Below are 144,179 nucleotides of genomic sequence, written 5' to 3'. Positions count from 1 at the left end.
ATTAATTAATTAGCATTCAGAAACTAACTAATCAGACTGACCAAAACCAATTTGTTCAATTATACCAACTCAATCAAGCTAAATAAAATTAAACTGAGCTTAAGCTAATATGATCAATATTAAGTGAACTTAAACTAATTCTTAAACCATGAACTTACAATCATTCAAACAACTATCAAACTCAGAATTAACAGTAATTGACAGAACTTAAACTAATATAATTAAATCATAAAATCAACAGAAAAATTAATGAAATAAAAACGGTAAATAACACTTCAAACATGCGAGTAAAAGGAAGCAGTAAAAACTCACAGAGGCACGAGGGATTCCGGCCAGTCAGAAACGTCTGAATCCTTTCAGATTTTTGACGCGTAACATCCCTAACCATGTGTTCTTACAAGAGAACACATGGTTAAGGATACGGCGGTTCGAAATCAAAAGGATTTGGTTTTAGGGTTTGGCCAGAAATTCTTAGATCTAAGATTCGGGCCGTTTCACAGTGATTTGAAGGAAAATAACCATGGATTAGTGTTGAGGAAGGGCCGGGGGTTGTGGGGTGTGATTTTGGACTGATTTAGATGAACTCGTCACTTGGCCGGAAAACTTCAAACTAAGATTCGACGAGTTCCAGCCTTGTTCGAGGTAAACCAGTGGGTGCAATGGAAAGAGGAGAGTGAGGGGGATCTGTGGTGTTGACCCCGGAGTGAACGGCGAAGGTTGTGTTCACCGCCGGCGAGGGATTTAGGGGCGGCGCGGATTAGGGTTTGAGGAGAAGGGTGGGGTAAGGAAGACGAGGCAAATGGGGGTAGGGGGAAGTTTCGGACACTTAAATACATGTAACCTAGTTAGATCCGGACCGTTGGATTGATGAGATCCAACGGTCCTGATTCAGAGACCCCGAAACGGCACCGTTTTGTTTAGAAGGGGGCAGACCGGGCAGGGATTTGGGCTGGACAATTTTGAGGCGTTTGGGCCTGAGAAATTTCTTTAATTTGGCCCAAATTTGGGTCTTTTATTAAGACCCAATTTCTAATCTTATTTCCCTTTTTGTTTTCTTTTCCCATTTTTTACAATTTTTTATAATTTTTCTAATTTTTATGGAAATGTAAAACTAACATGAAATCCTAGCTATTTCAAAACAAAGACTGATTAATTACTAAAATTGTTCAAAAGCTATTTCATGACAAGTTCATAGTAAAAAATCATTAAAATGCGAAAGTGGCTAATTTTGTGATTTTCATGTTTTGCCTTTTTTTTAAAACAATTAACCTTTAATTGATACTAAAACCTAAACGCAAAAATGCATATTTTTGTACTTTATAGAATTAACATGCGCAAATAGAATGCAACAATTATCAGAAAAAGACGCCAAAATTGCACAAAAATTGTAAAAAATAAAGGAAAATTATTTTGTTTGGGATTTTGGGAGTAATCATATTTTAGGGCAAAAATCACGTGCTCACAGGAACTACCGAGGGACTGATGTTCATTATAATCTCCCCCTTATCAGGGATGTGTTAGATATGCTGGTGGCCGAACAGGTAAATATGTACCTAAACTTACTTGTTATAAATTCACTTGTGTTACGCATACTCACTTTTATGTTATTATTTGATAGTTCATCTGGACGCCATACATCGATGAGTTGCTAGCTCAACTTCCCGATTATTGCTCAGTCGACCGATTGCTTTGGAGCACTTCCGTCCCGATGATCTTCTTCGATGTGGTTGAGCATCATGACACAGAGTGTGTGCTTCGCCAGTTTCACTGTCCCCAGCCTATACAGGGGGAGCTTGCATGGGTGCATACACATTATTAGCGAGATGACCGTACCAGAGTGGACGATGAATTTGTAGGATGGCTAGAGCAGCATGTCCATATTTGGGACCAACGAGAGTACCATATTCCGCCACCACCTTCACATATCCAGGAGGCCACTATTGAGCTACATACGTCATGGTACCGCCGTCACATCCAACTGATGATTGGGAACCCCATTCATGTACTTGGCGATCGGTACAGACCATACGCCGGGAGGCACGAGGCACTGGTATATTTTTGTGGCTTATTAATATCTTATAATTATGATATAGGGTTATTTAATTAATATTTTAAATGTTACACAGGCTATTGGGCATCACATGTTCTACCAGTTGGGACAGGAGATGCAGTAGCATGACAACAGTGCTGCAGTCATTGAGTATGGCCGGCGGGTGGAAGGGCTGGCTCGTCGGACCCTGTATCAAGCAAGAGAGGGCGCGAGGTTGGATCACGAGGCTGAGTATGTGGCGCCAGAAAAGTACCATCGGGGTAGGGCTGTCCCACGAGGCAAGGGTAGGGCATGAGGGAGAGGTGCCCCACGAGGCAGGGGTGCCCCACGAGGTCGCGGAGGACGGCGAGGAGGTGGTCCCCAGCAAGGGGGCGTTGAGGCACCTGTCGACTCACCTGTTGAGGCACATGATGAGGATTTTGGATATGAGGATCTTGGAGATGATCATCCGGGTCAGCTAGATGAGCCTTCCAGCAGCATGCCATCGTACAACCTTCAGCTATCTCTGCCAGCATCGCAGGTCACTCCGTCAGATACATTGTTGATCACGGGTACATGCGACGGAGAGGTAGACCAGTTCTTTCAGGCCCATCTACCGCAACTGAGGATCGGCCGACCCGGGATGTGGATGGCGGGCGCAGGTTGAGTTATGCCTCATCCTCGGCGGTTAATGCGGATCTACCACAGGCGCATGTATGTTTGTATTACTGTAAAATTTCAATTTGTTTTCTTTTCTTTAATGATTTGCCATTAATTACTTTTTAATTTTCTTATTAAGGCTTCATCCCAGCCCATCACGGAGGCCACTGTATGCGCTGATGAGGACACCACGGATGCATATACTTAGGAGGCCAACCAGAAAATGTTTTTGACTTAACACGTACAATACTAATATACATTTTCACATGCTAAGCTTAGTACTTGTTTTGTAGGTTGCTGACGGCCCGACGATCTCTTCTACCGATCTTGCCCGTTGTACTGTCGATGCTGCTGCGCATCCTCACATAAAGAGGCAACTTGATGATGATGATCCCGATAGTGTACCTGGGCGACAGGGGATGCGACTCAGGCCAACAGCAACACTGAAGCACACAGGCTGCGAGACTCATTGATTTACTTATGTTTGTACTTTGTGTAAATACTACATTATGTAAATAATGGCAATAATTCTATTTTAACAACAATTTTATTTTAACTGCGTTTGAACAATAATTTTATTTTAACAGTACAACACAAACACAAACATAGCAAACCTAACACAACACAAATAGTACAACTAATGAAAACACTTGACAAGGGAAACATAAAGATACACTACTACGCTCAACACTTACATGCCATTGTTTATTCACGACCACCTAGTATTCTCTGCTCCAACCACTTGAGCTGGTCTTCCAGCTTTTTTTTTCTCTTCTTCCACCTCCTTGAGTTTCGCCTTCAACTCCACAATTTCTTGCTTGGATTGGCGCTCTCTGCCCCACTGCCTCGTACACACATTATGAAGATGATACAACTTGTCTTTGTAGTATTCCTACTCACATGGTTCATCAATCCATACCTCAAAATTACATAGATACATCGGGGTGCCTATAAAACTTGTTCATACACGCCCAGTAACGGCGTCCAGCTTCTTCCCAATAATCGTACATCATGCTTTTGTTTTCGCAGTCACACCTTGGGACATAAAGGGGTTGTTGAATGTTGAGACATTTCTTAAAGAGAAACTTTTGTTTTATGAAAATATTTGCTATAAGTTGTTGTTAAGCGCAGAAAATAACTACAATGTGGCCGTTATTTATAGGCATGATTTCACATAAAACGTAGCATTATACCACGCTTTACATACTCACAAAATGTAGTATTATACAACGCTTTACATATTAAATTTTTCTGCAACAAAACAACTTTTTCTGTAGTCGTTTCAGCTTTTTTGAGAACGACAAGACAACTCACAAAACATAGTATTATACCACGCTTTGCATATTATATTTTTTCTGGTACGCAAAAGCCTTTTCACATGGTTTGCAGCTTTTTCAAACCGACAAGACAATTCACAAAATGTAGTATTATACCACGCTTTACATATTAAACTTTTCTGTAACAAAACAGCTTTTTCCGCAGTAGTTTCAGCTTTTTTGAGAACGACAAGACAACTCACAAAACGTAGTATTATACCACGTTTTGCATATTACAAACGTAGTATTATACCACGGTTTGTATATAGTTTTTTTTAATTTTTATATTGGTCTTCTTTAGTAACACCAATAAGTTGAATACTTGAACAATTCTATGAAGAAAATACTACATTATGTAAATAATGACAATAATTCTATTTTAACAACATTTTTATTGTAAGAGAATTTGAACAACAATTTTATTTTAACATGACAACACAAACACAAACATAGCAAACCTAAAGATACACATAACAAAAACAAACAGTACAACTAATGAAAACACTTGACAAGGGAAACATAAAGATACACTACTACACTCAACACGTACAAGCCACTATTTAGTCACGACCGGCTAGTAATCTCTGCTCCAACCAATTGAGTTGGTCTTCCAGCTTTTTTTTCTTTTTCCACCTCCTTGAGTTTCTCCTTCAACTCTTCAATTTCTTGGTTGGATCGGTGCTCTCTTTCCCATTGCCTCGTACACAACTTATGAAGATCATAAATTCTGTCTTTGTAGTATTCTTATTTACATGGTTCATCCATCCATACCTCAAAATCACATGTAGGCTCGTCGGGTTGCCGATCAAACTTGTTCATACACACCCAGTAGCGGCGTCCACCTTCTTCCCACCAATTGTACATACTGCATTTTTTTCCGCAATAGCACCTTGGGACATAAAGGGGTTGTTGAGACATTTCTTAAAGAGAAACTTTGGTTTATGGAAATATTTGCTATTGGTTATTGTTAAGCGCAGAAAATAACTAGAATAGACCCGTTATTTATAGGAAAAATTTCACATAAAATGTAGTATTATACCACACTTTACATATTAAAGTTTTTCTGAAACGAAACAGCTTTTTCGCAGTCATTTAAGCTATTTTCAGAACGACAAAACAACTGATAAAACGTAGTATTGTATCACGCTTTACATATTAAAGTTTTTCATGATAAAACGTAGTATTGTACCATGCTTTACACCATCTTGAAAGGTTCCGCCGGCCAATAATGCTCAGCACCTAATGGTTGCAACTGCCCACTATACGTGTCTACGTATGCAGCAACATTGTTGCCTATCAATATAGTTGGTTGCCCCTAAACCAACTTGTTGAAAGCACTTCAAGGCATGTGCACACAACATGTGGTAAATGGTCCATTTCCCACATGAACACAACCTTCTAGCCTCATTCACCTTCTGTAGATTATTCCCACGGTGTCCGTAGATAGTGGTCTTAACTTCAAAAACACCCCGGTTGTGATCGTACTGTAAAAATAAATGCCAATGTGCTCGCCTCCTATACCTTTCAAATCTTCTCATGGGTATTTGCATAAATTGAACACTCATGTCCATCAATGCCGATGCAGCTCCATGCCTTTCAACTAACCTCTCCGCACTCTGTTTGAATGTCATGCGGACCATGGCAGTGACAGGAATTCTACGGGCAGACTTCAACAAGCCGTTGAATGACTCCGACACATTTGTAGTCAGGGCTCCCCATCGTCTGCCTCCATCAGCATGCAATGTCCACATGTGAAGCTCATGTCCCATCAGCCAAGTATAGCCTCGTGGATCTAACTGCCGGATCGCTTCCATGCGCCTCATAAATTTGCACTGTTAGTGCTCAGTTGCAGCCATTCACATTAAGTCATGCAAGGCCTTGTCAGGATAATTCTTCTGGAAATAGGCCTTCAGGTGCCTCACACAGTAACGATGGCATGCATAGGGTTCCTGCCATTCAGGCAAGTGCCGTACAGAACTTAAAATACCACCATGTCGATCAGATATTAGACAAATACCTGAACGCTGTTTGATAACGTGCTACTTCAAGTAGTACAAAAAAAGCGTCCACGTCTCTTCGCTTTCGTTGGCACAAATGGCAAAAGCTAGGGAAAATATTTATCCGTTGGCATCTACTGCAACTGCAATCAAAAGCTTAATATCATACTTTCCCATAGACACGAGTATCGTCTATGAAAATTATAGGACGACAATGCACAAAACCATCAATTGCTGGTTCAAATAACCATAACACATAGTTGAAAATATATTCGAGTCTATCCAGACTATGCTCATGTCTCTATTCAACAACAGTCCCGAGGTTAAAGTGTTGCAGTGCGGCCATGTACCTGGGCAGAGATGAAAAAGACTTATCCCAATCGCCATAAATAAGTTCAAAGGCATGTTTGCGACCGAGATATGCCTTTCTTTTGGTTATAGTACAACCATACTCCTGGTGGACGGCTGTAATACACTCTTTAATCTTGAACTTAATGGACACTTCCAAATATGGAATCAAGACAAGAGAAATCAAGTCCACATCCAGGTTGAAGTGATTCTCATTGAATGTGTCCATTTCACATATGTGGGTGCTAATAAATTTACCCACTTTCCAAAAACCTGATTTCTTCTTGCTGGCACGCAGCATCCAGTGACAACCCATAAAGTCTCTGGCATACAACTTTGTATACCTCCGTAGTTGACTCCCTTATCGTCATCTCACGACACTCTCTTACACTGTAGATTTTTATAGCCCTAATTAGGCGAGCCTTATCAGGGAAATACATGCCCTTTGCCAGCACCGCTGGTCTAGACTCATCCCACATCGCTGACCGAATTTCATCATCATCCCTTGTGAGGGCATCCACGTCCGGCATACTTGGAAAATTATCAAGGTAGGGAGTATTTAGCTCATGAAATGGCACGTGGGACTCGTACACTCTTGGTCTAGCGGGAGGTGGAGGAGCATGCTCCCTCGTCAGCTCAGGTTCGACATCCACTTCCTCCTCGTCATCACCCTCATCAGGGAAGGGTGTGTCATCTCCAGACTCATCCGCATTGTTGTCATAATCACTATCATCTTCCTAACTCTGCGCATCTGCCAAATCACGGGTCAGTACGTCGTCTATGGGCAACTGTATGAGGTCAGGAGCATCAAGTTGTTCGTTTTCACTACACAAAAAGAACAAAATGATAAGCTACCTAACTAGATAAATACTTTACATATAGCTATATCACTTTACTTACAAGTTATACTCTCTTGACGTTTCATGACGGATATTTTCTTGTTGGTGATGACTCCCGGATAGACCACGGTGGTCCAATACGTCAAAACTATGCATATTCCAACTAGGGGCGGGGTCATATCTTGTAAAATTCATATCCGGACGGTACCCCCTATGAAAAATATGAGTGTTAATACAAATCCAATTAAAACATAAAATAAACATCGCTAAAGCGTAGAAAAATTGAAGTTTACCAGTCGTCTTGTGGATTATATAAAGTCAAAAAATTATTTTGTGGTTGCTCATTCGCTGGTGATGACAAGTTTAAATCAAGGCAAGCTCTTTCATCAGCAATCTGTCCGGCAAAAACTGCTCCAAAATAACCATCCGATGACTGGGGGTTATCCCTACTATGCACGCCCTCATTATTGGGAACGTCTTCAACCTTGACGTACATTTCCAACAATTTTATTACAATAAATTCCATGTATTCATTCGTAAGCCGCATAAAATCTCTAAGAGTTTACTCAGAATAATAAGCAAACCCCTACGGAGTCACTGAATATGAAAATCTACCGGTTACTTTAAGGTTAACCGAACGTTTCATCACACTCATTTTTTTTACGTAACAACGATACCAATTTATCATACTCCATTGTAAGCAGCAATTTAACATGACACCGTGGAGGTGAGCTATACCTCACATAGTTATTCTCCAGCACAACCTCACCCCCCCCCCCAATATAATAAACCCTTATTTTTGGCTCTTCAGACATTATAAAAAAAATGATTGATAAGAAGAAGAGAGAAGTATGAACGGAAGTTTGAAGGAAAGTATTGAATGGATTTTCATAAAATTCAAACTCCTTTAAATAAGGCAAGTCCGAGCTTGGGGTGCACAATTTTTTATGTAAAACACAGTATAATACCACGTTTTATGTATTTGAATTATTGTTATGTCAGTTATCCGCATAATACTTATTGGTGGGCCCAAAAATTAGTGTAAAACGTAGTAAAATAATACGTTTCAGTGTAAAACATAGTATTATAATACATTTTACACTAAAAAACAAATATTCTCTGCCGTCCTGCGGAACTGTTATTATGGTGGGCCCAAATTTTATAGGAAAACGCAGTATAATACTGCATTTTCCTTAAACGCAGTATAATACTGCGTTTTCCTTAAATGCAGTATTATAATGCGTTTTCCTATTAAAAACTAATTTTTTTAATAAAACGCAGTATAATACTGCGTTTAACTTTAATGGCTAACTTTTCGTTAAAGTAAATTTAGTTAGAAATATAACTTTTTTTTTAAAATTGTATAAACGTATTTTGTGCCAAAAAAGGCATCATTTCAATTTCGGACACGCTAACACCTCGCGATATGTTGTGCGACGCCTGCTCTAACGTGAGTAGTGAACCTCGTGTCGCCTGGTGCTTTACTGTTTCGTTTCTCGTTAATTTGATTTGCTGCCTCATTTCAATTCTTTCACGTTTTTTTGTCTTCCTTGTTTTTTTTTTAATTTAAAATCCACTAGGATGTGTGCCTAGGTCTAATTTTTATATAATAAACAAATTACAACAAAGGAGGGGGACATAAACCTGACCTCCAATGGAATGGTATAAGGGCATCTGGTCATGTAAACATAAAGACCGGAAAGAGCCTGAGAGTTATGATGCGTTAGACCTATGATGAGGATCCAATTGACTATCAAACCATGATAGTCAACTAGATATGCAAAACCAGGATGAAGTAAACCTAGGTCAACTATACATGATTGCACAAGTAAACCTATTTCTACCCAAAAATTGAGTTGGAAGATTATCTTCCATATACAAACAATTCTACATCTAAGACAAGTGTTGAAGTTCCCTGCAGAAGGTGGCAAAATACATGTAATGTTGGATGGATCTATCTTCAGCCTTGCTTTGACATTGAGATCAAAGAAAGCTAAGGTGAAGATAGTTAGCTAAAAGAGGGCATGGTTTGAGCATATAGTATGCTGCTTCTTGCTGCTGACAGTAGAGAGTGAACATTGGCTGCAATATTTGGTAAGTAAGTAAGGCATGGTGTTTAGGTCTGGGCCTCAGGTGATTGTGATGCAAGTTTGATGAAACTGTTGTTAAAGTTGTTGTTGTTGGCTTGTAGAGTGGGTGAGATTTGTGGCAATCTGTGCCTTTCCAGCAAAATGAGCACCAAAGGTGCTAATTCTATTGACTGTAAGGGCATAAATTGCCCAAGTCTGCACCCTGTACCTGCAAAGCATAGCAAACAAGTGAGATAAGGGGAGCTCAATTTCCAGGTTCTTGTGTGTACTGGATATGAGTCTGGGGGTAGGGGAATTGTGACCTCTGATTGATGAAGAAGAACTGATTGCTGGTTCTTGTGTTGACTACAATCAGTGGATTTGTTACTTCTGATGGAGGAGCAATGTGCATGGAGTTGTTGGGCATAGTGACATTCTTGAGGGTAAGGCTGCTCAGCTAATTGCCCAGCTGTTTGGGTATATATGAATGGAATTCATCAGTCACAGCTTGCATAACTGGAGTCTGCAGCTGCAGTTGTTGATTTCCTGTTGATTGTGGTGGGGAATTGGTTAAGCATCTGAAGATGGATGTTGTTGCTTTGATGTTCCTTAACTGTCAATTGATATATCTCCAAGAGACTGAGCACCATTGGTGCTAATACCACTCTTAGGAGACCTATCAATCGACTGACTAAACCTACAAAAGAACAAACAGAGTTAGGAAACATTGTGACATTTCTGCCCAGATTTCTTTGTCTGTTGTGATCAGGGTGTTTTTTGTTGTTTGCATTCAGGTTATTGTGTATACTGAGGTAATGTGGGTGATAATGGATGGATATGAGCTGACATCTGTGTGTGCATGGTTGATTATGTGGGTGCTTCTGTGTGATTTTGTGTTCCGGTAGGGAATTGGGAGTGAAAAGGTGATAGATCTGGGGATATATGTAGTTGGCTACGTATGTTTGGATTGTTTGGAGGTTTAGAGTATGGGATGTGATCAGTTGGGAGTTCCTGTGGTTGGTGGGACTTGCATCAATTCGCAGGTTTACTACAAAACTGAGCAATGGCCCATGAGTACCTGCAAAACAGAAGCCAACGTTAGAAAAATCAGCTTCAGTGATCTCCTCCAGTTGGATTGGATCCTTGTGACTGTTTGGTTGCCTTTTGGTTGAGTGAATGGCTAAAATCATTTGGACATTTAGATCAGCTCCCCTAGCTTTGCTTTTGTCATCCATAACCATGTGAAGAAGTAGATGCCATGTTTGAAGGAACTTTGATTTTCTTGGTAGTTTTGTGTTTGAAGGCTGTGGTACTCCATTGGTTTTGGACTATTTGACCTCTGATATGGGATGGTAGTGAGGCAGCATTGGTGAAATGATCTGGTAAAGTGAGTTCATGATTGAGTTTTGAAAGGGAATCAACCGGGCAATTTGCTTCTCTATAAACATGAGTAACCTTGAAATCCTCAAAGAGAGAGCATAGGAGCCTGAGTTGAGAAATCTTCTCACTTAAAGCCCATGGAGGGTCATTTTCCTCTGTCAACCAATTGACTAGGAGTGTAGAATCTGCTTCCAAATGAATTCTGGGAAATCCATTACCCAAACACTACTGAACTCCTATTCTGGCTACTTCAGTTTCAGCATAATTGTTGGTACCCTCCCCCAATTGAATGGCCATTGCATGAATAAAATGACCATTTTGGTTCCTGATGATGACCCCCCCTCCAATCTTACCAAGATTTGTCATTGCACTTCCATCTGAATTGATCTTGACAAATCCATTGTCTGGCTTGTTCCATGTGACTTGAGTTATGGTAATGTGGTGCTGAAGGTTTTTAATGAATGGGTAAAGTTCCCCCAATTAAAAGGCCATTGGATGTCTGGGTAGTTGGATCTTAGGAGTAGGTTGATGTCCGAATTGACTGAGTAGAGGACCCTAGCAAGGGAAGACTTTTGGGCCCCTTACTTGGCACTGCATCTGTTCTTCCAAAGATTCCAGCAAATGATGATGGGAAGAGTATCTAGGATGAGTTTTTGCACAGTATTAGTAGTTTTCAGTATCCACCATTTTAGAAGAAGCAACCTCAGAGGCATGTTCTTAGTTTGGATGCCTACATAGCCACCATATTTCCTCCATACAATTCTTGCAAAGTTCCCAGAGTTGAAAAGGTGATTCACTGTTTCCAAGGCATGCATGGAGCAACAAACACACCTGGTGACTGTTGGATTGTTAAAGAATTTCACTCTATCATCAGTTGGGAGTTTGTTTCTAATTGCTCTCCACAAGCAGAAAGACCACTTAAATGGAACTTTACTATGTCATATCTTCCTGTTGGTGAAGTTGGGTGGTTTTTTCTTCCTGATAAGGTCTCATGCAGAGGCACATGTAAATTTACCTTTGACAGTAGTAGTCCAGATAGGCAAATCAGGCTTGAAATAAATGGCTGTTTGCATGATTTCTGTGATTTTGTGAGCTGGAACATGGTCACTGAGCTTTAGGAGATCCCGGTAGCCTTCAATCCAGAATTTGGACACTGATATGTTGCCATGTCTGCCCCCTTCTGTTCTGTTGTGTGCCAAAGGCCCAGAACCAAGCCAATTGTCCCACCAAAAACTGCATTTCCCACTGTGAAGTCTCCAATGAATTATTGTTTCTGCTTCTTTCTTATTGAGCATCAGTCTTTTCCATGCTTGAGATTTCCCTGGGTGCCATTTCTTAGATATGGGATTGGATCTTTGACAATATTTTGCCTTCAAGAATTAACTCCAAAGAGAGGTTGTTGTTCTGAAATGCCACCATTGCTTGAGCTCCATGGCTTTACGTGAGTCTTGGATGGTTGTGAAACTACCCCACCTTCACTGGTAGGGTAAGATAGCTTAGCCCATGATGCCCAGTGGTATTTTTGTCCGTCCTTATCCATTCCCCAGAAAAAAATTAGCTGCCAGCTTTTCAATTTGCTTCATGACAGTCTTTGGAGGAGAGACTGCTGAAAGGAGATGGATTGGTAATGATTGAAGAACATACTTGATTAGTGTTACTCTGCCACCATAGGATAGCATCTTGCCTTGCCACCCTTTAATTCTGCCCACCACCTTGGAAATGAGACTATTGAAATTCATAATTCTACTCCTTCCAATATACAGAGGGCAACCCAGGTATGTGAGAGGAGAGTCCCTTCTGTTAAAACCTGTTACTTCTTGAATTCTTCTGATAGCGCTTAGTAGAGCACAGTTAGCAGTCATGAAGTGGCTCTTTTGTCTGTTTATGAGTTGGCCAGTTATTTTTTCATAATTGGTGAGGATCCACATGATTTTCCTTAGGGAGGATCTTCTACCAAAAGTGAAGATGATAATGTCATCTGCAAAGCTTAGGTGGTTGATCTGAGGACCTCTCCTCTTCATATAGAATCCATGAAAAAACTCATTATGGTTCAGAGTGTTGAGCATCCTTGACAAGAGTTCAGCTCCTATGATGAAAAGGGAGGTGCTAAGGGATCACCCTATTTGAGACCTCTAGTAGAGTGGAAGAATCCACACCTAGTGCCATTGACAATGACTGAATACCAGTTGTTAGACAAGGTTCTCCAGATCATGTCAATGATCATTTCACAAAAACCCATTCTCCTGAGCATAAGTCAGGTGAAGCTCCAGGAAACTCTGTCATAGGCCTTGGCCATGTCTAACTTGATAACTACATTTGACCCCACATTTGGCTTCTTGATTCCATGGACAATTTCTTGTGCAAGCATAATGTTCTCTGAGATGTTCCTGCCTTTTACAAACCCAGACTGATTTGCAGAAATTATTCTTGGAAGAATGGGACTGAGCCTTGAGCATATAACCTTGGAAATGATTTTGTTAATAAAGTTACTGAGACTGATTGGCCTAAATTCTGTGAGACTGTTGGGGAATTCCACTTTAGGAAGTAAGACAAGGCAAGCATTGGTCATTTATCTAGGCATTGGGATGCCCTTGAAGAAAGACAAAACAACATTGAGGAGGTCTTCCTTAATCACTTCCCAGCATGCCTCAAAGAATTTCCCATTCATGCCATCAGGGCCTGCTGCACTAGAGGGATTCATGGAAAAGACAACTTCCTTCAGTTCTATCATTGATTGATCTTTGGTAAGATTGTCATTGTCATCATTGGTAATCATGGTTGGGATGATGGAGAGTAAATCTTCCCTGATGATTGAGTCATTGTCAGAGAATAGTTCATGGAAGTACTCACAGGCAACCTTTCCAATGTTCTCATCACCTTGGATCCATTCCCCTTCCTCATTCTTGATTTTGTGGATGTACAGCTTCCTTCTTCTCCCTCTGATTAGGCTATGGAAATACCTTGAATTGGCATCCCCTTCCTTGAACCATTGGAGTTGAGTTTTCTGTTTCAATACATCCTGCTCCACCTTTAAGTGTCTGACATATTGGGCCTTGAGTTCATTGAGATTTTCTCTGTCAATGTCATTGTTTGTATGAGCCCATGTAATCTCTGCATCTTTCACTTTTTGTTCAAATTCTTTGACTTTTTGGAAGATGTTCCCATGTTGTTGTCTAGACCACAGACTTAGAGCATGACTCGGGGATTTCATTTTCTGGTGAAATACCCATATAGCATTACCTCTGACTTCTTTGTTCCAGATTTCAACAACCAGAGGCATAAAAAATTTTTTGTCTACCCAGTAGTTAAGGAATTTGAAGTACTTTTTGCTACTATTTTGTCTTGTATGAAGTTCCAAAAGTAATGGATTATGATCAGATCATGCTGAAGCTAGATGAGAGATTGTGGCAGCAGGAAAGGCTTCCGACCATAGATCATTGGCAAGACCCCTATCCAATCTTTTCCATACAATAGCACATTGCCCCCTTACATTAGACCATGTGACTTTGGACCCATAGAAACCCAGATCCATAAGACCACAGTCCTTCATCATGCTCAAAAAGTCAATGTTTTTGGACAGCTGGTGTGAAATGCCACCAATCTTTTCTTCAACAGAAGCTATGACATTAAAATCTCCAATGACACACCATGGTACACTACATGTGGTTGATTTCTACCTTAAGGTTTCCCACAGAGGTCTTCTAAGGACTGTTTTGCATTTGGCATAAATGACTGTTAGGTGAAACAAGGTGCCATTTTCTACATGCTGCATCTCTAGGGACAATTGTTGCTCATCATGATCCAGGACTTTGGCAGTGAAATCTTTATCCCAAAAAAACCCATATATTATCATTAGCATTAGAAGCAGCTTGGTCCATTGAGAGTTGGAGTTTGAAAAAATTGATATAAAAGTTGTCCAAGAAGGGTTCAAGGACAGCTATAAAGGAGAGTTTGTGAATTTGTTTCAGGAGTTTAAGCCTTTCAATAGCCCCAGGGGTCCTGATGCCTCTTACATTCCAAATGATTGTACTAATCATTGGAAAGAGGGCTCAAGCTTGTGTTTTGGTGGGACACTGCTGCTTCTATTTTTAGCAGCTCTACTTATGGTAAGACTAGGAAAGGTGGTTTTTCTGGCAGACAAAGTGGCATTATCAGCCTTTTTCTATTTTGATTTTCCATTAACTACCTCAATCAACAGTTCACAGTGTTGTTCTTCTTCAGGGAGTTCTTCACTACAAACACTGTCAATTTCCTTATTCCCATCACTTTCATCCTCAGACTCAATTGGTTTGTATTCATCCTGTTGAGGGGGGTATCTGTTGAAAGGGCAGGCAAATGTGAGTTTGTGAGTTTTGGTCTTGAGGTTTTCATCTTTGGTGGGGAAGTCTGAATCATTGCCATCTGAGGGTGGTTCTTTGTCATTTAGAAGTGGTTGGGATAGGGATAGTTTGGCAATGACTGAGTGCCTATAAGCAATAGATGATGCATCAGGGATGTTTTTTTGCCGGGTGATAGGGTTCAAATTCTGGGAGATATCAGGGGGTTCATTTATGCTTATTCCTGCATTTCTGTTCTTCATGGCTTTCCTCTTTTTCTGGCTAGGTTTATTTCTAGTTTTCTGAGTTTGAATTGGGAAATCAGCAGCAGCTTTAGCTTTTTCTTTGAGGAGTGCTTTCATTTGTGCAGATGGATCTTCTTCAGAACACTCAGAAGCTGAGGCCTCCTCAATTGTTACATTATCAAAATTCTGAACTTGTTCTTTACTAGAGTACGAAAGTGTGGTTGCAGGGGTTGATTGGTCAATCCTATGGTCAGTCAAATGTGCAGAAGCACACTCATGCAAAACATGAGGAGACACCACCCCATCTGGAACCCCTTCCTGTCTACCTATGTATTTCTCCTGACAGTTCACCTTTCCTCCTTCAACTTCACCAGAATTAACATGGGGAATATGGGGAATGGGGTGACTCTGAGCAACAGAGTCAACAACATTAGAAATAATAGGGGGGTTTCGGGGGTTCTGGGCACCAGAACCTTCACTCCTCTCCAGATGAGCTAGAGGATTGATAGTAGGCATACCTGAGGGGGAGGGGGTGTCCTGTTGCTGGTTTTCCTTTGGTGTGGGCTGAGGCTGCTGAGTGTTTGGTTGTTTGTGTATGTAGACTTGTTGTTGTCTCTTGGTTTGAGTGTTACCCTTAAAGTTCTTCTTCCTTTGTGTTTGCCATTCCTCGGTTGCTATTTCCTCTGTTGCATTTTGTTGTTCTACTGGTTTTTGGTGCCCTTTTGCCTTTGGTTTTTCATTGTGGTTTGATGCTCCCTTCTTTGGTTTCCCTTGCTGGTTGTTATTTTGCTGTTGCTTGCTTGATTCTGCATGATCTGTGATTTTTTGTTGGTTATTTGGGAGAGTAGTAGTTGCTGCTTCATTTTCTTCTTCTTTTTTCCTATTGGTTTCCAAATCCCTTTGTTTGACAGGGCATGCTTGTGCATTATGGCCAAGATGTCTGCAGTGAGTGCTATATGATGGAAGGCTTTCATATTGGACTTCAAGCCAGTGCCCATCCCCATTCACATCCTGGTCTTCATCATAACCTAGCCAAACACGAGTTGGCCTTTTCTTGGTGAGATCTATTTGTATTTTGACTTTCACAACACTACCTCTGGTCTTCTGGAAGGATGCTAGATCAAGAAAAAGTGCTTTTCCAATGGGAGATAAGAGGAGGGGATAAAATCTCCATGTAATAAAGATGCCATGAGAGTTCTGAGATCATGATCCATACAGGCACAATGGGGGAGTCTTCATTTGGTTTGAAAATTGGATTCCAAGCTTCAATTCTCATCAGCTGACCCTGTATGTACATGTTCTGCTTGCTCCATACAGTGGAGTGATCATACTCGTTGTCCAAATCAATGTAAACAGTTCTTGCATTGAAATGGGCAATTTTCACACCACCTTTGAGTACTGTTTGAACAATGAAGCTCTTCCTGATCACATCCATTCTGGGCATAGTATTTGAGAATTTGCCCACAACTGTAAACTTACATCTGTCAGCAAACTTCACCATGTAGTCTTCCTTCTTAAAAATGACTGTTGGCTTGCCTTATTTGGTGGTAATAATTGGAGGAGAGAACTGGATGGGGGCTATTTCTGCCTCATGTCTGGCTCTCAACCTAGTTACATAGGAGTGGGTGACTATTGGGGGTGGTGGAGGTGGATTAAGGGGTAGTTTTGGTTTGTTTTGGTTGACATTTGGCTGGGGGATGACAGTGGAGATTGGATTGGATTGAGGGGGTGTCATTGGCTTCTCCTGGGGTGGATTTTGGTTCTTTTGGTTTCTCCTTGGAAAATTTGGTTTGTCAAAGTTGGAAAAAATTTTAGGATTGGAGTTGGGGATGGCAGGGTTGTTTTGGACCTATGATTGTTGATTGGTCTGGGCAATGTCACTTAAGGCAGGAACAACAGAGATTGGCAATTGTGAACCTGAAGGTTAAAGAGGTTCTATAGTAGAAACCTTAGCTTTAACATCTGGAGAAGCAACATTGGTCACGAGGCCAATTGTGTTAGCAGCATCAGTTGATGCATTTGGTCGAGCATCTGTGAGATCTAGGTCTGCATTAATGCCATTTTCAGCATTCGACAAGTTGGGCTCGTTTAAAATCTAACTTTAGGATTTGGAAGCATTCTCCTGAATCATAGGGGTTGTTTGGCATTGGTCCTGTGCCGGTTAGATTACCAGAGCTCCATTGCCTGCCAAGTCGTGAGTTTCAGAATTTGCCTTTTGGGAGAATTGATCAGTTCCTATGTTGGATTGGTTAGAAATTTTACTTACCTGCTGCTTTGGATGTGTAGAAATATTTGCAATTGGTTGTTGCAATCCAATTGCCCCAGAAGAGTTAGTAGTATTTTGACCACCATCTGAAGGAGAAGAGTTCAGTAGGGCAATTGGTTGTTGCAATCCAATTGCCCCAGAAGAATTAAGCACATAATTGAATTTATTTTATGTTGGATTGGGCTTAATTAAACTAACTATATTTGTCCTATGTTGGATGCAAAGCTTGTAGAATTGAGGCGGTTGATCGATACCCATATAAAATTGATGGTGCTAAATTATTATCTTCAGCAGTACAATCCTTTTGGTACCCAGTATTATCAGTTTGGCCGGTTGGACCTCCATTTCCGGCCAATACCGTTTCACCAGAATTGTTCGATTGAACTTTGGTATTGATTCCCATGGTAGAATTGGTTAAATTTTGGTGTGGAGGCTCGTTTTGTGATGGAGAAGAATCTCCATGGATTGGATTTCCGTTTTTTGACCCAGAATCACCAAGGGATTTTTTCAAAGTTCCCAGGTGATTTTTTGCTACAGTGACCTCGACGCCCTTTTGAAGGATCGTAGCGACTGGGATGGAGGCTTGAAATGATTCTAGTACGGTTGTATGCATCTTTGAAAGACGCTTCGTTTGCATCTGGTCTGGTGTTTTTCTACCGGTGGAAGACGGAGCTATGGCCATTTGGCCACTGCCCGTGTATTGTAGCTTTTGGTTCAACTTGGAGCGTTATTCTTATTTCTTCTTCCTTGTTTCAATTCTTCTTTTGTCCTCTTTTGTCTTCTTTTAATTTCTTTTATCTTCTTTAAATTTTTTCTTGTCCCCTAATTAAATAATCACAACTTTATTCTTGTATTGTATAAAATACACATAAAATCTCTACTTTGCTCTAATTTTCGTTTTCAACCTATCGATATATAAAATAAATTCAATTAAGCACAAATATAGTATAGTTTTGCATTAAAACACCTAAATATAAAGTAAGTAATGCATTAAAAATATATAATTATAGCCAAACATCAGATACCATATTAAATTTGAAAATATTCATAAATATGTTGTTTTTATATGTCTTTTGATTTCACCCAACACACAGTAAATTGGTATGGGACCTAAGACAGTGGCGAATTCAAAAATTTCATTAAGGGTGTTCATAATTTAATATACATGTATAATTGATTTATATATGCAGAATAATTTTTATATACTCATTATAATATTTCGATGAATTATGTTCAACTGACAATCCTTTATTGTATGTGACTACACCTCTGGCCTGAGATCTAATAATTACAAGTATTTATTGTACCCAATCTCATGCCAATATATAGCAGAGAGATTAAAATACACGTTGCACAAACTTAAAAATAATATAATAAATTCAATAAAGGTTGTCGACTTTATGAATTTTTTCCATATATCCAGCGAGCATTAGACTCTTTTTGGAGGGAAAATTTAAGAACAAACTATACTTTGAATTATGCCTTAAGGTACTTTCAATTGGATTATTCGGGAAAAGGAACCCCAAATAACGCAGTGGGGCCCACATACTCCTTATGGCAAAAGGTTAATGACCTACCTGAGAACTTACCAATCAGAACGCAAAGCTCCGAAACCCGGATTCGGATGTGGATCTCATCCTCGACCCGAACCTAACCACGCTCCGCAGTTCGTTGAAAATTACGCACTCACTTTATCTCTCTCCAACTCTCTCTCTTTCCCTTTTTCCTCTCTCTTCAGCTTCTTTCACTGTAGCTTCTCTCTCTGCGCAATTGCCATTTCTATCGGCGATTCAAAAACTTACAATTCGGATAGCCAAAGGATCCGTTCCAAGCTCAGTTGGTGCAGCTTCGGGATTTGTTGTAAGTGTATCTTTATCAAAATTCCGTTCCGTGTATTATCACGAGCCCTAGTCTCTCTCTGTGGATTTGGGATTTTAGCGTTTCAGGCTAATTTACAGTGAATAAACAGCTTGAACTATAATTTTGTCATTTTTATATTTAATCTCTGTAATCTGTATTTAGATGTCACCTAAGTCTTTCAGATGGTACTGGCGAATTGTAAAAATGGTGCCTTTTTACAATTGACTGCTCTTCTCAGACTCGGCAATTAACATCGTTAGTATTTTAGTTGAATGAAACGGACGAAAATGAAGAGAAATGGATATCGAAGTTTCAGGAAGTTGGGCATTGAGGTAGTAGTTGTTGTTGGAGCTGATTAACGTTAGTATATATACTTTTTGCAAAGTTGGACACAAAAGTCCAGCTTTGTTTCCATCCAAACCTGTTGCCCGATCATAGTCAACAACATAAAATTATACTTATAAATATTGTAAACAACATAATAATCTGTTGTTAGTAAGTCACTGTTATCACTTACCAGTACATGCTTTTACATTCGGAAACTGACTAGGAATTGGAAAGTAGTTAGTTCTGATTGATATATTTGAATGCTTTATTCCAGAAGGAGAACTGGCGTTTGCCAAACTTTGGAGGAAATGTGTTCCTTGACAGTTTAGTAAAGGACCCTGTCGATGGATTTTAGGTCTCTCCTTTGTTAAGAGAAAGATCCTGACTTTTCTTTATTCTCAACAAGATTTCATTCCTTTCATCAACAAAGGTAACGACGATCCAGGAGTCAGCCCTTTTTAGGGAAAAGTCGAATTTATTTTTTAATCCCTGGGGAGTTTCACGCTCGAGACCAATCATCTATGTAAAATAGATGAGAGCGAGAAAGAAGGCTCGAGAGACCTGTCTGGAATCAATCAACAAAAGCTTCACTTCACCTGCACAAGCACACGGTACTATACTAATGGAAGCCCTACCTACCGAGGTAACTGGTAAATATAGACCAATGAAAGATATCCCCAGTGGGCACAACAACATTTTGAGTTGCTCATCATACTAGCCTAGTTTTGGAAGCGAGGGCCAAAGCTTGTAATCTATGTCTGCTTTGAAGCATTTTGACATCGAGCGGGCGGGTGAGGACTTTCTTAGATGAATAGCATCATCGTACTAGCCCTAGTTTTGAGAAAGTGTGGGTGACCATGTCACCTCTTTGAACAAATGACTGATGACGCTTTATAACCAAAATTTTATACAGTTGCATGTTATTGGGTTGGTGAGATTGCTTGCCCTTGGTAAATAAGAAATCAGTACGACAAGTAAGGTTTTATTCATTAACCAGTGGGATAGCTTTTTAACTTGACCATAAACTATGACATATTTAGCACTTGTCCTGATTCTGGTAATGAGCTTGCGTAAGGTCAATCTGAGGTTATGCCAGCAGTTTTACCTTGACTGATGCAATCCAAAGGAAATGCTCGCTTAAGTCAAAGCACTAGATATTCTGATGCTTCTCATTCTTGAGAAAAATGGCAGATCCAGTTTAGTTTTGCATGTTAAAACCCCGCCCGCCGGCCTTTTCTTTTACCGGATGGAAACAAGTGTGGTATGCACCAATGTGTTTGAAATTTGAATTGCCTCGTCTTGGCGGTTTTATCGAACACTTGTTATCGCGGATGCCTTTTTTTATTACTCTTTATAGCCATTGCTGGTCTTTCTTTTGTCTATGTCATTTGGTCAACTATAAGCTCTCTTCTGTGATTACTGACTGAGGAAAAGGTGCGAGCTTCAATGCTGTTGATAATTAACATGTACTAGCCATTGATTATGTATTCTACGGATTATATGTATCTGCATGTTTATATAAATTTTAGTTGTGTATTGAAGCAATTCCATCAAAGTAAGTGTGAATCTTCAAGTATTACTGTATGCCTTTTCTTTGTCATCTCAGCTAATATCTGTTGCCACTTAATATGTCTCTACTTTCACCCAACTGAGCTTGGATGAATGTCTTGCAGGTTTTTGCAGTTGTCGAGGAGGCAACTGATTCTTAGCTTCTAAGAATAGTGATCCAAGTTATTATGTTTAAGTTCTGGAATTTACATTGCAATGCTAGATAGAAAAAAGGTTGAGTTTATTGATATCTTGCTATGTTAGTAATTGTATAGCAACATTTAACAATCAAAGGTTTGGGACTTAAATTATCTATGCCTGGCAATGAAGTCAGAGATAGGGTTCACAATTTTTTCGCACAAGACAGCTTGTCACAAGGAGAACAGCATTCCCCGGTAGTGGACGGGAATTTTCCAGCACTAAGTAATATTTTGGGTGTTGGAAGCCAGAGACAGACAGGTGGACTGAGTTCCAACACATACAATTTACAGAACTCTGGTAATTTGATATGTTGTCTAAACTTTATTTGGCAGCCAAGTAGCTTGTTGGGCGATTTTCTTACTTTCCTTTGTTTGCAGAAACTACGAGAGCAGGTAGCAGTTATCCATTTAATGTGCAGCGTGGCTTGGACTCTGCACAATCAACCCCATGGGCTGAGTTTGCTAAAAGTCAGTCACAAAGTCAGCAGCCAAACTTGAATGGAAGCATGTATGGTAATCAGTATTACCAGACAAAGCAGGATGAATCCAGATTTCTGGCTGTGAATACAGGTTCTAATCAGTGTAATCTAGCCTCCGGTGCCTCATCTTTTCATGAATTGCAGCGAGGGGTGGGTCTTGAGCAGCAGGCAAGGGGACCAGTCAGGTCAGAACCTTCTGGAGGTCCTATTAGTTTTGATCTTTTTGGTGGTCAGCAAATGAACCGTCAGCAATCAAACATGCTGCAATCTTTGCAACGGCAGCAGTCTGGGCTTAACAACGAAATGCAGCAACTGCAACAGCAAGTCATCTTCATGAAGATGCAAGAATTTCAGAGGCAACAGCAACTAGATGCCAGTCCACAACATGCATTAAATCAGGTTCCTCCCCTTGCTAAGGTGGCATCTAGTAGCCATTCCCCTGCTTCTGTTAATGGCACTACAAATTCCGGTGCAGCAAATTATGCGCTCGCAACTGAGATTGGCAACACTAACTGGTTGCAACGTGGTTCTCCAGTTCTTCAAGGATCCTCAAACGGATTCAATCCCACAAATTATGGCCAAGCTGCACAACATTTGATGGGTTTGATTCCTCAACACATTGATCAGTCTCTATATGGAACTCCTGTTTCCGATTCAAGAGGAAGCTTGAACCAATTTCTACAGATGGGAACAAAGAAGCCTGCAGTGCAGCCAATGCCAACCTTTACTGGTTCATTTCCGGGTAATGAATGTGCTGCATTGTCAGATCAAGCCAGTGGGCCGGATGGGACTTCCATTCCTAGACAGGGATTACAAGGTGAGAATTTTTTTGGTCATACTGTAAGTCAAGCTCAATCTAATGCGATCAATATCAAGAACCTTCAGCAAGCAAATATTATGCAAAAAGGTTCAGCTCTCCAGGATTTCTGCGGCAGACTGGATCTGAGCAATCCCTCAGAGACCTCGCAGGAGAAAGCGGCACCAACTTCTTCACCAGAGAATAAAGTTGGTTTAGATCCTACAGAAGAAAGAATTTTGTTTGGTTCAGATGATAATATATGGAATGCCTTCTCCAAAAGCCCTAATAGGAATGACGAAGGTGGTAATCTTTTCGATAGTGCAGGATTACTGACCGGATTTCCTTCTCTCCAAGGTGGTACTTGGAGTGCTCTTATGCAGTCTGCTGTTGAAGAAGCTTCTAGCAGTGATGTTGCCCCGCAGGAGGAATGGAGTGGTTTGAATTTTCACAGTGCTGAAATTTCTTCAGGGAATCATAATTTGATGTACAACAGTGGGAGACATAAAGCATCTTCTGCTGAAGACAAATTGCCCCTAGCCCCATCCTTGAATTTTTCTGTTCAACCCTGTGATAGCACCAATGTGAACAACAGCTTTCACAACGTCCAGGAGCACAGGTTTCCATATGAGCGAGGCCAGAATATGCAAACGAATTCTCTAAGACTTGACCAGTCATCAGATGGAGGAAGCAAGTCGTCAGATTTTGGTCCACTGCAGACATCAGTTGAAGCAAGCCAGAAATTTAGCAATACTTCACATCCTCTTGACCCTGAGATGATTGCAAGAAGGGTTTCTGGTAATTTGACAGCTGAGCTCGGTGGAGCTAGACAACCGTGGATGAATTCAGCTAATTGGGGTGTTCTTGGATCAGCAGTACCATCTGGAGATGCAGCGTTAAGTATTTCAAGTGATAACTCATCAAAACGTTTGCAGGACAACAATCAGAACAAATGCATCCAAGACGAAGTCTTTCATGGTGGTGTGGCATTGAAATCTAGTCCTCGCCGTATTTCTGCAGTTGGTATGGAGCATGCGGGATCATCTGTGGCTAGTCTGCAGGGGAATTCAGAGGTCTTTAGCTTCTATAACTCTGCCACAGTTCCAAATTCAAGTATGATGAAGGGTGCTGAAGAAACCAAACAATCTCTTCAAAATAATAATCAATCTAATTACTGGACAAATGCTGATTTGGTTAAATCTAATGTAAGTGAAAGTTTGGGGGTTTTACAGCATCATGTTATGAAAGACAACCAGGTTTTGCACTCATCACCGGATGTTGGTGACAAAGAGTTTAAAATGTATGAGATGGAGAACAGTGATAAGAAGGATAACTCAAATGACAGCTATCACTCTAACTCACACCCTCATTCTTCTGCTGGTGGGGTTAGGGAAAATGCATTATCAGATGCTAGTGATTTTAGGTGTCTTCTCATGGGGAAGCAGAAGTTGTCTAATCAGGGTGGTCTGAAAAATTCTTGGCCTCCGAAGTTTCAGTACCATCCCTTGGGAAACTTGAATGAGGATGCTGATCCTCCTTGTAGCATGAAACAATCTACTCATTCTCAATCTGTAGTGCAGCACAATTCCTTGAAAGGACAATCAAAGGTTTTTGGTCAGGTTCCTCAGAGTCAGGCAGAATTAGAAAAGGTAATATATGTGCTTAATGTAGTATTTTTTGAAGAGCCCTCAGTTCTATAAATCCTTGATTAACAGTAAGAGGTGAATGTTCCTTGATCTACAGGGGCAGTTGCCTGATGTTTTGATGGATGGAAAAGGCTCTCACGAGGTGCATTTGCAGAGCAGATTTCCTGGTGTATCTAATATTCCTGGGCTTTTCAATAGATCTCTTGACTTACATTCACCTAATAAAGTTGCACAATCTAGGTAGTTAATTTCCTGATTCTCAGAAATTATTAGTATTAGGTACATTTTAATAGATCCTGTACGATTTAGATGTTCTTTTGTACATATCTTTCCGTATACCTTGAAAACCTTGTTGACTGTCAAGTTGAGAAGTATAAACTACCTTCCAATGATATTCTCCCCTTGGTTTCAATGTTTAGACTGTTCTGTTTTTTGCAGTCCAAACATGCTACAACTTATTCAGAAGGTGGACCAATCGAGAGAGTGTGGTTCTGTGGCACAGTTCGGTCATTCGGAGAACAAAGCATCATCTGAGATGCCTGAAGCAGATGAGTCTGATGAGCCTGTTAGTCATCACCAGAGAAGTCAATCTTCTGCCCCTCAAGGCTTTGGATTGCAACTTGGCCCTCCATCTGGACGTGCATCAGTCCGAAGCCATTCTTTGTCATCTCAGAGCGCTATCCAAGCAGTTAGCTCTTCGCATTCAAGTCATGCTGCTGTTGACACTGGTGAGAAGAATCAAGGTCTAATTCATCAGGCTCAATCCCTACTTCCACCTTCTGACCTCTCCCAGGAAGGGTTGAGGAATAATAGATTTGGTATTCCAGGAAGTAGAAATAATGAAACTTCTATGTACACAATGCCCGGAAACCTTTCTCCAGCATTTGAATCTCTTTCTGGTTTTCCCTATATGGGAGGTCAGATTAAAAGTCCAAATGTGGTTAGGACAACTGAGCAAGTCTCAACAAATCAATCTGTTAGTGTATCTTTTGATAAACATGTTTCCTGTCATACAGAGAAAGGCGACTCTCACAGAGGATCTGCAAGTGGTCAATCTGTGGGGGCTTCCTTGCCGGATGGGGCAGGCAATACACAAGATAAGAGTGTCCCCCCTGCATGCAAATCCCAGTTAAGTAATGCCAATGGTACAGTGAAAAGTATCTTTACCAATCATGTTTCATCCCAGGAGCAAGTGTTAGTTTCTCAGCCATTAGTGTCTGGCATCGCTCAGCAGGATATGTCTTCAAAAATGTCCTCCAGTAGGTGGACTAATTTTCCACCACCTCAGCAACCTTTTGGTGCTCAGTATGACAAGAATCCTTCCCATATCTCCCAATCACATCAGTTGAATATTGTGGAGTCATCGTTGTCTGCTCCAGGGAGGCGAAGTGATCAATACTCCGATAGAGGAGGGAATTTGGCTCCCCAGATTGGTACCAGCTCAGTGAATTCCCTGGGGTCTGCTGAAGCGGAAGAACAGCGTGCAGAGGGAAGCTCTCCGCAAGTACCATTGAGAAATGTTGACCTCGTCCAGAAGATGAATGATTCGCAAGGTAGAGAATCTATTGACAAGTATGTCCTGGGAGGATCTCCTGCAAATTCTGCATCTATGCAGAGAGATATCGAAGCCTTTGGCCGATCCTTGAAGCCAAACAACTTATCTCATCAGAACTATTCCCTATTAAACCAAATGCGGGCCATGAAACAGGTGGAGATAGATCCAAGCAATAGGGCCTTCAAAAGAATGAAGGTAGCAGACAGCAGTGCAGGTGCTCTGCAAGTTCCTTCTGGGGACACTGGAATGCTAGGATTCTCCGGGCCAGAGGATTTGCAAAGAAGCATTTCATCTCAACAAGTGGGGAAAATGACTCCTCAGGATGTACTTGCACTTTGTCAGGATGATTCTCACAGCGGCGCTCACAGCAATAATACAAATTCTGTTAAGCTTGAGCAAACTCAAAATGGTCCTCAGCTGGAACCTTCCTGGTTTAATCAGTGCAGAACCTTAAAAAACGGGCAGATGTTACAGATGTATGATGCACGTAGAGCTGCTGCAATGAAGACAATCAAACAATCTTTCACTATTGGGAACTCTTCCAGTAGTTTGCATGCGCTTAATACTATGCTGCAAGTCATACCTGCAACTGCCGATCGAAGTTCAATCAGTAATCTTGAGCCAAATTCTATCCCCAGCTCTGCTGCAATTGAGCATTTTTCTTCCCCGCAGACATTGCCAGTGAATGCTGGTCATCAGCACCAAATTTTGAAGCCCATGAAGCGGAAACGTGCTACATCTGAACATACTCCTTGGTATAAAGAAGTTTCAGTGGATTCACGGAGCAATCGGACAATCAGGTTCTTATTATGCATAACAATTTCTTTAATAAATCCTCTTGCTTCATGCTGATGTGTTTTTAACTTCCTCTATGCAGCCTGGCAGAAAGAGAGTGGGCTAGAGCTGTTAATAGGCTTACTGAAAAGGTATCATGAACTGACTACTAAAATCCTCTTGTTTTCAAAATTTGATTACCTTTACTTTTCTAATTACCTGTTATTTTCTACTATCAGGTTGAAGAAGGCATTGATTTTATTGAGGAAGGGGCACCAGGGGTTAAAGCTAAAAGAAGGGTTTTATCGACCACTCAGCTTATGCAGCAACTACTTCGCCCTCCACCTGCAGCAATTCTTTCTGCAGAAGCTAATTCAGAGCATGAGAGTGTGGCTTACTCCATCGCTAGATTGGCATTGGGGGATGCATGCAGCATGGTCTGTAGCTCAAATGGTGCTCTGAATATGCCTCCTGATGATAAAAAACTGTGAGTTTTCTGACTGTTGCCTGAGATTGTTCAGTCATGTCTATAACTTTGTTGTTCTTCTGATCCTAATGATATGTTTGATGTAATTTGTAGACTTCCTGAAAACTGCAATACTTCACAGAGGGTTAATAAACATTGTTTTGCCAAAGCCGTAGAAGAGTTAATGGGAAGAGCGAGGAGATTAGAAAGTGACTTTTTGAGGTAATGCTTGATGTTTCATTCGGGTTCTTTTTTTTCCGCCAACAGCAACATGTGCAGACAAGTGTTGACGGTACACGACTATAGCAGATGAGTTTCTATAATATTATATTTGGGACCCAGAGTTCCTGCATTGTTTTTAGGGGCTTTTGGGTGGTGGGAGGGAAAAAAACTAGTCGGAGGTGAAAGAACACCTCTCGATGGAAATCGCAGTCTCTCGCCATGAAGTCATTGAGTAGGTCTGACTTTTCTGCTGTCAATATCAATATTGAGTGATATTTTCACGTTTGAGGGAGGTTATCATATTTCCTCAATTTGTAGAACTTGAGCTCTTCTGTTGCTTTAGACATTTTCTTCCTGCTGATATTTCTTCTCTTCCCCTTCTGGAATATGATCTTGAGTCACGTCTCTTTTTACAAGTTATTTTTCATTTCTGTTGACTTCTGTCTTTGGCTCTCTTAGTAGCATGAGTATGCTAGAAGCTTACATGTAATGATAAATAAAGGTGAATCTGCTAATTACGTAGACACTGCGAGCCCGTTTGGACGTAAGAAATTTTTCCCTTTTTTCGAAAAATTCACTTCTTTTCGAAATCATCATTTGTACTTTGTTCATAAATTTCCAATTTTCACTTGAAGATGTATTTTGGAATTTTTCGAAAATTTGAAAAACTTCAAAAAACTGTTTTTCAAAATTTTCACTCAGACCACTCACAAAACTTCAAAAACAACCCAAAATTATATTCATGTCCAAACACAACTCTAATTTTCAAATACCATTTTCACTTGAAATTTTTTTTCAGTTTTTTTTTTTTTTTTTGGAATTTTACAATTCTTATGTCCAAACTCCCACTACATGTAATGCTAAGTTTTAATTATTGATTTGCAAATCTGAACAATATCCTATTTTACTCAGAAAATCGACAGTTTACTTTGAACTGTGATGGCTTCTTGCTTCTGGTTTAGCACATCTTAAAACATATGAAGCTGATGAAAATGAGGGCACAAGTACTAAGAGTACTTATTGGTTGGTTGCATAGAAACATGGGACTTTTTATTCGGAAATCCACACTTCTGAAGTCTTTAATATCTATTGCCATTTGACTTGTTATTAGTTCTTGGGAGTTCATTTTATCTTTTGATCTGTTCCACTTCTGTTGATTATATATTGTATCTGCTTTTCTGAACTCTGGTTTACTTTCTAATTTGTTGTTCCTATGATCAGACTGGACAAGAGAGCATCCTTATTAGATGTGATAGTAGAAGGGCAAGACCTAGAGAAATTCGCCATTATCAATCGGTTCGCGAAGTTCCACGGTCGGGGACAATCTGATGGTGCTGAGACCTCATCTTCATCAGGCCCAGCTGCACATACCCATAAACCTTTTCCCCAGAGATACGTCACTGCACTTCCAATACCGAAAAATCTCCCTAGTGGGGTACATTGTCTTTCTCTATGATCACAAATGAATTGATTTTTCCCTGTGCTCTGTCATCAATTACCTCAACTTCTGGTAGAAATTTTTGTCCCAGTCATGTACTAGCACTAGCAAGAAGAAAATAGAACCACACAACCAGTATTGCTGAACATACACTCAATTTTCACCTTAGATGCAATGTAGGCTGTCCAATCATTTGCATTAAAAAAAAAAAGAAGAAAAAATTGCCATTATCAAGAAATATATGATTCATTCCATGTACATCTCTTCGAAGACTAGGGTGCCCCATCATTTTTTGCCAGAAGTGGGGAGAATATATACCCTGTGGTTAAAAGTTGTCGATATGTAGTTGGTGAATGGTGCTGTTATATATGTCACCTCCTTGAAGAATTGTGAATGTTGTTATAATTGCTTTAGGCAGGTCCATGTATTTGTATTGGCATCATCATCAAGTATAAGTGATGCCTAGGCTCATAATTTATTCTGGTGATGCCCTGCTTTTTTTATTTTTCGATAAAGGTTAATTATTCTCTTGATGGATCCCTCAACCATTAGTAGTTTTAGAGTTAACAGCTGGAAACAGTGCTAAGCTGTCCAGATTGTTCAGAAATAGTTTAGATGAAAAAGGATCTTTCAGAGCAGCTTGATATTTAATTATTTCCCTTGTACAGAGGTTTAGATCAATGCCTGTACTTTGCCTTATATGGTTCTTAATGTGCAACTGTTGGGCAGATTTTTGATAACTTGTTCTGGGAGTTCTTATAGTCTAAAATGTTGATGTTTCCTCCTGTTATGCGTTGAATTATACCCTCTTTTCTGAGGGCCCCATCTCGCACCCTCCCGCCTTCCTTCACACAACCAGGTTCTGGGAAACAAAGGAGAAAATGCCTCGCAACCTTAACACAAAGTGAAATTTTGCAACTTTAGGGGACATTTTCTCTTATCGGTGTTTTGTTGTCTGTCTCGGAATGAGTAAACAACTGCTTGGTTTGACACGTGATTTGTCAACAGTAACTTTCCTCCAGCATAGCTTTGACGGTCCAGAAAAGAGGTTGATATACGAACTGAGAGAAACTTTGGTTATTTGGTTGATCAAGTACTTGCTTGTGTTCTCTATGTGCTTTGCTTAGTTACAGAATGTCCAAATGCGTGTTGAAACTACGAAGAGATTGAGCATAAGCTGAATAGTAGTAGTTCCAAACTGTAACCTAAGGGTAAGTGAATGCCCAGAATGAGGTGTAACTAAGCGAACCAAAGTTCGATGGAATGTCACTGGAGTTAGCCACGCAATGAACTGTTTAATTTACTTTAACATATGCTGATTAATAGTTTTATCTGAGAATTGCTTGCTTTTTATAGCGTGTAGAAGAATTCATGGATGAGGTAAAGCAAGAATAATACAAGTTAATTCACAAAATTTTTACTATTAAGAATTTTTCTCAAAAGCAATGGAAGATGTAGACAAGTTTGTTTACGAAATGATAAGTATGACGAGTGTAGTAATTTATTCAATTGAAATCGAAGGCATTAATATTAATTCATACCATTTCACATCATAAGGTAGCTTATTCAAATTCCTTACATTAGAATACGAATTAAGTAACAAAACGGTAATTTATTTAACCATCTTACGTTAAAGGAAAACGAAGTTACCGCCTTGCTACTTCAGTTACATGGATTAGCTTTCTCTTACCGCCAAAATTACCTACTTTTACTTCTCTTTTTTTAACATGTAAAATTTGCAGAGTATTTCTGTAACGTTGAGGAAAAAAGTACTCCTTGGCCAATGAGAATTTCCAGAATAGACGTTCACAATATGAATTCCAAACAGTAACTTCATCATAAAGTACGTCTCATGACCACATCCCTATTTTGAGAAATAGGATGTTTTTCCTACCTTGTTATACTGGACACCAACCCAAGCAGACCACCAAGGGCTAATATGAAAGAGGAGTATTCTATCTATGGAACGAGTGAGCCTAGCATCTCTGCCCCCAAAAACCCCCCAATAAATAAACAAACAAATAAATAGAAAACTAACGCTCATAGTTGCTCTTGCTGCAGAATCTTAGTAGCTCAGTTAGTTGGCTACCTAAACTTTCACCTTATTGGTGAGGGTTCAATTCCTCACCTTGTAATCCCCTCCCCCATTTCCCACTCCCCTACCCCAATATATAATTAAAAAAATTAAAAAAAAATAGCAGCTCTTCCTTGCCTCTTCACTTTCATATTACTAAATATGTCAATGTTGGCACTTCACTCGCCGGTTGCTTTAACAAACAAAGACAGCATTAGGCAGTCATTTGTCTGACACTTGGATTCATTGCCTGGGAAACATCAGTAGCATAGTTTGTAAGTTGGATGATTCTCCTGGACAAGGACGACTTCACCATCTTAAATCCCAGCTTAGGTCGCTTTTCTATCATTTCAAGTTCTATCGACCTCATTGGCGAATAGATCCATCGCCATTACATGTATATATACATGCCTCGATCAAATGAGTTGGGGTTATCCATGCTAACCCTTTGTATCCATTCCGCTCTGCTCAGGTGCAATAGATACATCCGCATTATTTCTACAGATAAGTATGAAGATAAAAATCTTAGAAGCTTAAAGATCAGCTCAATGCTTTATTTGGCATATGGATGAGCTCAAGCTTGAAGTTCCAATCTTGGAATTACGCAACGTTAAAATTAAAGCGTTTTTTCACCCTTGTTCACCTACCTGTGTAGTTGAGGCATCAAGATATGGTAACATGCATCTCCTCACCTACCATAGCAAATAATTCACCTATCCTGTCAAGAAACACTAATCTGTTACAACATGATATACAAGGGTAAATATCTCATTCTAGACGAATTTACACATTATATGACTTGTGAACACCAATACCAATAGAAACCAAAAATCGCAGAAGTAGGTTCAGAGTCAAAGATTGAAAAACTTGAAGCGCCACAGAATCACTTTACCTGAATTTATCGACATTGACTTCTGCAAGCCAGGTTGTTAAGTAAACCTACAATTCAAATATTTAATAAGTACATAATGAAAGTGGAAACAACAACAGGAGGTTGGTAAATTTTTCCGTCCAATAAGACAATGATGGATTTTCCAAATCTGATCATCAGCAATTGTATACGTATTTCACTCCACCATTATAAAATATTACCTTGACAATAAAACATGATTCAGTGTCATCCTAAAGGAAACAAAAACTTTTCGAAAAAGCAAACATGATTTAATGAGTTGAAACAGTGCATAGAAGAGACAGGAAAACCTGTCTTGAACTTAAAGGAAAAAAAGTTATAGATAAGTAATAATATCTCCAATATAGCTATCTCGCAGCAATTTCAAGAGAAGTTTGATACCAAAAAAAAAAAAAAGCCTTTATGCTTAAGCCAAAAGCTTTTTTACATGGTTAGAAGTAAGACCTTCAGAAAGACAATTCGTGTGATAGAAGTAAGAGCTTCAGAAATTATATGGGATATACATAATTATTGATAACACCATTAGAGCAACTATGATATCCTACTCAATGTGCCGGCCAAGGGGCTTTTCCCAGAGTAATGATATGATGATATATCACTCACCATCAAGCCTAGAGTCTTTGAAGCACTAGGGATGTGCTTCAGTGTGCTAATAATTCTAACAACTATAGACACAGAGGAGTAGGCACACAAATTTATTCCAAAAACTATAACTTCATATACAACAGGTGACCTGATACCTGGAGAATATTGGTCTCTAATTGATTACTCGATTGCATGGGGGAAGTCCGAGAATTGCAGCTCTCTAGCCTGGGCACGAGTTGATTAAGAACCTCATTTGAGTTTGAATTGCATTTGAGCAGATCTTCAAACTCTCCTACATAGAAATGATCACTCCATTTCAGCCTGTCGACTTGTGAAAATTCCTCGGAACCAATGGAGCATATTTCCATTACAAGCAACCGCTGCACATCACTAAACTTTCAATAAGGCAAAACAAATATATAGATCATAGAAGGTTTGTACCAATAAAGTGAAAAACGCCTCACTGTGGCGGAGGAGATGAGAAAATCACCTTTATATTCGTTTCTGACACAAACATCTGGACTAGCTCCAATGCCAGTTTCTCTGAAGTCATTAGAGAGGAAAATTGTAAATATGAAGTGCTAAGCAGATAAGTAAGAGAAGTTAGTTATCAGTTTAAGACCAAAAGGAAGCCAAGGTATAACTCCTTTTACTGATTGTTTAATAGGACACTCTCCATTCCCGATATCTCAAGTCTATGCGTAGATTATCCACCCCTAAAGCAATATTTTATAGTTAACCAAGGAGATTAAGGGTGACTGCGGAATGTCGTCCGGCCAGGCAGAAGAGACTATCATGTGATCACCAAAACCCTACAACCAGGAAGGGGAGAAACAAAAGATCCTGACGACTCAAACTCAAAATTGAGCTCTAGCAACTTATACCACATTGACAACCAGATTTGCTTAGGTTTTATATGATTACTTCTTTTGATAAGTAGGTTTTATATAGTTACTTCTGTTGTTGGACCATGATATTCCATTTGAACTCATCTCAGGCCAATATCATTTGTAGTACACTAGAGCAAAAGGTTTAATGAAAGCTTTGTGATACCCTTGTACTACTAACTAAGCAGACAATAAATTTAACACTCATTGATTAGCTGGAACTACGAATTAACATATGATAACCTTTTAACAAAACATTGACAAATCTCTGCAGGAATTCCTAATAGTGGGACAGTCTGCAACTTGCAAAGGTTTTAAAGGCATACCGAAATCAAAGATTGACCAAAAGGTGAAAACAGGAATTCCATCACTATCACCAGTGTCATTCTGATCTCCGGGGAACAAAGAAAACTCAGTAAGTGCACTGCCATTTGTTCCTTTGCGGTAACACCTCATAGATTTGGAAACATTGACCATCTGAGTTACAACAGCCACCTGCAGACAGCTAAATAGTCAGGCAATAAACAGGCATGGGAATTTCATAGAAGTCACTGGAATTAAGAAAGTAAAATGCCAGTATACCAGACTCCTAAACAATCGTAGCTTCAATATAGTCATGAAGGAGTAAGATCCATGCCTAAGCAAGAGCTAATTGAAGGAGAGAACTAGAACCAAGTCTCAAAGATAAATCACTTGGCAGTTGGTTTCTGTCAATGAGTGAATAACACGCAAACAACTAAGAACTATATATACATGTCCTGATTCAGTCTTGATTTTTGCACCCTTGACTAAAAGTACTCTAGACCCCAGCTTCCCAAGATACCAAAACTTTTGCAATTTGTATACTGACACCTAGCGATATATATACACTTCACAACAATAATACCCCACTCTAATCCCACTGGGGAGGGTAGAGTGTACGCAAACCTTACTCCTATCCCAGAGGGGTAGAGAGGCTATTTCCGAAAGACCCTCGACTCAAGAAGAAGAAAATAAACAATAGACAATGGAACAATGACAACAACAGAAGCCAGAAAAATAATATCAGCATCGTAAGAAACAGAAAATAGATGGAAAAGCAATAACAATAACCAGTAATAATGCCATAGAAAATAGTGTGAAAACTACATAAACCCCAAAAGACGCAAGGCGAAACATTACCAGCCTAGCCCCGCCCCGGCACAAACGTGGAAAAATGCTCAACTCCCTCCTAACCTACAATGGTCGACCTCCACACCTTCCTATCAATAGCCATGTCCTCGGAGATCTGAAGTCGCGCCATGTCATGGCTGATCACCTCACCCCAATACTTCTTAGGCCACCCTCTACCTCTTCTCATACCTGGCAATGTCAACTGCTCACACCTCCTAATCAGGACATCTATGCTTCTCCTCCGCACGTGCCCGAACCATCTAAGCCTCGCTTGCCGCATCTTGTCGTCCATAGGAGCCACCCCCACCTCCCTCGGAATATCTTCATTCCTAATCTTATCCAACCTAGTGTGCCCGCACATCCATCTCAACATCCTTATCTATGCCACTTTCATCTTCTGGGTATGAGAATTCTTGGCTGCCCAACACTCACCCCATACAGCATGGCCGGTCTAACCACTGCTCTATAGAACTTGCCTTTAAGTTTCGGTGGCACTTTCTTATCACACAGGACTCCAGATGCTAACATCCATTTCATCAACCCCACTGCTATACGGTGCGTGACATCCTCGTCTATCTCCCTATCCCCCGGATAATTGACCCAAGGTACTTGAAACGTCCTCTCTTGGGATGACTTGTGAGTCAAGCCTCGCGCTCATGTCCGCTTCTCCCAACACATCGCTTAACTTACACTCCAGATATTCTGTCTTAGTCCTACTCAACTTGAAACCTTTAGACTCAAGGGTCTATCTCCAAACCTCCGACCTCTCGTCAACGCCGCATCATGTCTCATCAATCAGAACTATATCATCAGTGAACAACATACACCATGACACCTCCTTAAATATGGTGTGTTAGTGCATCCATCGCCAGGACAAATAAGAATGAGCTGAGCGCAAACCTTTGGTGCAACCCCTATAACAACCGGAAAGTGCTCCGAGTCACCTCCCATAGTCCTAACCCTAGTATTAGCTCCCCCATACATGTCCTTTATCACTCTAATGTAGGCTACCATCACACATTTCACCTCCAAGCATCTCCAAAGAACCTCCCTAGAAACCTTGTCATACACTTTCTCTAGGTCAATAAACACCATGTGTAAATCCTTCTTCCTATGCCTGTACTGTTCCACCAACCTCCTGATAAGGTGGATAGCTTCCGTAGTAGAACGACCCGGCATAAACACTTCACAGTAAATACTTTATCTTATAGCTAAAACTTTTTGACCTATAAATTCACTTATATAACTTTGTCAAATTAGTTATATAATTTTTTTGGTCAGATAAAGCTAAAAATGGATAGTCATACAACTATGGGTTGAGAGTGTGATCTCAAGGACGTTGGACATTCCAAGAACGAGATAAATGCAATTCTGGATGTCAAACAAGCACAGATAAGCATGGAAGACAAATGCAGTAAACACTTCAAAAGACCAGTAGAGATATCAGTTTGTTGCTTTTACCAGAATTAGCATCAAAGGAATTTGTGCCAGGATATCTAAACAGCAGATATTTCGTTCACGTAGAAATACATAACACAACTACTGGCCTTCCAAATACTTGGGGATTATAGAAGTAACATTGTGCTTAATCACTCATTCAAACTGTACATGAGGCATAAGTATCTATTTTCCGGTGTTTTTCAAATAGGGATGTTTCCCTTCCAAACATAGGAGAGGGTCGAATGAAATAGGGAGCATTTGAAAGTAATGAAGTTATAAGACATTTGCAGAGGCCTGAACTATTAAAGAAGATGTTAAGCATTACGTAGGGAGATACCGACAGGTTTAGATGTGTAAATAACACAAAACGATATTCAGGTTCCGAGCAACACAGAAGAAAACCACAGCAGAGAATACATCAATTTGATGACAAAATGTTTACCAACTTTACTCAGAGTAGCAAGCTAATCATTGACACATTTATGAAGCGGAGCAGTAAATATGTAGTGTCCATACCATATCTTTGTAAGATGACAAGAGGTTATTCCTATAAGTCTCCTGAAAAATAAAGACAGCTGTGAGAAATTACTCAGAGTACAGTTTGATTTTGTCAATAAACAGAGATGGGTTTTCCATTCTACTTTACAGACTCCTTTCCAGCATACTTGAGCAACTAAATAACGAGGAAAACCTCTGACACGCAATCAGACAATATTTCCAGCATAATCTCGAGCATACTCAATGAGCAATCCAACAACATTAATTTAGCAACAAGAATATTAAGAAATTTGTCGCTTGGAAGGTGCTAATATATTCTCAGTACTTCAAATTCAATAGGTTTTCCATGTAATTATGAGGAAGCAACAAGGGACATCAAAACACATTGGTTCAATCAACTTTATGCAGTGTGCAAATAGCCAGCTTCTAGGACAATTCAAATTGAAGCCAAAAGACTGAAGGACAAAGGCAATTACTATAATCACCTGCTGCTTGAACAATTTCCTACATGCCTTTTTACGTATATCAGGCATATCTGTTAAAACACCCAAGTCCATTGCATCCATATACCTGCATCAAATCTCCAAAGGATGTAATTCAGAATCACTGACAAGTCAATATTGTAAATTGTTAGAGTCCTGCACTAGCTGAGGGTATGGGTTGTAGGCTCTGTTGAGTTAGGGCCAGGATCCATTTTGCTTAACAGAAATCACATTAACCACAATACAAATCCACATACTCTCTTCAATACTATTCCCTCGTCCCCGAAAGAATAAGACAATTACTTTTTTTATGATGGTAGTATTCAGGCCAACTTGTGCGCACCCAACTATTCCATCAGGTACATGCTACCTCCCACCAGCTCAAGTACAAGTTAAACTCTGCCCACCAAGGCTTAGATATATGGAAAGAAATCACCTAGTATTTTTTTGCCTCCGCTCCATTGGGATTTGAACCTGAGGCTTGCTTAAAGTGCTTAAGCCCTAAAGCTCGGTGTTAAGGCGTGTTCACTTTCACGGATGGGTTCTGTCTTCCATGGCACAACAACATATATGTATATAGCTTACTTCTAGTTTTTCCATTCTTTTGTTTGTGTATTGTAGTTATATTTTCTTGCATTACTTCATTGGTGCTTTTCTTAGCAATGCTTAAAAAACTTTGATGCTTCTTTATTCTTTTCGCTTTTGACTACTCTGCTGAGAACTCATGATTCTCCTCCCACTTTGACCACTAACCATACTCTTGGGTGCTGACACAATTATATTTGGAGTCATTTTTCTATTCATACGTTGTGGTACTGCTTTTAACTGTAAAAAAAATGATTTACAGTATCTTTAAGCAAGTTCCTGACTTGTAATTTTATTCAAACGCGTGCTTGAAGTTTACCTTTGGGAGAGATGTGAATTGACTACAGAAGTGGCATATGATCGAGCAGTGGAGGATAAGGAAAACCATTTCGTCCGCAAAGCAGCCAACTTAGACCATTGGTTTCTCAGGTTTCGTTGCGCCGCCGGTCTCCATCGCCGTATATCTTGAGCGGATAACGGCGTCGAAGGCGTTGTTGGCGGCGCCGGATATTTCGCAGCCGGACTTAGAATAGTCCGGTCCGTGGCTACGTCGGAGGAAGCCTGAAAGGTAGAAAGTGTCGGCGACGGCGCCGGAGCAATTGAAGAGAGGAATTTGGACTCCATTGTTGTGAGAGAGACTGATGGCTAAGGTACTAGTAAACTGGTACTGTAAAAGTGGTCATTTAGCACCTTGAATTTTAGAAAGTTAGCACTTAGATCCCTCGATTAGTCAAATTGTCACTATAACAACGTCCCTAATCCCTTGTGAAACCTCAAAAAAGAAAATTACAAACATAAGTAACCCCAATAAGAGAAGTAGTAATACTTTTCCAATTTAAAAAAGAACAATAGATTCAAATTCATTTAGTCCAGTCATCCAACTGTATTGATCGATTACTATATCAATTTTTTTATTATCAATAATAAATTGAGAAAAAAAATTTAGAAGGGAAAAGGGCCAAAACTGTCCCTCAACTATCGAAAATGGAACAACTATATCACTTGTCTGAATTCGGTGAAACTAAAAAAATAGCTAGATTTACAGGTGGTAATTAAAAAATTGTCATCGTTTCAAAAATAATCGAAATTTAGCTACTTTTCATGTAAAGATAAATCTGAACGAAAACATTGTTTGAAATCCGGAAATATTCCAACATAATATACTGGAGTTCGAATTTTTTCCATGTGAATTCCTAGCATAATATACTGTTGTTCCAGCATAATATACTGGTCCAGTATAATATGCTGGAAGTTCATACACAGGTGCTTCAATCTTCAGTATATTATGCTGGAATTTTCTGTGTGCTGGGGTAAGGTCTGCGTACACACTACCCAGACCCCACTGGTGGGATTATACTGAGTTATTGTTGTTGTTGTTTCTGTGTGCTGGAGTTCCAGCATAATATATTGGAAGTTCATACACAGGTGCACCAATCTGCAGTATATTATGCTGAAACTTTTTGCGTTGCAGCAAATCAATGACTATTTTTCAATGACTTTGCAAATGCTGGCTATTTCTTAATTACCAATCCGAAAACTGGTTAGCCCGTGCTATTTTTACGTTTGAATTTGGTCCTAAATTTGCCCTCGCCGTTAGCCCAATGGCTCGAACCTACCCCTAAAAACCAACGGATTGCCATATCAAATTGTAACACATTTAAAATATATGTAATTGCTGAGATGGAATGTCACGTAGGAGAAAGAGCATACCCCACTTATTTGTATTTTTAATCTTCTCCTTCCTTGAAAAGATCCTCATGAAAACTCACACAAAAGAAGAAGAAGAAGCCAGGGGTGCTAATTTTTGTTATTGTAGAGCGCAATGTGTAGTAGCCTAGTTCATACTATATGTTACTCATGAGGGGTGACAAAATGGTTTAAAAAAACAGGTAATTCACCCATATTATCTACTAAAAAATTGGTTGGATAATGAACTTTTTAAAAACGGGTCAAATATGGATAAGAACCATATTACCATTTAGAAAATGGATAATCAATGGGTAACTAATGGTCTAACTTTTACATCTGTAAAACCTTAAATTGCGGGTTCCTCATGTTAGGGAGACTAAGAATTCTCCAAAAGTGATCATATGCAAGAAGTCATGGATAATATGGCTACACATTTTATCCGACGGTTAACTCATTTTTTATCGGTATTAAATATGGATCAGATCAAATAATTGATCTGTTTTTTCATTACTCGTTTTTATCCGAACCATATCCGACCCGACTGTTTGTCACTCCCAGGGGCGGACCCACATGGGGTCAAGAGGGTTCAAATGAACTCACTTCGTCAAAAAATAACACTATATATATATGTATGTATATTATATCTTTCTAAGAACATCTTATGTATAAAAATTATTTTGACCCTGCTTGAAACAATCAGGATGCTTGGCCTGTTGGCAAAGCGGGTTCAATATTTTCGCAAGGTCTTGAGTTCGAGACCAGTAAGAGCTCCCCTTTTTTTAATACAGTTTTCCAAACTAATATTCCCAATTCCTTTAGATATCCCCCAATTCGAAATCCCAATTGCCAAACTAATATCCATACCAATTTCCACCCTTCCTTGCCAATTTCTTAAAATACCTTTATGCTCCTCTTTCTCAATTACCATTAGGTTTGCTCTCTCATTTCTAGTCTTTTCATTTTATATATAATGATACAAATTAGGTCTCTGTTATCATGTTTCTGATTGAAAATTTCTAGCTTGTTTGGGGTGTAAGAATGGAAAGCGAGGACAAAAAGAGTAAAGAGGGTTTCAACTGAACTGAAACTTTTAAGTTTCGATTAAACTCTTTCTTGTAGTAATAGATCTAGGCAATATCAAATAGTATTTTCCTTGAGTCATTGTCATGTTTTTCATGCTGCATACGGAATTAAGAAAAACCTCATAAGTTTCATGAAGCCAAGGTGATAATTAGTCTAATTTAATTATTGTTTATGATGCTAGTTTATATATATATATATATATATATATATATATATATATATATATAATTGTTCTTCTAGTTCAAACATTTGAGGTTGCTTTCATGTTGCACCTAATGAGAGATATTTTGGGGATTACAAATGAGCTTAATACATCCTTACACTAAAAAGAGCAAGATATTGCAAATGCTATTCTACTTTTTGGAGTGACAAAGAGATGGTTGCAAAAGCTAAGAGAAGAAGAATGGAATTCATTTATTGAAAAAGTGTCGGCATTTTGTGTCAAGTATAATATTTTGATACCAAACTTTTATGACTTTTATGTTAACTCTGGAAGATCACGACGTAAAGTTGCTGATTATACTATTTTACATCACTATCGTGTTAATATATTTTTTAAGATTATTGATTGGCAAGTCCAAGAACTCAATGCACGTTTTAATGAGGAGACAACGAACTTGCTTATTGGAGTAGCTTGATTAAATCCAGTTGACTCATTTTCAAGTTTTGATATAAACAAGATATTGAAGACGACTGAATTGTATCTTGAAGATTTTGATGAGAATATAACAGTTACGCTCAAGAATCAGCTTGAAACTTATATTGTTGATGTTCGTGATGTTGATGAAATGTTCTCCGATCTACAAGGACTTGTTGATCTTTCTGGAACACTAGTTAAGACAAAGAAGCATTTGAATTATCCATTTGTGTTTCGCCTTGTGAAATTTGCTTTGCTTCTACCGGTTGCCACTGCTACAGTTGAAAGAACTTTTTCGGCGATAAAGTTGATCAAGAGTGAATTGCGAAACCGAATAAATGACGGATTCATGAGCGGTTGTTTGGTTCCTTATGTAGAAAGGAAAATAATTAACACCATTTCTAATGAGACTATTATGAATACGTTTTAGAGAATGAAAATTCGTAGAGGACAATTGTAATAGTATATTTTATTAATATATATTTTTTGTTGACCTCTTTGTATATTTGCTTCTTGGTATTTTGAACCCACTTGATAAAAATCTTGGATCCGCCACTGGCCACTCCTAGTCATGACTCAGGTAGTGAAGTAGATTGGATTTTCGATTATCAGTAAGATAGTATTATAGTTGTGGAACCTAAAAAAATGTAGATATTAGTGTCAACTATCAATCTTAGAATTGTATAAAGATAAAGGAATCGTTGTCAAAGAATAATTTGCTTGAAGCGAATTGGAAAGAGAGTATTCGTGAAGCTAAAAGTACCTTTGACAAAACTGATTGTTCTGTTATTAGTTATCACACTTTCATCCCTGATTGTGAATATGCCGATAAATAATAAATGTATAAGCTATTGAAGAGAAGTTTTGATGTAACTGGTAAAGTTGCTGCCACGTAACGAGAAAGTCATGGATTCGAGCTGTGAAAACAGTTTACTGCAGAAATGCATAGTACCCTTGTGGTCCAGTCCTTCCCCGAACTCCGTGCATAGCAGGAGCTTAGTGCTAGGGTTGTGCACGGATCGGATCGGATCGGATTTAGCATATTTCGGATTCGAATTTCGGATTCTAGAAAATGCAATCCGAATCCGATCCGAATTATATCGGATCGGATCGGATTTTAAAGTTTGGATCGGGTCGGATATCGGATCGTATTATTATGCCTCAAAGTTAAACTAATATGTATATTTTCTTTGTAAAAGAGGCAATACATTAAGAAAAATTCATGTTTATGCAATTATGAGAGTACTATGGTGCCAATATAGCTAAATCTAGCAATTGTAAAGGTAATAACTCGGAGGTTAATGTAAATTAAAGTGTAGTATTTATACATGTCCTAATAATTTCGGATTTCGGATTGGATTGGATTAAAATATACCAATCCGAAATCCGAAATTTTAATAAACACAATCCGAAATCCGATCCAATCCGAAATCCAAAATTGAATGGATCGGTTCGGATTTCGGATATCCGATCCGAATGAACATCCCTACTTAGTGCACCAGACTGCCTTTTTATAATCCATAGTGTCTTTCTCCCGTCTATCTGTACTAGTTGAAGTAATGATAAAGTTGCTTATTTGTTTGATGAGAAATGCAAAACAAAAATAGATTGCACGCCTAATAAGAACTTGTTATGTTGTTGACTCGTAAAAATACCACGGGCTAGCCAGTTAGGTTAGGGAATAGAGCTAACTGCATCGGGTAAAATAGCAATTCCTAGTCCGAATCCTGGACTTGGTTCACGCTTGAAAGCAGCAATTCTTCTTCAAATTTCGTACATCAAATTGTATAGCCACTATTTTGCTGCAACACGGAAAGTTCCAACATAATATACTGGAGATCGGTGCACCTGTGTATGAACTTCCAGCATATTATGTTGGAAATCCAACACACGAAAAGTTCCAATGCTCCAATCTCCAATATATTATGCTAGACCGGTATATTATACTAGAACTCCAGTATAATATACTGGAACCCCAATATATTATACTGGAGTATTTTTCCGGATTTTGAACAGTGTTTTCGTTCAGATTTATCTTTACATGAAAAGTGGCTAGATTTCGATTACTTTTGAAACTCTGACTATTTTTGAATAACCACTTGTAAACCGGGCTATTTTTGGAATTATGGGCCTCATGACAAGCTACATAGGCGTTGGTCCCCGGCCAAGCAAGAAAATTTGATGGCATTGTATTTCAAAATAAATGCCGAGTCTGAAATAATATTTCAAAACTAGTGAATTGTTGGATCCTAGGGCCTAGACCTACATTTCTTTGCCTATAAAGCAAAACAACAAAGCTCATAGGCATATATCTTGAACTGGACCACATTTGAACGCTAAACTAGATTAGGTTGAAACCATCCATCATATCTCAGCTCATAGCATTAAAGAACTTTATTCTAATATCAAGAAACCCTTGATAGTCAACTTGCACAAGACTCAAAGTCGAAACCTCAACGATGGTAGGCTCGTCCCTCTATCATTCTCTACTTAAATCTCATCCACTGCAAAGTTCAAACTTGTGACGTCCCTCTATCATTCTCTACTTAAATCTCATCCACTGCAAAGTTCAAACTTGTGACGTGTGCCTAATCCACACACATCACACGCTGTGTAGTCCCATTGAATCAAAGCCTTGGGGACTCATAGCATTAAAGTACTTGAAGAGAGAGAAAGCCTTGGGAACTCATAGCATTAAAGTACTTGAAGAGAGAGAGAGTGGAGTGATCATAGACTAGAGATATAAGTAACTCAACAAACAACTTTATAAAGATAGATACATCGTTCCAAAATTTATGAGCAGCATAAGCAAAATGACAAATAAAATTTATAAATATGATCATAGATTTGAACTACAGTCATATGGTGATCCAATCTCTTTGAAGAGCATATCTGCCTTGACCTAAAAACAGATTTTTCCCTCAATAATAATAGAATATCACTCTGCGCCTTCCACCTATGTTGCATACCAGGACAACCCTTTTATTCAAGGTTCAATGACAAATAGAGGCTGCAAGAAGAGATTGGAAATCACATAAAGCACAAGTAGACCCAAACTAGTCTAAAGTTATATGGTAGAGAAAGAGAGTGACATACCGTGTCCACACTAACGGGTTTACCATCATCTGCAATTATGTCAACTATGGTTCCAGACGAATCAGCCTGATAAAGAATTCACAAATGCTGAATGGAGAAGGTAAAAGAGGAACTAAAAACTAAAAGGTGATGATGCGACTCTCCCCAGAGTTCACTATACCGTTCAATTTTAAACATTCAACATGATAATGATTTTAGGTAAATTTACGACCAACTTCACCAAAATGGGAAATGTTGAGAGGAGCTCCTTTATGACACATCACTTGCCTATTTACGTCATTCCTATAGGCCTCTTACCATGAAATGGATGCAACAGAAAAGGAAAACTGAAAATACAACACTTAGACATGTTCCACATTAGAAATTATCTGATTATCCATGTTTGTACCTTATCATAATCATCTTTTTATGAATCTATCTGTCACAGCAACTATAGAACTGAGCTTGCACATGAAGGAACACAAATCTTAATCTAGAACTTACCTCAATCTCATTCATCAATTTCATGGCCTCAATGATGCAAACTACTTGCCCTTTCTGGACCTTGTCTCCTACCTGGTAATTCGTCAGTTTAGTCAGGGTCATGAGAAAACAACAAGACCAAGAAGCATAAAAGTATAGGGAAAAGAGAAGCTGCAGGCAAGCACATAGTGGCAAACACTCTCTACTTTTGTAGCTAAATGTGAACAGTGTTATAGTGAATTTGCCCTTGATTAAATATTTCTCTGGTTTCCGGACTAATCTAAACATTTAACGCCAAAATTCACATAAAATTAAGGAATCCAGTGTCATGCTATAGTGCAACATGAAAAAATTAATCAGCTTTTACTTTCCTCTTTTCATTCTCTTTCTAGGAAACTTCAAGGATGTTTTTTTGCCTACAGGACACTACATATAGATCAAAAAGCAACAGCTCCCTCCTTTCTCCCCCCTCCCAAAAAATATCATAATAAAAGGAAAACAAAAAGAGGGGGGGGGGGGGTTAACTGTCAACAGCAGCAGCAAAATGTGCAATCTACTGACAGTGGGAGTAGGCCCCTGCTCTGACAAATTTACTCCAAACTTCAAACTATAAGAGCAACGATGCAAGTCTAATTGCTTCATAGTAATCGTTAATAACTGCTCCATTTCTTCTTTTCCCCCTTTACTTCAATTGCTAATTTACAAAATATGGAGTGATTAAACCAAGGTACTCCTTATCCTACTTCATAATGGGACTCATAACTTTTGGCAAAATATCAGGATACAGTGCTCTTGATCCAAAGACAACTAAAACACGGGTGAAAGCAATGTGTGTGTTTACCTTTACAAAAGGTGGTGCCCCTGGGGCAGGCGATCGGTAGAATGTTCCAGCCATGGGACATTTCATCGGAGGATGTGAAGACTTCGGCTTTGAAGGCGCAGGTGGCGGAAGTGCAGGAGCTGCTGGAGCCGCAGGAGCAGGGGCACTTGCAGGAGGCAACTGTGGTTGATAAAAGCCCTGCTGAACAGAAGGTGGGGCCATAACAACAGGTGGCTGGGGCAATGCTGCCTTCTTCCTTATAAGGATTTCACAATCCTTTTGCTTCAGCTGCAGCTCCACAATGTCCCTCGAATCTACAAGCCTAAGCACAAAAACCCAAAAACTTTTAACTCTAGCAAAAGACGAGAAAAAGAACTAAACAGGTGACGAGAGCTCAACGCACTCAACAAGATCGGCTGCTTGAGACATGAATGCTTGAATGGATGAAGCATCTGGAATTGAGTACTCAGTCTTCGGGACTTCCTCCAAGCTTTTCTCAGAAGCTGGTTTTGAATTGGTCGACTTGTCAATAGCAACCTTACAACAACAACAACATTAAAGCCTCAGTCTCAAACAAGCTAGGGTCGGCTGTTTGAATCCCGACTGACCATGTTAAACTCATTTCACGCCAATATTGTACAAGAAAAGTACTAGAATTTTTTTACAATTACTACTCTCAATAGCAGCCTTAAATTTACAAAATTCATTCAATCAAGTAAGCTTCAATCCCAAATTAACTGAAGTCAGACAATATGAATCTTCTGTCTCTTTTCTTTTTCCTGATAAATCAGAACATATAATGATTCAAATGATACATTGAGATAAAACTTTTTCACTTAGATATCACAGCCTACAGCAACCTCCTAGTCTAAAATTACACAATCGGACCAATAATTTTATCACAGAACTTCTCTTTCTGGGGGTCAAAATTTTAACAAGAAACCTGGAATATCAAAGAAAATTACCTCATTGAGCTGGGCATTCACCTTAAACACCTGAGATTGGAGTCGACTGGACCCCTGAAGGAAAAAAAAAAAAACACACTAAATTCAACGAAATGCATGGTAAAGCTTCAATCTTTAAGATTTACGTCAAAGGGAAAACAAACCTGAAGACGAGGGAGCAATGCAGGAGTGGATCTCAAGGAAACGGAGACATGGGGTTGTTGGGTGGAGCTGGAATGGGAAGAAGCAACGGATAAAACAGAAATCTTGGGACAAGGAACACTGAAAGAAGCCATTGGAGAAAAGGGGATATTCAATTCAAGAAGATTGTGATTGTGATTGTGAGTGGGAGTTGGATGGGTTTTGTAGAAGAGAAATGGACGGTGAAATTGATGAGATTTAGCAAGGGAAATCCGAAGAAAAGGAATTGGGAAGAAAAGGGGGGCGATAAACACGAGGGGAAAGGGACGATGCGTTTTAAGCTGGCACTACCAGTTTGCCAGATGAGTGGAACAAAAGGGTTAAAACTATACTGTATTTAGCCTAATAAATGTAACAGAAAGTTTGGTTTTGTTGTTTGACTTATTTCCTTGCTCTTGACATTTGGACCGATGGTGTAATTTTAGGAAAGTTACTTTCTACGCTGTAAATATTTATATTCAATAGTTAAATTATACATATATTAAATATTTATTGACTATATTTTTAAATGAGCGACTATATAATTTTAAAAATCTCAAAAATATATTTCTTACATTTATTGATATTTGGATTAAAAAATAAGGAATTGTTAACTTGTATGACTATCGGGAGCTCGCCTCAATATTTACCCATAATACACAAAGCAGCAAAGCTATTTGCACCTCATAACCAACAAATCCTATCGTTCCCTTCTAGTTGTAAAAGACGTGATAAATGACATCTATTCAATTCTTGTTAAAATTGTAAAACTAACTACTATGCAATACTTCTACACGCAGAATATCAGAAACCTCTTGAAAATTCTAATTGCACCAATCATAAGTTGGTACTTTGATAGTGCATTCATAGTTTTTTCAGTGATCAAAACCTTGGTCACGCTATGCATGTTTATCTCAATGTCTTCTTTATGCACACGATAGATCATTGAAGTCTCCTATTATTTATTTTACCTTAATTGTCATATATGATGGTAGATGTCGACCTTATCATTTGTGATGGTAGGTATTTTGGCTCATATTTATTGGAAGATCACTAGGAATTCGAACCACACAAACAAAGAGATTTTGAACCCCTTAGTCGCTGGCCTGGAGCTTTCGTTCGAGTCAAGGGGATTCAAATACGTTATTTGAATAAAATCAAATTGTGACTTGTCAACAAAATATAATTTTTGATCGAACTAGGTTCAATCGAATAAGTGTAGCTCCATCCCTACATTAGTCTAGACGATGTTGATTAATATGCTATACTAGCTTCTTTTATGATTGGAACGTTTGAACAATAGGAAGCAAAAGAATAAAGGCAAAATAATAAGTTGTCACCTGACCTATGACCCAAAATCCTCCTTACACACTTTCTGTGGACGATAATAATATTACACACACAACCTTTCTAAAGTGTATCTAGTACACACCATCTTTTTGTTGACCAACTTTTCAAAATATGTGTAATATCATGCACCAATAATATCGTGACACGTGTCAAAATAGAAAGAAAATACAATAAAATACCTAATTTACACCATAATTAAAATTTCTTCTTTAGAAAAAGAAAAAAGAAATAAAAAAGATCCCCCTTTCCCGCTTTTAGTAATTCCTTCCCCCCCACCCCCTGCCCCAACCCACTTAATCATCTTCTCCACAATCTTTCCACCATTAACGCCATAGTTAGTAGCACCGTGTCCCATTTTCTCAATATTGCCAATGGAGCTTGACTCTTAGAGATGAATAAGAGCTAAAGATGCCCATCTTCTTCTACAAAAAAGTTTTTTTTTATATTAAAATCACCATTGTCATAACACCACTACCGCCATTAATTTTTAGAGCAAAATTCACAAACACTATAAACCCCCTTTCCAAACCCATTCAATTAAAAAAAATGAAGTCAAAGAAAGAATCAGCAGATCTGAAAATAAAATTATGAAAAAATATAGAGAAACTAGTCATTGATTTCATTAGCAGATCTGAAAGGGTTAAATCTTGGAGGAGATGACTAATAATTTAGAACTTGGATCTAGCTCTACAATTATTGTTGTGTTTTAGAGTTTAATCTATGGAGAAGACAAAGTGGGTGGCCAGGGGAAGAGGAAAACGTGTGGGGTGGTAGGGTGTGGAAAAGGGACCAAATTATTTGGAGATGAAATAGTTAAAAATAGAAAAAGAAGAATTGACTCAAAAAGAGTTTAAAAGTAAAAAAGGCTCGACATATGGCGTTTAACTAATGATTAAGACCCAAAAGTTTTACATTCACCCGTCTCTTTTACGTGTAAAAAATGCGCGCGCCATCTGTCAAATGTGGTGTGTCTAGATACACTTTAGAAAGGTTGCGTGTGTAATATTATTATCGTTCACAGAAAGTGTGTAAGGGGAATTTGGGCCATAGATCAGATGGCAACTTATGTATTTTGCCAAGAATAAAGGAAAAGTTTAACGAATATGGATATATAGTTCTTCCTTGGTGTCCCATGAATAATGTTCAATGGGATAGGAAGATGCTCAAGGGATAGAATTAGCACAAAGAAAAATATAGGGTAATTTTGACCCTCTAACTTTACTTTAAAAGTTAAATACCTCTTCCAACATTGAATAATTAATATTTGCCTTATCTTTCGTCAATGATCACGCCCAACTATGCCTTATAAAAAGGATTAAGCGGTCGTTGCAAATATAATCCGGTTTACAAGTCCGGAGTCGAATCCCACAGAGAACTAAGGCTTAGCTACAGTTGTTCAATATCGCTAAGAAATACAAATCCAAACAATTTCCTAATTATAAAGATTATAATATTTATTTTTATCTAACTAACTAACAAATACTAGAAAGCAGTAAAACTATGAATTAACAAGGATAAGGATTGGAGACAAGATTAAGGAAGCCTAGAGTTATGATTTTCCTTATTGTCGGAATCCTTTCCGCTACGTTTTCTATAAATTCGCCTAAGTATTCTCTACCGATCATGAGCACTCTGACTATCGTAACTCTCTCCAGAGTAATTAGCACAATTTACTAGACATATTCTCCCGATTTACGCTAGTTAGCATTAAGTACGGCTCACTCGGATCGCACCCAAGGCTTCGTTATCCATAATCCCACCTTTAAACCCTTCGTATTGATCCCCCATATACGTTAGGAGTGATATTGTTCAACAACTACCTAAATATGCACTCTCTCCCGAGTCATACATACTAAATAAGCACAGTCGATTGAGGGCACTTCAATCAACAACAATAATAACGTAGTTGAACAAATAGAGAGAATACTACAGCAAATCTATATTAACATAACAGGAAAATCATCCTCCAATAGGTTCCATCAAAACCCTAGATAACAAATTAGCTATTCATAATAGTATGCATAACTACGATACTAGAATTCATAACCAATAATGAAAATAGGAACAAGGAAGTGAAAAACTCGTAGAAGAATTCTCCACCTTGCTCCTAGTATGTTCTTGCCTCCTTAGGTCGAACCCCCGGTCTCCTTAGCCTCGTTAGGTCTAAAGTGTGTCAAAAGTATGTCCCCCTTCCTCAAAATAGCATTTTTACATGTATTTATACCAAGTAGGGTCGGATCCAGATGAAAATACCTTCTCCCGCATGAAATAGGACACTCACTCTGTAAAATTTGCACTACCGCACCGCATGGGGCGACGCGCCATGCGGGGAGGCAATGGAAAAGCTCAGATTGCTGATTCTGACAGGCTGCAGAAAATTTCCACAGGCGCGGCGCACCGCGTGATGCACCACGCACCGTGGTAGTGGGAATTTGCGAAAATGCAAAACGTGAAAGTTGTTTCTGTTTCAAATAGCTTTCCAACGATATATTGTGGAGCCTAAATAGAGTTTTTAGTGAAAAGTTATGTGTATTTTACTAGACACTGCACCGTATGCACGCTTGATTCTTCGTTTCGTTCTTAACTAACATTCGTCGATCCCCGAGCACGATCCCGACTTGATTCCTTGGGCTTTTACTCAGAATTCAAAGCTCCAAATCACTTGATTCATTCTGTAACATCTATATAGCTTAGAATCACTCCTACAAGGCGTAAAATACACAATTTAGTACAAAATACTAGCGATAAGCTCAAACTCAATTAAAGTGCAATACATTAGAGTGTAATAAGCGACTAAAATACGTAATTATAGCCTATCATCAGTCAACATCCGGAATAATTTTAAACTAATTGACGAATGTAAATATAATTTTTCTCATATTTCAATTTATATGGTGCCCCTATTTAATCATTTACCATTTGTTGCATTTACAATAATAATTTTTTTTAGTTGAAATAATAGATGATGTTCATATTTTATCAAAAAAGATAGAGTAAAATGTTATTAATGGGATAGAATTTGGATCCATGTATCTGTTTTCTCCAGAATTATCTCCCCATATATCACTCTACAAATGCACCAATCATTTTTGCTTTGCGCCCCACGATCAAGATAAAAATAACTAATCTACTTTACCAAGACTTGCTAGAATTGATGACAGAAACAAATGGAAATCCAGTTAGGTGTCTCTCATCCTCCTGTTTTTGGTTGCCATAGTCTTTTTTTCTTCTTTCTCAAATATTTCTTTTTGTAGATTTTGGATTCTATTTCAAAGATCTATGATATTACTAGAAAAGTAGAAATATGATGTGGAATTATAATTAGTAGAGATAAATTAGGGAGAAATAGTTTATGATTAATATTTAGGGAACCCCATAAATTAAAAAAAATAGAAAATTATATTTTGAAAGGAAAATGTCAATTGTTCAATGTTGGGTGAGATGTTTGGTTTTTAAATCAAAGTTAGAGGGTAAAAATGATTTTCCCCCGAGGAAAAAATGTTATGAATATGCTACATTTTCAATCCCTAATATTATACGCGGGATATTACATTCAAACACCATTCTTTTGACAACTATGTTTAATTTGTTTTGTTAGATTAATTTTTATAAAACCATAAAATAAATAGTATGCTTTAGTGTGATATATTTTACTAACTAAAGATACTTTGGGCCCATTTGAATGGAAGAATCTTGGCTAATCTCAAATTCTTTGTAACAGGCGGATAAGAGACAAACAAATACAGAGGTGGTGCATTATTACAAAGAGGTGAATCTAAAATTTATATTTGACGGGTTTAACATTTTGGTTCTTACTATGAAACCATTATCATTTAAAAATTACAGGTTAACATTAAAAAAATTCTTGCAAGTTCAGTAATTTTTAACATATATATCTATACTCCATATAAAAAAATGATGGAATCTTTGAACCATGCTACAACTTTCACAACTATTAATTTTAATTATATAAAGATCAAGGATTTTATTGAGAATAATTGATGTAGTATTTATAAGTGTGTAGTTGAGTTAGTTAATTAGGTAGCTGGGTTAGTTAGCTAAGTAGTTGTAGTGATATTTTGTCATTAGCAGTCACTTTATTTTCCTTCTTAGTTACACATGTATATATCTTGTTCAGACATGAGATAATATAGTTCAGTTTTCATTTTCCCCAATTCCTCTTGTTTCTAGAATATTCTCTAAAGCTCATCCTAGCTCATCAATAGAGGTATATGGATAATTGACCTCCAACTTTGATATCGTATCAGAGCGGAGCTCTTAATCTCCGGTCCAATTTCAATTCACATCTTATTCTCCTCCTTCACTTTTTTCATCCGATTTGAAATCACAGATCGGAAGTTTTTCAGAAGTTTTTCAGTGCACAAATTTTCTGAGATTCGTTAATTCACAAACTCTCGATCTTCAATTAACTCATACTTTTGACATTCTCTGCCTCATCTCATGGATGGGGACAAAGAAACTCAAGACACCGCTACAGTTTTGGATTCAACTAATCTACTATACATGCATCCGTCGGAAAGTGCTAGAATAGTTTTGATACCGGTAACGTTTGACGACACCGACTATAGATCCTGTAGGAGAGGTGTTTTTAGAGCTCTCTCCGTGAAGAACAAGGTCAAATTTATCACAGGAAAGTGTAAGAAACCTAATGCTAGAGAGGCGACCTATGACCAGTGGGTACGGTGTGATGACAAGTGACATCGTGGATTCTAAACTCCCTCTCAAAGGATTTGGCCGATGGTTTACAGTACGTGAGTGATGCAAAGGAGTTATGGCAAGAGCTCGAGGACAGGTATGATCAAATAAATGGAGCAAAACTTTATCAGTTATAAAAGGAAATTAACGATCTAAATCAAAAAACCTTAGACATAATTGGATACTACACCAAAATGAAAAAGCCATGGGGGGAGCTTAATACCTTGAACGCGTATACCCAATGTGGATGTCAGTGCACCTGTGGTGCCAAGGCATTGTACAAGGCAGAACAAAATTGAAGGTTAATTCAATTTTTAATGGGACTCGATGAAGTCTACACAGTGGTTAGGGGAAGTATTCTGATGATAAACCCCTTGCCTAGTATTGCACGGGCCTTTTCCATCTTTATCCAGGAGGAAAAGCAGAGAGAAATTAGGCCAAACAATCGCCTAATCATGGAGTCCACCTCTCTGAATGTCAATGGACTAGAAAGCAACAAATTTAGAACCAATTATAACCCACAGGGCAATACTGCAGGACAGAACCCCTATAGACCTCCATTTCCTCTTAATAAGTCCAAGTTGTATTGTGATTATTGTACGAAGCAGGGACATACCAAGGAAAAATGCTATAAATTACATGAATTTCCACATGACTTCAAGTTTACAAGGGGAAGGAACACAGGATCTGCTGCAAATGTATGTGGTCAGTGTGAAGAAATGCAAGTATGTAACAATGAAGATGCTGATAACAGGAATCAGAATCAGAACCTTCCGAACATGACAAAAGAACAATACAACCAGCTGTTGAGTTTGCTAGAGAACTTCAAAATCAACAATGCAGAAGAAAATTCAAATATGATCACCAGTGGAGTCGTCAACTTCGCAGGTATTCTAGCTTGCTATACTTATAAAGAGATAGCTGAAACAACTATGTGTAGATGTTCAAATTCAATTGTTGATTTGTGGATACTAGATAGTGGAGCTACAAACCACATGACATACAGAAAATCTTTCCTCACCAATATTAGAACTTTACCTTACCCCTTCCTTGTTACCTTGCCTAATGGATATAAGGTAAAAGTGATAGAAATTGGTGATGCTTTACTCAGTCCTAAGCTGACTTTGGTTAGGGTTTTGTATGTGCCTAGTTTCAAATACAACCTCATTTCAATTCCCTCTTTAACAATGCATCTTGATTGCATGGTTAATTTCAATAAGTATCTTTGTCTAATGCAGGCTCCTTCAATGAAGAGGTCTCTGGAGATTGGTAAGGCAAGAAGTGGATTGTACTTCCTTTGTTCAAAGTGTCACAGCGGTTCAAGCTTGAGTCTATCTACTGTTCCTAGTCAGTCTCATTCTTGTGTTTTCATTTCTGACAAGAATGCTAGTAGTAAAAAGGATCACATTCATCCATCTTATTCATTACCAATTGTAAATGATCCATTTTACTCATTGAACAATGTAAATAGTGTCTATTCATGCAATAAAACTGATCCTTTTAGTGCAAATTCTTCTCCTATTTGTTCTTCATCTTCAGGAAGTAATATTAATTATTTGTGGCACAATAGGCTAGGACATGTAACTTTTGTAAAAATGAGGAAAATATCTACTTTACTAGTTAAGTTTGCACCCAAACAACCCTTTGTTTGTTCAATCTGTCCAATGGCTAGACAGATTAGATTGCCATTCCCTTAAAAACCGCTTCATCCACCAAAATATTTGAATTACTTCATGTAGACTTGTGGGGGCCCTATCATACACCAACACATGATAATTGATGTTAGGCTAGAAACCCGTATTTTAGCCGTAGTATTACATGCCAATGACTGTATTTTTTACATGCGTTTGAGTTTAAATGATAGTGAATTGCACTTAGTACGTGTTTTATGGCTTGCAGGAAGTAATCCTGAGCTCAAAAGTTAATTTGGAGATATATTGATCAATTTGGAGCTTTGAAGTCTGAGTAAAAGCCCAATACATTAAGCTGGTATCGTGTTAGGATGTCGTGTACCAAGTCCGAATGTTAAAAGAGGATGAAACAAGTTCACTCTAACAAAACTACACTGTCGCGCCGCATGGGGCACCGCAAGGCGCGTCACAGTAGTGTGAATTGAGGCCTGACACGAAAAATAAGAGGTTGCGGATAAAATGCACTAACGCGCCACATGGTGCAACGCAGCCTGCGGCGCGACTGTTCAATTTTTACAGAGCTAAGTCCTAGTTCGCATGAAAGGTTTTTTTCTTCTGGGCCCGACCCTACTTGGTATAAATACATGTAAAAATGCTATTTTGAGGGGGTTGGACATACTTTTGACATAGATTCGACCTAAATAGGCAGAGACACAATAGGAGCAAGGCGGGGAATTCTTCTACGAGTTTTTCCTTCCTCTTCCTATTTTTCATTGTTGGTTATGACTTTTAGTATTATAGTTTTACATACTATTATGAATAGCTAATTTGTTATCTAGGGTTTTGATAGAACCTTTTGTAGGATAAATTCTTGTTATGTTTTTATATAATTGAGTCGTAGTATAATCTCTATTTGTTCAACTACGTTCTTGTTGTAGTTAATTGATAGCATCCTCAATTAGCTATTCCTATTTAGTATGTATCACTCGGGAGAGAGTGCATATTTAGGTAGTTGTTGAACAACATCACTCCCGACGTATGTAAGGAATCAATAACCAAGGGTTTAAAGGTGAGATTAGGGATAACGAAACTTTGGGTGCGATCTAAGTGAGTTGTAATTAAAGCCAACTAGCGTAACTCAGGAGAGTATGTCTAGTAAATTGTCGTAATTACTCGAGAGAGAATTACAACACGCAGAGCGCTCATGATCGGTAGAGAATACTTAGGCGAAATTATAGAGACATAGCGGGAAGGATTTCGACAATTGGAAAAATCATAACTCTAGACCTCCTTAATCTTTTCTCCAACCCGTAGTATCTTTAGTTGTTAATCTACTAATTTAATTATTTTATTAATTAGATATAAGAATCTTAATATTTATAACTTAGGAATTGTTCGAGCTTGTCTTCTTAGCAATATTGAACAGCTGTAGCTAGACCTTAGTTCTCTGTGGGATTCGACTCCGGACTTGTAAACCAGGTTATATTTGCAACGACCGCTTAGTCCTTTTTATAAGGCATAGTTGGGCGTGATCAAATTTTGGCGCCGTTGCCGGGGAACTAATGGTGTAGTTGTAGGTGTACATATTGCTAGGTTTCAAGTTTGAACTTTTATTTTTTAGTATTTGATTTTTTTTATTTTTGTTTTATTTGAGAAACATGGCATCATGGAATTATGGGAATTTTGATGTTGGTAATTCTACTTTTAATCCTCCTTATATATATTGTGAAGGAAATCACCCAGGGCAAAATTATCAAAATATTCCCGAGAACGAGTTTTGCGCACCAACTCAATCTTATGTGTGGAATGTGCGTGATATGTGTGATGGTCAAGATGGTCACTTTCACAGTTGTGGTTATATTTCTTACCTTCCCCCAACCCCTTACTTTGATGATTCTTCTTTTTCTGGTGAAGTTAATAGGAAAAAAGAACCTAGGGAAGCTGACCTAAAGAAGATCGAAGATATGTTAAAGTGCATTTTGGAACAACATAGTAAATTACAACTGCAGATAGAAAGGCAGGAGGAAACTATTCACAACTTGAATATTCACATGAGTCAACTGGTTGAAAATTTTAATGCTCAACAAGCCAATATTGTGAATAGTATCCAAGAAGGCGTGAATTAGATACAAGAATTGAGGAGCTAGAGGAGAAGGCCAGAGTAAAACACCAACAATCAATCGAACTAGATTTTGAGGATGCCGATGTCGTAGAAGAGATACTAGAGTCAACCAAGGATATTGAGGATACATATTTAGTTGACTCTATTGTCATTAGTGTTGAGAATATAGACAGTCCCAATGTTCTTGTAGTTGAGCGCATTGGTCCACACTCCAAGCATTTTTCCACATTGTGTTTGAATGATGATATGGAAATAGAGTCTTCCGAGCCACTTGAGGAGTCAAGGAATGAGGAACAAGTTGCCTACATTCTGGAATGCTTCTTGCCAGAAAGTCGAGAATACACATCTCATCCAAAGGCCAAGAAGTGCAGAATACTACATTATTTTATTGGGCCAGTCAGATTCGTTCCATCACCCCAAGAGCATGATTATAGAGCAGAATCAAAACTAGGGGTCCAATTCATAAGTTCAAAGTGGAGGCAAAAAGTGATTCACGTCGTGCCACGACGTTAAATCAAGCGCTTGTTAGGAGGCAACCTAGCTTTACTGCTTTGTTTTTTTTATTGTATTATTTTTGTTGTGTCGATTTTTGAGTTTCTAGGAGCATGGAGAACAAAGCTATTGAAAAGATGCAACAACAAACCAGATGGTTGGAACTAAGTGTGAAGTACCCGCACGAAGGACCAAGCCCGGGAGAAGTCTAAGTACCCCATGAGCTGCTAGTTCTTCGGCCTTTGGCCTACCAGTGAGTTTCTTTTGCCCTCTTATTAGTATGGTGTGCATTGGGGACAATGCACAATTTTAAGTGTGGGGTGAGGAGATTGTCTGGGTGACTTTCTATGCTATTTTAGTTATGTTAGTTTAATTGAATAATTTTTTTTACATAGTAAAGATTGGACTTTTCCCGACGATGGATATCCTAGACAATTTTCTTGAGGGATTTAAGTCTAAAGAAAAAAGGACAAAAAGATTTTCTTTGTAGGTTGTGTAGTAATTCCCCCTTGGTTTTTCTTTGTGCCGCGGTTCTTTTTTAAGGGTTTTGTTTGAATCGGGTGTAGTTAGTTTTTTTTTTGGGAGTAGCCATTGTGTTGTGTTGTGAAATGAAGCAATATCTCTTGAATTTGTTATGCCTTGAGAATAGTGAGTACTTTGGTTGTGACGCTTAGGCTCGGTTTTTGACTCTTGTATAAATACCTTAAATTATATGATTTTAACTTTGCTTAACTACTTTGACTAGAGTGTCTTGATGAATCCAATCCTGAGTGAGTTATGTGCCATGTGTATGTAAGGTTTTGTATTATTCAGTGCATTGCATTTGATGTCTAGAACTTGCCCCGTGTGTTTGCAAAGCAAAATAGTAATTTTTTTCAGTCTTGGAAGTGATATAGACGTTTCTTTGTTGAGCCAGATATGTATATTTTACCCACCTAATTGTTATGTATCGTAGTTAACCCCTTTGAGCCTGTAATCTTGTTTTTTTGGCAAACCACATTACAAGCCTTACCCATTTGTTTGAATTAATCATATATTTAAACCTTTTCACCTCTCATGAGCACTTGAATTGTTATGAAATTTGTAAAAGTTAAAGTGTGGAGCGGTTGGTTTGGCTTTTGAGTGGAACTAATGAAATAAGGAGAAAGGGGCACTGTTTTAAAAAAGTAAGAGACACTTGAATTGAAAAAGAAAGAAAAGAAAAAAATAGTTGTATTGTTGTGAAGAATATTCCTTGTGGTGGTGGCTTTTGATGTAATTGTGCTTAAAGAAGTATGGAGTTAATATACATTGATGTGAAGGTGGAGTTTTGGTTTGACATAAATGGGGTTTTAAATGTTAAATGTATGTATTAAAGTGCTTAGGGAGGTGTAGTCACTCTTATATCTAAATGTATCCTACCCGTCCCTCAGCCTACATTACAATCAAATAAAGTCTTACTTGATCCTAGACTGAATGAGCTTGATTAATAGAGTAGTACACTACGGGCAAGCCTATGATGCATCTTTTGTGGCATATGAATGTTATTTCTGAGAGTGAGTGAATTCTTTCTATCTTGAGTTCCTAAGTGCTCTTAAATTTTATTGTATGGAACTAATCTCTTTTGTTATGTGTCACACCTCCTTTTTACACACCCGCGAGGGCGCAAGGGAGTTTTTTCCAATTAAAGGACAATCGAAACGGGATTGGTTTATTTATTTCAGAGTCGCCACTTGGGAGATTTAGGGTGTCCCAAGTCACCAATTTTAATCCCGAATCGAGGAAAAGAATGACTCCATATTACAGTCTGCGTACCAGAAATCCGGATAAGGAATTCTGTTAACCCGGGAGAAGGTGTTAGGCATTCCCGAGTTCCGTGGTTCTAGCACGGTCGCTCAACTGTTATATTCGGCTTGATTATCTGATTTTATACAAATATGAACTTATGTGCAAATTTTAACTTTTAACCGCTTTTGTCGTTATTATTATTTTACAAGAATTGCAACGTCGTGAAAACATATCTCGAACCACGTTACATCAATGCACCCGTGGCTATCGATATATCTCGACTCGGTTGAGATTTGGATTTGGGTCACATAAATGTGCACCCGAATTAAGGAAAATAAATTATTAGAGGCGCGCCTAAAACAACTAGCGTCTTGTTATTTTGAGGAAGGTCGTAAAAATTCGTTAAACGGCTCATCCCGAATTCTAAATACTTTGATATATATATATATACATTAGAGGGCCCCACAACTTTTGTACATTTTGTTTGTCGAGGCTCGTCTCATTCTTGTTTTTAAAAGGAATTTGCGACGTCATGGACACGCATCTCGAACCACGTCACAATCAATGTACCCGTGATTAGAAACACATCTCGAATCCGTCGGGATTTGGATTTGGGTCACATAAATGCGCACCCGAATTTAAGAAGGTAAAATTATTAAATACGCGCTTAAAGAGGCTATCGCGTTATTATTCCGGGAGGGTCGTGAAATTTTCTAAACGATCCACCTTAGGGATTGAATGCTTCAATATATCATCTAACGAGGGCCCCGCAATTTGTGCGTTTTTCTTTATTTTTGTCGAGGCTCATCTCGTCTTTATTTTAAAAGGATATCCTATAGCAGCTACATTCTTCTATTAAGTTTGTCTCTAATAAACACAAGAAAATACCTTGATTGATTGCATGCTGAGAAAATGCACCTCATTAGCTATTAGCGTACAACTGACACAAAAATGAGAAAATTGCAGCAGAGTTTGTACAAAGAGGGATGGCCTTCGTTCTATATTCTATTATTCAAGAAAACTGAAACATGGGATTGACGCACAACAGTATCGAAACGGATTATCCTTAGGCGAAGAAATTAGGCATATTCGACCTTATATATTAACGAGCATACGTATGAGGTTCAGTTAATTATTCATCACATGCTTGACACTAACAAAACGAAACGACTGCATGATGATCCTGTCTAACTCAAGTGGTGTTATCACGTGTTTAGCTATGCGATTTTTATCTTTTGGTAGTAATTCAGATTGCCTAGTGTACCCTCAAGATGCACATATTTACTAAAGGATCAAGGCGAAACAAGTGTGATTACTACGTTCATTTTAACAGACGCGACGCCATTACTGGCCGAGTATTACTACTATCCAGCTAACTTCCTACTGATTTACATACAACAATGGATTGCTAGACCAAACTCCTTATGGACTGAGAAACTATTGTGAGCACGTGATTTTTGCCTTACGAAAACTACTCCAAAATAAAATCAAAAAATAAAATAAATTTCTTTTACTGTGTAATTTTTGAATTTTTGCATAGTGTTAAATGTTTGTGTTATGACCATAAAATGTTTACTTTGTCATAAATAAAATGAAAAATAAAATAAAATACATGTTGCATGCATATAGGATTTAATTATGCATTTAAAAGATAATTTAAATAAAATCACAAAAAATATGCAATCGTTCTAAATATTCCACTGTGTGATTGATGTTTTGTCTATGTGTTAAATAATTGTTATAGAGTAATTAATATATTTTTGTGAAGTTAAAATTATTTTATAGTTAATATTATTGTAATGATAATTTTTGTTTTTATTTTTTGATTAGGATTTTATTAATTAATAAAATCAGAAAATAAAAAAATATATACAACTTGTAAAAATTTGGACCTGGATTAAAATCCAGGCCCAAATCAATTTATCCCCCCACAGCCCAATCCAAACAAACCAGGCATCCGGTCCAATATCAAACGAGTCAAAATGACATCGTTTGATTGTGGTTTATTAGTGACCGTTGGATCAAAGCCAACCAACAGCTGAGATCCCACGAACCTAACCCATAATCTTACCCGATCCAACACCCGGTTCAACCCGTCCCCCCAAACTTAAGCCAAACGACGTCGTTTGGTTAAGTGAGTAGATCCCGGCCTTTCATTTTGATTGATCGGACGGTCAATATCCACCCACCATTCCCCTATATAAACCCATAATCCTTACCCCGGCCCCCTAACTAAACACCCCCCCCTCTGCTCCTGTTCATCATCGTTCCAAACCAAATCCCTTAACCCTAGCCGCCCTAAGACCCCAAAGCCTGAAACCCGGCGGCATCAACGCCGCCGGTCACCACCTTAACAACCTAGAACCCCCTGAACATCCTCTATCCAGTTATGCTAGCCACTTGGCTCGAATCTGCTTGAAGGTTCTCGAATCTTCATTTGAAGATTCGAGCCGAGTTTAGATCTAAACCTAACAGCCCCAAATCGACACCATAGCTTCCCCTAACCACCTTGAGTATGGATCTATTGTTTGTTTAGCTCGAATCAGTTCCAAGTTTCTTGAATCTTCTTTTGAAGATTCGGACCAAACAAGAACAAACTCAGATTTGTTTTAAGCTGACACCAAATGACCCCTAGGCTACCCTCACCCTTGTATCATGTTTGGTTCTCCTTGAATCTGACCAGAAATGGTTAAATCCCAAATCGAACTTTCAAGAACCCTGAAAATACCAAACTTTTGGATTTCGTTCAGATTAAATAAAGTTTGAGGTTTAATCGACCTTAGTCGAAGTATTTTCAGTGGAAAATACTTCGACTAAGGTCTGTTTGATTTCAAACAATGTCCGAATCCAAGTTGAGTCCAAGTCGGAATAAAATTGAAGGATTCAAAGGTATTTTTTCTGTTTCTTATGAGTATTCTACATGTATTCTTGTTTGTTTAATAACCTGTTAATTTTTCATGTTTTTATTTTGATTAATTCTGTCATCTTTGTCTCCTACCCGTCTACTTAATCCGAATATGAATTATTTCTGTTGGTTGTGATTATTTACAATGTGTGTAATCGACTCGATTAAGTTCATCGATTAGTTATATTACGAATTTTCATTTCTGAAAATGCTGACTGAAACAGTCTGCTTCTATTGTTTTAGACAGATTATGGACAAATGTCGTAAATAGTCAACTGATTAATACTCGTCAATTAAATCATGTTTGTTTGCAAATCAGTGAAGCAAAATGAATGTTGTGTATATGTTAATTTCTGAAATCAGTAAGTTTCAGGGCATTGTCAGTATATTGACAATGCTCCTGTGTTTGTTTGATTTTGGTTCAAATTTGAAGTTCAGTTTGAATTATCATGTTGAACTCAGTGTAATATTGTTGTAATGTCCAGTTTGAAATCAAGTTTACAAAAGTTGGTCAAATACAATTGTGTTATGAGGTTAATAGGATTGGTTATAGCTGTAAATCAGAAGGATAATTAAGTTTATACAGATTATAGAATCTGTTTTGTAGTAGGTTCTGATTTTCCAGTAATAACATCAGGATTTCAGGGGGTACTATTGGGATTGAAATAATGTGATAGTGTGCTGATAATGGAGTGTTAATGGCTATTAGTTAATGATACTAATGGGGAACAAAGGATAATGGATTGCTGGAAATCAGGAAAAAGTTAACTTAATGAGATTTAAAGTAGTAAAAGCAGATTTCAATGGAATTTTTTTGTTTTTAAAAGATAAAAGGGGTCCGGGCAGCACTTAAAAAAGGGGGGACAGACCTGTATAAGATAGAGGGAATTGGGACTGATTTGGAAGAGGAGTTTTTCAGAGAAAGAGAGTTTAGAGAGACTCAGATTTTGAAAGAGAAAAAAAATCTGATTTAAGAGTTTTTCAGAAAACTTGAAGGGAGTTTAAGAGTTTTTTTTGAGAGATTTCAGAACAGAATTTAGACAGACTTTAAGAGTTTTCAGAGAGAGAGAAATCAGTTTACAGACAGAAATTTTAAAGTTCAGTTTTCAGAGAGATTAGAACAAGGAAAACTGAGATTTTGGGTAGATTTTAAGAGGAGGAACAATCTGATTTAGAAAGGCAGTTTTTATTTTTCTTCAGGTTATCTGTTTAATAGAGGATGATTTCCAAAACATTAGGAAATACACACAGAAATACATACACATTTGTGAAAAACAGAAAGAAAGAAATGTGAAATAGGAATCTGAAACAGGAAGAGGAAAGAAACTGAAATCTGAAATGTTATCTTTCTAGAATCTGTCCGTTGTTTGCTTGTGAATATTGTTCAGTCCAAATCTGAAATTTTTCTCAAGTCTCTGTCACTGTTCATCTGGGTTACGGGTTTTGTTCAGACTTGCTGTGTTATTGGTATATTCTGCTGATTTTGTTACTGCTGCTACTGCTGAAATTTACTCCTTCTACCTTCATTTTCAGGTACATATCTTTTAAATTTTAAGTTGGAAAGAGATTCAACATGACTCATCAATGAAGCTTGAATTGAAATTCTGTTTTTCTATTTGTCCAAGTTTATCAGTTTAAATTTCATTTTTCGTTTCATGTTAGTTAATTAGTAATGAATTCAATTTGATAGCTATGAGCTAATTGTCTTACTTTGAAAGTTCGTATAAAGCTTTTTAATAATGTTAGTCCTTCATCTCATTAGTTTAATCATATTTGAACTGTCAAGGCAAGAAACATGACATAAAAACTGGCTATTTACTAGGCCTTATGGCGTTGTTAGAATAGAGTGAAAATATCAAAACTATATTGCTAGTTTATTCTTATACTTGATTTAGTTATGGATGAAATGATATAAGTTGTACGTTCTTATGTGGTATGATAACAGGTATTTATAGAACCATTAGTGGATAGTGAGTTGAGTTGTTATGGCTCATTACGATGTTAAAGTGCTACGAATGTTTAGGTGGCATGTAAAGCAATGTTGTTAATTAATTTGTACAATAATTCCCTTTATTATCAATTTGATGCCTATTTACCATCCTAAATAAATAATTAGGCCTATTAGATTAAAAGCAAGTATATGAGAATAAGATGAGATATACAAATTGCAACACTTTTTATCAACGACAATTAGAAATAGGACTTGCACTAAATAGAAATAATAAAAGTTCTTAAAAAAAATATTCTTCCCTTTATAAATCATTTTTAGTTTCATATACAATTCATTATTGGGCATGTAGATATATATGTTGTATTTGTGAAGAATATTATTAATCATGTTTTTATTCTTTATTTAGAATTTGAATAGTCTTGGATGAACATGTTATATGCGGAAATTATAATCAACGGGCAACATTCAATAAATTGTGAATTTTTTTTTCCAAGAATTAAAGGGTATCTTAAATGAAGATTTCTCATAATGTAATAAACAATTTGTGGAAAAATCCCTAATATCATTACAAATACTTTGCGCAATTAAGGATACGTTCGCGTACCCTGATTATATTTTTAAAAGCAAAAAATTCGGATTATGCGTACGCGCAATTTCGAGCGAATATTTAAAATAAGGGATTTCTTCGAGGACGTTAAAATAATTTCATATAACTCGAGGTGTGCAGTTCATTCTAAATAAAAAGGGTGATGGTGTTCCTGACTTTATTTTTAATATATATATTTTTTTATAAAAACTATAACATGGACAATTTTATTGTGTACACGTACGCGTGGAACAATCCCTGGTACTTATAAAAAATATATAATACGAATATACGTACGCGTAATTCGTCCATATAATTGTAAACAATAAGTAAAAAACGGTAGTAAAATCATGTAATAAAAAAGTATTTAATAAAAATCAAGATAATTAAGCCAATAATAAAAACAGTTAAGCGACCGTGCTAGAACCACGGAATTCGGAAATGACTAACACCTTCTTCCGGATTAACAGAATTCCTTACTCAGGATTTCTGGTTCGCAGAATAATAAACAGAGTCATATTCTCCTCGATTCAGGGATTAAAAGTGGTGACTTGGGATGCCTTAAAATTCCCAGGTGGCGACTTTGAAACAAATAAACAAATCCCGTTTCGACTGTCCTTCAATTGGAGAAAACTCCCCTCGCGCCCCGCGGGCGCGGTAAAAGGGAGGTGCGACAGCTCTGGCGACTCTGCTGGGGACTTAAAAGTACCAGTGTTATTATAACCCAGAACCATTGGTTCAGGGTTTAAAGAATTCGAGCTTAAAATATCTGTTTTTATTGGCTTTATTTACTATATGATTTTCAACTGTTTATATGCTAATATGCTAAAAAAAATTTTTACCGCTTTAATATTATTTGAATTGTGAATATATACAACTGCTACGAAACCCCTTTCTTTCTGAGTCTTCTGAATTTATGGTGTACACGTGCGCGTGACCCACCTTTCTGTTAAAGTCATACCAAATAAGACGGAGTTGGGACAAGTAACTAGGCCGGGCAGACTTTCGTGCTCCCGGTACGTTGCCCCCGCTTCGGCTCAAACTGTCCGTTTGGGTAAGCCAGGTTTAGAACAATCAACCTAAGGTTTTACACTTAGAATAACTCAGCCATGTACCGGATCCCTAGTAGGAACGAATATTTGCATCATATGCATTTGGCCTTGGAGACTCAACACAGGGGTTGGGTCTGTCTAGGACAGGTGAACCCAAAATAAAAAGACCATCATGATGCATCCTACTTGTTACTTGTGCATTCATTTGCCTCGAACATGCTTGTTGACCAGCTTAAATAAAATCACGGTGAGAAGAAAGGAATAAAATGGGTTGTTTTAAAAATTTCGAAAAAAATAGTTTTAAATTTTGAAATAAAGGTATTTAATAAATAAAAAAAAAGAAATTTTCGAAAATGATTTTTTTTAGTATAAATTTTCAAAATAAATTTTGACTTTATCAAAATTAAATTTCAGATGCAAAATGAGCACCACACAAAGCCCCTCATCCACAAGTACGGAAGAATTTCTATGTCAGCTTCAAATGTGGTGGTATGATTTAGGCGAAGACGGTCAAAAATGGGTCGTCAAGCATTTGGGAAATCTCACGGACATTATGAAAGTTAAACCCCGTGATGATCTGATTGCGGCGTTAGTAACTTTCTGGGACCCTGTTCACAATGTTTTTCGTTTCTCTGACTTCGAGCTTACTCCTACATTAGAGGAGATAGCTGGATATGCTGGTTTTGACGGAAGTTTAAGAAATCAAAGCTTGATATTCACAAAGGCTCCTTCGGTACATCGATTCTTCGGTCTTCTGAACATCAGCAGTCAAATCAGGAAAAGCAATGTCATCAATGGATGTTGTTCCTTCAACTTTTTGTATTCAAGGTTCGGAAAGTCAGATGGGTTCGAAATTCATGAGAAAGGCCTTACTAATAAGCAAAACAAAGACACTTGGCAGATGCACCGTCGATTTGCTTTCATGGTGGCTTTTCTAGGAGTCATGGTCTTCCCAAATAAAGAGCGAACAATTGATATTCGCACCGCAAAAATTGTGCAAATCCTCACCACCAAAGAAAATCACACCTTTGTCCCCATCATTCTATCAGACATTTATCGGGCTTTGACTTTATGTAAATCAGGAGCAAAGGTCTTCGAAGGATGCAAAATTTTGTTGCAAATGTGGGTAATGGAGCATCTCCAACAACAAGCCCAAGATCATACAGTATGGGTCAAACAATGATAATTGCATCGAGAGCTATGAGGAAAGAACAAAAAATTATCAGGCTCCAGAAGGGATAGAAGCATGGGTATCTCATCTAAAGGCTTTAACGGCAAATCAAATTGAATGGACTCTGGGATGGCTCCCGATGAGGGAAGTAATACACATGTCAGCCTCAAATAGTTATCTACTACTATTGGGATTGAGAAGCATTCAGCCGTATGCACCACTGAGAGTCCTAAGGCAATTAGGGAGATATCAAATAGTTCCTGATGATGAAGATTTGAGTGTGCAAGTAATCGAATTACACCCAGAAGCCACTATTCCCGAAGCTCTACTTCAGCAGATGTGGAATGGGTGCCGATACTTGAAAAGCGATACTCAAGTCCTAGACGCTACAAAGGGTGAGATAAATCCTGGATATGCAAGGTGGTTCGAAAAACGGTCTCGCGTGGATGATGTACCAGAACCTGAGCTAAAAAGGCCAACAAAAAGACCCCATGTTCAAAACTTCAATGATAAAATCCAAGAGCGGTTGATCTGGGGAGAAAAAGAAAAAGGGTACAAAGCAACTATCCATGCCCTAAAAGAAAATCTAAGAAGCCTCAGTTTGGAGAAAGATTTGCAAGCACAAGAAGCCGAAGGCGAGAAAAAGAGTCTAGCTTGTGAGAATGAAAATCTTCATGCTCGATTCCAAAAAATGAAAAGAGTTTCTGAAACGCCAAAGAGGAGCTGGAAGGATCAAAAAACCATCGCCAATCTCTTTGAAAGAATGCAAGATTATGATTCCATTCTTGCGGAAAACGAAAGGGCATTGAGCAAAGCAAAAGAAAGGATCCAACAATTAAACGAAGAAGCCAGATCTAACAAGGAACGCCAAGATAGGCAATCCGAAAAAGACAAGGCACAATTCAAGAAGGAAAAAGACTATTGGATGCGATCAGAAGACCAGCTTCGTGCACAACTAGAAGAGGCAAGAAGATGCAACAGAGAACATCAACAAGCAGACCTCGACAGGGAAAGATCGCAAGCAAGATTAGAGCAGGCCAGACTCCGAGCTCTGTTAGAATCAGCTCTAGATCGTGAAAACCGTGTCAGAGATATAGCCACCACTCGTCAGCAGCAATTGCAAGACCAAGACCAACGTCTCCAAGGTTTCAGGGCACAAATCCACGACCTGGCAGTCTTCACATCTCAAAGTTATGTAAACTGCCAAGGAATGGATTATGAAAGGTTTACAGAGCATGCGCCCACTTTTGCTCGTCATCTAGCAATGGAGTTGGAAAGGATGTATCGAACGTTGGGAGGCCATCCGGGTCAATCCCCACATTGAGCAGATAATCCAATATTTGACAACAAAAGAGGAAAGTGGGGCACGTTGTGAGATGTTAAGAATTGTATCTTTTATTTTGATTTAAGTGTGTGTATTTTCAAGCCATTTTCTTAAAGTTTTCAAATGTAATTCCATCTTTGTGTAATGAATAAAAGTGATTGCCTTTGGTCCAAACTACGCATGGTCTGATTCATGTGGGGGCATGATACGTAGGCAATCTCTAAGATTCGACCACCACGATAAAAGATATATATAATAAATAAAAGTGAATAACAATAAAAATTTTCAAGAAAGCTGGGACGACACAAGCAGCCGAGCAAATGCATAATAAAAAGGGATTATTTGTCTAGGAGCATTGCATCTCAACATGTGATTATATATGTGTTAAACTCTCAGAACTAACAAGTTTGTTCATTTTCAGAATTCAAGCAGTTAGTTTCTCTAAAGAATATACTGGCATATTATCACTATCACACAAGATCAAAAGGACCAATACCCGAAAGTATGTCTATCCCAGATGTAGACACAGGTATGGATATAGAGGAGATGGATGTCGGGAAAATGAAAGAAGAGATGTTTAAGCTCAAGCAACAAATGGCTGAGATGTACCAAGCTTGGTCTACAGGACAGTTACCCCCACCTTACCCAAATAACCCTGCTCCATCAATGACCCAAGCTCAGGATAATATCACCACTGAATTATCCCCAAATTTTCCCATTTACCAGCACTACCGAGGCACCACCTCTCAGACACCACAGTCTCCCCCTCCAAAACCAGTTCCGTACTTTCCTCAAACTATGACTCCTGTTTTCGTAGCACCTCCCCCTGCTACATTTCACAAATCTCCTAGTGAGCCTACATTCCAGGCCCAAGACAACCAATATTACCCCCGGAGCCCACCCTCAAAGCCTCCGAAATTAATTCAACTGCTCCGCGTTTTGATCTCCCAAACGAAATTGACAAGCCAGCCAAAAACGCTGAACAAGAAGAGATGTTCAGGAAGGTCAAGAGTCTAGAGCAATCGTTCAGAGACATGCGAGGATTAGACGGGCAAGTCAGTGTAGCATACAAAGATTTATGCTTATTCCCCAATGTACAATTGCCAGTTGGCTTCAAGATGCCCAAATTTGATTTATACAACGGGCACGGTGACCCAGTAGCCCACTTAAGGGGTTTCTGTAGCAAGATGCGAGGAGCTGGGGGAAAAGATGAATTATTAATGGCTTACTTCAGTCAAAGTCTAAGCGGATCAGCTTTGGAGTGGTATACACGCCAGGACCATGGAAGATGGTACACCTGGGATGACCTGGCACAGGCATTCGCATACCATTTCCAATACAATCTGGAAATCATCCCAGATCGATTATCTTTGACCAAATTTGAGAAGAAACACAATGAAAGTTTCAGAGAGTATGGTTTTCGGTGGAGAGAACAGGCAGCAAGAGTGGATCCTCCTATGAAGGAGAGCGAAATGGTAGACTACTTCCTCCAAGCCTTGGAACCGACTTACTATGCCCATTTGGTTTCAGCGGTTGGGAAATCATTCAACGAAGTAGTGAAGATGGGAGGTATGGTGGAAGAAGGCCTCAAGACAAATAAAATCATGAGCTATTCAGCAATTAAGGCAACTACTCAAGCTATTCAAGGCGGGGTAGGAGGAATCGGAAGAAAGAAGAGGGAGGAAGCAGCCGTAGTTGATTCAGGAATTTGGTCGGGACCCAGAGGTTCACCGCTTTACTATAATCAACCACGACCTCGCCAATCAGCTTACCATCATGATTCATCCCAACACTACTATCACCCTTCAGAGCCTCATTTTTCCATTAACCATGCTCAAGCATACAATCAGCCACCTGTTCACACCAATTGGCGTGCTCCTGTCACACCAAATACTTACCCACGAGCCTATCCCGGACCAGGTTTCAGGCCTAGGCCAGCATTCAGGGGAGAAAGGGAACAGAAAAAGAAAACTTACACTCCATTGGGAGAGTCTTACACTAGTCTGTTCCACAGGCTGAGACAGCTAGACATGCTGAGACCAATACAATCCAAGCTACCCAATCCTCCTCCAAAGAATCTGGATTACACCATTAGCTGTGAATATTGCTCCGGTGCACCAGGCCATGATACGGAGAAATGTTGGCATTTGAAAAATGCAATACAAGAGCTGATTGATACTAATAAAATCGAGGTTCAAACCCCCGAAGCCCCAAATATCAATAGAAATCCAATGCCAGCCCATCAAGAGGCTAATATGATAGAAATCATACAAGCTGATGGGAAGACAAAGAAGCCGTCACAAACTGTCATGATGATCAAGTCTCATGAAACCAAGCCAGATAAGCAGTTAATGGAGGAGAAGCCGGTGTCTAAGCAAAACAAAAATGGTAATGAACCATCTATGATAGTCGATGAGGGATCATCGAGCAAAGTTGCCGCAAAACAAGAAAGGCCGAAAGTGATAGTACCAGGGGTTGCTAACAAACCCATTATATTTGTGGAAGGAGCCCGTACAGATCAGGTTATTATTGCACCTGTAATCCAGCTGCCGGTCATCAACAACAAAGCCATCCCATGGAACTATGAACGGGTGACTGTAATGTACAAGGGCAAAGAAATCAAGGAAGAAGTGTGTGAGGTGCAAGGCTTGACACGTTCGGGAAGATGTTTTACTCCCGAAGAGTTGAGAAAAACTAAAAACAATCCAACGCCAACAAAGAGAGCTGTGACGGAAGAAGAGGCGGAGGAGTTTTTAAGAAAAATGAATCTCCATGATTATTCTGTTGTGGATCAATTAAAGAAGACCCCCGCTCAAATTTCATTGTTGTCATTACTGATCCATTCAGAGGAGCACCGTCTGGCTTTGATGAAAATCCTGAATGAGGCTCATGTTCCTGAAAAGATCTCTGTAAATCATTTGGGAAAAATAGCCAACAGAATCTTTGAGACAAACAGAATTACATTTGCTGATGATGAATTACCTGTGGAAGGTACCGAGCACAACAGAGCTCTTTACCTCACCGTGAAATGTGAAAACTCCATAGTAACCCGGGTATTGGTTGACAATGGGTCAAGTGCAAACATATGCCCTCTCTCCACTTTAAACAAATTAAAGATTAAAGAGGAGAGGATCCAGAAGAATAGTATCTGCGTACGAGGGTTTGACGGTGGAAGCAGAGATTCATTTGGCGACATAGTATTGGAACTAACAATAGGGCCAGTTGAATTCACAATGGAATTCCAAGTGTTGGACATAACTGTTTCTTACAACTTGTTGTTGGGTCGACCATGGATCCACGCTGCTAAAGCAGTCCCGTCAACACTACATCAGGCTGTCAAGTTTGAATGGGATCATCAAGAAGTAGTCGTGTATGGAGAAGAAAGTTTAAATGCTTACAACAGTACCATTGTACCGGTCGAGGGAACAGAAAATGACCAGGGACCATGGGTATACCAAGTAACCGACACAGTGTCGATAGAGAAAATTCCAGAGGGGAAATATCTTCCAAATCCAAAGATATCCTTTGCATCAGTCATGGTAGCTTATGAAATGTTAAAGAATGGCTTTATACCCGGCAAAGGTTTGGGTTTATCTTTGCAAGGAATTATACAACCAGTATCTCTCCCCGAGAACTGGGGAACATTCGGTTTGGGGTTCATACCCACTGCCAATGACGTGATAAGGGCTAGGAAGCTGAAACACCAAACATGGGTTCTTCCAAAACCAGTCCCACATCTGTCAAAGTCTTTTGTCAAGACCGGCGCTAAAAATCGCCCGATAACAACAATTCCTAAATCCCGGGTCAATCTTAAGAAGGAATTAATTGAAAGGTTCGAGAGATTGTTTAGTGATGTGAATATGTTGGAAAGCGGAGAAGGGTGTAGCAACGCAGAAGTTCAATTCGTTGGGCCAGAAACAAAGCTCAATAATTGGAAAGCCACTCCTCTCCCAATTCGAAAGGAGTCTTGGTAGTTTATTTTGATTTTCTTTCAGTTTGTTTGGGTTATTTCAAGGTTGTAATCCCAAAGTTTATCTTACAGTTGGTTTGAAGTGTGCAAAACCTTGTTATCTTTCATCATCCAATAAAAAGCAGTTTCCTTTTTATTATCATTCCTAATAGCTTTCTTTTCTTTTTCTTCTTTTCTGTACAGTTCCTTTTACGCTGGCTCTAGTGATATGGCATGCATGAGGAATCTTCAGCCCAGTCTTAAAAATCAATCTGGTTCCGAAATATTAATTCAAGAAATATATTGTGATTATGAATCAGAATATGATGAAGATGAGGTTTTTGAAGAGATTAGTAAAGAGTTAATTCACTTTGAGGAAAAAATCAAACCTAACTTGAGTGATACCGAGGACGTCAATATAGGGGACACGAGTAATGTCCGGGAAACTAAAATAAGTGTCCATCTCGAACCAAAGATCCGAGAGGAGTTAATTAAAGCACTCATAGAATTCAAAGATGTTTTTGCATGGTCGTATGACGACATGCCGGGCTTGAGCACTGATTTAGTGGTCCACAAATTGCCCACCGATCCAACGGTGCCTCCTGTCAAGCAGAGGCTGAGAAAATTCAAGCCTGATATGAGTGTGAGAATTAAGGAAGAAATCACCAAACAATTGGAAGCAAAGGTCATTCGAGTCACTCGATATCCTGTTTGGTTGGCTAATGTCGTTCCTGTGCCAAAGAAAGATGGCAAAATTAGAGTATGCGTCGACTATCGCAATCTCAACAAAGCAAGTCCAAAGGATAATTTCCCATTACCCAATATCCATATTTTGATCGACAATTGTGCCAAGCATGATATAGGGTCTTTCATGGATTGTTATGCCGGGTATCATCAAATTCTAATGGATGAAGAAGATGCAGAAAAGACGACATTCATCACACCATGGGGAACTTATTGCTACCGGGTAATGCCATTCGGTCTAAAGAACGCCGGAGCAACCTATATGAGAGCAATGACCACAGTGTTTCATGATATGATACACAAGGAAATTGAGGTATACGTGGATGATGTGATCATAAAATCAAAGCATCAGGCCAACCACGTTGGGGATTTGAGGAAGTTCTTCTTAAGACTTCGCAGGTACAACCTCAAGCTTAACCCTGCCAAATGCGCATTTGGAGTTCCATCCGGAAAGTTGCTGGGATTCATAGTCAGTCGACGAGGCATCGAGCTAGATCCGTCAAAGATTAAAGCCATCCAAGAACTGCCACCTCCAAAAAACAAAACTGAAGTAATGAGTTTGTTGGGGAGGTTAAATTACATCAGCAGGTTTATTGCTCAGCTCACAACAACCTGTGAGCCAATTTTCAAATTGTTAAAAAAGGATGCTGCGATCAAATGGACCGATGAGTGTCAAGAAGCGTTCGATAAAATAAAAGGGTACTTGTCGAACCCACCCGTGTTGGTCCCGCCAGAGCCAGGAAGACCTTTGATTCTTTACTTAACGGTTTTGGAAAATTCATTTGGTTGCGTATTGGGGCAACATGACCTCACTGGCAGAAAAGAACAGGCCATCTACTACCTTAGCAAGAAGTTCACAGCTTATGAGGTTAAGTATACTCATCTGGAAAAGACATGTTGCGCCCTAACATGGGTAGCTCAAAAATTGAAACACTATTTGTCATCCTACACTACTTACCTCATTTCTCGGTTGGATCCATTGAAATACATTTTTCAAAAGCCTATGCCAACGGGAAGACTTGCAAAGTGGCAGATATTGCTCACAGAATTCGACATCATCTATGTGACTCGAACTGCAATGAAGGCTCAAGCACTGGCCGATCATTTAGCCGAAAACCCGGTCGATGAGGAATATGAGCCGTTGAAAACTTATTTTCCTGATGAAGAAACAATGCATATCGACGAGGTGGAGCGAATTGAAAAGCCTGGCTGGAAACTTTTCTTTGATGGAGCCGCTAACATGAAAGGAGTTGGGATAGGAGCTGTAATCATTTCTGAAACAGGGCATCACTATCCTGTTACGGCTCAATTACGATTTTATTGCACCAATAATATGGCTGAATATGAAGCTTGCATTTTGGGGTTAAGGCTAGCCGCAGACATGGGTATCCGAGAAATCTTAGTCATGGGAGATTCGGATCTTTTGGTACATCAAATTCAAGGAGAATGGGAAACCCGAGACTTGAAGCTCATACCATACCGACAATGTCTACATGATCTTTGTCAGCGGTTTCAATCAGTGGAATTCCAACATATTCCAAGAATCCATAATGAGGTTGCTGATGCATTGGCTACCCTGGCATCAATGTTGCACTATCCGGACAAAGCTTATGTAGATCCGATACGTATTCAAGTCCACGATCAGCACGTTTATTGCAATATGGTTGAAGAAGAATTTGATGGTGAACCATGGTTCCACGACATCAAGGAGTATATCAGGATGGGGATATATCCCGCACAAGCCACAGGAGATCAAAAGAGGACCATTAGGCGATTGGCAAATGGATTCTTCTTAAGCGGAGGAGTTTTGTATAAAAGAACACCAGATCTTGGATTATTAAGATGCATAGATGCCAGACAAGCTACAACTGTCATGTCTGAAGTACATTCAGGAGTTTGCGGACCCCACATGAGTGGATATGTGTTGGCAAAGAAAATCCTCCGAGCTGGTTACTATTGGCTTACCATGGAGCGAGATTGTATCAGTTTTGTGCGCAAGTGTCATCAATGCCAAATACACGGAGATTTGATTCATTCTCCACCATCCGAGTTGCATACAATGTCGGCACCATGGCCCTTCGTTGCCTGGGGCATGGATGTGATTGGACCAATTGAGCCGGCAGCATCCAATGGGCACAGGTTCATTCTGGTAGCTATTGATTATTTTACCAAATGGGTTGAGGCCAAGACATTCAAATCAGTGACCAAGAAAGCTGTGGTCGATTTTGTCCACTCAAATATCATATGTCGATTCGGAATCCCGAAGGTGATCATCACAGATAACGGTGCTAATCTTAACAGCAACTTAATGAAGGAAGTATGTCAACAGTTTAAGATTACACATCGCAACTCTACCCCATATCGGCCCAAGGCGAATGGAGCAGTAGAAGCAGCCAACAAAAACATAAAGAAGATACTTCGGAAAATGGTAGAAGGTTCAAAACAATGGCATGAAAAATTACCATTTGCATTATTGGGATACCGCACTACTGTTCGCACTTCAGTAGGAGCAACTCCTTATTTGTTGGTATATGGCACCGAAGCAGTAATTCCTGCAGAAGTTGAGATTCCTTCCCTTCGGATCATCGCCAAAGCAAAGATTGATGATGATGTATGGGTCAAAACCCGTCTAGAACAGTTAAACTTGATTGATGAAAAACGATTGACCGCAGTATGCCATGGTCAGTTATATCAAAGAAGAATAGAAAGAGCATACAACAAAAAGGTGCGTCCCCGGAAGTTTGAAGTAGGTCAGCATGTGCTGAAACGTATTTTTCCACATCAGGTTGAAGCAAAGGGCAAATTTGCCCCGAATTGGCAAGGACCATTCATTGTGACCAGAGTATTATCGAATGGTGCACTATGCTTAACAGACATTGAAGGCAAATGCATAGATATGGCGATCAATTCTGACGCGGTAAAGAGATATTATGCATAACTTTTTGAGTGTTTGTATTTAGCATTATTTCGAAGATTGGAATGACAAAGGCAATTTATTCTGCTATCCAAACACTATACCATTTGCTTCCCCTTTGAGCCATACTTGTTTCTTTCCTTCCCCCTCTTGGAAGCAATAAAAAAAAATAAAAAAAAAATAATAATAAAAAAAAATATATAAATTTATATATAAAATCACTATTATTTGGTGAACTACGTTTGACCTGATTCCTCAAAGAAGGATATGTAGGCGCCTTCCGGCTCGGTCATAGGGTGCACAATATACATAAAATGTGCACAAAAAGAAACATCAAGCGACCCCAATCAAGGAACTGGGGCAAGAATTGTATTGGAAATAAGAAAAAGATTCCAAGAGTTGTAATTTTAAACACATACCAAAACTGTTTAGCTTTTAATACCTTTTCCATTTCTAACCCCATACCAGAAAGACCTTTCAACCAATCTTAGAAAAATGCTGAGTCAAGCAAATGAAGATGGTTCATAATACTCTGGTACAAATAAGAAAAGAAAGTAAAAGGATAGAGTCTTATTGGTGAAAACCTTCATAGGCACCATAAGGTGACGAAAGTTGAGAGAAAAGTAAAAGGAGAGAGTCTTATAGGTGAAAACCCACACGGGCACCATAAGGCGACGGAAGTTGAGAGAAAAGTAAAAGGAGAGAGTCTTATTGGTGAAAACCTTCATAGGCACCCTAAGGCAAAAAGAAAGTGAGAAATGAACAAACGAGGAAAGTTTATCGGTAAAAACTCTTTGAGACGTTGCAAGTCCAACAGGTCGGTGAAATGAAAAATGAAGTTGGGTTATGGAAATTTTGGCAAAAACAAAAATAAGACAATTGAAAGGAGATTGATTAAAAGAATGGGTTGATTAATCCGAAATGCATACCATGATCATTGGTGCCCGTAACTCCAATCAGATAAGTTTTTATTCTTTCTCCAACAGTCATTCAAATTTGGACTTTTCTTTTCATTCTATGATTGTCGAAATCAGCGTATTTCGTTACTAATAATCTTACTTTCTAAAAGCTTTGAGATAATTTTTATTCCAAACAAATAAGAAGGAATGTCAAGGTATACTACCAAGATTCAAGGTTACAAAATACAGCCACGAAAGGTGGGAGATAAAAATATGGGTGTAAGAAAGGTGAAATCAAAAGTGGATCAGCAAAGTCAGAAGGGACATATGATTACAGTTAAAAGGTTTTGAAGGAAAACATACAGAGGGGAATCCTATAGTCAAGGATCAATTACAAGAACAAAACAGTCTGTTCAACCATTCCAAGGCAATAAAGAGAGATGAGGAGAAGCCTCACCATCGGCAAGAATGCCCCAGTTAACCACCCTGCTTTAAACTGACGAAGTTTTCTTTCATTTAAAACAGGGGCAAATACAATATTTGTGTCAGGAAATACTTGGTAGAGAAAAGAAGAAGTCAGGCGTCCACCTGGAGAATGAGGATGAAGAAGTTGAAGAAGTCAGGCGTCCACTTGGAGAATGAGGATGAGAATTAAAGAAGTCAGGCGTCCACCTGGAGAATGAGGATGAGAATTAAAGAAGTCAGGCGTCCACCTGGAGAATGAGGATGAAGAATTGAAGAAGTCAGGCGTCCACCTGGAGAATGAGGATGAGAAAAGAAGAAGTCAGGCGTCCACCTGGAGAATGAGGATAAAGAAATTGAAGAAGTCAGGCGTCCACCTGGAGAATGAGGATGAGAAAAGAAGAAGTCAGGCGTCCACCTGGAGAATGAGGATAAGAATTGAAGAAGTCAGGCGTCCACCTGGAGAATGAGGATGAAGAATTGAAGAAGTCAGGCGTCCACCTGGAGAATGAGGATGAAGAATTGAAGAAGTCAGGCGTCCACCTGGAGAATGAGGATGAGACTTAAAGAAGTCAGGCGTCCACCTGGAGAATGAGGATGAAGAATTGAAGAAGTCAGGCGTCCACCTGGAGAATGAGGATGAGAATTGAAGAAGTCAGGCGTCCACCTGGAGAATGAGGATGAAGAAGTTAAAAAGAAGTCAGGCGTCCACCTGGAGAATAAGGATGAAGAAAAAAAAAGTCAGGCGTCCACCTGGAGAATGATGATGAAGAAAGAAAAGAAGCAGTCAGGCACCCACCTGGAGAACAAGGGAATACAATTGAAGTATTGAAGTCAAAAGCCCGCTCATATAAGAAAGGAGCACACTTAGAATCAATAAAGCAGAGGAATCCAACAAAATCCCCAGCAAGAAACAACAAGAGTTCCCAAACAGATGAAAGAAATACGGGACACAATGAAAAGGAATACGGAATAAGCCAAACGCCCAAGAGTCACCAAGAAATCAAGACAACAAGAAACGCAAGGGCATAATCTAGATAAGATTTTATAATTCATGTACCATAGTCTAGTTTAGCTTTTTGTATTACCTTTGAAGTAAGGTGTAATAAGGAGGTCAGCAAGCAGTAAAAACAGCACGAAGCAGCAGTAACATCACAGTCCCACGGTAGTCCCAGCTACCCAAAACTTCCCGAACTACATTGACCTGATTCCTTTATAGCCAAGGATATGTAGGAAACCTTTGAAGCAGAGGTTCGGTCAAATCTTTCAAAAAAAAAATGCTTCCCACGGAGTATTCGAACGGGCAAAAATCGCTCGTATCCGCTCACTTTATCTTTGCACGAAAACTCTTCGAGTTTCCGCACAAAGAGGGGCAGCTGTGAGCACGTGATTTTTGCCTTACGAAAACTACTCCAAAATAAAATCAAAAAATAAAATAAATTTCTTTTACTGTGTAATTTTTGAATTTTTGCATTGTGTTAAATGTTTGTGTTATGACCATAAAATGTTTACTTTGTCATAAATAAAATGAAAAATAAAATAAAATACATGTTGCATGCATATAGGATTTAATTATGCATTTAAAAGATAATTTAAATAAAATCAAAAAAATATGCAATCGTTCTAAATATTCCACTGTGTGATTGATGTTTTGTCTATGTGTTAAATAATTGTTATAGAGTAATTAATATATTTTTGTGAAGTTAAAATTATTTTATAGTTAATATTATTGTAATGATAATTTTTGTTTTTATTTTTTGATTAGGATTTTATTAATTAATAAAATCAGAAAATAAAAAAATATATACAACTTGTAAAAATTTGGACCTGGATTAAAATCTAGGCCCAAATCAATTTATCCCCCCCACAGCCCAATCCAAACAAACCAGGCATCCGGTCCAATATCAAACGAGTCAAAATGACATCGTTTGATTGTGGTTTATTAGTGACCGTTGGATCAAAGCCAACCAACGGCTGAGATCCCACGAACCTAACCCATAATCTTACCCGATCCAACACCCGGTTCAACCCGTCCCCCCAAACTTAAGCCAAACGACGTCGTTTGGTTAAGTGAGTAGATCCCGGCCTTTCATTTTGATTGATCGGACGGTCAATATCCACCCACCATTCCCCTATATAAACCCATAATCCTTACCCCGGCCCCCTAACTAAACACCCCCCTCCGCTCCTGTTCATCATCGTTCCAAACCAAATCCCTTAACCCTAGCCGCCCTAAGACCCCAAAGCCTAAAACCCGGCGGCATCAACGCCGCCGGTCACCACCTTAACAACCTAGAACCCCCTGAACATCCTCTATCCAGTTATGGTAGCCACTTGGCTCAAATCTGCTTGAAGGTTCTCGAATCTTCATTTGAAGATTTGAGCTGAGTTTAGATCTAAACCTAACAGCCCCAAATCGACACCATAGCTTCCCCTAACCACCCTAAGTATGGATCTATTGTTTGTTTGGCTCGAATCAGTTCCAAGTTTCTCGAATCTTCTTTTGAAGATTCGGACCAAACAAGAACAAACTCAGATTTGTTTTAAGCTGACACCAAATGACCCCTAGGCTACCCTCACCCTTGTATCATGTTTGGTTCTCCTCGAATCTGACCAGAAATGGTTAAATCCCAAATCGAACTTTCAAGAACCCTGAAAATACCAAACTTTTGGATTCCATTCAGATTGATTAAAAGATTGAGGTTTAATCGACCTTAGTCGAAGTATTTTCAGTGGAAAATACTTCGACTAAGGTCTGTTTGATTTCAAACAAAGTCCGAATCCAAGTTGAGTCCAAGTCGGAATAAAATTGAAGGATTCAAAGGTATTTTTTCTGTTTCTTATGAGTATTCTACATGTATTCTTGTTTGTTTAATAACCTGTTAATTTTTCATGTTTTTATTTTGATTAATTCTGTCATCTTTGTCTCCTACCCGTCTACTTAATCCGAATATGAATTATTTCTGTTGGTTGTGATTATTTACAATGTGTGTAATCGACTCGATTAAGTTCATCGATTAGTTATATTACGAATTTTCATATCTGAAAATGCTGACTGAAACAGTCTGCTTCTATTGTTTTAGACAGATTATGGACAAATGTCGTAAATAGTCAACTGATTAATACTCGTCAATTAAATCATGTTTGTTTGCAAATCAGTGAAGCAAAATGAATGCTGTGTATATGTTAATTTCTGAAATCAGTAAGTTTCAGGGCATTGTCAGTATATTGACAATGCTCCTGTGTTTGTTTGATTTTGGTTCAAATTTGAAGTTCAGTTTGAATTATCATGTTGAACTCAGTGTAATATTGTTGTAATTTCCAGTTTGAAATCAAGTTTACAAAAGTTGGTCAAATACAATTGTGTTAGGAGGTTAATAGGATTGGTTATAGCTGTAAATCAGAAGGATAATTAAGTTTATACAGATTATAGAATCTGTTTTGCAGTAGGTTCTGATTTTCCAGTAATAACATCAGGATTTCAGGGGGGTACTATTGGGATTGAAATAATATGATAGTGTGCCGATAATGGAGTGTTAATGGCTATTAGTTAATGATACTAATGGGGAACAAGGGATAATGGATTGCTGGAAATCAGGAAAAAGTTAACTTAATGGGATTTAAAGTAGTAAAAGCAGATTTCAATGGAATTTTTCTGTTTTTAAAAGATAAAGGGGGTCCGGGCAGCACTTAAAAAAGGGGGGGGGGACAGACCTGTATAAGATAGAGGGAATTGGGACTGATTTGGAAGAGGAGTTTTTCAGAGAAAGAGAGTTTAGAGAGACTCAGATTTTGAAAGAGAAAAAAAATCTGATTTAAGAGTTTTTCAGAAAACTTGAAGGGAGTTTAAGAGTTTTTTTTTGAGAGATTTCAGAACAGAATTTAGACAGACTTTAAGAGTTTTCAGAGAGAGAGAAATCAGTTTACAGACAGAAATTTTAAAGTTCAGTTTTCAGAGAGATTAGAACAAGGAAAACTGAGATTTTGGGTAGATTTTAAGAGGAGGAACAATCTGATTTAGAAAGGCAGTTTTTATTTTTCTTCAGGTTATCTGTTTAATAGAGGCTGATTTCCAAAACATTAGGAAATACACACAGAAATACATACACATTTGTAAAAAACATAAAGAAAGAAATGTGAAATAGGAATCTGAAACAGGAAGAGGAAAGAAACTGAAATCTGAAATGTTATCTTTCTAGAATCTGTCCGTTGTTTGCTTGTGAATATTGTTCAGTCCAAATCTGAAATTTTTCTCAAGTCTCTGTCACTGTTCATCTGGGTTACGGGTTTTGTTCAGACTTGTTGTGTTATTGGTATATTCTGCTGATTTTGTTACTGCTGCTACTGCTGAAATTTACTCCTTCTACCTTCATTTTCAGGTACATATCTTTTAAATTTTAAGTTGGAAAGAGATTCAACATGACTCATCAATGAAGCTTGAATTGAAATTCTGTTTTTCCATTTGTCCAAGTTCATCAGTTTAAATTTCATTTTTCGTTTCATGTTAGTTAATTAGTAGTGAATTCAATTTGATAGCTATGAGCTAATTGTCTTACTTTGAAAGTTCGTATAAAGCTTTGTAATAATGTTAGTCGTTCATCTCATTAGTTTAATCATATTTGAACTGTCAAGGCAAGAAACATGACATAAAAATTGGCTATTTACTAGGCCTTATGGCGTTGTTAGAATAGAGTGAAAATATCAAAACTATATTGCTAGTTTATTCTTATACTTGATTTAGTTATGGATGGAATGATATAAGTTGTACGTTCTTATGTGGTATGATAACAGGTATTTATAGAACCATTAGTGGATAGTGAGTTGAGTTGTTATGGCTCATTACGATGTTAAAGTGCTACGAATGTTTAGGTGGCATGTAAAGCAATGTTGTTAATTAATTTGTACAATAATTCCCTTTATTATCAATTTGATGCCTATTTACCATCCTAAATAAATAATTAGGCCTATTAGATTAAAAGCAAGTATATGAGAATAAGATGAGATATACAAATTGCAACACTTTTTATCAACGACAATTAGAAATAGGACTTGCACTAAATAGAAATAATAAAAGTTCTTAAAAAAATATTCTTCCCTTTATAAATCATTTTTAGTTTCATATACAATTCATTATTGGGCATGTAGATATATATGTTGTATTTGTGAAGAATATTATTAATCATGTTTTTATTCTTTATTTAGAATTTGAATAGTCTTGGATGAACATGTTATATGCGGAAATTATAATCAACGGGCAACATTCAATAAATTGTGATTTTTTTTTCAAGAATTAAAGTGTATCTTAAATGAAGATTTCTCATAATGTAATAAACAATTTGTGGAAAAATCCCTAATATCATTACAAATACTTTGCGCAATTAAGGATACGTTCGCGTACCCTGATTATATTTTTAAAAGCAAAAAATTCGGATTATGCGTATGCGCAATTTCGAGCGAATATTTAAAATAAGGAATTTCTTCGAGGACGTTAAAATAATTTCATATAACTCGAGGTGTGCAGTTCATTCTAAATAAAAAGGGTGATGGTGTTCCTGACTTTATTTTTAATATATATTTTTTTATAAAAACTATAACATGGACAATTTTATTGTGTACACGTACGCGTGGCACAATCCCTGGTACTTATAAAAAATATATAATACGAATATACGTACGCGTAATTCGTCCATATAATTGTAAACAATAAGTAAAAAGCGGTAGTAAAATCATGCAATAAAAAAGTATTTAATAAAAATCAAGATAATTAAGCCAATAATAAAAACAGTTAAGCGACCGTGCTAGAACCACGGAATTCGGAAATGCCTAACACCTTCTTCCGGATTAACAGAATTCCTTACTCAGGATTTCTGGTTCGCAGAATAATAAACAGAGTCATATTCTCCTCGATTCAGGGATTAAAAGTGGTGACTTGGGACGCCTTAAAATTCCCAGGTGGCGACTCTGAAACAAATAAACAAATCCCGTTTCGACTGTTCTTCAATTGGAGAAAACTCCCCACGCGCCTCGCGGGCGCGGTAAAAGGGAGGTGCGACAACTATCTTATTACATAGTTTGAAATTTAAACTTTACATGTTAAATACCAACATTCTAAACTATGATCAGCAGAATAAAGGTAGCCATGCTCATGTTTGGACTACCATAACCTTGTGCTTTTATACAGCTCCAAACGTATCATTACATCAGTGAATTTAGAACGTGTACCTGGTATAGCCAAGCAAAAACAGAAGGGGAATGATCAGCTGAGTAATATGCAACAAACACAGTAACAGCAGATACACAGCAACAACACAGCAACCACCAAAATAGCCACAATGATGAAGCTCAACAAGTGATCGAGCAATGGACTAATAATCCCAGGAAAACAGGATAGGAAACAAAACCAGTCGAGAAAGGAAACATAATTTTTTGTGCTATAGCCACAGAAGTTCAATAACCACCAAGGCTCAGCAAGTAACCAGCACAGTTTCGACAATCAAGGAGACTAAAACTCAAACCAACAACACACAGAAAGCTCAGTGTAGTGACAATCACAGCAGAAGAACACAGACTTCTCTTAATAGAACAAATAACAATCCCAGTTAGGATAACCAACTTGGTTTCTTTGTGCAATTTTTGGACAGTGTTCAGTTACAGTATTTCTGGAAATTTCTTTCTATTTTTTTTTCAGTTTTCTTCAACTCACAAGACCTCTCCTCAAGACTAAAATTTCCAGCCCCTTTTAAGTTCTGAAATGGCCTATTTATAAGCCAAACAACCAGTGCAGTCAGGCTGCCTGGATCCTCCCAATTCGCAGACTGCCCATACCTATTAAATCCCACGCCTAAGCATCTTTTTGATGCCAGCCCTTTGTTTCCCACGCTTGGCTTATTCCTTTTGTTCAAGAGTTATGGGTTCATTTAAGTATTCATTTTAAACCCCATACTCTTGTGTCTTGTTCCCCATTGGCATTAGTTTAATCCCAATTTAGTACCCTACTTGTCAGCTCATTTAAACTAAGTTTTCTGTTCTTTTCAAACCCCAGACTACCCCTGTTAAACCCTGATTATTACTGCCCTAAACCCATTGCAGCATCAGGGCATTTTGAACTTCTGAAAGTTCAAATTCAGAACTGCCCATGGGCTGAATCTTTTCAGTCATTTTGCAATGCAAACAAACCCATTTCAAACAGTGTCGGGCATTCAGTTAGTGACATGGTTCGATCAGTCATGTGATATTATTAGTTCATTTGATCAATTAGTTATATAAAACTAATCGACGATGTTTATCGAGTCGACTATACTAAATACAACAGGTAATAATCAATCGTTCACATAAACAATACGTACAGGGACCCAAAGGGCATCAGACAACTTTTGTTCAATTACTGGGAACCTATATGAATTATTTATGCGACGACTATCCTAATCGAACATGTATATCACATAATATATTCAGAACATACACAGAAAACAAACGACCAAATAAAAAGGTCTTTGACAGAGATGGAAGAAATTAAGAAAATTATCAGACAATAACACACAGTCACAACAAAGCATGCTAACAACTCAATCAAAATTAAAACAAAGAGAAGGGAAAACTTACTGAAAAAGTTTAAACCAAACTAACCCAAATCCGACTTAGCTTCGACCATTTGAGGCCGAACAAACTTTAATCAGGGTGTTCTCACATGAGAACACCTTGATTAAGGTCTATTAGACCTCGAACCCCTGTTAAGGCCGGCCGAATTCCAAGGCTATTCGTGTTCTAGGTTTTGGATTTTCAGATCTGGTTTTTTAGGAGTTATGGGTAGATTCGGACCAAACCAAGCCTGATTTGGTCACGAGGGAGGTTAGGGGAATGTCTGGTACGAAGATGGTGAGGTTTGGTATAGGTCCGGGTTCGACTCGAATCTTCAAATGAAGATTCGAGATGAAGGAATGTGATTCGAGGCTAGGGGGTAATAGACCCATGTTCAGGAGAGTGAGGGGGTCCTAGGGTGTTCAGGAGGTGGTCATCGGCGTTCATACCGCCGGGTTCTGGTGAAAGGGAAATCAGGGCGGCTGCTATGGTTTGGGGGGGGGGGGGTTTCAGTGTTTGGATATATCCCCATTCTGAGGTATTCCTTGATATCATGAAACCAGGGTTCGCCATCTGGTTCCTTTTCTACGGCGTTGCAATAAGCGTGCTGATCACGGACCTGGATGTGCAGAGGATCAACATACATTTTGTCAGGGTGGTGCAGCATTGATGCTAAGGTGGCCAAGGCATCCGCAACCTCATTGTGAACTCTCGGGATATGTTTGAACTTCACCGATCGAAATCGCTTGCTCAGATCATGCAAGCATTGTCGGTATGGTATGAGCTTTAGATCTCGTGTTTCCCATTCACCCTGAATTTGATGTACCAAGAGGTCCGAGTCTCCCAAGACCAAGATGTCTTGGACATCCATGTCCGCAGCTAAGCGCAGACCCAAAATGCAAGCTTCATACTCGGCCATGTTATTGGTGCAATAGAAGCGTAGTTGAGCCGTAACAGGATAATGGCGTCCTGTTTTAGAAATGAGTACTGCTCCTATTCCAACCCCTTTTGCGTTTGCAGCTCCATCGAAGAAAAGCTTCCAACCCGGTTCCTCAGTTAATTCCATCTCATTTGTATGCATTACCTCCTCGTCGGGAAAGTACGTTCTTAAGGGCTCGTACTTTTCATCAACGGGATTCTCTGCCAAATGATCGGCCAGCGCCTGGGCTTTCATGGCTGTCCTCGTCACATAGACGATATCAAACTCTGTGAGCAGAATTTGCCATTTTGCTGACCTTCCCGTGGGCATAGGCTTTTGAAAGATATACTTCAATGGGTCCAAACGGGATATGAGATAAGTAGTATATGAAGACAGGTAGTGCTTCAACTTCTGAGCTACCCAAGTTAGGGCACAACATGTTTTCTTGAGTTGAGTGTACTTGACCTCATGTACTGTGAATTTCTTGCTAAGATAGTAGATGGCCTGCTCCTTCCTTCCTGTGTCGTCATGTTGCCCCAACACACAACCAAATGAATTTTCCAAGACCGTCAGGTAAAGAATTAGGGGCTTCCCGGGCTTAGGCGGGACCAATACGGGTGGATTAGACAGATACCCTTTGATTTGGTCGAAAGCCTCCTGACACTCTGCCGTCCAACCTACCGCAGCATCCTTTCTCAGCAGCCGAAATATGGGCTCACAAGTTGCTGTGAGTTGAGCGATGAACCTGCTGATGTAATTGAGTCTACCCAGCAAACTCATTACCTCTGTTTTGTTCCTTGGCGGTGGCAAATCTCGGATGGATTCAATTTTGGATGGGTCTAACTCAATCCCCCGTCGACTGACGATGAATCCTAGCAGCTTTCCTGATGGAACCCCGAACGCGCATTTGGCCGGGTTAAGCTTGATATCATACCTTCGGAGTCTTTGGAAAAATCTCCTTAGGTCTGCTACATGGTCCTCCTGACGCCAAGATTTGATGATCACATCATCGACGTACACCTCGATTTCTTTGTGTATCATGTCATGAAACACAGCAGTCATTGCTCGCATGTACGTTGCCCCGACGTTCTTCAATCGAACGGCATTACCCGATAGCAGTAGGTTCCCCATGGCGTAATAAACGCTGTCTTTTCCGCATCCTCCTCGTCCATTAGGATCTGATGATAACCCGCATAGCAATCTACAAAGGATCCGATTTCGCGCCCAGCGCAATTATCGATCAAGATATGGATGTTGGGCAATGGAAAATTGTCCTTGGGACTTGCTTTGTTGAGGTTGCGGTAGTCGATGCACACCCTGATTTTTCCATCCTTCTTTGGGACTGGTACCACATTGGCCAACCACTCGGGATATCGAGTGACCCGAATGACCTTCGCCTGCAGCTGCTTAATCACCTCTTCTTTGATCTTTACACTCATTTCTGTTTTAAATTTCCTTAGTTTTTGCTTGACCGGAGGGTATGCCGGGTCAGTGGGCAATTTGTGAACCACTAAATTGGTGCTTAATCCAGGCATATCATCATATGACCATGCAAAAACATCTTTGAATTCCATGAGGGTTTTGATCAATTCTTCCCGGACATTAGGCTCAATGTGGATGCTGATTTTGGTTTCTTGGACGTTATCAGCGTCTCCTATATTCACAGCCTCAGTGTCATTTAGGTTGGGTTTGGGTTTTTCCTCAAATTGGCACAGTTCTCGGTTTATCTCTTCGAAGGCTTCACCTTCGTCACATTCAGATTCATCGTCACAAACGTCCTCTTGCATCATTGAGTCGGATTCAGATTTATTTATTAGACTAGGTCGAAGATCCGCTGTGCATGCCATGTCATTAGAACCAGTAAAAAGAGAACTGTTCAGAAAGAAAAAGAACAAAACAAAAATTAAAATAGGACAAAAAGAGAGAACTTTATTAAACTTGCGGGATAAAAGGGTTCACACTTTTACAAGACAAATGTAAAATTTGGATTACACCATGGAATAATCCGAACAAAACAAACCAACAGAACATAAATCAAAGCCTACTACCAAGACTCCCCTCGGACCGGAAGAGGAGTAACAGTCCAATTGTTGGTTTTGGCCTCAGGCCCCACAAACTGTATCTCTGCTTTGCTGGAACCTTCTCCAACTTCCACCATACTGACATCCGTGAATAGCCTCTCAAAACTCTGATTCAGGTCCTCATTTATACCGATCAAAGGTCCTAGAATCTTTGGGACCGGTGACCCCTTGGCACTTACTTTGACAAAAGACCTTGAGAGACGTTGCACTGGTTTAGGCAGAAACCAAACCCTCTTCCTCATTTTTCGCGCTTGCTTCCTATCTGCTGCGGTTGGTTTGAACCCCAATCCGAAAGTTTCCAGACTTTTAGGTAAGGTGACAGGTTGGACAATCCCCTGAAGCTTGATTCCCAGGCCCCTTCCCGGCACGAATCCATTACCCAGCATTTCCGAGACCATCATGACTGTTGCGGCAGCTACCCTAGGGTGCGGGACGATTTCTCCTTCAGAAATTTTGTTGGCCGACCCTGTATCGAAAATCTGGTAGACCCAAGGACCTTTGTCCTCAGTGGTCTCTATGAAAGGTACAATGGCTCCGCCCGTGGTGCACGTTGTATCCTCGTCGTGTAATACGACCTCTTGTCTTTCCCACTCGAACTTCACCATCTGATCTAGGGTGGAGGGCACCGCTTTGGCTGCATGAATCCATGGTCGTCCCAACAGCAGGTTGTAAGATACTGTGGCGTCCAACACCTGGAATTCCATGGTAAACAGGACCGGACCAATGGTCAGTTCAAGTACAACATCCCCTACAGTGGCTGTTCCGTTTCCGTCAAACCCTCGGACACAGATACTGTTCTTGTGGATCCTTCCGTGGTCGATTTTTAACTGGTTCAGGGTGGATAGTGGACAAATATTGGCGCTTGAGCCGTTATCCACCAATACTCGAGTTACCACCGAGTCTTCACATTTGACAGCTAGGTATAGAGCTTTATTATGCTCCGTACCTTCCACCGGCAGATCATCATCTGAGAATGTTACCCTGTTCACCTCGAAAATCTTGTTGGCAATGGTTTCCAGGTGGTTTACAGAAATCTCATTGGGTACATGAGCTTCGTTCAATATCTTCATCAAAGCCCGTCGATGCTCCTCAGAATGGATCAGTAATGACAGCAACGAGATCTGGGCCGGTGTTTTTCTCAGCTGTTCGACCACGGAGTAGTCCTGCACTTTCATCTTCCTCAGGAACTCCTCAGCCTCTTCTTCGGACACAGGTTTCTTGGTTGCAACTGGGTTGGTTCTTCTTAGCTCCACCGGAGCAAAACATCGACCTGATCGAGTCAGCCCTTGCGCTTCACAACTGACTTCTTCCACCTGTTTTCCTTTGTACATCACCACCGCCTTTTCATATTTCCAAGGCACAGCCCTGCTGTCAATCATCGGCAGCTGGACCACAGGCTTTATGGTCACCCGTTCTCTACATACCCCTTTCAACACGACCGCCGGTGTGGGCGGGATCCCTGGTATTACCAACTTGCTTGGCTCGGGTTTGCTTGTTATGGCGGACGGGCTCTTTCCCAATATCACTACCGGCTTGACGCCTTCTCCCTGCGACTGTACACTCGTTCCTCCACTGGTTGAGACTTCTTTCGGGGCGGCTTGGATCATCATCACTGTTTGTGAGGGTTTTCTCAATTCTCCTCCCTCACACACCAACTCAATCATGTGAGTTTCGTGGTGCGCTGGCAGTGGGTTTTGGTTGATGTTAGGAGCCTCCGGTGTCTGGACCTCGATCTTATTGGTGTCAATAAGATCCTGTATGGCATGCCTTAACTTCCAACACTTCTCGGTATCGTGCCCGAGCATCCCTGAACAGTATTCACAACTGATTGAACGATCCAAATTCTGAGGCGGGGGATTTGGTTCCCGAGTATGGACAGGACTAACCAAACCCAATTGCCGCAGCTTGTGGAACACAGCGGTGTAGGTTTCTCCCAGTTCGGTGAAGGTTCTTTGTTTCCGCAACCTGTCATTCCTAACATCTGGATTTCCCTGAAAGCCTGCCCCTGAAGGGTTTCTATATGCTCTCGGTGGAGGATAGGTGTTTTGTGGGGGTGCATATATGTTCTGGGGAGCCGGCGCGCGCCATTGCGGGCAAACCGGAGGCTGAGTGTATGCTTGAGCCTGGTGTACGGAACAATGTGGTTCTCGAGGTGGATAGAAATTTTGTGGTGGGTTGTATGGGTAGTTTGACCTGTGAGGTCTGGGTTGGTTGTAGTGTGGCCTGCCAGCCCTGGACCAACTGCCTGCCTCGATCGTGGCAACCTCTTCTTTCTTTCTTCTCAGCACACCTCCCGTGCCGCTCTGAATACCCTGTGTTGTGGCCTTGAGGGCCGAGTAATTCAAGATTTTGTCAGACCTCAGACCCTCTTCTATCATGACCCCTATCTTGACCACCTCGTTGAAGGATTTTCCGACTGTCGTCACCAAGTGACCAAAGTAGGTTGGATCCAATGTTTGCAAGAAATAGTCCACCATCTCTCCCTCTCTCATGGGAGGATCGACTCTAGCTGCTTGTTCTCTCCAGCGGAACCCGAACTCGCGAAAACTTTCCCCGGGTTTCTTCCCAGTTCTTAATAATGTGAGACGGTCAGGGACTATCTCGAGATTGTACTGGAAATGACCTGCAAAAGCCTGCGCCAGATCGTCCCAAGTATACCACCTACTGGAATCCTGCCTGGTATACCATTCTAGTGCAGATCCGCTCAGACTTTGGCCGAAATAAGCTATCAGCAGCTCATCCTTGCCGCCTGCCCCTCTCATTTTGCTACAGAATCCCCGCAAATGTGCCATGGGATCACCGTGCCCTTCATATAAATCAAACTTAGGCATCTTGAACCCAGCCGGGAGTTGGACGTCTGGGAAAGGGCACAGATCTTTGTATGCTACGCTGACTTGATTGCCCAGCCCGTGCAAGTTCCTGAAGGACTGCTCCAGGCTTTTGAACTTTCTCAATACTTCATCCTGTTCAGGGGCCTTAGCCGGCTTCTCAATCTCTGCCGGCACTTCCAAATGTGGATTGTAAGCCTGTGGTTCGGGGGCATGAAACGTAGGCTCGGGGGGGGGGGATAGTATTGTGTATCGTGAGCCTGAAACAATGGCTCACTGGTCGTTCTTTGCAAAAGGGGCTGATGTCGGTCCCCAAAAATGGGAATATTGGGTGTTGGGAGAGGTTGATGGGGGTGGTGGAGCTTGGGAATCATGAGGGCTTCTTTCTTGATGATAAAGGGGATTTGGGCGGCTTGTGGAAGGGCCAGAGTGAGGGTATTCCGGCATGTGTCCCAGTGGCTCAGGGCTCTTTTGTGCTTTGGCTAGGGCTAGCTGCATTGCATTCATCTCTAGTCCCATCCTTTCAATCTTTTCCATCGCTTCTTTTAACAATTGGCCCATCGGCCTTTCTTCCTCATTACTATTCTCTGAAGTAGTCATGCTTGTTGCTACCGGTCCTTTGGATCTGGTTTGGTAAGAGTGTGTTGCCAGAATTCTTTAACAACTAACTGTCTTAATCAGACAACAACAAACTTTGTTAGCGTTAGTGTTAACAAATCTGATCACAACACATAGAGGATGCAATGCTCCTAGGCAGTTAACCGTTTCTACATGCTTTGTTTCAAACAACATGCGTCATCCCAGCTTGCTCATTTGTCCCTTTTTAAAGTATTTTGGAAACCCTGTATTTTATTTGTATTTTCTTTTCTTTCTTTATTAAAAGCGGTCGAATCTTATGGGGATTGCCTACGTATCACGTCCCCGCGCGAATCAGACCAGGCGTAGTTCTGCCATAAAGTAAAGATACATAGAAATTCTTTCGGAGTCACTTAATTTCATTATCAAAATTTGCTATTACACATTACTTCAGACAAAATAGCAACAATACAGACTCCACAATTTTTTAACTTGGTTTGACTAAACGAAAAGAAAACAACATATGGGAAGCAACAAAGCCAAATAAGCAGGACTCGACCCAAGCCTAATCTTCCAACTTAGGGGCCCACGAGGCATCTTTCGGCCCTTTCGCGGCCCTAGGTGTAAGGTCTCTTTGCAAGCTCTTCAACTCGTGCATAATCCGGTGGACGCAGCCCATGATGGAAACAAGGAGGGTCTTCCGAGGTGTTCGTTCACATGCCAGGCATTTCATGTAGATGTAATGCCCGATTTCGTCAATCCTTGCTCGAATGTTATCCCTTTCACTGAACAACTGCCTGATTTGTCAGTTCTTCAATCCCAGTGCCTGAGCATTGTCGGCAAGTCGATCCTGGAACAACTCCATGTGTCTTTCCATGCGGGCCATTGCGTCGTAGCACTGTCTTCTGTCGGCCTGCGCATCTCGTGCTTGTTTGATGATCCGATCATGTAGAGTGGAGTTCGTCTCTCTTAATATCCCTATGCTCATTTCATAATCCCTTATGACCTGCTGCAGACGCTGTCTTCGGGCTGTTGTGCCTTTTGCCCATTTGACCTTCATCCTTGCGATGCAAGCTTCTGATTGTTCTAATTCTTCTTGGCTCTGGATGACCTGATTTCTTAAACTTGCTATCAATCTTTCGTCGGAGCGACGTTTCTGTCGGTCAATGTTATTCTTACTGGCTTGGCGAAGGCGGGCCTTCAAGGTCTGGTTCTTTTGGGCTAGCTTGTTTTTTTCCGCCTGTTCCGAGGCGACTTGCACATTATTTTCAAATACAAGTCTTTCAACTTGACGCTTTAGCTTCCCGATTTCAGCTCGGTAACCTTCCTCTTTTGCGAGCCAGCCCCATTGTTCTTGTGATGACTCAACAAAATCTTGGAGGTGAGGCCGTTTGGTGGGCCGCTCCGCAATGTTCTTCTTATTATGCCAAGCAAGATAAGCTGGTGAGACTTCACCTCTGGATACATCACCTACCCGAGTATTTACCGTCAGGTACTGACATTCTCCCCATATGCAACGAACTGTCTTTTTAGGAAATTGGCCGTCACTGCTGACCTCGACTGCATAAGTGCTGAGATCTTCGTCCGGGTGTACTACTTGACACCTTCCTAACTGCCTCATCACCCTGTAAGGGGCATAAGGTTGAATACCTCTGAGTCCCATCAAGAGGAAGTGAGGACCAGTGGCGGGCATGTATACGATTTCTTCCACAGAAAGCCAACCCAAAGTCCAGTTTATTTGATCTGCAGTTATGGCCCGGAGATAGGATGTCCATTCTTCGAACCCTTCTGGTAATCGGAAACCTGAAACCCTCAGGTTATAACCTTCGATGCAGTCCTCGTTTGTAGACATGTAGCGCATACACTAAGGATGGCGGCACAAGTGTTCGATCATCCACATCTGCAATAACAAGTTGCATCCTTCGAAGAAATCTGCCCCGACCTTACAAGCCGTGAGGGCTCGGTATATTTCCGACACTACCATAGGAGCAAGGATGCTTTTATCATTGGTAATCAGGACTTTAACGACCCCAGCCACCTTCAGATCGATATTTCTATCTTTTCAGGGAAACACCGCAAGGCCCAAGAATGCCACCATGAAAGCGAACCGCCTATGCTCATTCCACTTTACCAGATTTCCCCTACTGCAGACACCACTTTCTGGATCATTGAATCCTCCTATGTTCCCGTACCTCTGGTATATGAATTGCAGGGTAGAAAAACCTCTATCCAGTTCAGCGTATGGGACTCCCTTGCTTATCTTCAACAGATCCATGAATTTGTGTGAATTCACAGCTCTTGGGGCGATCCGGTATTTGTGCCTCAAACCTTCAGTGACGTCCATGTAACCTGCCACTTCTTCTAAGGTTGGGGTGAGTTCAAAATTCGAGAAGCGGAACACGTTGTGGGCCGGATCCCAAAATGTAACCAAAGCCTTTATGATGTCGCACCGAGGCCTGACGTTCAACAAATTAACCAGACCTCCGAGGTGCAGTTTGATCTTGTCTTATTCTGACTTTTCCAAATCCTCCCACCATAATCGCACTTCCAGAGGGATTTTGCTTCTAACTGTTACCGGCAAACTTGGACTTATGCTCATTCTGCATATTTATTGGGGTGATTAAGCAAAGATCCAGACTCATTGGACTCAAATACCAAATTGACACACCCCTTTTTTCCTAGAAAAACGAAATTTGGTTGTTTCTGAAAAGTATGATGTCACCTTAAAAACTTTCATTCTTTGGATTGTACTTACATTTTGAAAAACAAGTTGAGCCCGATGGGGGTTGCCTACGTATCTCGCACCCTGCGAGAATCAAACTGACGTAGTTCAGGCATAAGCCGAATTTTGGAGACACACTAAAAAATAAATCAAAGACTCTTACTTTCTAAAACAAATTAATAAGGCACACATTTTTTTTTTCAAAATTCTGGCAGAGCTTTAATCGTTTTCTGGGTATTGATTTTTCAAGAATAAATAATTAACTCCCTAACCGTTATTCTTTTTTTTCTTCTCTTTTTTTTTCCCGATATTCAGAAGCCGGTCAGCATGCAAGCCTTGAAACAAGTAAATGCATAAAGCAAACAGGATGTAGCAGGATGGTCTTTATTCTCAGGTTGCTTGTCCTAGACGGACCCAGCCCCTGTGCTGAGTCCCCTAAGTCAAATGCACATGATGCAAATAAGCGTTCCTACTAGGGATCCGGCATGAAGCTATGTTATACTAAGCTGCAAAACCTAGGTGTTTGTTCTAGACCTGGCTTACCCGAGCGGATAACTCGAGCCAAGGATGGGAGCTGTGTACCGGTAACCAAAAGGCCATCCGATTTTGCAACTCCTCCGAATCCTCGTTCTATTTTGGCATATGACACTAACAGAAAGAAGCCACGACCAGCGTGCGCTTCTCAAGAGAGAAGAGAAGGGTTTCGGCACAGTTTATATGTACAGTTCAAATAATATCAAAGCAATAAAAGTAGCATTTAGCACATTAGGCGCAAACACGTAAAAATCAGATAATAAATAAAGCCACATAATAACAATTATTTTAAGCTCGAATTCTTAACCCCGAACCAGTGGTTCTGGGTCAGAATTCCCCAGCGGAGTCGCCAGAGCTGTCACACCTCCTTTTTACACACCCGCGAGGGCGCAAGGGAGTTTTTTCCAATTAAAGGACAATCGAAACGGGATTGATTTATTTATTTCAGAGTCGCCACTTGGGAGATTTAGGGTGTCCCAAGTCACCAATTTTAATCCCGAATCAAGGAAAAGAATGACTCCATATTACAGTCTGCGTACCAGAAATCCGGATAAGGAATTCTGTTAACCCGGGAGAAGGTGTTAGGCATTCCCGAGTTCCGTGGTTCTAGCACGGTCGCTCAACTGTTATATTCGGCTTGATTATCTGATTTTATACAAATATGAACTTATGTGCAAATTTTAACTTTTAACCGCTTTTGTCGTTATTATTATTTTACAAGAATTGCAACGTCGTGAAAACATATCTCGAACCACGTTACATCAATGCACCCGTGGCTATCGATATATCTCGACTCGGTTGAGATTTGGATTTGGGTCACATAAATGTGCATCCGAATTAAGGAAAATAAATTATTAGAGGCGCGCCTAAAGCAACTAGCGTCTTGTTATTTTGAGGAAGGTCGTAAAAATTCGTTAAACGGCACATCCCGAATTCTAAATACTTTGATATATATATATATACATTAGAGGGCCCCACAACTTTTGTACATTTTGATATATATATACATTAGAGGGCCCCGCAACTTTTGTACATTTTGTTTGTCGAGGCTCGTCTCATTCTTGTTTTTAAAAGGAATTTGCGACGTCATGGACACGCATCTCGAACCACGTCACAATCAATGTACCCGTGATTAGAAACACATCTCGAATCCGTCGGGATTTGGATTTGGGTCACATAAATGCGCACCCGAATTTAAGAAGGTAAAATTATTAAATACGCGCTTAAAGAGGCTATCGCGTTATTATTCCGGGAGGGTCATGAGATTTGCTAAACGACCCACCTTAGGGATTGAATGCTTCAATATATCATTTAACGAGGGCCCCGCAATTTGTGCGTTTTTCTTTATTTTTGTCGAGGCTCATCTCGTCTTTATTTTAAAAGGATATCCTATAGCAGCTACATTCTTCTATTAAGTTTGTCTCTAATAAACACAAGAAAATACCTTGATTGATTGCATGCTGAGAAAATGCAACTCATTAGCTATTAGCGTACAACTGACACAAAAATGAGAAAATTGCAGCAGAGTTTGTACAAAGAGGGATGACCTTCGTTCTATATTCTATTATTCAAGAAAACTGAAACATGGGATTGACGCACAACAGTATCGAAACGGATTATCCTTAGGCGAAGAAATTAGGCATATTCGACCTTATATATTAACGAGCATACGTATGAGGTTCAGTTAATTATTCATCACATGCTTGACACTAACAAAACGAAACGACTGCATGATGATCCTGTCTAACTCAAGTGGTGTTATCACGTGTTTAGCTATGCGATTTTTATCTTTTGGCAGTAATTCAGATTGCCTAGTGTACCCTCAAGATGCACATATTTACTAAAGGATCAAGGCGAAACAAGTGTGATTACTGCGTTCATTTTAACAGACGCGACGCCATTGCTGGCCGAGTATTACTACTATCCAGCTAACTTCCTACTGATTTACATACAACAATGGATTGCTAGACCAAACTCCTTATGGACTGAGAAACTATCTTATTACATAGTTTGAAATTTAAACTTTACATGTTAAATACCAACATTCTAAACTATGATCAGCAGAATAAAGGTAGCCATGCTCATGTTTGGACTACCATAACCTTGTGCTTTTATACAGCTCCAAACGTATCATTACATCAGTGAATTTAGAACGTGTACCTGGTATAGCCAAGCAAAAACAGAAGGGGAATGATCAGCTGAGTAATATGCAACAAACACAGCAACAGCAGATACACAACAACAACACAGCAACCACCAAAATAGCCACAATGATGAAGCTCAACAAGTGATCGAGCAATGGACTAATAATCCCAGGAAAACAGGATAGGAAACAAAACCAGTCGAGAAAGGAAACAGAATTTTTTGTGCTATAGCCACAGAAGTTCAATAACCACCAAGGCTCAGCAAGTAACCAGCACAGTTTCGACAATCAAGGAGACTAAAACTCAAACCAACAGCACACAGAAAGCTCAGTGTAGTGACAATCACAGCAGAAGAACACAAACTTCTCTTAATGGAACAAATAACAATCCCAGTTAGGATAACCAACTTGGTTTCTTTGTGCAATTTTTGGACAGTGTTCAGTTACAGTATTTCTGGAAATTTCTTTCTATTTTTTTTCTAGTTTTCTTCAACTCACAAGACCTCTCCTCAAGACTAAAATTTCCAGCCCATTTTAAGTTCTGAAATGGCCTATTTATAAGCCAAACAACCAGTGCAGTCAGGCTGCCTGGATCCTCCCAATTCGCAGACTGCCCATACCTATTAAATCCCACGCCTAAGCATCTTTTTGATGCCAGACCTTTGTTTCCCACGCTTGGCTTATTCCTTTTGTTCAAGAGTTATGGGTTCATTTAAGTATTCATTTTAAACCCCATACTCGTGTGTCTTGTTCCCCATTGGCATTAGTTTAATCCCAATTTAGTACCCTACTTGTCAGCTCATTTAAACTAAGTTTTTCTGTTCTTTTCAAACCCCAGACTACCCCTGTTAAACCCTGATTATTACTGCCCTAAACCCATTGCAGCATCAGGGCATTTTGAACTTCTGAAAGTTCAAATTCAGAACTGCCCATGGGCTGAATCTTTTCAGTCGTTTTGCAATGCAAACAAACCCATTTCAAACAGTGTCGGGCATTCAGTTAGTGACATGGTTCGATCAATCATGTGATATTATTAGTTCATTTGATCAATTAGTTATAGAAAACTAATCGACGATGTTTATCGAGTCGACTATACTAAATACAACAGGTAATAATCAATCATTCACATAAACAATACGTACAGGGACCCAAAGGGCATCAGACACCTTTTGTTCAATTACTGGGAACCTATATGAATTATTTATGCGACGACTATCCTAATCGAACATGTATATCACAGAATATATTCAGAACATACACAGAAAACAAACGACCAAATAAAAAGGTCTTTGGCAGAGATGGAAGAAATTAAGAAAATTATCAAACAATAACACACAGTCACAACAAAGCATGCTAACAACTCAATCAAAATTAAAACAAAGAGAAGGGAAAACTTACTGAAAAAGTTTAAACCAAACTGACCCAAATCCGACTTAGCTTCGACCATTTGAGGCCGAACAAACTTTAATCAGGGTGTTCTCACATGAGAACACATTGATTAAGGTCTATTAGACCTCAAACCCCTGTTAAGGCCGGCCGGATTCCAAGGCTATTCGTGTTCTAGGTTTTGGATTTTCAGATCTGGTTTTTTAGGAGTTGTGGGTAGATTCGGACCAAACCAAGCCTGGTTTGGTCACGAGGAGGTTAGGGAAGTGTCTGGTACGAAGATGGTGAGGTTTGGTATAGGTCCGGGTTCGACTCGAATCTTCAAATGAAGATTCGAGATGAAGGAAGGTGATTCGAGGCTAGCGGTAATAGATCCATGTTCAGGAGAGTGAGGGGGTCCTAGGGTGTTCAGGAGGTGGTCATCGGCGTTCATGCCGTCGGGTTCTGGTGAAAGGGAAATCAGGGCGGCTGCTAGGGTTTGGGGGGGGGGTTTCAGTGTTTGGTGAAGACGATGAGTGGATGGGGGGTTCGGATAGGGGGCGTGGGGTGTTAGGTTAGGTTTATATATGGGGAGGGTGATTCAATCCTGGCCGTTGGATTGATTACAATTGATGGTCAGGATTGGGGAAGCTTAACAATACGGTGCCGTTTGGCTAAGTAGGGGGTCGCTTAAAATGGAAATGGGTCGGGTCACGAGGGCCAATAAGGGCCATCGGATAAATGGAGATGAATGGCTCAGATTAACCGTCCCTAAAACGACGTCGTTTGGGTCCGTACTTGGGCAGGCCGGACTTGGACTGGACTGGTGTGCCGGTTTTGGGCCTATTTTTGTTACATTTCTTGGGCCCAAACTGATTTTCATTCACTCTTTTCTTTTGTTTTTTTTTTCTAATTTTAAAACCAAAATGAAATAATAAAAACAATGAAATTAAAACAAACAACAATGTAACATTTTGACACAATTATCACAAAAATATTTAAGTAAGTTAAATCACAACCTAGAACGAACGATGCATATATATATATTTTGAATTTTCTTTCAACGACCGAATTACGGTTTGATTACCATGACAGACGTACTTTGTATTTTGATCGATAAGATTAAATGCAAAATGGACCGAACCACAAATGACTAGCAGTACATGTCATGAAAAATTGAAAATTTGTACAGCGAGGTCACTGGTCACTATTTTTGTTTTCCTTTGGAGTGATTGTCCGTGAAGCAAAAATCACGTGCTTACATTATGTAAGGGCACTTGATTCATGAAGGAAAGGTAATGTCAGTGATCTCTACGTTAGAGTAAGTGGGTGAGTTGTGAATAATGCGTGGTACTTGTGAGTCAAATCTTGAGGTGAAGATGTTACACTTTTGTGCTTAGTCTATTTTAAATATTCTTGGTGTGATGAGTTTGGAGAATTGTTTAAAAAGGTCGTGTCTATATAAAGTGTAGTTTGATTGCTCGAGGACGAGCAATGATTTAAGTGTGGGGTGTTGATGTTAGGCTAGAAACCCGTGTTTAGCCGTAGTATTACATGCCAATGATTACATTTTTTACGTGCGTTTGAGTTCAATTAATAGTGAATTGTACTTAGTACGTGTTTTATGCCTTGCAGGAAGTGAGCTCAAAAGTTAATTTGGAGATATATTGATAAATTTAGAGCTTTGAAATCTGAGTAAAAGCCCAATACATTAAGCTGGGATCGTGTTCGGATGTCGTGTACCAAGTCCGGATGTTAAAAGAGGACGAAACAAGTTCACTTTAAGAAAACTACACTGCCGTGCCGCATGGGCCACCGCAAGGCGCAGCGCAGCAGTGTAAATTGAGGCCTGACACGAAAATAAGAGGCTGCTCATAAAATGCCCTAACGCGCCGCAAGGTGCGGCGCAGCCTGCGGCGCGGCTGTTCAATCTTTACAGAGCTAAGTCCTAGTTCGCGCAGGAAATGGTTTTTTGTCTGGGCTCAACCCTACTTGGTATAAATACATGTAAAAACGCTATTTTGAGGGGGTTGTACATACTTTTGACATAGATTCGACCTAAGGAGGCAGAGACACAATAAGAGCAAGGCGGGAAATTCTTCTACGAGTTTTTCCTTCCTCTTCCTATTTTTCATTGTTGGTTATGACTTCTAGTATTGTAGTTTTACATACTATTATGAATAGCTAATTTGTTATCTAGGATTTTGATGGAATATTTTGTAGGATAAATTCTTGTTATGTTTTTATATAATTGAGCCGTAGTATAATCTCTATTTGTTTAACTACGTTCTTGTTGTAGTTAATTGATAGGATCCTCAATTAGCTGTTCCTATTTAGTATGTATTACTCGGAAGAGAGTGCATATTTAGGTAGTTGTTGAACAACATCACTCCCGACGTATGTGAGGAATCAATAACCAAGGGTTTAAAGGTGGGATTAGGGATAACGAAACCTTGTGTGCGATCTAAGTGAGCTGTCCAGCTAGCGTAACTCGGGAGAGTATGTCTAGTAAATTGTCGTAATTACTCGGGAGAGAATTACAACACGCAGAGCGCTCATGATCTATAGAGAATACAGGCAAAATTATAGAAGACAATTGAGAAAATCGTAACTCTAGACTTCCTTAATCTTTTCTCCAACCCATAGTATCTTTAGTTATTAATCTACTAATTTAATTATATTGTTAATTAGATATAAGGACTTTAATATCTATAACTTAGGAATTGTTCGAGCTTGTCTTCTTAGCAATATTGAACAGCTGTAGCTAGGCCTCAGTTCTCTGTGGGATTCGACTCCGGACTTGTAAACCGGGTTATATTTGCAACGACCGCTTAGTCCTTTTTATAAGGCATAGTTGGGCATGATCAATAATTACAAATACTTCCTTACTATGATTGATGATTTGAGTAGGTCAACCTGGACTCACCTCCTAAGTTGCAAAAGCAATACCTTTCATGCTATTAAAAGCTTTCTATCTATGATTGAAAATCAGTTTGACACCTCTCTTAAGACCATTAGATTTGATAATGGTCTAGAATTTGTCAACAATGAAAATATGACCTACTTTCAAGAAAAAGGGCATAATTCATCCGAAAACTTATCCATACACACCACAACAAAATGGTGTACTGGAAAGAAAACTCAAATACCTACTTAAAACAACAAGAGCCCTCCTTTACCAGTCCAAACTACCCATAAGGTACTGGGGAGAGTGCATCCTCGCAGCTACCTTCATAATAAACATGACCTCCATCCACTGTCCTTAATAATAAAAGCCCATATGAACTCTTGTATAATAAAAATCCCAAATACTCACAACTCAAGAGTTTTGGGTGTTTATGCTACCCATATACACAGAAAACCCACAGAGACAAGTTTGAACCAAGAGCCACACCTCATGTGTTTGTATGTTATCCCTTTGGTACTAAAGGTTACAAGGTCCTAGACTTAGCCACACACAGGATACATATATCTAGAGATGTAGTGTTCCATGAAAATATCTTTCCTTTTGCAGTTTCTCCTGAACATTCTAGTTTTCCCTCAGTGTTGCATCTATTAACTTCCAGTTCGTCCAGTTGTCATCCTACCTCTAGAGAGTTAAATGCTTATGACTTGTATGATAAATATACATCAATTTCTGTCATTGATGGACCTGTAACTAATACTACTACCCCTGTTTCTCCACCTACATCTATTCATCCACCTAGCTCACCATTGCCTTCACCTAGTTCAATAACACCCAATCAGTCCAATAGCCTTACCTCTCAGCCATTTACACAAGTACAACTCACTAGCCCTTAAATCATTGAGTTTAATAGCCTTCAAACAAATCCTCCAAATCCCAGAAGATTTGGCAGAACCCACACTACCCCAGCACACCTCAAGGACTATGTGTATTCCTTGCCAACGCTTCAATAACAAAACACAAAGCCTGATCTTCATACCAGTTCCACATCTTTTAATGCAATCTGCAATGATAAACATCATGTCTCATTTAATGTCTTACAACTTGAGAGTCAGCAATTAATTAGAAACATTTCACATGATTGTGAGCCATCTTCTTATGAGCAGGCATCTATGAATCCTGCTTGGCAAATGACAATGACACAAGAATTTTAAACATTATATGCTATACATACTTGGGACCTAGTTGAGTTACCTGCAGGAAAGAAAGCGATATGCTGCAAATGAGTATACAAGATCAAACACAAGGCAGATGGAAGTGTATAAAGGTTCAAAGCAAGGCTGGTAGTGAAGGGTTATACACAAGAAGCAGGAATTGATTATACAAAAACTTTCTCACCAGTGGTAAAAATGACCACAGTCAGAACATTAATCAGCATTGCAGTAAAGAGAGGGTGGATCTCTATCAACTAGATGTCAACAATGCATTTTTGCATGGAGATCTACATGAAGAGGTATACATGGAGGTTTCACAAGGTTTAATGGTACCTACTAGAAATCCAGCATGCAAACTTAGGAAGTCACTATATGGTCTAAAATAAGCTAGTAGGCAGTGGTATGACAAACTAATAGAATCCCTACACTCTAGGGGTTTCAAACACTCAGACAGTGATCACTCATTGTTCTATAAGAAACTGGGGAACTCAACAGTCTTTGTGGCTGTTTATGCAGATGATGTAATTCTAACTGGTACCAACTTGGAGGAAATCACAGAATTGAAGGCTTTGGTGCATAATCAATTCAGGATAAAGGATCTTGGAAAGTTACACTACTTCTTGGGGCTAAAAATATTGTACAAGGGTGATGGAGTACTAATCTGTCAAAGAAAATTCACTATGGACCTGCTGAAAGAGTATGACTGTTTGACATACTCTCCTGTTAGCTCTCCACTTGACTTACTATCAGACTGAGCAAAGATGAAGGAACCCTGTTGCCCAACCCAGGGTGCTATAAGAAGCTGGTTGAAAAGCTGAATTTCTTAACAAATACAAGACTGGGCATAGCTTACAGTGTCCAACATCTGAGCCAATTTATGCAGGCACCAAGGGAACCTCACCTAAAGGTAGTTGTTCATGTCCTTAGATATCTAAAGAAAGACCCTACTTTGGGAATCTTCTTGTCCAATGACCCCAGCTATAATGTAAGTGCTTATTGTGACTCAGATTGGGCTGCCTGCCCCGATTCAAGGAAATCTGTGAGTGGGTACATTGTGTTACTTGGGGATAGCCCAATCCAGAAGGACTTACCAGCTATACTCCTCAAGGAAAAGCGGATCAAACAATAATAAAACAGAATAATACTTTAATAGTATTACTTTTAGAAATTAAAAAAAAACTAGATAAAATTATTAAAGAAAAAAAGGTAAAGACTGAAGTAGAAATTCCAAAAGTAGATGATTTAATAGAACAATTAAAAAGAGTAGAAATAACACCGCAAAAGGACTGACTTAAATTAAGAAAACCACAAAAATGGATCTTTTTTCAGGTGGGTCAAGAACAACAAACGAAGAAAGATCACAAATAAGTTTTTCAGATAATAGAATAGGTAATAATATGTTAGCAAGAATTTTAACTCGGAAAAGACAAGAAGAAAATCAACAATTAGACGAAAACTATATATAAATAAAATGCAAAAAAAAAAACCAGACTCCTTAATCTTTTATTATTCCCTCTATCACTGTAGTTATATAATATGTTTGGCCAAACTTCTAAAATCAACTTATTTTTAAAAATATTTTTTTTCAAAAGCGCTTTTCAAAAAATTACTTTTGGTGAGAATCAATTTATGTTTGACTAATTAATTTGAAAAACACTTTTGGACAACAACGTTTGGCCAAACTTTTAAAATGTTCTTATAATGGAATTTTTCTCATAAGTACTTTTAAAAAAAAAGCACTTATAGGAAAAAACTATTTTTTTCTGCTTTTCAAAAATTGCTTATGCTTCTACTTAAAAGTACTTTTTTCCTTTTAAAAATTTGGCCAAACACCTTAGCTTTGGAAAAAAATATTTTTGGCCTCAAAAAAAAAAAAAGGTTTTGGCCAGAAAAACTTGACCAAACACGCTGATAGAAAGGGGTATTCTCGAGAAAATGTTTTGTGAGATTTTTAACTTTCACGCAAAAATATTCTTGTTGTCAAGAGGAGAGTAATTAATTTTAAGATTACCAGGTAAAGATTCCTTGTTGTTATCGTCATTTCTATTATTATTATTGAAATATATTTTGTTACAACTTGACTTCTTTCACTTGTAGTTCATCCCACACCGCAAGCAGAGAGGAGAAGCGAGCAAATGCAGTGATATAAAAGATAGGCTGGTCACACAAGGAAACATACTTACCTGGACGGGGTCAATGAGAGATCAATAAGGCTCATGGCCTAGGTTGGTGACCTCCATTGCACTTTGGAGGGATGCCCGCCTAAGGTCAATCCAAGTGATTGAGCCTACGTTATAATTTGTGGGAGCGGGGGCCTGCGTACGCGCGGCCCCTACCCAAATCTATGCCCAAAATTTGATTATTGTGTCTTGTCCAAATTTGTTTTCACTCGGTCCTATGGAAGCTCCTTCTTTGTCTAAAGGAAAAGCAAGTCTAGAATTTCCACAAGATTTAATTATTATAATGTAAGTGATCATAATATCATGTAATGAGCTGCTGAGGTTTACACGGAAAAGACGAGAAATAAAAAGATAGGCATTTTGAACCTTGCTAAAAGGAAACAGTTTCAATTCTATTCTAGGCTTGAATGGAAAAGAAAAAATTGGATTTTGCTCTCATGTGTAGTACTTATTCAATGTGGAAGAGAATTTGACTTCCTTATGCCACAGCAGGCATATCCTTAAGCCATCCATCTAAAGGTTTTCCAATGGAGTAGACGATGAACCCGATTTCTCTGAGCTTCTCCACATCAACAATGTTTCTTCCATCAAACACAAATGCAGGCTTTTGCATGTTATCATAAATCCTCTTGAAATCAAGAGTTTTGAACTCATCCCATTCTGTCAGAACACAGATGCAGTGGGCGCCTTTTGTGGCCTCATAAGCATCCCATACTACGTTGAGTTGCTTCATCGCAGTAGGGCTCATTGGCTGAAGATGAATTGGATGATCCCAATCATACTTGTTCATTGACAGATCTCTTTGGATTTGATCCTCAGTAACCTGTGGATCATATATGCTCAAATGAGCTTTGTCTCCCAATAGGCCTTCGCACACATCAAGCGCGGGAGTCTCCCTAGTGTCACCTGTGTCTTTCTTGAATGCAAATCTAAGAATAGCAATCTTCTTGCCTGAGACTGTGTTGAACATAGAGGAGACTACTCGGTTAACAAACCGACTCTTTTGGTAGTCATTCACCTTAATCACTAGTTTCCAGTAATTGGCAACTTCTGTGAGACCATTGCACTCACAGATATAAACCAAGTTGAGAATATCTTTCACCAAAACCAACACTGGCATTGAGGAACTTGCATCCGATTCTACTGTCCTTACCAATAGCATTGGAAACCTGTGCAACATCAGCTCCAGTGTCTACACAAAGAGCTGACATTGCATTAACTGATGAAATCCTCTGAGCCAAGAAGGTGTTGGCAGCGAGCTTCGACAGCTAAACTGACCAAAGATTGGTGCATATGATTTTATCTTCAGGCACCCAATGAGCATAAACTGCCTTCAGAGCCTGGATTGCTTTTTGCCCCTCAGGGGTTTCTCGTCCTCCAATTAGAACGCGATCCGGATTAAAAAGGTCCTGAATAGCAGTCCCTTCAGCAAGAAATTCAGTATTTGAAAGAATTTGATACTTGATTCCTTTGCTGTTATGTGTGAGTATTTTTTCAATTGCCTCAGCTGTTTTCACTGGAACAGTTGACTTCTCAACAACAATCTTGTCATTCATCGATACATCCACTATCATTCGAGCAGCACTTTCCCAGTATGTAAGATCTGCTGCTTTCCCAGCACCAAGGCCTCGAGTTTTTGTTGGTGTGTTAACGGAAACAAATATGATGTCTGCTTCTGAGACATGTTTCTCAACTTCAGTGCTGAAGAAAAGGTTCTTTCCTCGGCATTGTTTCACTACATCTTCAAGTCCTGGCTCATAAATAGGTAGCTGATCACTGTTCCAGGCCGCGATACGAGCAACAGCTATATCAACAACAACTTCAATTGCAGGGCACTTGAGTGCTGTGACTGCCATTGTTGGTCCACCAACATATCCAGCTCCAATGCAACAAATCTTCACCATTTTTTCTGCAACATGAAACCGGATCAAACGAAGAGTTAAAGTTCCAGGATAACAATAAGCCTAAGCATAGTAGAATGCAATTTGTCTATTGAGGCGTAGTTGTTATTGTTATTATGATTGTATAGAGGTACATCTGTATATATGAACATGCAAAATGAGAAACAAATATTGCCAGTCTCTTGGACAAATTAATTCCAAAGAAATAAACCAAATGAGACCAAACCAACTTATTACCAATGTATACTAAACACAACAAGGATTAATAGAAAGTGATAAAAAAAAGAGAACAAGACTAAACTTTAGCCAACTTTCATAAAAGTTACCTCAAGTATTTTCCCACCAAATTAATTTTTGAAAAGGAATAGAGCAATAAGAAAAGATGGTTTTGATTCTCTTATGAAATGTTGCTATAAAAGGACATAAATGAGCTTGTGGAATGGTGGCAAAGACTTCCACAAGACCAATATATATAATGGAAATAAACCTATGATCTGAGCTAAACTAATTGACTCTCAAAGACTAAGTATAAGTGCCAAAAAGTCAGATTTAAATTCTGGTTTGGAATAATCAAAGGTGGAACAAATTTGAAAAGGGATAAACAATATTTTTAAGAAAATAAGTTGTTGTCTACAAGGAAATGATCATGGTGTATCGGGCTAAGCTCGCCCAAAGACATTCACTTCTGGTTAAGGTCTGAAGTGCAAAGGCGAAGTTTTGTATGTACTTTGAGTACTGGTTAAAAAAAAAATTTAAAAAATGGATACAAGTTAAATTAGGGCGATCAAACAGGATAGCCCCGTGAAAATCTTACAATTTTTTTCCCTAAATGTCTCAAGCCATTAAAAATATTCATAAATCGTATATAGCTTCTTTTTGTTATCAACTTCAAAACATAAGACTTTAAGAGCCCGCTTGGACATAAGAATTTTTTTACTTTTTTTCGAAATCAGTGTTTGGCCATAAAATTTTTAATTTTCACTTGAAGATGAATTTTGAAATTTTTCGAAAATTTGAAAAAAAAACTCCAAAAAGCTGTTTTTCAAAATTTTCACTCAGATCACTCACAAAATTTCAAAAACAACCCAAAATTATATTCATATTCAAACACAACTCTAATTTTCAAATATCATTTTCACTTGAAAAAAAAAATCACTTTTGTTTTTGGAATTTTATAATTCTTGTGTCCAAATACCCACTTAGTTTACCCACCCAATACGCTGTAACACAGCCACACACAAAAAAAAATCTTTAAAAGGTAAACCAATTTAACCAGAGGAAATCATTAATAGAAAAGGTAATTAAAGGGTGCAGTTTCATGTGAAAATAAAGAGCTTGATATAAATGCAACATAACTTGAGATCAACGTGTTGGTTAATTGGCCTTCTTTTAGCAATAAAAATGTGGTGCAGAAGAGTGATGTTCACTAGTTATATATGGTGAGACAATTTTATATTTTATAAAGAAGTGAGGTGAAGGTTTAATGATCTATATATATTAAAGCAAGAAAGTTACCATATATAATTGACATTATAGTTAAACTAAGTGGCAAGTTAATAAATGTCAATAGTATATGGTAATTTTATTCTATATTTTACTATATATATATATATATATATATACACACACACACACACACAGAGAATTTGAACTAAAATATAATTTTGAATTTATAGATAAAGTTCTAAAATTCGAACTTAAATTAAAAATAAAATTTATCTTTTTTTTATATTATGTTATCATACTTAATTCGGTTAATGATCATATGCAATCATGTTAGGAACTTTTATTATTTTTTATAATTATTTAAATACTACTTCACTTCTAGTAAAACAAAAACTACTCCATATAACTATAAAAATCTTTCACATTTAAAATCCTATAAGTATAGTTCTTTGAAACACTGTAGCTAGATTTGAATAAAATGAAATTCTTTTAAAATAAATGTAATATATATGGTACACGTCTATGTTTATCTAAATAACAAAAAAGAGTTTACAAAATCAAATAAAAGTTTACTTACATATATAATAAAGTAAACATACATGCTGGAGAAAGAAACATCACAAAATCAGTCGATATTAAAAATAAAAAAATTGTTTCTTTTTTCTTCTTAAAGAATATTTGTTTAAAGAGTCAATTTGCATAAATGGACATCAAACAAATAACAAAACTTTGGCTATACAATTGTTATCATTAATTTCAACTTAGCACATTCAAGAAATTGAAGGGTATAAGCTGTAGCCCCTTTCATTTAGCTGGAGTCAAGCCAATATTGCAAGGGTATAATATTTTTTTCGTTGAAGAATATTAGTTTTGAATTATTAGATTATGTGAAAGGTTTTTTTTTTCAAACTCAACAAGAGATAAACTGGTTTCTAATTGATAGTTTCTATAGCGACTTTTAAGTGTAAAAAAGAGTATATATAAAGAAAAAATTGGTATGAAGTGACATATTTTTTTTAAAATGTAAATAAATTATTTCGAAAAAACTCTTTATTTTTTTTAATTCAAAGATAATAAAAGATAAGATATTTTTAAAAATTAGCAGAGAGTTTTAAAATTATTTTAATAGAAGTTATATCATGGATAAACTCAAGAAAACCGAAATCTTATGGAATATTTACATAATATCCGGCCATATTTATTATTTACTTTTTATAGCTAATATAAATAGATGATATACCAACAACACACAATTATACACATATTATATATGGATTATATATAAATTACACATCATTCAATTTTTTAATTTAAATGGTCGGGTGAGAAACTATTTAGGATGATTAGATAAAGCCAAAAGAAAAATATTAAATAATTTCAACCAAAGACTAAAAATATAATTAAAGTTCATATATTCATAATTTTTATTAAAACTCATCCTTTTATAGTGAAATAAATTAATTTTTTGTAACAAAAGAAATAATGACATAAAAAATAAGATAAAAGAAAATAAATATTGAAAAAAATATTAGAAAGATCTAAAAATGAGAAATAAAACATGACAACAAATTTCTTCTTATGTTTCATCTTTGTTGAGTATAAAAAATTTGAAAGTTAATCTTATCAATTTCAAATATATTTTTTTTCAACTCAATACATAGATTATAAGATAAGGATATCTTCCAATATTTTTTTTTAATTTAGATTATGTGTCGTTTTAAAAAAATCACTATTACTAACAAACTGATATGATATTCGAAATTGAATTGGAATGCAATTTGAGTAGTTTGCATTGAGCTTAAGCCAAGTATGGTGTCGAAAAATAAACTACTTGACAACTTTAAGACAATATATACAATATTTTATAATAATAATCAACATATTTAATATTTAATGATTCAAAGAACAAATTTTTTGTATATATAGGGTATTAAAAATTCAAATTCTGGGGTTAGAGATATCGATAAACTTAAAGTGGAGTCATACTGAAATAAATCCCGTCAAAGAATCATTTAAATTTTTAGATAGCCGATTAAAGTGAATTTTAAATTAAGGATAATATATTCACTTGCATCATTATAAAGATAATAATTATTATAATATATATAAAGTATTAGAAATCCTATTGACTCCAATTATTTTGCACCAAAGAGTAAAATGATGTCCGTTTTCCAACAATAATATAGGTTGCTAGGTAGAGGAAAGTGAAAAAATAAATAAAATAAGCATGATGAATAATTAGATTATTAGAAAGGAGAAAGTGCATGCAACTTCACTTGAATTGAGAGTCTAGGGTTTTTAAACTTAATCATATTTTGTGATTTTGTTGTATGGTATGTGATAGCTTGGTGATAGAATGATGAGTTTGCCGATTGAAATTGTTGTTGCACACATAGGCGGACGCAGTGTGAGAATTTCGGGTTCAATTGAACCCATAACTTTCGAGGCGGAGTAGAAATTTATATGTAAAATTTATTAAAATTACAAAAATAATAGATTTGAACCCATAACTTTAAATATATAATTGGCTCAATGTTAAAAATCTTAAAAAGCGAATTGCACAAAATATTTACGTGGACATCATATTCACATTATAGGTACAGTTGTTTGGCAAAGTACTTGAAAGAGAATTCTAACAGTGTGACCTTCCATGTAGTTTATTTCTTTCTAAATATGAACTAAACTGTTTTTGTAAACATAAATTGAAAAGCACAACAGATGCATGCTCAGCTATAAAATACTTTATTCGATATAAAATTATATTGTACTGTTTAATATATTAATTATATTGGATTACTCGGTCATATAATTTATAATATTTTTGCTTTTGACTAATTAGAATCAATATACTAACGAAAATTAGGTACTATCGGTGCAAGATGTTAGATAATATGTGAAAGATGAAAGTATATGTTGTATCTAACGCATGGAAATTAAACATAGCAAATCATGAGAGCATTAAAATAATTGGTATAATAAAATTATTTCCGATCGATATTATTGTACTCCACAATTACTAAGATTATAACATGTAAATAGTGCCACATATATAGCCAATAGACCAGTAAGGAGATGTGATGACCCGACCAGTCGTCTCATGAGTTACCATTCCGTTTTTTTCCATTTCTGCTTCCTTATGCATTGTTTATCCGTGTTATGTGATATCGGGTTAGTCGGATCGAATCCGGAATGATTTTGGTAAGGTTTGAGACACTTAGTCTCTTTTAAGGAAGTTTAAGTTGGAAAAGTCAACCGGATATTGACTTATGTGTTAGAGTGCTCGGATGTGAGTTCCGATGGTTCGGTTATCTTCGGAAGGTGATTTGTGACTTAGGAGCGTGATCGGAATGAATTTTGGAGGTTCGTAGTAGATTTAGGCTTGAATAGGCGAAGTTGATATTTTGACGATTTTCGGTTGGTAGGTGAAATTTTGATATAGGGGTCGGAATGGAATTCCAAGAGTTGCAGTAGTTCCGTTGAGTCATTTGGGATGTGTGTGCAAAATTTCAGGTCATTCGGACGTGGTATGGTTGAATTTTTGATCGAAAGCAGAATTTGAAAGATTCTAGAAAATTTGGCTTGAATCCGATGTGTTTTGGTTGATTTGATGTTGTTTGAGGTGTTTTGAAGATTGGTTCAAGTTTGAATAAGGTATTAGGATATGTTTGTACTTTTGGTTGAGGTCCCGGGGGCCTCAGGATGATTTTGGGTGGTTGACAGAGAAGTTTGGATTTTGTTGCAGCTGTTGAACTGTTGTTGCTTTTGGTATTTTCACACATGTGGATTGGGGACCGCGGGTGCGACACCGCATATGCGGGAGACGAGTCGCAGAAGTGAATTTTTGAGGAGTTGTCAGGGATCGCAGATGCGGCTGGGGACCGCACCTGCGAAGTCGCAGATGCGTGAAAAGTATCGCAGAAGCGAAAATGGCCTGAAGACCAGCGACCGCAGAAACGACTAGGGTGACCGCATCTGCGATGTCGCAGATGCGAAAGTGTGATCGCAAATGCGATAATTGGCCGGATAAGTGATTTTCGCAGAAGCGGATGATGAACCGCAAATGCGGTACCACAGAAGCGGTTAAAGGGCCGCAAATGCGAAAATATTTGGGCAGAAAGTATAAATTGTGGCCTTCGCAAATTTTGAGCTATTTCACCATTTTTATCTCGGTTTTGGAGCTTTTTGGACGATTTGAAAGAGAGATTTCAAGGGAACTTTATTGAGGTAAGGAATTGGGACCTAAAACTCGTTCCTATGCTATTATTTTATGGATTAGAGCTAGAAATCATAGAAATTAGTGGTGAAAATTGGGGAAACTAGGGCTTGGAAACTTAGACCTTTAATTGAGGATTGAAGGACCATTTGGGGTCGGATTTGAGAACTTTTGATATGCATGAACTCGTGGGGAGATAAGGAATATATTGATGTAAAAATTATTAAATTCCAAGATGTGGGCCCGGGGATTGGGTTTTGGTAATTTTGGGATTTGTGTCGTATTTTGATTATTTTCGCTTGGGCTTCGTTCCCTTAGTATATTTTGACGTCCTCGTTCTGATTTTGGATAGATTCGATACGAGTGGAGGCCGATTCGAGGGGCAAAGGCATCACGAGCTAGAGATTTGACCGGTTCGAGGTGAGTAATGATTGTAAATGATGATCTGAGGGTTTGAAACCCCCGATTGCACATCGTAGTGCTATATTGAGGTGAGACACACGTTTGATGACGAGCGTGGGGTCGTGCACTATTGGGGATTGTGACTTGGTCCGTCCCGATTGATGATTTTACCGCATATTTGACTGAAATCTATTTGTTATCATCATTATTTGGGCTAAATGTCATATTTGGACTTCCTGCCAACTATTTGAACTCTTCGGGGATTTTTACTGGTATTTCCTCACTGTTTTGACTTTATACTTGAACTTAGTCATGTTATATTTAACTATTTTTTGTACTCAGCCAGGTTTACTCTGTTTTAACACTTATATGATCTCTTAAATGATATTTTGGGCTGAGAAACATGTTTTACTACTGCCCGAGTGGCTTGTGAGGATTTTTGATTGAGTAAGGCTGAGGACCTATGTTGTGAGGAGACATTGATACTGATTATGAGACCGAGGGCCTGAGATATGTACTCCACGAGGTGGCTTGATTGATATGAGACCGAGGGCCTAGTAATGATGCCACGAGGTCGTAAGGGGCCCTCCAGGAGTATGCACACCCCTAGTGAGCGCGGGTACCCATTTTGATGTGAGATTGAGCCCGAAGGGCTAGTATTGTTCTATGTGATTGCCCGAGGGGCTGGTACTATTCTGAGATGTTTCCCGAGGGGCGGATTTGTTTATACTGTGCTCGAGGGGCGAGCCTTTATGTGTTTACTTTTCATAATTGACTGTCAATTACCTGCTTAAACATTTAAAAAGGTTTTTTATAAAACTACATTTGAGTTAAAGAATTCTACCTATCTTTTACTGAATTACTGTTTTTTAAATGGCTTTACTGCTTCATTATAGGATGCTTTGTGCCTTACGTGATTTCTTGATTTCAGTCTTTATTTACATTTGTTGCTCACTGAGTTGGAGTACTCACTTTACTTCCTGCACCCCTGTGTGCAGATTCAGGTGTTGTGGATCCTGCTAGTATGAGTTGAGAGCTCCCGGCAGATATCGGAGTCCACAAGTTAGCTGCTTGACGTCCGCAGTCCCGTGTTTCTCCCTCTTTATCATTTCTATCTCTTATCAGACATTTGTAAAAGTTGTAGACTTTTCAGACTTGTATTAGGTTTTATAGATGCTCATGACTAGTGACACCCCGGTTAGGGCTGTGTTGGGTTATACTTCCATATTTTTATGATATTATCTGCTACTTAGTATTATTAAATCATGTTTTAGACTGTTTTCTTGATGTTTAACTGTTTAACTTAAAATTGGGAATAGTTGGATGGCCTTGTCTTTACGAGAGGAGCCATCACGACCGGGTCCGGGTTTGGGGTCGTGACAAGTTGGTATCAGAGCCTAGGTTACATAGGTCTCCCAAGTCATGAGCAGGTTTAGTAGATTCTCGCGAATCGGTATGGAGACGTCTGTATTTATCCTCGAGAGGCTGCAAAATCTTTAGGAAAAACTTCACATTCTTGAATCCTTATCGTGCATCCTTGATTCAGCTTGAAAAGTAACTATTTGAATTCCTTCCACGCATTTGTATGTGCGCATGAGCGCTCTGTATTGGATACGCATCGATGGCTTATGATTCCCTGATCTAGGGGCAAGATGTGATCTCTGTGCATTGATGTTGGGCCAGTCTGAAGGACTCAAGGCCGGATTTTTTGCCTATGTCTTGAGCACTGAGCTGTTGATTTCGTGAGCCCGTGTTTCTGGATCTATATGTTTTGTTAAGTCCCTATTAAAGGAGGTGATGACTGAATAGTTACATGATGAGTGTGATGTGACTGCGAGATGTATTCATGTGATTTGGAAGCCACGAGAAGGGTATGCTGGAGGATAGAAGGACTATTAGGTGCTCGATTTTCATCTCGATTTGAGGTATAGCCCCGAGTTATGGGTGTGTGAAGAATCTTTCCATGTTTCTTAGTTGGGAGTGGAGTAAATTTCATGTTGCGGTCAGAGTTCAGACTCAGGAAGTTTAAGTGACTGCGTAATGTTTATGACGGTGGAAGGTATACAGAAATGTTAGTTTGAGACAAAGCAGGTGGGGTTATCTCCTGCGGATTGTTCTGAAGTTTGTATAATCCCTTGTGTCATTTATTGGAAGATCTCTGTTACCAGGGAAATATATGTTTTACAATTTAAATTTGGGTTGCTCAAGAAAGTAGGCTTGACTACTACGAGAGTGAATGCTAGATTTGTAGAAGATATAAAGTACCAGATAGTCTGTGTTCCATGAGCTTATGAAGGATTGAGTTTAGTCTCACTATAGTATTAGGGCAGCAATAAAGTACATGTGTTATGAGTTATTATGTATGTTTTGGTCTATGTCTTCGAGCCAAGTGGGGGAGTCCACTATTAATTAGTCGATTGCACGGTTATGTGCTATATTGGTTCCAGTTTGAGGCGTGCAGGTGAATTAGTCATCGGCTTTAACGCCAGTTACTTCACCACCACCTATCCAGCCAGCTAGGGGTGGAGGTCAGTCAGCTAGGGGTCGCCCCAGAGGGAGAGGTCGATTAGGTGGCGGTCAGGCCCGTTTCTATGCACTTTCAGGCAGACCCGATGCTATTGCTTCAGATGCTGTTATTACAGGTATTGTTTCAGTCTGTCACAGAGATGCCTCTATATTATTTGATCCCGATTCCACCTTTTCTTATGTGTCATCATACTTTTCTTGTTATTTGGGTACGCACTGTGAGTTTCTTGCTTCACATGTTCATGTATCTACCCCGGTGGGCGATACTGTTGTTGTAGACCGTGTGTACTGGTCGTGTGTGGTGACTATTAGGGGTCTGGAGACCCGTGTGGATCTTTTATTATTGTGTATGGTGGATCTCGATGTCATTTTGGGCATGGATTGGCTATCTCTGTGTCGTGCTACTCTGGACTGTCATGCTAAGACAGTCATATTGGCTATATCGGTTGTGCCATGGATTGAGTGGCGAGGTGTGACTAATTATGTTCCCAGTAGAGTGATCTCATTCTTGAAAGACTAGCGTATGGTTAGGAAGGGTTGTCTTTCGTATCTAGCCTTTCTGAGGGATGTTAGTGCTGAGACTCCCAGTATTGATTTTGTTCCAGTTGTGAGGGATTTTCCCGATGTGTTTCCTGCAGACCTACCGGGCATGCCACCGAACAGGGATATTGATTTCGGTATTGACCTGGTACCGGGCACTCAACCCATTTCTATTCCGCCATATCGTATGGCACCAGCGGAGTTGAAGGAATTAAAGGAGCAACTTCAGGAACTCCTGGATAAAGGGTTCATTCGGCCTAGTGTGTCACCTTGGAGTGCGCCAGTTCTGTTTGTGAAGAAGAAGGATGGCACTATGAGAATGTGCATCGATCATAGGCAATTGAACAAGGTAACAATTAACAACAAGTATCATTTGCCTCGTATTGATGATTTATTCGACCAGCTTCAAGGAGCGAGAGTGTTCTCCAAGATTGATCTCCGTTCAGGTTATCACCAGTTGAAGATCAGGGACTTGGATATTCTTAAGACAGCTTTCAGGACCCGACATGATCATTATGAGTTCTTGGTGATGTCTTTTAGGCTAACCAATGCCCCAACAACGTTCATGCATTTGATGAACAGTGTGTTTCGGCCTTATCTTGACTCGTTTGTCATAGTCTTCATTGATGATATTCTGGTATATTCACATAGTTAGGAGGAGCACGCGGAGCATTTGAGAATTGTGTTGTAGAGATTGAAAGAGGAGAAACTTTATGCAAAATTCTCCAAATGTGAGTTTTGGATCAGTTCAGTGGCTTTCTTGGGGCACGTGCTGTCCAGCGAGGGTATTCAGGTTGATCCGAAGAAGATATAGGTGGTTCAGAGTTGGCCCAGACCGTCCTCAGCCACAGAGATTCGCAGCTTTCTTGGTTTGGCAGGCTATTATTGCCGCTATGTTCAGGGATTCTCATCTATCGCATCGCCCTTGACCAAGTTAACTCAGAAGGGTGCTTCCTTTGTATGGTCGGACGAGTGTGTGGAGAGCTTTCAGAAGCTCAAGACAGCTTTGACCACAACTCCAGTGTTAGTATTGCCATCAGTTTCAGGTTCATATGCCGTGTATTGTGATGCTTCGAGAGTTAGTATTGGTTGTGTATTGATGCAGGAGGGTAGAGTTATTGCTTATGCTTCTCGTCAGTTGAAGCCCTATGAGAAGAACTACCCCGTTCATGATTTTGAGTTGACTACCATAGTTCACGCGTTAAAAATTTGGAGGCATTACTTGTATAGTGTGTCTTGTGAGGTGTTTACTGATCATCATAGCCTCCAGTACTTTTTCAAACAAAAAGATCTTAATTTGAGGCAGCGGAGATGGTTGGAGTTGCTTAAGGATTACGATATCACTATATTGTACCATCCGGAAAAAGGCCAATGTAGTGGCCGATGCCTTGAGCTGAAAGGCGGTGAGTGTGGGGGGTTTGACATATATTCCAGTTAGGGAGAGACCTCTTGCGGTTGATGTTCAGGCTTGGCCAATCGGTTCGTGAGGTTAGATATTTCGGAGCCCAGTCGGGTATTGGCTTGTGTGGTTTCTCGGTCTTCCTTATATGATCGCACCAGAAAGCGCCAGTATGATGATCCGCATTTACTTGTCCTTAAAGACAGAGTTCAGCATGATGATGCCAGAGATGTGACCATTGGTGATGATGGGGTGTTGAGGATACAGTGCCGAATTTGTGTGCCCAATGTGGATGGGCTTTGGGAGTTGATTCTAGAGGAGGCCCATAGCTCCCGGTATTCCATCCATCCAGGTGCCGCGAATATGTATCGGGATCTGAGATAGCATTATTGGTGGAAGAGAATGAAGAAAGACATTGTAGGATTTGTAGCTCGGTGTCTCAATTGTCAGCAAGTGAAATATGAGCATCAGAGACCAAATGGCTTGCTTCAGTAGATGGATATTCCCGAATGGAAGTGGGAGTGGATCATTATGGACTTTGTTGTTGGACTTCCACGAACTTTGAGGAAATTCGATGCTATTTGGGTGATTGTGGATTGGCTGACCAAGTCCGCGCACTTCATTCCTGTGTGTACTACATATTCTTCAGAGCGGTTGGCAGGGATCTATATCCGAGAGATTGTTCGTTTGCATGGTGTCCCAGTTTCCATCATTTCAGATAGGGGCACTCAGTTTACATCACAGTTTTGGAGGTTTGTGCAGCGAGATTTGGGTACTCAGGTTGAGTTGAGCATAACTTTTCACCCTCAAATGGACATGCAGTCCGATTGCACTATTCAAATATTGAAGGACATGTTACGTGCTTGTGCCATTGATTTCGGAGGGTCATGAGATCAGTTTCTACCGCTTACAGAGTTTTCTTATAACAACAGCTACCAGTCGAGTATTCAGATGGCTCCATATGAGGCTTTGTATTTGAGGCGGTGTAGATCTCTAGTTGGTTGGTTCGAGCCCGGTGAGGCTAGGCTGTTGGGGACAGATTTGGTGCAGGATGCTTTAGAGAAGGTGAAGGTGATTCAGGAGAGGCTTTGTACAACGCAGTCGAGGAAAAAGAGTTATGCTGATAGGAAGGTTCGAGATGTGTCATACATGGTTGGCGAGAAGGTTCTGTTGAAGGTTTCGCCCAAGAAGGGTGTTATGAGGTTTAGGAAGAAAAGGAAATTGATTCCTCGATTCATTAGGCCTTTTGAGGTTTTTCGGAGGATTGGGGAGGTGGCTTATGAGCTTGCCACCTAGCTTATCGAGTGTGTATCCGGTATTTCATGTTTCTATGCTCCGAAAGTATGTTGGAGATCCGTCTCATGTTTTGGATTTCAACACGGTTTAGTTGGATGATGATTTGACTTATAATGTGGAGCCAGTAGCTATTTTGGGTCGTCAGGTTCGAAAGTTGAGGTCGAAGAATATAGCTTCAGTGAAAGTGTAGTGGAGAGGTCGGCCAGTGGAGGAGGCTACCTAGGAGACCGTGCGGGAGATACGGAGAAGATATCCTCACCTGTTTGAGGCTTCAGGTACGTTTCTTGACTCGTTCGAGGACGAACGTTTATTTAAGTTGGGAGGATGTGACGACCCAGCCAGTTGTCTCATGAGTTACCGCTCTGTTTTCCCCATTTCTGCTTCCTTATGCTTTGTTTATCTATGGTATGTGACATCGTGATGGTCGGATCGAATCCGAAATGATTTTGGTAAGGTTTGAGATACTTAGTCTCTTTTAAGGAAGTTTAAGTTGGAAAAGTCAACTGGATGTTGACTTATGTGTTAGATGGCTCGGATGTGAGTTCTGATGGTTTGGTTAGCTTCGGGAGGCGATTTATGACTTAGGAGCGTGATCGGAATGAATTTTGGAGGTTCGTAGTAGATTTAGGCTTGAATTGGCGAAGTTGACATTTTGATGATTTCTGGTTGGCAGGCGAGATTTTGATATAGGGATCAAAATAGAATTCTGAGAGTTGAATAGTTCCGTTGAGTCATTTGGGATGTGTTCGCAACATTTCAGGTTATTCGGACGTGCTTTGGTTGGGTTTTTGATCGAAAGCGGAATTTGGAAGAATTTAGAAAATTTGGCTTTAATCCGATGTGTTTTGGTTGATTTGATGTTGTTTGAGGTGTTTTGAAGATTGGTACAAGTTTGAATAAGGTATTAGGATATGTTTGTGCTTTTGGTTGAGGTCCCGAGGGTCTTAAGGTGATTTCGGGTGGTTGACGGAGAAGTTTGGATTTTGTTGCAGTTGTTGAACTGTTGCTGCTTTTGGTATTTCTGCACCTGCGGATTGGGGACCGCAGGTGCGACACCACATATGCGAGAGACGAGTCGTAGAAGCAGATTTTTAAGGAGTTTTCAGGGACCACAGATGTGGCTGGGGACCGCACCTGCGAAGTCGCAGATGCAGGAAAAGTATAACAGAAGGGAAAATGGCCTGATGACCAACGACCGCAGAAGCGACTACAGTGACCGTATCTGTGATGTCGCAGATGCGGAAGTGTGATCGCAGATGCAATAATTGGTCGAATAAGTGATTTTCGGAGAAGCGGATGATAAACCACAAATGCGGTACCACAGAAGCGGTTAAAGGGCCGCATATGCGAAAATGTCTGGGCAGAAAGTATAAATTGTGGCCATCGCGAATTTTGAGCTATTTCACCATTTTTATCTCGGCTTTGGAGCTTTTTGGACGATTTGAAAGAGGGATTCAAGGGAACTTCATTGAGATAAGGAATTGGGACCTAAAACTCATTCCTATACTATTATTTCACGGATTAAACCTAGAAATCATGGAAATTAAGGGTGAAAATTGGGGAAACTAGGGCTTGGAAACTTAGACCTTTAATTGAGGATTTGAAGGAACATTCGGGGTTGGATTTGAGAACTTTTGATATGTATGAACTCGTGGGGAGATAAGGAATCTAATGATGTAAAAATTATTGAATTCCGAGACGTGGGCCCGGGGGTTGGGTTTTGGTAATTTTGGGATTTGTGTCGTATTTTGATTATTTTCGCTTGGGCTTCGTTCCCTTAGCATTTTGTCGTCCTCGTTCTGATTTTGGATCGATTCGATGCGAGTGGAGGCCGATTTGAGGGGCAAAGGTATCGCGAGCTAGAGATTTGACCGGTTCGAGGTGAGTAATGATTGTAAATGATGATCTGAGGGTTTGAAACCCCGGATTGCACATCGTAGTGCTATATTGATATGAGACACACGCTTGATGACGAGCGTGTGGGCGTGCACTATTGGGAATTGTGACTTGATCCGTCCCGATTGATGATTTTACCGCATATTTGACTAAAATCTGTTTGTTATCATCATTATTTGGGCTGAATGCCATATTTGGGCTTCGTGCTAACTATTTGTACCCTTCAGGGATTTTTACTGGTATTTCCTCACTGTTTTGACTTTATACTTGATCTCAGTCATATTATATTTCACTATTTTTCATATTCAGCCAGGTTTACTCTGTTATTACACTTATATGATCTCTTAAATGATATTTTGGGTTTAGAAAGATGTTTTACTACTGCCCGAGTGGCTTGTGAGGATTTTTGAGTGAGTAAGGCCGAGGGCCTATGTTGTGAGGAAATATTTGATACTGATTATGAGGCCGAGGGCCTGAGATATGTACGCCACGAGGTGGATTGATTGATATGAGGTCGAGGGCCTAGTGATGATGCCACGGGGTGGCTTGATATTGCGCTTGGGTCGTAAGGGGCCCCTCCTGGAGTCTGCACACCCTCAGTGAGCGCGGGTACCCATTGTGATGTGAGATTGAGCCCGAAGAGCTAGTATTATTCTATGTGATTGCCCGAGGGGCTGGTACTGTTCTGAGATATTGCCCGAGGGGCGGATTTGTTGATACTGTGCCTGAGGGGCGAGTCTTTATGTGTTTACTTTTCATAATTGACTATCAATTACATGCTTAAACATTTAAAAAGGTTTTTCATGAAACTAAATTTGAGTTAAAGAATTCTACCTATCTTTCACTGAATTACTGTTTTTTAAATGGTTTTACTGCTTCATTATAGAATGCTTTGTGCCTTACGTGATTTCTTGCTTTCAGTCTTTATTTACATTTGTTACTCACTGAGTTGGAGTACTCACTTTACTCCCTGCACCCCTGTGTGCAGATTCAGGTGTTGCGAATCCTGCTAGTACGAGTTGAGAGCTCCCGGCAGATATCGGAGTCCACAAGGTAGCTGCTTGACGTCCGCAGTCCCGTGTTTCTCCCTCTTTATCATTTCTATCTCTTATCAGACATTTGTAAAAGTTGTAGACTTTTCAGACTTATATTAGGTTTTATAGATGCTCATGACTAGTGACACCCCGGTTAGGGCTGTGTTGGGTTGTCCGCATTTTTTATGATATTATCTGCTACTTAGTATTATTAAATCATGTTTTAGACTGTTTTCTTGTTGTTTAACTGTTTAACTTAGAATTGGGAATAGTTGGTTGGCCTTGTATTCACGACAAGCGCCATCACAATCGGGTCGGGATTTGGGATCGTGACAGGAGAGGACATTTTATATCTAAAATGTAATACAAAATCATCTACACATATACATATAATAATGTGCATGTGCGCGTATTTATATGTACATGTTCGAATATATTACATTGTTTATCATGCACAAAAAATATCAATAACTTTTATATTGAAGAAAAGTTATCACTGGGAACGACTTTAGAAACGAGAGGTAAATGCATTGCATCGACTCAACCAATATAAAATATATAAATTTTGAAGAAACATGATTGGAGAAGCAAAATAAACTGGTTGTGAGCACGTGATTTTTGTCTTGCGCGACAATCGCTCCAAAAGAAAAATAAATAAATAAAAAAAATAATAATAACAAATAGGTCCTGCGGTACAAATTTGGATTTTTATATGGCACTTTATTAATTATTTACGATTTTTGCCCATTTTTGTTAAAACAAAATACAAAATGTATGTGTCGTGCGTAATTTGAACCGTAGTCCGGTTGTTAAATAGGAAATCACAAAAATACGCATTTCTTTTGTCCTGATTTGTTGCCTTGTTTGATTTTACCTACTTTTAACATTTTATACGCATGAAATAAATATGTTAAGTGCTTAATTAAGGGTATCTAGTTTTATTTAATTAGGTTGTGTATTTAGGAAATTAGAAAAAAAGAAAAAAGGGGGAAAATTTGTTTTAAAACGAAATTGGGCTACAAATATTTAAAATCTGAAGCCCAAATTGAATGGCCCAATCCACCAGTCCGCACAGCCCACTCCCCAGGCAGCAAAACGACGTAGTTTAAAACCAAAACTACGTCGTTTCAGTGCCAATTCATCTCAACCATTCAAACCGAGCTGATCCAACGGTCCGGATCTCTCACCCATAACCCCATTTGCCCGACCCGTTACCCGAACCAACTCTGACCCCAACACCTGAAACGACACCGTTCCACTTAAACCCTCAGATCCAGACCGTAGATCTAGATTGATCTAACGGTTAAGATCAAGCCTTCCACCCCATATATAAACCCTTCCCCCTTCACCCCGCGCCCTAATCCAAACCCCCCTGCCTTAGGTCGTCTTCACCAGACCCCGACCCTCCAAACCCTAGCCGCCCCTGCACACCTTCGCCATGAAAGCCGGCGACATGGACGCCGGTGGCCTTCCCCTTAACACCATAGGACCCCCTTGTCATCCTGAACCTGGATCTGTTAACCACCTAGTTCGAATCCCTTCCCACCTTCTCGAATCTTCATTTGAAGATTCGAGTCAGAACCTGACTCGTACCGTTTGACCCCAGTCTCACACCAGACACTCCCCAGACCCCCCTCGTGACCAAACCATGCTTGGTTTGGTCCGAATCTGACCAGGGAAGCATGAATCCCGGATCTAGTTTTCGAACCTTAGGGTTCCTCGTCACTGGTCCGTGTCTTGTTCGAGCCAAAGAAATTAAGGTCTAATGGACCTTAATCGAGGTGTTTCTCATCTGAGAAACACTTCGATTAAAGTCCGTTCAGCCTTAAGAAAGGTCTGTCCGAGTCCGAGTTAAGGTTTTGATCTTTTGAGGTTTAAGGTGAGTTCTTTCTTTTCTTATTTGTTTTGGTTCATCTGATTGTTGTAAGGGTCTGTTCATGTTCTGTTTATGTCCTTGACTTTTATCAACTGTGCCTTGACCACTTTGCCTGAACCTCTGTTGTTTAATCGAGTCTTTCCATTTGTTCTGATAATGTGTATGTAAGTGTTGTGCAATTAGTTGATTTTCAAATTTGGACTGACTAATTGACTCCTCGAGTGCAATTCTGCTTAGTCAATATAATGCGAACCTTGTGTGATACTGTTAAATGTCGGATTTTTGGCTACGATTGTATGTGTTATAACTAATATAGTCGAGTCGACATGTGTCGTCAATTAGTTTCAGTTATCCGAGCAATAACAAATCGATTTGCTTCTGTTGAACATTGCCTGAATCAATTAAGAACTAAGTTCAGTTTACTTATAATCGCTAATTTGATTTCAGAAATCTAAGGTGTAGGCTGTAATGGTAATCTAAACTGGAGGGCATGTGCACAACATGGGCATAAAGGCCCTTTTGAATTAAATAGTTTGACAGCATGTGCTGTCAGACTACCTCATGCTGCCCATATCTGCTTTTAGTTAATAAAATGGGAAAGTTAAACCTGCCAAGGGAATGATGGGGTTTAATACTTAAATAGCTAAAGTAGAACTGAAAAGAAGATGGGCACATGGGAGGGGTTTCTTTTAATCTATCAGGCTGTAAAAGGAGTAATGTGAAGGCTTATAAAAGGGGGGACATACAGAGATAAAAAGAGGACCGGGGAGATAAAGGAAGGGGGCTGAAAATACATACAGATATATACATACAGACATAGAGGGTGAGAGAGGATAGAGAAAAAAAAAGAAAAGAGAATACCACCTGATATTAAAGAGGATACAGAATAGGGGGGAACAAGGAGGACATATAAAGAGGGGCACACTGTGAGGATATAAGAGAAAAAGAGGAGATCTGATAAAAAAAAAGATAGATAGAGAGCATAGAGATAGACAGAGGGAAATTGTAACACTGAGAGAGGGGATTGAGACTGAATACATTTTGAGAACTGAAGTTAGAAAGGACAGAAAACTGGAAAAGAATTCTCTTTGATAACTCAGACAGACAAAACTAGAAAGTGCATTCTTTCCTGTTGTCTTGATTTCACTGAATCTGAACCTGTTTGTGCAACACTGATTTCTCCCAAATCCCAACTGAGTCTGCTTGGTTGTCGTGTGTTCTACTCAAGAATTTGGTCTAGTTGGGGTATTGATCCCACTCCAATTTGTTTTGTGAGTTGTTGCTGCTGCTATTCTGTCCTGCTGCTACTGCTAATCTTGTTTCCTGCTGCTGCTGATTTCCCCATCTTCTTCCTCTTCTCCTTTGCATTTTCAGTGTTTCCAGGTATACATTTCGAGTCCCACTTTGGTGTTAACTGTAATAGTTCAAAAGCATGAAATGAAAGGAGTTTTTGAAGAAAATTTAGATGTCTGTTTTATAATGCTCATGGTATATTGACTTCTTTTGTATAAATTGATTAGTGTGTGATTCAGTAGTGAAAGATTAGTTAGACAATACTTGATCAAGTTTTAGCCTCTTGCATCTTAGTTTATAGTTGTTTGCTAGTACAAGATGTAATGGTACAATATATAGAAGGCATGGATAATTGGTATAGAGTTTTCGACTGGATTTCCATTTAACTAATGACATGCATAGAATAGAATATTTCCACCTTACACAATAATGTGCCGTGTAGTTTTTAGTTCTTTTATCAGGACCGCTAGGCAACATATAGGAACACGTTCGAATCCCCATTAGTGATAATGCCTAGTGTTCAATTTCCTTAATCTAGCCTAATTAAGCCTAGTCAAGTTCGATTCGAGAAATGTTCGTATTAAGTATTGCATTCCATCCATTTCACATATAACTTCTTTGCTCAATCAAAGTATTTCGTAAGGTACGACGTCTTTCACCTTATAGATAATTAGAAATTGATAGGAATCCGGTCTAGGCCAAAGCATATACTTCAATTAGCATACATCTTTCTTTCTTTCATTTCTGGAAACAAAAAAAAAATATAATAAGAAATGTAGTCAATATAGGTTTATCCTTTTAAAAATAATGAGATGAGTCTCGCCAAATAAAAATGTAAATTGTGGGGCCCTCAACAGCTAATCACAATATTTAGAATTTGGGATGGACTGTTTAGTGAATTCCACTGCCTTCCCCAAAGATAATAACGCGTTAGATTCTTTAGGCGCGACTTAATTAAATTACATTTTTAAATTTGGGTGCGCATTTATGTGACCCAAATTCAAATCTCAACGGAGTCGAAATGTGTTAACAACTACGGGTGCATTGATTGTGACGTGGTTCGAGATGCATTTTCACGACGTTGCAATTCTATAAAATAAATGATAATAATAAAAGCGGTTTAAACTTAATAAAAGCACATAAGTCACAACATGTATTTAAATCAGATATTTATCCATTATAACAATTTAAGCGACCGTGCTAGAACCACGGGATTCGAGGGTGCCTAACACCTTCCCTCGGGTCAACAGAATTCCTTACTTAGAATTTCTGGTTCGCAGACTTCATTTGGAAAAGTCGAAAATTTCCTCGATTTGGGATTCAAGATAAACCGGTGACTTGGGACACCAAAAACCAAACCTTTCCCAAGTGGCGACTCTGAATTAAATAAATAATCCCGTTTCGAATATTGTCACTTAAATTGGAAAAACTCCACATGCGCATCTTACCCTTCGGAGCCGGGCGCGCCAAAAGGAGGTGTGACAGCTCTGGCGACTCTGCTGGGGATTTAACCCAGAACCACTGGTTCAGGGTTCAAGAATTCGAGCTTAGAATAATTGTTATATTTGGCTTTATTATCTGATCTTTATTACATGTTTTTGCATAACGTGCTAAATGTTGTCTTTTACCGCTTTGATATTATCTGAACTGTATATAAACTGTGCCGAAACCCTTCTCTTCTTACCTCCGGGGAGAAGCTCGCTGGTCGAGACTCCCTATTCTGTTAGTGTCAATACCTGAAATAAGAAAGAGGTCGGACAAGTTACAAAGCCGGACGATCTCGCGGGTCCCCGGTACGTAGCCCCCTCCTCGACTCGAGTTGTTCGCTCGGGTACACAGTCTAGAACAAATACCCAGGTTACGAACCTAGAATAACTTGACTTCATGCCGGATCCCTAGTAGGAACGCTTATTTGCATCATGCTGCATTTGACTTAGGGGACTCAACACAGGGGTTGGGTCTGTCTAGGACAGGCAACCTGAAATGAAAAGACCATCATGCTGCATTCCTATCTGTGTTGTGCATTTATTTGCTTCGGTTCCGCATGTCGACCGGTTCCTAAAAAGGGAAAAATAGCAGCGTAGGGGAGATAATTACTTATTTTGGAAAAATAAAACCAATGTCCAAGTAGTGTCAAAACCTCGCTGGAATTTTTCTAAATTTTTTTGTCTTTTTATTGAAAGTTATTAAAAAAAATAATATAAAAATTTTCTTTTTTTTATCATTTCCAAAATCAAAAAAGGAAAAAAAAAAAGAAGGTATTTATTTAAAAGTAAAAAAAAAAAACGGAAAATTCATAATTCAAAAAATATGTTGTTCTTTTGTAGTACCCCTTTTATAAATTCAGACTAATAGTCCAAATATTGCCTAAAAAAAAATATAATAATAAATATTTATCTCTTTTCGAAAATAATAAAAATACTTATTCTTGATTTCTAGGTTTATTTGATTTTCTCTATTCATGATATGCCCGAACTACACCGGTTTGATTCTCACCGGATGTGAGATACGTAGGCAACCCTCGTCGGGTTCAACCCCATTTTTGCTAAAATAGCCAAAATCAATAAATAAATAAAAAATGCGTTTCAAACGTAAATAAATCGGGTGACGCTGTTTTGTCATAAATAGCCGAATGTTCCCGAAAGGGACGCCGGAAGGCTGACTTTGCATAAATAGCCACCTTTGGGTCTTGTTTAGCATTTTTATCCAGTAGACCCACACAGCCTTAAAATCTTCGTCCCCGAAGTGTTTAAAGGCCGTGTTCAAAACTCGATCCCAAAAGAATTTTTTTTTTGAGTCAGTTCGTTTTGTTAAAATCACCTTAATAAATGTGCAGGATGAGCACGATGCAAAATGAACATTTTTCAATAATGACCAAAATCCCTGTCAAGTTACGACTATGGTGGAATGATCTAGGTGTTGAAGGACAAAATGAGGTTAAGAAATATCTGAAAGGTCTTGTGGGTTTATTGGAAATCCAGCCTCGGGGAGATATCATAAGAGCTTTGGTTACCTATTGGGACCCGGCGCACAATGTTTTCCATTTCTCTGATTTTGAACTCACCCCGACTTTGGAAGAAATGGCCGGATACATCGGGAATACTGAACTTCCCTTGAAGGAAAAATACTTGGTCGCCCCAAGAGTCGTCACGGTACATCGGTTCCTAGATTCATTGAAGATACCTAGAACAGTCCACAACCCGGATCTAGCAGCCGGATTTTGTACTCCATGCTTCATATATGATAGGTATGGTCATGAGGGGGATTCAATAATCCAATCAACAAACTGTGCAGCAAAGGAGTTCGTTAGAAGTGGGACAAGCACAGACGGGTAGCTTTCATGATGATGTTCCTAGGCCTTCTGGTATTTCCAAGGAAAGACGGAAACATTGATCTGAAGATATCCGGGGTCGTCAGCACTTTACTCACGCAAAGTGACAGTACTCTCGCGCCTATGGTGGTATCTGACATCTTTCGAGCTCTTACAGTTTGTAAAGCTGAGGGAAATTTCTTCGAAGGCTGTAACTTGCTCCTACAGATATGGATGACCGAGCACCTCTGCCATCATTCCGAGATTTTGAGCCATGGTTCCCCGGAAAAGACCTGCATAGAAGAATCTTACATGAGAACCAAAGAGATCAGTTTGCCCAAAGGAGTCCTGACATGGACCTCGTTCTTTCAAGCTCTTACTGCCAGCCAAATACAATGGACGTTGGGATGGTTGCCTGTTGATGAGATCCTATATATGTCTGCAGCTAAAACTCATTTCTTACTAATGGGGCTTAAGAGCATTCAACCTTACGCACCCTGCCGAGTTTTGAGACAGTTCGGAAGATGCCAAACAGTACCTCATGAGGAAGATCTTAGCACTCAAGCAATTGAGATAAGTCCTAACGAACAATTCCCAGAAGCAAAGATTCGTCAAATCTGGAGTGAGTGTCAATATTTGAAATCAGATACTTGCGTGCGGGATCGAGCCAAAGGAGAGACGGCGCCAGGTTACCTTGCATGGTACAGAAGGGAACTTGAGCATGAAAGGCCAGCTAAGAGGCCCCACATCCGGAATTTCACCGAATCATCGCAAAAGTAGTGGGATTGGTTAGCAAAGGAAAGAGGCTATTGCGCCGAAATCAACAGGTTAAAGCAACAAGTGGAAAGTTTGAAATATGAGCACAACGTGCAAGATGCTACCAATCTGGGAGAGCGGAACAGGTTAATTCAGGACAACGAAAGACTCAGAGCCCAGATCAAACAGATAAGGGTGGATGCGGATAAACAGCCAAGGCATCGACCAGACGAGCAGCTGATAAAAAGGCTAAAAGGTGAAATCAGGGAATGGCAAGATGGTTTGGAGAAATCTGAAAACGTCATAGCAGAGCTCAGGGCACAGTGGGATACAAGAGAAGATAAGCATCGCCGATACCTAAATCAATTAGAAGGCGACCACGAGAAAACTGTTGTTAAAATAAAGAGAGAGATGGCTGCACTTGAGATCAAAGCAGCTAATCAGGCCAAGGGTTTCCAAATTGAGAGCAGATACTGGTACGACTCAATAGCCCAGATGAAGTTGGAAGTACGACGACTGAAGCACCAACATATACAGGATGCTCGAGTATTCGAGATATGTAGCGATCAGATAGGACGCCTACTCATAGAGAAGAAGCAAACTAGAGATAGGATCAAGGCCATTGCCCATGCGATCACCAGACGATGTGTACAATGTGAGGACATGTCCAGCGTTACCGTCCTCTCGGCAGTAATGGGTTATGTCAAGCAGACTATGCACGAGCTGGAGCAACTTGAGAGGGATCTCACGCCTAAGACCGCGGTGAGGCCGAACGATGCCCCGCGGAAACCAATTTTCAAAACCATAATGCACTCATAAGTCAAATCTGTATCTTAGCATCTTCTGCCTGTTTTTCCCATCAGGGTGATTTTTAGTCTATTTTGAGTCTAGGTTTATTTTCAAAGTTCGCTTTTTCTTTTTGCAAAATGTAGTTTGTAATAGACCATCTCAACAATAAAGAGGTTGCTTCTTTTACGCTCATTTGTGTTTTTCGAACTACGTAATGATCTGATTCACATAGGCATCGTGATACGTAGGCAATCCTCATCAGATCCGGTCGCATTTCTTTTACTGCGAAAAAAAAGAGAAAAAGAAAAAGAAAAAGAAAAGAAAGAAAAAAAACTAATAAAAATGCCGGAATGACGCATGCTCTCGTAGCAAACATATAGTAATCCACTTAACTGTATAGGTGCATCATGCCCAATGTGAGATTAACTATCTGTTATTTGCTACAAATTAACCGTGCGTTTGTCGTTGAGTATTCCCAGGGTTTTTGAAAAGACGGTTGGTTTGGTGAAAGTCTGGCCTCGCACTCATACTTCACGAGGTCAAGGAGAAGTGTTCAACTACCTGTCGTTAGGACCAGAAGCAGTACTCACACTTACTTCACCAGGTCAAAAGGAAGTGTGGAAATGTCTTCAGAAATTCCACTGCAAACGATCCCTGTTTCTGAGGAGAGCTCGATCTCAGCCGTCCTCACACCTGAATCCGCAACTGCGGAGGAAAATAGAATCCTACGGCTCCTCATGTTGGAAATTCTGGACGATTGGAATAATGGGAAAGAGCCGCCGAGTGTCGTCCCCGGATTCCCTGAATTATTCTCCAGGTCAAGTGGGACTTCTAATGTCCCCATAAATTATCCTGCTACCCCATTCGGGTACCCAGCCACCTCAGCTTTCTCTGGTGGATCGCCTTCTGAGCCTCATCCCCGAATGTCAGCCACCGATGCAAGCATGAACATCTTTACTACATCGCCTTGCCCGATTACGGCTCAGCCTACCACGTACAAGCCAAGCTTTGACTCGTCCTCCTTTACATTCCAAGCACCATCGTTCTCAATGGAACCAACTAGGTTCGCTACCAGTACTAATCCTCTACCGCCTCAGTGCGAGCTTGCACCCGGGCAGGATCAGAACCCCAGAATTGCAGAGCAAAATGAGATTGCCAAGAGAATGAGAAGCCTTGAACAAAGTTTGAAGAACATGCAAGGATTGAGCGGACAAAAGAGCGTCTCTTACGCCGACCTGTGCATGTTCCCTCATGTGCACCTGCCAACGGGTTTCAAGACCCCAAAGTTCGAGAAATACGATGGGCACGGTGACCCCATTGCACATCTTAAGAAATACTGCAACCAACTACGGGGAGCAGGCGGAAAAGAAGAACTACTGATGGCGTATTTTGGGGAAAGTCTAGTAGGGATAGCTTCGGAATGGTATATGGATCAGGAAATGTCCCGATGGCATATATGGGATGATCTCGCCAGAGATTTTGTAAAACAATTCCAGTATAACATCGACATTGCGCCAGACCGAAACTCTCTGTCGAATTTGAAGAAGAAACCTTCGGAAAGCTTCAGAGAATATGCTATTAAGTGGCGTGAACAGGCGTCGAGAGTGAAGCCTCCCATGGATGAAGTGGAAATGGTCACTACCTTTCTCCAGGCTCAAGAGTCTGACTATTTCCAAAACATGATGTCAGCCATGGGTAAGCCATTCGCGGAAGCGATCAAGATTGGAGAGATGGTGGAAAATGGCTTGAAAACAGGTAGGATTCTGAGTCAAGCAGCCATAAAGGCGACCTCCCAGGCCGTCCAAAGCGGGTCTGGAGGAACGACAAGGGGGAAAAAGAAGGAAGAAACGACTATGGCAGCCTCGGAAGCAAGGGAGTATCATCATCCCAGGCCCCATTTTCCGGAAAGAGCCCCACAACACTACTACCCCCACTCAAATTTGGCATATGCTCATCAACCTTATATGGTCATGAATGCCCAGCCTTATGCCCATCCACCACAACAAGCCAACCGTGGCCCAGCTCCACCTCCCAGAAATCAGCCTCCTTACCGCAACCACTATAACCCACAACCCCCACAGAATAACTTTCGCCCTCAGGAGCCACCTCGACGACGGACTTTCACGCCCATCGGTGAACAATACTCTACTTTGTTCCCTAAGCTAGTCCAGTTGGGTTTCTTGCAACCAATTCCCCAAACGAGGCAAAACCCAACATCACCTTCTTACAAAGCCGGAGTCAGATGCGCCTATCATTCAGGGGCCGAGGGACATGATACAAATGACTGCTGGTCGTTGAAAAGAGTGGTCGAAAATTTGATAGAGCAAGGGAAAATAGTGCTAAGGGACGAGGAGATCCCGAACGTAACTAACAATCCATTACCTGCTCACAATAATGGGCCGCTGATCGGAATGATTTGTGAAGACAAAGAGTTCGATCCTGCTTTGAAAGCTATAATTGCCATTGTCGACACGGGGAAGAGGCCCGAAATGGACCAGAAACCAGAAAAGGGGGAAGAGGTCAAGGCTATAAAGAACAAGCCTGAAAAGAAGGTAGAGAAGAAAGTGGTACCTGTAAAAAATGAAGTTCTTTACATACCACGAGGTCGAGCTGAGAAGACGCAGAACTTCGGGATCAAAAAGACAAAACCTATGTACGTGCCAAAAGGGGCCTATGTGGTCCGGGGGACGATTCAACCACCTCGGCTGAATGAGCCAGTGGTTATCGGACGCGTGCCACAAAAGCCAATGACCAACCCGTCCACAGTGCCGTGGAATTATCAAAAGACTTTGGTAATGTACAAAGGTAAAGAGGTCATGGGAGAACTTCCAGAAAATACTTTCATCGGAAGGTATTCAAATACCCAAGAACTGAACAACGCCACACAAAGGCGCTTCCCTCCAAAGAAGCCCGTGAGTGTTGAAGAAGCGGAAGTGTTCTTCCAACAAATGAAAATGCCGGATTACGAAGTGATAGATCAGCTGCGCAAGTACCCTGAGCAAGTATCCATGCTGTCATTATTGATGAGGTCGACCGAGCATCAAAAGATCCTACTGAAAACCCTGAATGAAGCATATGTACCGGTTGAAACCTCGGTGGAACAACTAGAGCGGATGACAGAAAGATTCTTCGCCGTTAACCAAATCTCTTTCAGCAAGAATGATTTACCCCCGGAAGGAGCAGCACACAACAAGGCTTTGCATTTAACAGTTAAATGCGAGGACTACTATGTCAAGCGGGTAATGTTGGATGGGGGATCAGGTGTTGACATTTGCCCGCTTTCCACGCTACAAAGGATGAAAATTGGGACCGGAAGAATCCGACCCAACAATGTCTGCGTAAGAGCTTTCGACGGCATCAAGAGAGATACCATGGGAGAAATAGACCTGTTGTTGGTCATAGGACCAGTCGAATTTCGAGTAACCTTCCAGGTGATCGACATGGACACATCCTACAATTTTCTCCTTGGCAGACCTTGGATCCATGCGGCAGGAGCCGTGCCTTCCACTCTTCACCAGATGGTGAAGTTCGAGTACGAAGACCGAGAGATCGTGGTCCATGGGGAAGATGAGCATGCCATTTATCGGGACCCATCCATCCCGTACCTTGAACCAAGAGAAGGAAGCGAACATACGGTCTATCAAGCTTTCGAGGTTGTACTGGCAGAGCAGCACGAAGAGGGAATACCCTGCCCCCAGCCTTTCTTATCTAACGCCTCGGTTATGGTGGCCAAAGAGATGATCCGACATGGATTTAGGCCAGGGAAAGGACTTGGACGAACCCTCCAAGGAATAACAGAACCCATTACCTTGCCAGTCACCAAGAAACCTTTTGGACTAGGTTTCAAACCTACTCCAGCAGACGAAGAATGGGCAAAGAAAAGGAGAAATGAGGGTTGGAAGTTACCTCAACCACTGCCGGATTTATATGCAACTTTCATCAGGCTAAGGTACGTTGAAGAAGAAGATGATGATGTCTTCACAGCTGAGGAAATCAAGGAGATATGTGGGGCGATGAGGGAAATGCTCTACGAGGTCCACATGGTTCAACCAGGTGAAGGCACAAACACTGCTGAGATGATGTACATGGGGCCAAACGCCAAACTCCAAAACTGGGAGGCCACGCCATTCCCGACTAGACGGAAGTCCGGGTAGACCTGTCCTGCCACCTTTCCTGTGTCACAAGTTATCTCCAGGACATAACTTGAACGTTTTCTTCTTTTTGTTGTTTTGAATCCCTAGTTGTAAACATTGTTGTCTTCCAACTTTCCAAAGAAAATAAAAAAAAATCATCATTGCTTTCCCATTCTTTCTTTTGTTCTAATTTTTTGTTATTTTGCCTTTTATCTTTCTTTTCAGTCCTAATAATGCGGCTTTAAATATGACATGCTTGCGGACTTCACGCCAGATCACAATGAGCTATTTAACTGCGAATTAATGAACCCAGAACCAGAATATGATGCGGAAGAGGCTTTTAGGGAGATAAACCGAGAGTTGGAATATTTCGAGAATAAACCTAAGCCAAATCTAAATGACACTGAACCGGTAAATTTAGGAACCCCGGAAGAAATCCGGGAGACCAAGATAAGCATTCACACGGACAAGAAAACGCGAGAGGCGATAATTCAACTTCTTTTTGAATTTAAAGACGTGTTTGCTTGGTCATATGATGACATGCCGGGACTAGGTGTTGATCTAGTGGTTCATAAATTGCCGATTCATCCTGATTGTCCTCCAGTTCAACAAAAGCAACGAAAGTTCAAAACTGAGGTCAGTGACAAGATTAAAGAGGAGATCACCAAACAACTGAAAACGGGAGTGATTCGGGTAGTCCAATATACAACATGGTTGGCAAATGTGGTTCCAGTACCAAAAAAGGACGGAAAAACTCGAGTATGTGTAGATTACCGAGATTTGAACAAGAGCAAGTCCTAAAGATAATTTCCCGCTGCCCAACATCCACATCCTCGTTGATAATTGCGCCAAGCACGAGATACAGTCTTTTGTAGATTGTTATGCTGGGTATCATCAGGTATTGATGGATGAAGGAGACGCTGAGAAAACTGCCTTCACCACGCCTTGGGGCACCTACTGCTACCGGGTCATGCCATTTGGTTTGAAGAATGCGGGGGCTACTTACATGAGGGCCATGACTGCCATTTTTCATGACATGATGCATCAGGAAATAGAGGTGTATGTGGATGACGTGATAGTCAAGTCCAGGACGCAGGATAATCACATCCAAGACTTGAGGAAATTCTTCGAGAGGTTAAGGAAATATGACTTGAAGCTAAACCCAGCCAAATGTGCTTTTGGAGTTCCGTCGGGCAAACTTTTGGGCTTCATCGTAAGCAGGAGAGGTATCGAGCTAGATCCGACTAAGATAAAATCCATCAGAGATCTGCCTCCCCCAAGAACAAAGAAAGACGTGATGAGTCTTTTGGGCAGATTGAACTACATCAGTCGGTTTATTGCCCAGCTGACAAGCACGTGCGAGCCCATATTCAAACTTCTAAGGAAGGATGCGGCGATTAAACGGACAACTGAGTGTCAAGAAGCTTTCGATAAAGTCAAAGAATATCTTTCGAATCCCCCGGTCTTGGTCCCTCCAGAACCAGAGAGGCCACTTTTCTTGTATCTAACAGTCTTGGAGAACTCTTTCGGCTGCGTCCTCGGGCAACACGACGTAACCGGAAAGAAGGAGCAAGCAATCTACTACTTGAGCAAGAAATTCACCGGCTACGAGGCCAAATACACTCTGCTGGAAAGGACATGCTGCGCTCTCACATGGGTTGCTCAAAAGCTGAGACATTATCTCCAAGCCCACACTACGTTCCTCATAAGCAGGTTGGATCCTTTGAAGTATATATTTCAGAAACCAATGCCTACTGGGAGACTGGCTAAATGGAAAATCTTGCTTACGAAATTCGACATAGTTTATGTCACTCGCACGACAATGAAAGCCCAGGCGTTAGCAGATCATTTGGCCGAAAATCCAGCCGATGAGGAATACCAGCCATTGGATACCTACTTTCCAGATGAAGAAGTAAACACCGTAAAAGTGATCTCGGAGGAAGCTCATGTTTGGAAGATGTTCTTTGACGGAGCCGTGAACGCCAAGGGCGTAGGGATTGGGGCAATTTTGATCTCGCCTTCTGGTCAGCATTATCCCGCCACAGCTAGACTTCGTTTCTTTTGCACAAATAATACAGTCGAGTATGAAGCTTGCATCATGGGCATGCATATGGCAATCGATCAGGATGTCGAAGACTTACTGATTATGGGAGATTCTGACCTGATCATCCGGCAAGCTCAAGGCGAATGGGAAACTCGGGATGTCAAACTTATCCCATACCGACAACATGTGGAGGACCTCAGCAAGCGCTTTACATCAATAGAGTTCAGGTATATTCCGAGGTGTCACAATGAACTGGCAGATGCACTTGCTACTTTGGCTTCAATGCTACCATACCCGGGCAACGCCCACGTCGATCCTTTGGAAATCCAAATCAAGGAAAGACACGGTTACTGCAATGTAATCGAGGCAGGATCAAATACGCAGCCTTGGTACCATGACATCAAGAAATTCCTGAAGACACAAGAATACCCCGAGCACGCTACTGGAGATCAGAAGAGGACCATTAGGCGACATGCAAGTGGTTTCTTTCTGAGCGGTGAATTGTTGTATAAAAGGACCCCGGACCTCAATCTTCTAAGATGTGTCGATATCGAGGAGGCAAGAAAGATCATGCACGAAGTACACGCAGGTGTGTGCGGACCTCACATGAACGGTTATGTCTTAGCAAAGAAAATCCTTCGAGCAGGTTATTACTGGATGACCATGGAAAAGGATTGCTTTAGCTTCGTTCGGAAGTGTCATCAGTGTCAGGTGCACGGTGATTTGATTCATGCACCTCCCACGGAGCTGCATCCCATGTCTGCACCTTGGCCATTTGTCGCCTGGGGCATGGACGTCATTGGACCAATCGAACCGAAGGCTTCGAATGGACACAGGTTTATACTGGTTGCCATCGATTACTTCACAAAATGGGTAGAAGCTGTCACTCTCAAGTCGGTCACTAAAAAAGCTGTAGTGGATTTTGTACACTCAAATCTTATCTGTCGTTTCGGTATTCCTGCGACTATCATTACAGATAACGCAGCAAACTTGAACAGTCACTTGATGGGAGATGTATGCGAGCAATTCAAGATAACGCATAGGAATTCTACTCCTTATCGGCCGAAAGCCAATGGTGCTGTGGAAGCGGCGAACAAAAACATCAAGAAGATTTTGAGGAAAACGATCCAAAGTTCCCGACAGTGGCATGAGCAGTTACCATTTGCATTGTTGGGGTATCGCACTACGGTACGCACATCAGTAGGAGCGACTCCTTATCTTTTGGTTTATGGGACCGAGGCTGTAATACCGGCAGAGGTAGAAATTCCTTCGCTTCGAATCATTGTCGAAGCAGAAATCGAAGACAGCGAGTGGGTCAAGACTCGGTTAGAGCAATTGACTTTGATTGATGAAAAGCGAATGGCCGCAGTTTGTCACGGACAGTTATACCAACGAAGGATGGCCCGTGCTTACAACAAGAAAGTCCGACCCAGGAATTTCGAAGTAGGTCAGCTGGTACTGAGGCGTATTCTGCCGCATCATGAGGAAGCAAAAGGTAAGTTTGCTCCAAATTGGAAAGGCCCATACATCATAAGGAAGATATTGCCAAGAGGAGCGTTGTATTTAGGTGATATCGAAGGAAATGACCCCGAAACAGCAGTAAATGCAGATGCAGATGCAGTCAAGAGATACTACGTCTAGATCATACTCCAGTGGTCCTGACACATTTGAAAATGGCGAAGGTTTTATCCCCCACTACTCCCAAACACTACCTGATCCTCTCTAAAAAAAAGAAAAAAAGAAAAAGAAAACAAAACAAAACATTGATTGAGGCCTGAACTACGTTTGACTTGATTCCGAAAGGATACGTAGGCAGCCTCTCCCTGAGGTTCAGTCACACCAACAATAAAATCCCATTCGCCCTGAAATTGAAACCGGGGCACGTCGAGCAGTTGAGAAGTTAGTATCGTCTACCTCTCTTTACCAAGCACAAGTTTTCAAATCAGTTACCAAATATGGTGGGGAACCAATAAGCGTCGCAAATGGAGACCAGCACACTCTGAATTGAGAGAGATAAAATGAGAGAGTCTCGTCGGTGAAAACCTTCGGGCACCACGAGGCGACGAGAGTAGAGAAACCAAAATGAGAGAGCTTGTTTAGTAAAAACTCACAAAGAGTGCTATCAAGCGATGACAGGAAGAGAAATGAGAGAGGTCAGCCAGCAAAAACCAGCAAAGGGCGCTGTTGGCCGAAAAAGAATGACTCTACCCCAAGGAAGTCTCGGCAAAGTTCCACCGGTTTGGAATCACAGATCCGTTCTGGTTCAGGGAAACACAAGTTCATGGAAGGTCAGGCGTCCAGTCCAAAGAGCATGTCATGTCATCTAAAGCCAGCGTTATCTTCCTCAGATAAGTCTTTCTCGTCCCGAAAAGGACACTCCCTTCCTGAAATTTGTTTTCTCCTTTCTTTGTTTCTTTTCGAATCTCTTTTATGTTTTAACCCCAAGTTCAGGATACACCGGAAAGGGCAGGTGGCAGGTTTGTTTGCACGGAATCCCGTTTCATGAAGGAAAACGCCTCATTTCATTGTTACTATTGCCCGAGCCTGATGAATCATGATGTGTGATGGTGTTTAAAGTAAAGAGGAAAAGAGAAATTTCCCCCAGCAAGTCCACTTTCAGACAAATCCCCACAGAATCTCCCTCTGTACAAATCCCCACAGAGTCTATCCTTTTGTACAATCCCCACAGAGTCTCCCCAATCAAAAAAAAAAAAGAGAAGCCTTACGAGGCAAATCATCGCAGAATCTGGAAATACAAGCCCGAGCAGTTTAAAGGGTTTCGCCATTCGAATCAAATCAATGGCGGGACTTCACAACAGAAATAAAGACGCAACAAAGCAACTGGGAACGATCAAGGTCACCTAACCGACCGTCATTTCCGAACTAACAATTGTTCTTTGTCTGAAAAGTTGAAACAGGTATAATCCAAGACAACCATGCAAGAAGCAGGTGTCGCCCAAAGAAGAAGGTACACAGGTACAAGAAATACTTTGGCAATGATGAATTCAGTCGAAAGGTAAGTTTCCACGAAACTCCCTTTTTATCTGCTACTAAAACAAGAAAATCCAAAAAAAAGAGAGGCTAGCTAACATTCTCGAACTTTACCCCCCAACCAGTCAGCATTAGGGTTTTAAACCCTAAACTGAACCTTTTTCCATTTAGCCAGCATTAGGGTTTTAAACCCTAAACTGAGCTTTTCCATGCAATCAGCATTAGGGTTTTAAACCCTAAACTGAATTTTCCTTTAGTCAGCATTAGGGTTTTAAACCCTAAACTGAATTTTTCATTTCAGCCAGCATTAGGGTTTTAAACCCTAAACTGAGCTTTTCCATGCAATCAGCATTAGGGTTTTAAAACCCTAAACTGAATTTTCTTTTAGTCAGCATTAGGGTTTTAAACCCTAAACTGAATTTTTCCATTCAGCCAGCATTAGGGTTTTAAACCCTAAACTGAGCTTTTCCATGCAATCAACATTGGGGTTTTAAACCCTAAACTGAATTTTTCCTTTAGTCAGCATTAGGGTTTTAAAACCCTAAACTGAACTTTTTCCATTCAGCCAGCATTAGGGTTTTAAACCCTAAACTGAGCTTTTCCATGCAGTCAGCATTAGGGTTTTAAACCCTAAACTGAATTTTTCCTTTTAGTCAGCATTAGGGTTTTAAACCCTAAACTGAACTTTTCCATTAGTCAACATTAGGGTTTTAAACCCTAAACTGAACTTTTTTCCATTCAGCCAGCATTAAGGTTTTAAACCCTAAACTGAGCTTTTCCCTTCAGTCAGCATTAGGGTTTTAAACCCTAAACTGAACTTTCCCTTTAGTCAGCATTAGGGTTTTAAACCCTAAACTGAACTTTTTCCATTCAGCCAGCATTAGGGTTTTAAACCCTAAACTGAGCTTTTCCCTTCAGTCAGCATTAGGGTTTTAAACCCTAAACTGAACTTTCCCTTTAGTCAGCGTTAGGGTTTTAAACCCTAAACTGAACTTTTTTCATTTCAGCCAGCATTAGGGTTTTAAACCCTAAACTGAGCTTTTCAATGTAATCAGCATTAGGGTTTTAAACCCTAAACTGAATTTTCCTTTAGTCAGCATTAGGGTTTTAAATCCTAAAACTGAATTTTTCATTTCAGCCAGCATTAGGGTTTTAAACCCTAAACTGAGCTTTTCCATGCAATCAGCATTAGGGTTTTAAACCCTAAACTGAATTTTCCTTTAGTCAGCATTAGGGTTTTAAACCCTAAACTGAACTTTTTCCATTCAGCCAGCATTAGGGTTTTAAACCCTAAACTGAGCTTTTCCATGCAATCAGCATTAGGGTTTTAAACCCTAAACTGAATTTTCCTTTAGTCAGCATTAGGGTTTTAAACCCTGAACTGAACTTTTTCCATTCAGCCAGCATTAGGGTTTTAAAACCCTAAACTGAGCTTCTCCATGCAATCAGCATTAGGGTTTTAAACCCTAAACTGAATTTTCCTTTAGTCAGCATTAGGGTTTTAAACCCTAAACTGAATTTTTCCATTCAGCCAGCATTAGGGTTTTAAACCCTAAACTGAGCTTTTCCATGCAAACAGCATTAGAGTTTTAAACCCTAAACTGAAATTTTTCCTTTAGTCAGCATTAGGGTTTTAAATCCTAAACTGAATTTTTCCTTTAGTCAGCCTTAGGGTTTTAAACCCTAAACTGAACTTTTTCCATTCAGCCAACATTAGGGTTTTAAACCCTAAACTGAGCTTTTCCTTCCAGTCAGCATTAGGGTTTTAAACCCTAAACTGAACTTTTCCTTTAGTCAGCATTAGGGTTTTAAACCCTAAACTGAACTTTTTTCCATTCAGCCAGCATTAGGGTTGTAAACCCTAAACTGAGCTTTTCCTTCCAGTCAGCATTAGGGTTTTAAACCCTAAATTGAATTTTTCCTTTAGTCAGCATTAGGGTTTTAAACCCTAAACTGAACTTTTTCCATTCAGCCAGCATTAGGGTTTTAAACCCTAAACTAAGCTTTTCCTTCCAGTCAGCATTAGGGTTTTAAACCCTAAACTGAACTTTTCCTTTAGTCAGCATTAGGGTTTTAAACCCTAAACTGAACTTTTTTCCATTCAGCCAGCATTAGGGTTTTAAACCCTAAACTGAGCTTTTCCATGCAATCAGCATTAGGGTTTTAAACCCTGAACTGAACTTTTTCCTTTAATCAGCCTTAGGGTTTTAAACCCTAAACTGAACTTTTTCCATTCAGCCAGCATTAGGGTTTTAAACCCTAAACTGAGCTTTTCCTTCCAGTCAGCATTAGGGTTTTAAACCCTAAACTGAACTTTTTTCCATTCAGCCAGCATTAGGGTTGTAAACCCTAAACTGAGCTTTTCCTTCCAGTCAGCATTAGGGTTTTAAACCCTAAACTGAACTTTTCCTTTAGTCAACATTAGGGTTTTAAACCCTGAACTGAACTTTTTCCATTCAGCCAGCATTAGGGTTTTAAACCCTAAACTGAGCTTTTCCTTCCAGTCAGCATTAGGGTTTTAAACCCTAAACTGAACTTTTCCTTTAGTCAGTATTAGGGTTTTAAACCCTAAACTGAACTTTTTTCCATTCAGCCAGCATTAGGGTTGTAAACCCTAAACTGAGCTTTTCCTTCCAGTCAGCATTAGGGTTTTAAACCCTAAACTGAATTTTTCCTTTAGTCAGCATTAGGGTTTTAAACCCTAAACTGAATTCTTCCTTTGTTCGGCATTAGGGTTTTAAACCCTAAACTGAACCTTTCCCCAGTTAGTCGTTATTAGGGCTCCAGTCCTGAACCAAGCATTTTTATCTTCCTTCATCAATTTTGTGAACTTCCTGGCGAATAATTAACGAAATTTTCCTAGTGAAACTGGGGCAGAAAATTTCGTTCGTTTGTTTTCTCCCGCAGGTCTAACCTCGAGCCACATGGATCGAAACGACCGACGAGATGAGTCCCAGTTCGGAATCAAAGAAGAAAAAGAAAAAAAAGAGAGAAGATGTCCCGAGATATCGGAGTAAATGGAAGGCAGATTGACTCCAACATTTGGTTAAGATCCTGAACCCTGCCAATCGCGTCTCACTCAGTATCCCAGAGATTGAACAAGTCGCCGCAACTCGCAAGCATCAAGATTCAGATCGGAGTCTACAAGCAGAATCAGCTAAGACCCAAGATCAAGTTGTAAAAGAATCATAGATAGGAATCTTGTAACTAGCAGTTGACATGCATATAAGTAGTTAGTTCAGTTTCCAATTTTCGTTTGGTTGTAATAAGGCGGTCAGTGATGCAGCAGTGACAACAGCAACAGCAGTAGCAACAAGCATTGCAATCCCATGGTAGTCCCAGCTACCAAAACTTCCCGAACTACATTGACCTGATTCCTGTTTAGCCCAGGATATGTAGGAAATCTTTGAAGCAAGATTCGGTCAGATCTTTCAAAAAAAAAAACAAAAAAAAACATGTTTCACACGGAGTAGTCCATAAGCAAATATCGCTCATATCCGCTCACTTTATCTTTGCACGAAAACACTTCGTGTTTCCGAACAAAGAGGGGCAGCTGTGAGCACGTGATTTTTGTCTTGCGCGACAATCGCTCCAAAAGAAAAAAAAATAAAAAAAAATAAAATAAAATAATAATAATAATAATAACAAATAGGTCCTGCGGTACAAATTTGGATTTTTATATGGCACTTTGTTAATTATTTACGATTTTTGCCCATTTTTGTTAAAACAAAATACAAAATGTATGTGTCGTGCGTAATTTGAACCGTAGTCCGGTTGTTAAATAGGAAATCACAAAAATACGCATTTCTTTTGTCCTGATTTGTTGCCTTGTTTGATTTTACCTACTTTTAACATTTTATACGCATGAAATAAATATGTTAAGTGCTTAATTAAGGGTATCTAGTTTTATTTAATTAGGTTGTGTATTTAGGAAATTAGAAATAAAGAAAAAAGGGGGAAATTTTTTTTAAAAATGAAATTGGGCTACAAATATTTAAAATCTGAAGCCCAAATTGAATGGCCCAATCCACCAGTCCGCACAGCCCACTCCCCAGGTAGCAAAACGACGTAGTTTAAAACCAAAACTACGTCGTTTCAGTGCCAATTCATCTCAACCATTCAAACCGAGCTGATCCAACGGTCCGGATCTCTCACCCATAACCCCATTTGCCCGACCCGTTACCCGAACCAACTCTGACCCCAACACCTGAAACGACACCGTTCCACTTAAACCCTCAGATCCAGACCGTAGATCTAGATTGATCTAACGGTTAAGATCAAGCCTTCCACCCCATATATAAACCCTTCCCCCTTCACCTCGCGCCCTAATCCAAACCCCCCCTGCCTTAGGTCGTCTTCACCAGACCCCGACCCTCCAAACCCTAGCCGCCCCTGCACACCTTCGCCATGAAAGCCGGCGGCATGGACGCCGGTGGCCTTCCCCTTAACACCATAGGACCCCCTTGTCATCCTGAACCTGGATCTGTTAACCACCTAGCTCGAATCCCTTCCCACCTTCTCGAATCTTCATTTGAAGATTCGAGTCGGAACTTGACTCGCACCGTTTGACCCCAGTCTCACACCAGATACTCCCCAGACCCCCCTCGTGACCAAACCATGCTTGGTTTGGTCCGAATCTGACCAGGGAAGCATGAATCCCAGATCTAGTTTTCGAACCTTAGGGTTCCTCGTCACTGGTCCGTGTCTTGTTCGAGCCAAAGAAATTAAGGTCTAATGGACCTTAATCGAGGTGTTTCTCATCTGAGAAACACTTCGATTAAAGTCCGTTCAGCCTTAAGAAAGGTCTGTCCGAGTCCGAGTTAAGGTTTTGATCTTTTGAGGTTTAAGGTGAGTTCTTTCTTTTCTTATTTGTTTTGGTTCATCTGATTGTTGTAAGGGTCTGTTCATGTTCTGTTTATGTCCTTGACTTTTATCAACTGTGCTTTGACCACTTTGCCTGAACCTCTGTTGTTTAATCGAGTCTTTCCATTTGTTCTGATAATGTGTATGTAAGTGTTGTGCAATTAGCTGATTTTCAAATTTGGACTGACTAATTGACTCCTCGAGTGCAATTCTGCTTAGTCAATATAATGCGAACCTTGTGTGATACTGTTAAATGTCGGATTTTTGGCTACGATTGTATGTGTTATAACTAATATAGTCGAGTCGACATGTGTCGTCAATTAGTTTCAGTTATCCGAGCAATAACAAATCGATTTGCTTCTGTTGAACATTGCCTGAATCAATTAAGAACTAAGTTCAGTTTACTTATAATCGCTAATTTGATTTCAGAAATCTAAGCTGTAGGCTGTAATGGTAATCTGAACTGGAGGGCATGTGCACAACATGGGCATAAAGGCCCTTTTGAATTAAATATTTTGACAGCATGTGCTGTCAGACTACCTCCTGCTGCCCATATCTGCTTTTAGTTAATAAAATGGGAAAGTTAAGCCTGCCAAGGGAATGATGGGGTTTAATACTTAAATAGCTAAAGTAGAACTGAAAAGAAGATGGGCACATGGGAGTGGTTTCTTTTAATCTATCAGGCTGTAAAAGGAGTAATGTGAAGGCTTATAAAAGGGGGGACATACAGAGATAAAAGGAGGACCGGGGAGATAAAGGAAGGGGGCTGAAAATACATACAGATATATACATATAGACATAGAGGGTGAGAGAGGATAGAGAAAAAAAAGAAAAGAGAATACCACCTGATATTAAAGAGGATACAGAATAAGGGGGAACAAAGAGGACATATAGAGAGGGGCACACTGTGAGGATATAAGAGAAAAAGAGGAGATCTGATAAAAAAAAAGATAGATAGAGAGCATAGAGATAGACAGAGGGAAATTGTAACACTGAGAGAGGGGATTGGGACTGAATACATTTTGAGAACTGAAGTTAGAAAGGACAGAAAACTGGAAAAGAATTCTCTTTGATAACTCAGACAGACAAAACTAGAAAGTGCATTCTTTCCTGTTGTCTTGATTTCACTGAATCTGAACCTGTTTGTGCAACACTGATTTCTCCCAAATCCCAACTGAGTCTACTTGGTTGTCGTGTGTTCTACTCAAGAATTTGGTCTAGTTGGGGTATTGATCCCACTCCAATTTGTTTTGTGAGTTGTTGCTGCTGCTATTCTGTCCTGCTGCTACTGCTAATCTTGTTTCCTGCTGCTGCTGATTTCCCCATCTTCTTCCTCTTCTCCTTTGCATTTTCAGTGTTTCCAGGTACACATTTCGAGTCCCACTTTGGTGTTAACTGTAATAGTTCAAAAGCATGAAATGAAAGGAGTTTTTGAAGAAAATTTAGATGTCTGTTTTATAATGCTCATGGTATATTGACTTCTTTTGTATAAATTGATTAGTGTGTGATTCAGTAGTGAAAGATTAGTTAGACAATACTTGATCAAGTTTTAGCCTCTTGCATCTTAGTTTATAGTTGTTTGCTAGTACAAGATGTAATGGTACAATATATAGAAGGCATGGATAATTGGTATAGAGTTTTCGACTGGATTTCCATTTAACTAATGACATGCATAGAATAGAATATTTCCACCTTACACAATAATGTGCCGTGTAGTTTTTAGTTCTTTTATCAGGACCGCTAGGCAACATATAGGAACACGTTCGAATCCCCATTAGTGATAATGCCTAGTGTTCAATTTCCTTAATCTAGCCTAATTAAGCCTAGTCAAGTTCGATTCGAGAAATGTTCGTATTAAGTATTGCATTCCATCCATTTCACATATAACTTCTTTGCTCAATCAAAGTATTTCGTAAGGTACGACGTCTTTCACCTTATAGATAATTAGAAATTGATAGGAATCCGGTCTAGGCCAAAGCATATACTTCAATTAGCATACATCTTTCTTTCTTTCATTTCTGGAAACAAAAAAAAAATATAATAAGAAATGTAGTCAATATAGGTTTATCCTTTTAAAAATAATGAGATGAG

General features: G+C 39.5%; 5 protein-coding genes, 1 non-coding gene and 1 pseudogene across 9 annotated transcripts; 4 read left to right on the top strand and 3 right to left on the bottom strand.

Annotated features, from left to right (window-relative positions):
- Positions 1-19,064: 19,064 nt before the first annotated feature.
- LOC104239499 (uncharacterized) lies at positions 19,065-29,516 on the top strand. Of its 3 annotated transcripts, XM_009794142.2 has the most exons (10): positions 19,065-19,325; positions 21,326-21,698; positions 21,779-24,324; positions 24,419-24,561; positions 24,760-25,049; positions 25,338-26,676; positions 26,754-26,802; positions 26,890-27,137; positions 27,231-27,338; positions 28,560-29,516. In XM_009794142.2, exons 2-10 carry the CDS (start codon positions 21,515-21,517, stop codon positions 28,792-28,794), a joined length of 5,142 nt encoding a protein of 1,713 aa, XP_009792444.1. In that variant the 5' UTR covers positions 19,065-19,325; positions 21,326-21,514; the 3' UTR covers positions 28,795-29,516. The 3 variants fall into 3 exon arrangements, with proteins under 3 accessions (XP_009792444.1, XP_009792442.1, XP_009792443.1); XM_009794140.2 differs by having other exon boundaries at positions 24,760-26,676; XM_009794141.2 differs by having other exon boundaries at positions 19,117-19,325; positions 19,927-21,698; positions 24,760-26,676.
- Positions 29,517-30,566: 1,050 nt separating this feature from the next.
- On the bottom strand, positions 30,567-38,049 carry LOC104239500 (uncharacterized). 2 transcript variants are annotated; one of them, XM_070147777.1, is made up of 9 exons: positions 37,709-38,049; positions 36,808-36,892; positions 36,341-36,382; positions 33,559-33,727; positions 32,836-32,888; positions 32,501-32,725; positions 31,743-31,789; positions 31,498-31,568; positions 30,567-31,314 (listed from the first exon to the last, which is right to left on the bottom strand). In XM_070147777.1, the coding sequence occupies exons 1-8, from the start codon at positions 38,011-38,013 to the stop codon at positions 31,514-31,516; spliced, it is 981 nt and encodes a 326-aa protein (XP_070003878.1). In that variant the 5' UTR covers positions 38,014-38,049; the 3' UTR covers positions 30,567-31,314; positions 31,498-31,513. The 2 variants fall into 2 exon arrangements, with proteins under 2 accessions (XP_070003878.1, XP_009792447.1); XM_009794145.2 differs by having other exon boundaries at positions 30,567-31,348; positions 37,709-38,048.
- A 1,325-nt stretch (positions 38,050-39,374) lies between these two features.
- LOC104239504 (uncharacterized) lies at positions 39,375-41,228 on the top strand. Its single transcript, XM_070149814.1, has 4 exons — positions 39,375-39,389; positions 39,779-39,839; positions 40,492-40,732; positions 40,826-41,228. The coding sequence occupies exons 1-4, from the start codon at positions 39,375-39,377 to the stop codon at positions 41,226-41,228; spliced, it is 720 nt and encodes a 239-aa protein (XP_070005915.1).
- A 2,313-nt stretch (positions 41,229-43,541) lies between these two features.
- On the bottom strand, positions 43,542-46,660 carry LOC104239501 (biotin carboxyl carrier protein of acetyl-CoA carboxylase 1, chloroplastic-like). The gene is made up of 7 exons (XM_009794147.2): positions 46,285-46,660; positions 46,142-46,195; positions 45,580-45,713; positions 45,198-45,498; positions 44,378-44,449; positions 43,895-43,960; positions 43,542-43,808 (listed from the first exon to the last, which is right to left on the bottom strand). The coding sequence occupies exons 1-7, from the start codon at positions 46,414-46,416 to the stop codon at positions 43,785-43,787; spliced, it is 783 nt and encodes a 260-aa protein (XP_009792449.1). The 5' UTR covers positions 46,417-46,660; the 3' UTR covers positions 43,542-43,784.
- Positions 46,661-52,683: 6,023 nt separating this feature from the next.
- On the top strand, positions 52,684-101,955 carry LOC138871893 (uncharacterized). Its single transcript, XM_070149813.1, has 7 exons — positions 52,684-53,254; positions 53,342-53,493; positions 53,605-53,908; positions 100,596-100,861; positions 101,247-101,329; positions 101,388-101,529; positions 101,677-101,955. The coding sequence occupies exons 1-7, from the start codon at positions 52,684-52,686 to the stop codon at positions 101,953-101,955; spliced, it is 1,797 nt and encodes a 598-aa protein (XP_070005914.1).
- A 1,420-nt stretch (positions 101,956-103,375) lies between these two features.
- LOC138872263 (U1 spliceosomal RNA) lies at positions 103,376-103,536 on the top strand. The gene has a single exon (XR_011400730.1). It is a non-coding gene; the product is annotated as a U1 spliceosomal RNA (small nuclear RNA).
- Positions 103,537-103,858: 322 nt separating this feature from the next.
- LOC104239574 (UDP-glucose 6-dehydrogenase 4-like) lies at positions 103,859-105,284 on the bottom strand (annotated as a pseudogene).
- Between the last annotated feature and the right edge of the window lie 38,895 nt (positions 105,285-144,179).

The sequence above is a fragment of the Nicotiana sylvestris genome, chromosome 6 (assembly GCF_000393655.2).
Source record: "Nicotiana sylvestris chromosome 6, ASM39365v2, whole genome shotgun sequence".
NCBI lineage: Eukaryota > Viridiplantae > Streptophyta > Magnoliopsida > Solanales > Solanaceae > Nicotiana > Nicotiana sylvestris.
This window is presented reverse-complemented; position numbering and strand designations above follow the sequence as displayed.

Coding starts and splice junctions, on each gene's coding strand:
- LOC104239499 (XM_009794140.2), top strand. CDS start 21,515: ATGCCTGGCAATGAAGTCAGAGATAGGGTTCACAATTTTTTCGCACAA. Junction 27,138..27,230: donor CCTCCTGATGATAAAAAACT/GTGAGTTTTCTG, acceptor TGTAATTTGTAG/ACTTCCTGAAAACTGCAATA. Junction 27,339..28,559: donor TTAGAAAGTGACTTTTTGAG/GTAATGCTTGAT, acceptor TCCTATGATCAG/ACTGGACAAGAGAGCATCCT.
- LOC104239500 (XM_070147777.1), bottom strand. CDS start 38,013: ATGGAGTCCAAATTCCTCTCTTCAATTGCTCCGGCGCCGTCGCCGACA. Junction 36,893..37,708: donor AATTCACATCTCTCCCAAAG/GTAAACTTCAAG, acceptor GATTTGATGCAG/GTATATGGATGCAATGGACT. Junction 33,728..36,340: donor TGTCATCTTACAAAGATATG/GTATGGACACTA, acceptor AGCTGTCTGCAG/GTGGCTGTTGTAACTCAGAT.
- LOC104239504 (XM_070149814.1), top strand. Junction 39,840..40,491: donor AGGTCTTGAGTTCGAGACCA/GTAAGAGCTCCC, acceptor TACACTAAAAAG/AGCAAGATATTGCAAATGCT. Junction 40,733..40,825: donor TTTTTTAAGATTATTGATTG/GCAAGTCCAAGA, acceptor CTCATTTTCAAG/TTTTGATATAAACAAGATAT.
- LOC104239501 (XM_009794147.2), bottom strand. CDS start 46,416: ATGGCTTCTTTCAGTGTTCCTTGTCCCAAGATTTCTGTTTTATCCGTT. Junction 45,499..45,579: donor CAAGCAGCCGATCTTGTTGA/GTGCGTTGAGCT, acceptor TTTTGTGCTTAG/GCTTGTAGATTCGAGGGACA. Junction 44,450..45,197: donor GGGCACCACCTTTTGTAAAG/GTAAACACACAC, acceptor ACGAATTACCAG/GTAGGAGACAAGGTCCAGAA.
- LOC138871893 (XM_070149813.1), top strand. CDS start 52,684: ATGGGACTCGATGAAGTCTACACAGTGGTTAGGGGAAGTATTCTGATG. Junction 53,494..53,604: donor TCAGTCCTAAGCTGACTTTG/GTTAGGGTTTTG, acceptor TGTCTAATGCAG/GCTCCTTCAATGAAGAGGTC. Junction 100,862..101,246: donor CCTCTCAGCCATTTACACAA/GTACAACTCACT, acceptor AGTTACCTGCAG/GAAAGAAAGCGATATGCTGC.